The 143,672-nt window shown below is 46.2% G+C and overlaps 2 protein-coding genes across 5 annotated transcripts; one reads left to right on the top strand and one right to left on the bottom strand.

Annotated features, from left to right (window-relative positions):
• Positions 1–38,023: 38,023 nt before the first annotated feature.
• Positions 38,024–103,975, top strand: DHRS7B (dehydrogenase/reductase 7B). Of its 4 annotated transcripts, none has more exons than XM_004449694.5 (7): positions 38,024–38,116; positions 77,788–77,966; positions 90,808–90,917; positions 91,772–91,988; positions 95,716–95,808; positions 100,602–100,754; positions 103,057–103,975. In XM_004449694.5, exons 2-7 carry the CDS (start codon positions 77,813–77,815, stop codon positions 103,260–103,262), a joined length of 933 nt encoding a protein of 310 aa, XP_004449751.1. In that variant the 5' UTR covers positions 38,024–38,116; positions 77,788–77,812; the 3' UTR covers positions 103,263–103,975. The 4 variants fall into 4 exon arrangements, with proteins under 4 accessions (XP_004449751.1, XP_058139311.1, XP_023440740.2 ...); XM_058283328.2 differs by lacking the exon at positions 38,024–38,116 and adding an exon at positions 72,173–72,195; XM_023584972.3 differs by lacking the exon at positions 38,024–38,116 and adding an exon at positions 74,044–74,182 and having other exon boundaries at positions 100,602–100,746.
• A 4,227-nt stretch (positions 103,976–108,202) lies between these two features.
• On the bottom strand, positions 108,203–121,857 carry TMEM11 (transmembrane protein 11). The gene is made up of 2 exons (XM_004449691.4): positions 121,758–121,857; positions 108,203–109,066 (listed from the first exon to the last, which is right to left on the bottom strand). The coding sequence occupies exons 1-2, from the start codon at positions 121,817–121,819 to the stop codon at positions 108,550–108,552; spliced, it is 579 nt and encodes a 192-aa protein (XP_004449748.1). The 5' UTR covers positions 121,820–121,857; the 3' UTR covers positions 108,203–108,549.
• Positions 121,858–143,672: the final 21,815 nt, after the last annotated feature.

The raw sequence follows: 143,672 nt of genomic DNA, 5'->3' as shown, positions 1-143,672 counted from the left end.
AGGAAACTAAAACAGCTTCCATCAGCCCACCCCCTCGACAGTCCTCCCCTCCTCCCACCCCCGCCCCTGGTAACCCATGATCTGTGTTCTGTCTTCATAGTTCTCTCTTTTTCAGAATGTCATGTACATGGAGCCATACAGTATGTCACAGCTAGACAGCATTTGATCTGCACAATTAAAAAAATTTTAAGTAAAGTTTTTAAAAAACATAGACTTAGATTTACAGAGAATTGGCAAAGATAGTACAACGTTCCCATATACTCTGTGTGGCAGTTTGAGATTATTTATGAACCCCAACAAGAGATTGTTTGTAAACTAATCTCTTCCTCTGGGTGTGATCCCCTTTGATTGTATAGATTCAGCTGAGATGTCTTTGATTAAATTATGTTAAGATTAGGGTCACTGGGGGGACTCATAGTTGCGTCCCCACCCCCTTGGTGGGCCATATAGATGGACACTCGAGGAGAACACAGAAAAAGATACACAGAGGAGGAGAGAGAATTCCATGGACGTGGAAGAGGAGAACCTTTGATGCTGTGGTCTCGGGAAGAGAGATGAGCCATCACCTGAGAGTTTGCGGCTGAAGAGAACAGAGCAGCCGAGCCCTAGGCCCGCCGATGGCTAGATCAGAAGAGGCTGGGCCCTAGGGCCTCGAGAGGAAAGAGGAAGGCCGAACCCTGGCAGACGTCGCCCACCGCTTACTTCAACACTTGGCAAATGACTTTGGGTGAGAAATCAACCTTGAGTTGGGTTCTTTAGGACCTTGCAACTGTAAGCTTTTACCCCAAATAAATGCCCTTTATAAAAACCCACAGACTTCTGGTACTTTACATCAGCACCCCTCTGGCCAACTAAGACACTCCGTACCCAGTTTCCCATCTTATTAACTTCTTATTTGCTTAAAAAAAAAAGATTTATTTATTTTATTTTATTTCTCGCCACCACCCCCCGCCCCAGTTGTCTGTTCTCTGTGTCTATTTGCTGTGTGTTCTTCTTTGTCCACTTCTGTTGTTGTCAGTAACACCGGGAATCTGTGTTTCTTTTTGTTGCATCATCTTGCTGTGTCAGCTCTCCGTGTGTGCGGCGCCATTCCTGGGCAGGCTGCACTTTCTTCGTGCTGGGTGGCTCTCCTTACAGGGTGCACTTCTTGTGTATGGGGCTCACCCCTGCGTGGCAGGGCACTCCTTGCGCGCATCAGCACTGCGCGTGGGCCAGCTCCACACGGGTCAAGGAGGCCCGGGGTTTGAACCGTGGACCTCCCATGTGATACACGGATGCCCTATCCATTGGGCCAAGTCCGCTTCCCTCTTACTTTAGTAATAACCCATGAACCAATATTGATATATTGATATATAATGTCCATATTTTCTTCATATTTCCTTAGTTTTTCTCTCATGTCCTTTTTTCTGTCTGAGGATCCCATCCAGAATACCATAGTCTATTTAGTTGTCATGTCTCCTTAGGCTCCTCTTAGCTACGACAATTTCTCAGTTTCCTTGTTTTTGATGACCTAGGCAGGTTTTGTTTTTTTTTAGGAGGCACCGGGAACTGAACCCAGAACCTCTCATGTGGGAGGCAGTTGCCCAACTGCTTGAACCACATCTGCTTCCCGCCTGGGCATTTTTGAGGAGCACTGGGTCATGGGTTTTGTAGAACGCCCCTCAGCTGAGATTTGTCTGGTATTTTTCTCATTATTAGACTGGAGTTACGGGGTTTGGGGAGGAAGACCACAGAGGTGAAGTGCCCTTCTCATCATACCATGTCAAGGGTCCATGCCGTCAAGATCACTCATGCCCGTGGATGTTGACCTTGATCACCTGGCTGAGGCCACATTTGGCAGGTTTCTCTCACTTAAGTTAGTCTTTATTCCTCTTTTCTCTACTGCAATCTTTGGAAAGAAGTCAATATGTGGAATCCACGCTGAAAGAGTGGGGGGCTATGCTCCACCTCCTTAAGGGGAGAAGATCTGCATAAATTGTGTGGCATTCTTCTACACAGTAGATTCGTCTCTTCTCCATTTATTTATTCAATCATTTATTTATATCAGTATGGACTTATGGATATTTATCTTATACTCTGGGTTATAACCCAATACTGTATCATTTATTTTGTTGTTTTTTTCTTTCCTTTATCATGGTAAAATATACATAATATAAGAATCATTTAAACTTTTTTTTTGAGGTATTGAGGATTGAACCCAGGGCCTCAGGCACTCAAGCACTGAGTTCAACCACTGCTCCCCAATGAGTGTTGGTTTTTTATTTATTTTTTGCTTTAATAGATACCAGGGGCCTTGTACATAGGAAGCAGGTGTTCAACCAGTTGAACTACATTCACTCCCCTAAACCATGTTTGAGTGTATAATTATGTGACATTTATCGCATTGATGGTGTTATGTAACTTTCACTGCTATCTATTCCCAGAACATTTTCATCATCCCAAATAGAAACTCATACCCATTAAGCAATAAAACTCTCCAGTCCTCCCTATTCCCAGCCCCCGGTGACCTATATTCTGCTTTTCTTCTCTATGAATTTCTTTATTGTAATTATTTCCTATAAGAGAAATTACACAATATTTATCCCTTTGTGTTTGGCTTATTTCATGCTACATGATGTCTTCAAGGTTCTTCTGTGCCATAGCATGCCTCTCGACTTTTATTTATTTTTGCTGTTTATAAGTTTATTTCTGAGTTGCAAAGATTATTTCCCCTTCCGCCTGTTTTTAGAACTTCCTGTGCGCCCCCATTCAATCTTGGCTGCCACAACCAGACAAAGTGCGAGTGTGGGAAAAAGTTTAGATTGTGTTTGAACTTTGTATGACCTGTTCCTTATTGTAAATGTTACACCTGTTCCATTGTAGATGTTGGAATTGTTAGATGCTGCGGTTGTTCCCTATTATTATAGATGATGTTGCAGTTCTGATAGCAAACAGCTGCTTGGTAGTTTCCAATAAATACAATGTGGAAACTAGGGTTGAGGCTCTCAGTTCCAGAAGCTGTGAGTTCCCTGGCCCCATCTTTATCTCCTCTCTTGTGTCTTTCTCTCTGTCCTTTATTTCATAAAGTTCTGTGCTGCCTTCCCTTGAGCCAACCTATCGCTGAGCTGATCTCAGCATGCGAGGACCTTCTTTTTCTTGCATCTGGAGTGAAAACCTTGGCAACAGACGTTAACTGTTGCAGGTCTGTCAGAGATGCATAACTTCACCACTTTTTACAGCTAATAGTATTTCATTGTTTGGATAGGCCACGTTGTGTTTATCCGTTTATCTGCTGATGGACACTTAGGATGTTTCCATCCTTTGGCTATTGCGAATAATGCTGCTGTAAACATTGACGTGCAAGTATCTGTTTCAGTTCCTCTTTTCATTTCTTTTGGATATACTCTCAGAAGTGAAATTGCCAGGCCATATGGTAATTCTGTATTTAATTTTCTGAGTGTTCTTTATTTTGCTGCTCAAAAAAATTTTTTTTTGTGGTTCCAAATTTGGCCGTTGTGAGTTTTCAGCTGATCTTGTGTCTTATTAATGCATACCCCAGCACTTTGGATCAGTGTATATTTATTCAGCATTTCCTTACTACCTGGTACCACCAGATTCTTCAGGCTTATATTGTATATTTCCTACCCCAGCCCTAGAGTCAGCCTTTTCTGCAAGGCTCCCTGGACCTTTTATTGGAGAATGGTGTTAGAAATCAAGATCTGGGTGCTCCAGGGACAGAGAGAATCTGCAACTGCAAGCAAGATAGTCCCCTTCTCTGCCCCACGGGATCTAAAGCCTCTCTCATTTAGAGGCAGAGTGGGCGTCACGGTCCCAGAATCCTCAGGACTGGGGGCGAGAGTGGACTTCCTGGTATTCTAGTATAGACTTACTGTGATTCTAGCAATGGAAGAGCTTTTATCATTGATGTGGTGGCAGTGGCCACTGGAGGTCCTGAGAGGAGGGAAAGGGAAAAATAGGCATAATATGGGGGCATTTTGAGGACTTGGGGATTGTCCGAATGACAGTGCAATGACAGATACAGGCCATTATATATCCTGTCATAACTTACAAAATTGTGTGGGAAAGAGGGTAAGCTACAATGTAAACTATAATCCACGCTTAGTGGCAATGCTCCAAAATGTATCCATCATTTGTAACAAATGTACCACACTAATGAAGGATGTTGTTAATGTGGGAAAATGTGAGAGGGATAGGGACCCAGGCATGCAGGAATCCCCTATATTTTTTATGTGACATTTATGTAATCTAAGTATCTTTAAAAAATAAAGTGTAAAAAAAGAAAAGATCTGGGTGCTGAGTGTGCTTGTTGCTACTGAGGTATTGTTGCTTCTAAGCCCTCTTGGCTAAGAAAGCAAGAAAATAAATATCTATTAATATTTCTATATGTAAACATCTGTGTCTATATTAAGCTAAACATGAGTTCATTCTGATGAGTTTGCCACTCTAGTCCATTACCACATGCATGGGTGACTTAAAAGAACAGAAATTGATAGTCTCAGTCCTGGAGGCTGGAAGTCTGAATTCAAGGTGTTGACAAAGCTATGGTTCCTCTAAAACCTGTAAGGCAGAACCCTTCCTTACCTCCTCCAGCTCCCCGAGGCCCCAGCAGTCCTCGGCCCTCCTTAGCTTTTAGATGCCTCCTCCCCTTGCCTGTATGTAAACTCCCACTCCACTAGTGAGAAACCTGGCTCCCACCATCTGCCATCCAAGTATTTAATTGTTCAGCTCTACCGTACACGTAGAGCAGTACCAGAGTCGTTAACCTGTACCCCTGTGGGCAAGAACTTTATCACCTAGAACACAGGGCTTGCTGCCTTTAAACAAGAACTTTATCACCTAGAACACAGGGCTTGCTGCCTTTAAACAAGAACTTTATCACCTAGAACACAGGGCTTGCTGCCTTTAAACAAGAACTTTATCACCTAGAACACAGGGCTTGCTGCCTTTAAACAAGAACTTTATCACCTAGAACACAGGGCTCACTGCCTTTAAACAAGAACTTTATCACCTAGAACACAGGGCTTGCTGCCTTTAAACAAGAACTTTATCAACGAGAACACAGGGCTTGCTGCCTTTAAACAAGAACTTTATCACCTAGAACACAGGGCTTGCTGCCTTTAAACAAGAACTTTATCACCTAGAACACAGGGCTCACTTTAAAGTTCCTTTGCCTTTGGTCTTGCAGTTGCACTGATTTCCAAGTAACTGAGGCCAGCACCTTTCTTCCCTCATCCCCTTCAGTGAAGGTTGTTTCACACATTTGTAATACAGTTAGATTGTTGTGTCATGTTCCATATTCCATCCTAAGATTCCTCATCTCCTAAAACATTTTATTTCATTTGCATATGTTAAGGTTTGCTCTTTGTGTTGTAAAGATCTGTGGGTTTGACAAATGCGTAGTTTCATGTATCTGCAATTACAGGTCACGCAGAATAGTTTCAGTGACCTAAAAAACCCTATTGTGCTGCACTTACTCACCGTTTTCTCTCTTCTCTCAAACCCTATAGAGAGCTCCTTGTGAACAGTAAAGTTGTCTGATGAGTCTCTTCTCGCAGACCCCCTGATCCCAGCTCGCTCGTTCTTTCTCTTTGTTTCCTTCTCCCTTTTCTCTTTCTTTCATTCCCAGTACGCTTCAGGTCCAAATCTCCTACATCTGGTGCCCAACGTGGGGCCAGAAAAAGTGAGTCTTCCAAATCAGTATTGGGAACCGCGGAAAAGACCTCGTCGAGGGTCAAGTGTGACGTCCAAAGCAGAGTGACTCGCGTCTTCAAGATTAAGTAACATTTCCACGAAGTCATCAGGGTAATGGGAACTGGATGTGTGGAAAAACATTCGCAAGTGTTAAAAGCCTTGTTGACAGCTAGTGGGGTGCCTGTAAAAAGCTATGAATTACTAGAATTGTTTGCTTTCATTCAAAAGCATTGTTGCTGGCTTCAGCCTCAGGGGCATAATGTTTTAAATTTGAAACAGTGGAGACGTAATGAAAGCTTTAGGAAGAGCATATCAAAAAAGGGAATTCATTCCGTTATGAGTATGGGCCTTGTGCCACCAGGTAGTGGCAGCTTTAGATCCTTTCCAGTCTGAAGAAGGAGAGAAGGAGGAAATCACTGTATTTTCTAAGCCCCTAAGTCAATCTGAAATCAAAGAAAGTAAATTGGATCAAGAACAGGCGCTTGAGGCGAATGGGGAACCATCAGGTTTTTTCCCTCATCCTGAAATTAACCCTTTCATCAACAAAAGCTCAGCGAAGTGTCCTAATGAAATATCTTCTGTGTATCCAGTGCAACCCTCTGCACCTACTGAATTGCCTTGTTACTAAGCCTAAGTTAGAAATGTTTTCAGATGTTGCCAATGCTTTGCCTTAAACAATTATTACCTGCTTTCCCAGTAATATTACATGTGGTACCACCAGATACAAATAGTCCACAAGGGGATGCCGAGTTTCATCCTGAGCCAATACCTTTTAAACTATTGAAAGATTTAAAATGGGCAAAAATACTAAATAAAGTCCTTATTAGTGAAATCAGGCTTGTAAGAAATCTCTCTGTTAAAGTGTTAACTAAGATAAGGAAACTATTCTGGCAGCAACTCTGCAACCCCCCTGCTGTCTACATGACAGTGTAGCTGTGGGCCAGTGGGGGTTAACAGAGTTAAGCCATAGGAAAAGAGAAAAACATGGCAACAGTGGTGTTCTGTTTTGTTTCCATGCTAATTCTGACTGGGCCTATCTAACCAAGATAATAAAATTAGTACAACATTTTTATCAAGGTGTTAAAAGGAATTTTCAGTTTTAAATCAATAGTTTAATCCTGAACTTCAAGTCTCAGTATAGTCTTACAGAGTAGTAATCCAAAAATGTGGGTTAACAGTCTGTCTAAACTGCTAAATAAGAGCTTAACTACATTTATGCTGCTCAAGTTATCTTAACTGATTGCTGATAACTAATAAAAGTGTTTCCAAGCACAAGCTTGCGTGTTACAGGCAACATGGATTCCAGAAGAAATCTTAAATAGTAAAATCTAAGATGTGATATAACGGAGAACTTAAAAGCAGCTAATACCTAGAAAGTAAGAATTATAAGTCAATTGTAAACTGTATGTTTCTGTTAATGTGTTGTAATTGTTTTGTGTTCATCTGTTTGTTCAATGTCAGCATATATTTTGATACTGCTGGATGATAATATAAATTAATAAATAAAAATTTCTATAAGAGCTCTATTCGAATGGCCGACAATTAAATAAGTGCTTATATTAATACCTAAGTTTAAATGTTAATAACATCACTACAATGATAAAAATTATAAGTCTTGATTAACAAAATTACTATAAGTCTTTTCATAAAAAATAGTTTTCACCTAGATTGAAATGAAAAGTTTATTTTTCTTCACTGGATAAAATGAAGGAGGTAAAACTTAAATGAATATTAAAAATGGTTAAAAGTTTGTGGGAATGCTGACTGAAATTTAATAAGTTTTTTCTAAAAGGTGTGTTTTGTCCTAAAATAGGATGGGTAATTTTCATAAACTCTTGGGACTTAAATGCATGTGGCAAGTTGTAGAAGATATTGTGGTAACTTTAAGTAAGGGAATGTGTTCTCTGAAGGTAAAATTTGTCTTAAAATTATAAATAATTATAAGAAATTTAACAATGCATTGTTTAAATTAAGGTATTTAGATTGCTAATTCCAAAAAGTCATTATTAAACAAAACCTGAATTGATAATACTAATAATAAAAAGTAATTTTATAACAGGAAAACTTGTTGGCAGCCAGCCTCCCCCGCCAAGTTGCTTCTAGGGAATGTTTCTGGTATTGCATACTACTAAGTATTTAAAATGAAGAAAATTTCATTATTTTAACAAGCTTGTTTAGTGTGGATGGCAATTATATGTTGTAAGAAGCTTGCCTGGTAACGTAGTATGTGGGATATATGGAATGTGTTTTTATTTTTAAGGAAACTGCATGTCTCTCCTTGTAAGACCACTGTGCCTCAGTTCCAACACAAAAGTTGTATGAGTAAAAGGTTCAAATGAATACTTAAGAGTGTATAAATCTACCAATATTTCAGCATAATATTAAACAGAAGTACAATGTGGTTAATTATGGTTTTAATTATTATAAAAAGGTATGTGTCACAGAAACAACCTCTTATCATAAATTAAAATAACAACACTATAGTATGCAGCAGTCTCAAATATTGCTAGTTTGTTGCAAGAAGTTAATGTCCAGCTGTGTCGCTATCACTTTGTTTTAAAACTTGCTAAGCCTTTCTTTAGTATTTCCTTAGACAGGTCAGGCCAGCCTGCATTCCCCTGTCTGTGGAAAACCCAACAATGGACTTTTGCAGTGCTTCCCCAAGGGTGTGTGCATAGCCCAACCATCTGTCTTGGCATGGTGGTGATAATCTAGCTGTGTAGAAAAAATCTTTTGGTGGCTGAAATTCTACTGATGACATTATGTTAACCAGTAATCCTTTTTTCAGAATGAAAAGAAACATCAGAGACAATAGTATCTTATCTTAAGAGCCCGAGCTAGGCAAACACTTGGGACAGGCTGCAAAGTCCCTGCTGCTCTATCAAATTCCTAAATGTGGTTTGGTTGGGTGGAATAAAACTATGCCCTCTGTTGTAACTGATGGAATGCAATGTTTTCTCATGTTTTTAATATTGTTGAAGTGCTGAAAATCTTTCATCCCTCATTTATTTATTTATTTATTTTTTAAAAGATTTATTTATTTATTTAATTTCCCCCCTCCCCTGGTTGTCTGTTCTCTGTGTCTTTTTGCTGCGTCTTGTTTCTTTGTCCGCTTCTGTTGTCGTCAGCGGCACGGGAAGTGTGGGCGGCGCCATTCCTGGGCAGGCTGCTCTTTCTTTTCACGCTGGGCGGCTCTCCTCACGGGCGCACTCCTTGCGTGTGGGGCTCCCGCACGCGGGGGACACCCTTGTGTGGCACGGCACTCCTTGCGCGCATCAGCACTGCGCATGGCCAGCTCCACACGGGTCAAGGAGGCCCGGGGTTTGAACCGCGGACCTCCCATGTGGTAGACGGACGCCCTAACCACTGGGCCAAAGTCCGTTTCCCTCATCCCTCATTTAGCTCGAATAGTAAAACCATTGTATGTATTAATTGGGAAAGGTCCTTCATGGAAGTAGGAAAACCTCCAGCAAGCTGCTTTAAATAATAATAAAAGGAAGGTAAATTGTGGACATTAACTTAACCTATGAATTGGATGCAGCAAGCACCAATACTGGCTTTGGGTAGAGTTTGTGGCAAAGGCAAAATTCTAAACAAGTACCCCTTGGGTTTTAATCACAATTCTGAAAAGAGGCTAAGAACAAAATATAAAAAAGCAATTGTGTGCAGCATGGGAGGCCCTGCTAACAGTGGAAGACTTAACCCGATAGTGTCTGGTCACTGTAAAGACGGCCATCCCTATCCAGGGGTGGACTGCAAATACTAAAAGCAAAACAGAAATGATGAACTATTGTAAATCACCCTCAAATTATGAAAAAACATCTGGGATGCCTGCTAGTAGTAACAGGTGACTGTCTGCCATGTCCCTGCCCACTGCACTAACATCCCTTTTAGGACTGTTGACACAGATGCCTTTGGGAAGATCCAGGGCCCTACCATCGAAACCTGAGGACAGGCAGCATGGCTCCACCAGAAAGGTGAACATCGTGAGTACCAGACCTCGTGGTGCCTAGCCCAGCAGTTCCAGCTGCCCGTTACTTGCCAACAGCTCATGGACTTCACTCATGAGGGTCCACTTGGCCCACTTAAATGACTGTGACATTGGATCCCTCCTGCTCTTGAGAGGAATGAGCCCTTGGATGCATGATTCAAACCCTCTGGGGAGTAATACAACAAAAAACCACCCGAGCTGTACTCATTACTTCACAAAAACAAAAAGGGGGGGAATGTGGAAATATGGCTGGAGGTTAAAGTACTTCACTGACACCTGTGGCAACTGCTGCCACGCATCACATTAACTTTAGAAATCCTGGAACTGTGAGCTTGCAGCGTGTGTCTGCCTATGGACTTGGGGCCTGTGTGCCCTCTCCTTATGCTATTGTGGCAGGAAATGTTAACATTACAAAGAAAAAGGGATACCAGCCCCTTGGATTGATGACACCCACACTCGTAATTATACAAAAGAATCTGTGGAAAATATTTCTTGGAATTGCCCCTCCGTATGAATGGCTGGGAAATATAAATAAAACAGGACAGTATTTGACCCTTAATCAAACATATCATTTTAAAGCCTGTGTTGGAGATCCATTTGTTTTCATAACTGGTAAGATAACTATTAAGAATGATTCACTGTTTTATGAAAATGGTGCCTTGTATACATATCAGGAAGTGTGTTGCAGGATGGAGAAACAATAGCAAAGGCCAGAAGAAGAAAAGGCATCTGGTTACCTGTGAGATGAGGTGGATTTGGCAGTCGTCTCCTGAAAGTCAGTTATTGCTACATATGGTATAATTCTTGAAACGGACTAAACACTTTATTGGACTGCTTATTATAAATATTTTGGGACTGATTTGGAATCATTACAGCTGCGCTACTGCCATGGTAGCTTCACATGAAAGTACAAACACAACAATATGTACATGATTGGCATAAAAATGCTAGTGATTTGTGGCATAGCCTAGAAAACATTGATGAACAGTTAAATAATAGGGCTAATGATTTAGAATCGGCTGTTTTGCATATTGGAGATTAATTTTATAGTTTAAACTTAAGAGGATTGAAATATGATTGGAATGAAAGCAATTTTTGTATTCCTCCTCTTGCCTATAATTCATCCAATATAGAATGGAAAAAAATTAAGAATCATCTGCTAGGCCATAAATGTAATATCTCTCTGGAAATAATTGAATTACAAAGGAACATATTAGAAATATCTCATAATCAAATTCATGTAGCCAATGATAAGGATATTTTTTCAGACATGATCTCACATATTACAAAGTTTAATCCAGTTAATTGGTGGAAATCACAGCATTTCCTGTCATCTTTAGGAATAGGGCTGTTGCTCATGATTTTCACCTGTGCCAGACAGTGCTTTCGAAGAAAATTGCAAAGCGTAACCACCATGAGCCATGTGAATAATCTGGTGCTAGCAAAAGCATTTCAATAATTTCCCCAAGTCGAAGAGCTTGGCTGGTAGTCAATGACGGGTAAGACTCTCAGAGGAGGACAACCTAAGACAGGCATGGTCACCTCGACTAAAACAAAAAGGGGGAGATGTTGGAAACTGAGGCACAGTGGTCTCACAAGGAGGGGTGTGCTGTTTTCATGGCTAGCTTGAACCCTAAGGAATGCGGTAATTAAGAGTTCCCAGCAAACAGATGAAGCTGATAGAGGCTGAAAGAAAAGATGAGCACATACCTTTTGTAGTAAACAGAACACTTAGGCTTTGTACCTTGAGATAAGATTTTTTTAGTTCCTTAGTAATGCTAATAGTTAACTGCCTATTGCTGCTTGTCATGTAGACTGGGGTATATAGAGAGCCCCTTGTAAACAATAAAGTTATCTGAGGAGTCTCTACTCACAGACCCCGTGATCCCAGCTCTCTCACTCTTTCTCTTTATTTCCTTCTCCCTTTTCTCTTTCTTTCATTCCCAATATGCTTCCGGTCCAAATCTCCAACAAAACCCCTGGCAATCACTAATCTTTTTACCATCACTGTAGTTTTATCTTTTTCAGAGTGTTGTATAATTGTATAATAGTCTTTTCAAATGGGCTTCTTCACTTAAAGATAAGCCCTTAAGATTCATCCATGTTTTTTTCATGCCCTGATAGCTTATTTCTTTTAATCACTGAGTAATATTTCATCATATGGCTATACCGCAGTTTATTTATCCATTCACCTAGTGAAGAACATCTTGGTTGTTTCCAGTTTGGGACAATTATGAATAAAGTTACAAACATTAACATGCAGGTTTTTGTGCAGGCATAGGAGTGCAATTTCTGGATCATATGTTAAAATTAGTCTTAGCTTTGTAAGATACTGCCCACCTGTTTTCCAAAGTTGCATTCCCATTATCAATGAATCACAGGTCCTGTTGTTTCACATTCTTGCCAGCAATCAGTATTGTCAGTTTTTGGGTGTTAGCTGAACTTACAGGTATGTAGTGGCATCTCATTGTTGTTTAAATTTGCAATTCTCTAATGACAAATGATATTGAGCATCTGTTCATTTGCTTATTTGCCATCTGTATATCTTCCTTGACATCTTCATACTTTTTAATCACTTTGCCCATCCTTTGGAATTTTTAAGGTCATTAGCCCATAAGGGAATAGCAGTTTCTTGCTTGTGTCAGTAAAATTCTTACTGACTGGAGTGACAATTTAGTTTTGACTCTCCATCCTGTTTACCATTGTTCTTTGCAATGCAAATGACTCCAGACAGGACTTGCTTTCACAGGATTTGGGCAAATCACGGGGAAGTGAATCCTGTGGAAGAACAGAAATCCTTCAACAACCCTTTTGTACCTTCAAAAACCCATATTATATCACACAACTTTAAAAAATTAACATTTAAATCTCTTCCCTTCAAAATTTCATTTAGAAGTTTCCTGTTTTCCTTCCAGGTGTAAGTCCACACCAGTGGTGTCTGTCTTGCGGTCGTCAATAGCCAAGTGAGTGTACGCAAGTTATTTCACCTCCGAACCTTCCTTTTCTTTGTCTCTGTCTTGGTCCCTAGATGGAGCCTCTCTGCAAACTGTTGCTTTCCCAACACCCATGGCACTCTTCCCCATCGTGTGGTTTGGGTGGTATTAATCCTTCTCCCATCTCCAGGGGTTGGCCCGGTGGGGCCAAGCCAGCTGTGGCAATCTTACTGCCCTTGCCATGGCGATTGGTTCATGGTGGACACCTGACCTAGATGGCCACCCAGGGATAAGCTCAGAACCATCGTTCACTGTCCTGGGGAGAAATGTGTACTTTTTCTTCTCTGGATGTGAATGAGCAATTCGTTAGCTGGGGGCTCGGTAGGTGGCCATCTTGTGACCTTAAGAGGAGCCAGTCAAAATGAAACTTTGTGTAGAAGGCAGAGAGGGGAGAACAACAGATCCTCGGAGACGTTGTTGGGCCGTTGGCTCATCTTTACCTCTTGATTTCCAGTTACGTGAGTCAATAAATACCCTCATGGTTAAACCCAGTTGGAATTGAGTTTTCTTCCATTTGAAACATTAATAATGTCATTCATGGGCAGACTCTTCCTACTTCCTTAAGCTTGGGAACCCCAATCCTGTCGAATGCAATCTTGTCTTCCTTTCATGGAGATCATTCAAGATACATTCCTTCATTTCTCTTGGCTGCACTCAGAATTTCTCAACATTTTTGTTTTCCTTTTTTTTTTTAAGATTTATTTTCTTTCTTTCTTTTTCCCCACCCCCTTGTTGTTTGCATCTGCTGTGTCTGCTTGTCTTCTTTTCAGAAGGCACCAGGAACCAAACCCAGCACCTCCAATGTGGGAGGGAGGCACCCAATTGCCTGAGCCACCTCTGCTCTCTGCATTGTTATGTCTCCCATTATGACTTCCTTGTGTCTCTTGTTGCATCATCTTGTTGCATCAGCTCACCATCTCCGCCTGTCATGTCAGCTCACTGTCCTGCTCCTTCTCCCCAGGAGGCACCAGGAACTGAACCCAGGACATCCCATGTGGTAGGCGGGAACTCAATCTCTTCAGCCACATCCACTTCCCAACATTTTTACTCTCCTTCCTCTTTCTTCTCTCCCATCTTAGAGATAGATATGGTCTCTTTTCCCAAAGCTAAACTCTTCCACCTGTGCCCATGATCATCCCTTTTATTTGTTATATCTCCTTCCCCAGTTCTGGGAACGTGTCCTGTTTCTGCAAGTTCTTCACCACTGTTTCCGGCCTCTTTGCCCAAGTTCAAGTATTGATTCTATAAACACTTCCCTTCAACGTGTTACGATCCTACTTTCTTCTCTTTTCTGCTTTCACCACCAAAACCTCGAAACAATAGTCTGTACTTGCCACCTCCACTATCTCATTCACTTTCCACTCCTGAGCCCTTTGAAGCTGCCCCTGCCTCCCTCCCTCACAGCTCCTCTCAAACAGCCTGGAGTCCTCTCCATGCTGCTGCTGCCTCCCCACACGGCTAACTACCCCCAAAGCCTTTTCTATTCCGTGTCTTTTGCATTTCTGTTCTCATCCTTCTTCTCTGAAGGATCTTGTTCTACATCTTCTCTTCCCTACATGTTCACCAAGGATCTTTGCTTAACCTTGCCAGGACACATCAGGTTATTCCAAGTGAAAAAATGATCCCGATATCTCAGTGGCTTTCAATAACAGAAGTGTTTCTTGCTCAGGCTACATGTTCACTGGGGGCCAGCTGTAGTCTTTCGCCACACGCTCTTCATCCCAGGACCCAAGCCATTGGAGAAGCCCCTAGTTGGGGGCATTGCTGGTCGTAAGGCAGAAAGAAACTAGATATGGCAAACCACACCTGATTCCTACAGTTTCTACCTAGAAAGGACACGTGCCACATCCACCTGCATTTCCTTGCTTGTGGAAGTCTCATGACCACCCTGAATTCTCCAGGGCAGGAATGCATAGTGTACCACTTACGGGGAACAGGATTTCAGTCTACCATGGCCCTCTGCGCCTCTTATCCTGCAGTGTACACCTCGGACCCACACCTTTCCTGAGGGTGATCTTAATTCCTACTGTCCCTTCTTGGGGTCCAGGGGGAACGGTGCCCGTGGGCTGAACACTCAGCTCCCAAGCGCTCCTGCTGTGACTCTCCTGGGCAGGAAACGCTGGGAGCCGGCACGGCTCGTTCTGTCTTAGAGAGCCGGCGGTTTACGTCAACACGGAAATGTCACGGACCCTGCTGTGGTACAAATAGGTTTTTATAGATCTTTAAGGATGTTTGAGGGAAGCGGACGTGGCACAACTGATAGAGCGTCTGTCTACCATATGGAGGGTCCAGGGTTCAAACCCCGGGCCTCCTGACCCGTGTGGAGTTGGCCCACGTGCAGTGCTGATGCGCGCAAGGAGTGCTGTGCCACGCAGGGGTGTCCCCCGCGTAGGGGAACCCCACACACAAGGAGTGTGCGCCGTAAGGAGAGCCGCCCAGCGCGAAAGAAAGCACAGCCTGCCCAGGAGTGCGCTGCACACACAGAGCTGCTGCAGCAAGATGACGCAACAAAAAGAGACACAGATTCCCGGTGCTGCTGACAAGAATGCAAGCGGACACAGAGGAACACACAGTGAATGGACACAGAGAGCAGACAATGGTGGGGGGGAGGGGGGCTGGGGGGGAAGGGGAGAGGAATAAATACAAAATAAATCTTTAAAAAAAAAAGAATGCTTGGGAACCGTAGGTGTTAGCAGAACGCTCTGGGTTCTGGGTTTCTAGGTTCTAGGCTTCATCACAAGAAAGAATTCAGAGACGTGCCAGTTCAATAAGGCCAGTTAACAAGAGCTATTAGGAAGTGGGAAGAGAGCTATTATACACCCAGGACCGGGTGCACCTGTGCTGCAGGGCGAGACGTGCGCGCACGGCCCCCGGCCAGGTCTTTTCAAGGCCTTTCCTCTCCCCCCTCCTCTTAGGAGAGAGGGATCGCGGCTGGGTGCTGTCCTGCCTGGTTGCCTTCCCACTTCACCTGTCAGCTTTCAGGGACACAGGAGGGAAGCTTTTCTGTTTGGAGTTATCTGGGGCTTCTTTTCAGCTCGAGGGCTCGGAATGAGGCCCCAGGACCGGGTCTTGGTGGGCTTTTCTGCTGTAAGGGTTACACTTTGTTCTCAATCTTTTTTTTAAAGATTTATTTTTTAAATTTATTTCCCGCCCCCCGTTGTCTGTTCTCTGTGCCCATTTACTGAGTATTCTTCTTTGTCCAGTTCTATTCTTGCCAGCGGCACTGGGAATCTGTGTCTCTTTTTGTTGCGTCATCTTGTGTCAGCTCTCCGTGTGTGCGGCGCCATTCCTGGGCAGGCTGCACTTTCTTTCGCGCTGGGTGCTCTCCTTACGGGGTGCACTCCTTGCACGTGGGGCTCCCCTACACAGGGACACCCGTGCATGGCAGGGCACTCCTTGCGCGCATCAAAACTGTGCATGGGCCAGCTCCGCACGGGTCAAGGAGGCCTGGGGTTTGAACTGCGGACCTCCCATGTGGTAGGTGGACGCTCTATCCATTGGGCCAAGTCTGCTTCCCCCAAATGTCCTTTATTAACCGTGAAGGAGAATTGGAAATGCTTTATGAAGTTATTTCCTTAAGGAAAAGGAATGAAAGAATAGGTCATTTCACATAAATGGAATCATATAAATTGTAGGTCTTTTGTGGCTGACTCCTCTTACTTATTGTAATGTTTTCTGGGTTCATGCATGTTGTAGCAAATACTTGGAGTATGTACATTTTTTTGTGTGGATGAATAAACTACTGTACATGTATGTGTGAGTGTGATGGTTAGGCTATTGTGGCAACTCGGCCAGGTAATTGTGCCCAGTTGCTTGGTCAAGCAAGCACTGGGCTAACTGTAATACAAGGGCACTTATGGACTTTAGTCACCGTTGACTTTACTGCAGTGGTAAATCATAGATAGCTGGTTACAATTACATCAGTCAGGGAGATTGCCATCAGCAATGAGTGACGCTTTATCCAGTCAGTTGAATCCCTAAAAAGGGGAAGTGATTCCAGCATTGAGTGACTATTTCCCAGCTCGTCTTTGGATAGCCAGCATCTCCCAGAACTCGTCAAGGGCCTTCATTTGAACTTTCATCGGAACCCCTGGCTGCAGCTGCCTGCGGAACCTGGACTTGTGCATCCCCACGGCTGCGTGAGAGACTCTGATAAATCTCTTACTATCGACAGATACCCCTTGTTGATTCTGTCTCCCTAGAGAACCCTAGCTAATACAGTGATATACATACAGATACATATCGACACTTTACATTCACATTAATTTCATGTGATTCAATGTTTAGAATGCTCATTCTCCATCTTTGTCTCAATTTGTCATCCTTGAATTATCTTTCTTTACATTTGCTGTAAAAAATAATAATAATAATGAAAGAAATCTCCTCATTGCCAGAATTACCTATATGTAACTCTAAAAAGAGGAGCTTAAAAGGTGGGACAGCTGGTAAGAAGGGAGCAAAGGGACAGTGAAGTCCACTGCTTCCTCTCAGGAATATTATATACAGTCGCAGAAACAGAGGGCAGAAAATGGAAGCCGGAAGGGCCCGCACTCGAGGTCTCCTCGGGAGACAGCGCTCCCTTCCCACGCGCCACCTGCTGGCCGAGCGTGGGACATACCGTTCAGCAAGGGCTGTCTTCCCTATCTGGAAGGCAGAAGCTGGGGCAGGAGCCCTGGTCCCACTTCATATGCGAAAAGGTCCTCAAGTTTAGACTGAGGTGCCAGGGGAGGCCACCCAGTCACAGGCAGACTCTGACAGGAGAGAGAAAAATGCCATAGCTGCGGGGAGGAGCTGTAAATTATTAGTCTATGTTTTAATGCTGGCATTTTGCTTCTGGAATTGTTTTGTAAACAACACAAATACATTGCATTGTATTTGCATGTTAAAAGAATTGATTTGCCAAATGAAAATACTTACAACAGTCCATAGTTATTGTCATCCCATTTTGGCCTCCCCCCCACCCCCCACACCTCATGAACAACACCAAGAGCCTGAACAAGTGGACGCCTGGAGATTGAATACAGACAAGAAAAGCAAATTAAGACCATTTCTCATTGAGCAACCGTTAAATTGATATAACATGATTAAAAGGAAACCCAACCAGTTCCTGGTGAACGTAAAATTGAATTGCTTTCTCAGGAAGTCTCAGGAAGTTTTGCAAACTATCTGAAGCAGGATGTGTGTTATGTTTGCAAGGGTGGCCTCTGGGCCAGACTCCAGGGTTCAGATCCCAGGGGTCAGAGGGTGGTTTTTTTTTCCCATTTGGCTTCAGCTCAGAGATGGCCTGAAGTGGGGTAGTATATGGGAATCCTGTCGTTCATGCGTGATTGTTCTGTAAATCTACAAGTTCTCTAATAAAGGAAAAATTAATTTCAATTAATGTATCTTTGAACAGCCACATGTAACTATTGGCTCCTATAGTGGAGGACATAATTTTAATCCTAACTGCCACCGGCTTCCTCTGGAAAAGTCTATTTTATTCAAATGTTTACTGTATCTGACGTTTAGCCCATCTGTCTGTTCTTTAATGAGACCCAATGAAAGATTTGAAGAAATGCAATGTCGGTATTATTTGTTAGCATAGGCAATAGAACCCTAAAGGAATTTTTAAAATAAACCCCTTCCTCCAGAGGAAGAAATATGGGCTTCCTTATTTCTGAGAGTCATCATTTTCATGCCACAGACCAGACACTGGCTTATCTTCTAAGTTTCTGTGAATAGCAGTAAAACTTTCCTTCCTGCCAGAAAGATGGGCATTTTCCAGGAACCACAAATAGCAGAACATTTTGTTTTTTCGCTGTCATACTCTCTGTATAAAACTAGTAATGTTCTAAAGATTGCGTCGCTCTTCTTCTCCATGGCATCCCGTTGTTCTTCTGATCATTTAGTAGCTTCAACCTAACAGTTAACCCACCAGTACGTCTCTGGGAGGAAGAAACGCTGTGTGCAGGCACAGGTCCTGCATGCTACTGACTCAGTCCCAAGTGCTCTGGGAAGGCGGCAAGCTGTCCTGGCAGCTCACCGACATCAGTCGTTCCAGTAACAGAAATCTGGTGAAGAAGGCCATTGGAGGGGTCCTTTGTTACATCCCTCAGCCTCAGAGAAGCAGCATACAAAGGACGTACCAGAAGGAAACAGATTTTGTTAAAATATCTCCAGGAAAACCAACAAACAATCATGTTAGAGTTCTTGTTTAAGGAGAACTAATAGAAAAGTTCTCCTTTGAGCTATCCTAAACCTATGTAGTTAAGCCTAAACTGAAATATCGTTTTCTTTTTCTGCTCCTGCCACAAGAAAATATGGTTAGTATTTTTGCAACCACCGCTCTGCCAACAACAGCAGCTTCAGTTTTGAGACTTGGTTTTATGGATGAAAAGCTTAAGGTTTGAGAGTGTTGAGAAATCCAAAGTGTGTGTGTGTTAACTTTTCATCTTGAATTAATTATAGATTAATTTACAAAGGTAATACAGAGAAGGACCACGGAACCTTCACCCAGTTTCCCCCATGGTTACATCTTACATAATTTAGCACAAAATCAGGAATATGACAATGTGCGTGGGTATAGTTCTGTGTCCCACACCTAGAAGTATGTAATCACTGATGATACAGAAATGTTCTTTCACCACAAAAATCTCCCTCGTGCCTCCTCTTTATAGTCACACCCACTGCCTCAGCCCCCATCCCTAAGCCCCGGCAACCACTAGTTCATCATATCAAGAAAGTTATATAAATGGAATCAAAATATGTGACCTTTCGAGATTGGCTTTTTCACTCAGTCTTTGAGATTCATTCCAGTTATTGTATGTATTTGGAATCTCCATACATTTGGATGATTAATCTCTCTAAGCCTTCTCTTGGTGAACATAATAACACCAACCTCATAAAGTTGTTCTGGGGAAAAAATGAGATCCATGTAGTAAGGGTTTAACAAATGCTTACCAGACTTAACACAAAGTCACAGATGATCCTAGAGCACTCCTAACTGGAAGACAAGTTACTTCCATATGAAGAAAGACAAATATATATATATATGCACAATTATATATACCAGTCTACGTGACCTAACTCTCTTGACCTCTGTTTTCCTCACTTTTAGCAGAAGATCTAGCAGCCCTCCATGGGTCCCATCAGCCACAGACATTTACAATCTTATGAGCAACACTTCCACATAGTAAGATAAAAATATGCCTAGAGATTTGCAAAAAAAAAGACCTTTCTTATTTCATTATATTTTATTTGAACAGAAAAAAAGTGAGTAGTATTCCACAGTATGGAAGTATCATTGTTTAACTATTCACTTTTTGAGGGACATTTTGGGTGGTTCCAGTCTTTTGGCTCTTACAAATAAAGCTGCTGTGAACTATTGTGTACAATTTGGGGCTGTTCATAAGTTTTCATTTATTTGGGATAAATGCTGTTGGTGGGGTGACGGTTTGAAGCTGGGTGGACCCCAGAAAATCCCGTTTTCACAGCTAATCCATTCCTGTGCATGTATACCTATTGTAGATGGTAACTTTTGGTTAGATTCTGTGAAGGGAACTTCCTTTTGATTAAATAACTCCAGTTAAGGGCCTTTGATTAGATTGCGTGACCCTGGGTAGGTTTTAATCCTCTTACTAGAGTCCTTCATAAATGGAGAAAGAAATAGCTGCAGAGGCAGAGAAGGCTCCAGGAGTTGACAAACCTGGGAGAGAAAAGCCACAGATGGAGCAGCCTGAGGTTGAGAGCAGTGAGGCCCAGGGGAGAAGGCAGATGGAGACCAGCAGGTGCTGCCACTGTGCCCTGCCATGTGGGAAGAATCCAGGACGCCCGCGGCTGGTCCTCGGGGAGAAAAGCCTCGCCTGGTGAAGCTTTGATTTGGACATTTTCTCAGCCTCAGAACTGTCAGCTTTTAATCTAATAAATTCCCATTGTAAAAACCAAACCATTTCTGGTATATTCCACCGGCAGCCTTTAGCTAACTAAAACAGTGGGTCATGTGTTAAGTGTCTGTTTAGTGGTTTTACTTTTTCACATTTTTCCAGAGTGACCGTACCATTTTACATTCCCACCAGCAATGTATGAGAAATCTACTTTCTCTGCATCCTTGCCAGCATTTGATATTGTCACTATTTTTCATTTTAACTGTTCCTATAGGTGTGTAGGCACATCTCATCATGGTCTTAATTTGGGTTTTCCTAAGGTCTATTAATGTTGAATATCTTTTCATGTTCTTACTTGCTATCTGTATATTTTCTTCAGTGAAATGTCTCTTCATGTCTTTTACCCATTTTTAAACTGAATTGCTCTTTTTTTTAATACTGTTAGCTCTGACAGTTCTTAAATATTCTAGATATAAATCCTTTTTTCAGATACGTGGTTTGCAAAAAGGGTATTTTCTCCCAGTTTGTTCTTTGTCTTTTTCATCCTCTTAACAGGGTCTTTTGCAGAGCAAATGTTTGTAATTTCAGTGAAGTATAGTTTATACCATTTTTTTCTTCTATGGATCATGTTTTTGGTGTCGGGTGTAAGAACTCTTTGCCAACCCTTCTGTCCCAAAGATTTTCTCCTATGCCGTCTCCTAAAAGTTTTATCGTTTTATGCCTTATAGTTAAATCTATGATCCATTTTGAGTTAATTTTATAAAAGTTGTAAGGTTTAGGTGGAGATGTTTTTTTCCCCCTATAGATATCCAGTTGCTCAGTACCATTTGTTGAAAAGACTATCTGTTTGCTATTGGTTGGTCTTGCAGCTGGATGGGGCTATTTCTGGGTCCTCTCTTCTGTGCTACTGATATGTCCATCCCTTGCCAATACCACATAGTACTTATTATTATAGCTCTATAATAAGTCTTGAAATCGGGTAGAATGATTTAGCCCACTTTACTACTATTCTTCAAAATTGTTTAAACTATTCTAGGTCCTTTGCCTGTCCACATAAATTTTAGAATAATCTTGTCTATAATTTACAAAAAAAAAATCTTGCTGATATTTTCATAGTAGTTGTGTTAAAATCGTATAATGGGAGCAGAAGTAGTTCAAGCAGTTGGGCACCTGCCTCTCACATGGGAAGTCCCAGGTTCAGTTTCCTGTGCCTCCTAAAGAATACAAATAGATGCACAAGATGATACCATAATTTGGTGCCACGAGCTGATGTAACATGCAGACACAACAAGCAGGAAGTGAATGTGGCTTAAGCAGTTGGGCACTCCCCTCCCACAAGGGAGATCTTGGGTTCAGTTTCTGGTGCCTCCTAAAAAAGGTAAAGAAGACTAGCAGACACAAGGAGTGGGCACAATAAGCAGACACAAAGAGCAGACAATGAGCAGAAACAATGAATAGATGACAAGGAAGCCATCTTGGGGTGGGGAGGATAAATGAATCAATGAATGAATGAATGAATATCAATTTGAGGAGAATAAACATCTTTACTATGTTGAATCTTCCAATCCATGAACTTGGTATATCTCTCCGTAGATTTAGATCTTCTTTGATTTCATTGTGTTTAGTTTTCAGCATGCAAGATCTGTACATGTTTTGTTAGGTTTATATCTAAATATTTCCATTTTTCAGAGCATCTGTAAATGGTTTTGCATTTTTAATTTTGATTTTTACATCTTCATTACTAGTGTATAGAAATACAATTGATTTTGGATATTGATTTCCTATCCTGGGAACTTACTGAATTCACTTATTAGCTCTATGAAATTTTTCTAGATTCCTTGGGATTTTGTACATACACTCATGTCCTCTGCATATAGAGACAGTTTTGTTTTTTCTTTTCTAATCTGTATTTGCTGTATTTCCTTGCCTTGCCTGATTGCACTGGAGAAAATAACATCAGTGAATGTGGACATCCTTGCCTTGTTCCTGATCTTAGGGGGAATATAAGGCTACCTATGGGCTTTTCAGAGATGTCACTTATTGAGTTAAGGAAGTTCCTTTTGATTCCTAGTTTGTTGAGTACTTTTTATCATGAATGGGTGTCGGATTTTTGTCAAATGCCTTTTCTGTGTTAGTTGATAAGTTCATGTGATTTTATTCTTTTTAGCGTCTTAATAATATGGATTATATTGATTAATTTTCAAATATTGGTCCCAGTTTTCTATCCCTGAAATAAACCCCACTTGGTCATAGTATATCATTCTTTTTATATACTGCTGAATTTTAATTGCTAATATTTGGTTAAGAATTTTTGCCTTTATATTTATGAGGGATGTTGGTCTTTAATTTTTCCTTCCTCCCTCCCTCCATCCCTCCCTCCTTTCCTTGTTTTGCACTCTCCTTTCTGGTTTTGTTATCAGGGTAACACTGACTTTATAGAATTTCCCAGCAAAAATATCAGGGTAAGAGATTTCTTTATTGGGATATTATAATTACAAATTCAATTTCTTTAATAGTTGTAGGTCTGTTTAAATGATCTGTTTCATATTGGATGAGTTGTGGTAGTTTGCACTTTTTGAGAAATTGATCCATTTCATCCAAGTTGTCAAATTTAGGTAGAGAGACTTGTTTGTATTTTAAAAATTATCCTTCTGATGTCTGAAAGTCTATAGTTGTGGTAGTTTGAGGCTTTTATGGACCCCAGAAAATATGTCTTTAGAGCTAATCTCTTCCAGGGATGTAAACCTGTTGCAGGTGGGAACCTTCTTTTGATTAGATTACTTCATAGGGCATGACCCAGGGTGAGTCTTAATCCTCTTATTGGAGTTCTTTGTAAATGGGGTGGATACAGAAAGAGACAGAGAAGGTCAAGGGAACAAGGAACTGAAATTAAGAGAACACAGGAGAGAGGAAGCCAGAAACTGAACAATAAAACTTGGAAGAGCAGGGAGAGACTAGTAGATGCCTCCATGCCCTGATTGTGCTTTTGATTGTATTTCTTTGTTCAGTTTTGTTTAGTGTAAACAAATGCATCTACTGGTATCTGTATTTTACCAGTTCAAGTGAAATGTAGAAACCTCACCTCCCTTTGTGTACCTTGATGCTCCCTATTTAAAATTGCCTTAAATATTCCCTCTATATACATTGAGAACCATATTAGACATTGTGATGGTTAGGCTAATGTGTCAATTCAGCTAGGTAATGGTGCCCAATGGTTTGGTCAAGCAAGCCCTGGGATAATTGTAATACAAGGGCACTGTGTGGACTTTAATCATCAGTGAGTTGATTACATAGATGGCTGGTTACATCTACAATCAACTGAGGAGATTGCCATGAGCAATGAGTGATGTCTCATCCAGCCATTTGAAATCCTTAAAAGGAGAAGTGATTTCAGCATTCAGAGAAAGCGCTCCCCTCTCTACTTTAGATAGCCAGTATCTCCTGGGGAACTCAATGAGGACTTCACTGGAGTCCCTGGCCTGCAGCTCCTGCCCTGCAGAATTTGGACTTGTGCATCCCCACAGTTGCATGACATAATTTTATACATTCTCATACTTAGTTTTGTTTCCCTAGAGAACCCTGACTAATGCAGATGGTATTATAATTTTTTACTTAACCATTCAGAATAATTTAGAAAACTCAAGAGGAGAAGGAAAGTCTGTGGTGTTTACATATTTTTACTCTAACCATGTTTTTATTTCTCCTTGATATTCCATGATTCCTTCTTTTATCATTTCCTTTCCAGTTTAGAGATATTCCTTTACCCATTCTTGTAGAGTAGGTCTTCTGGTAACAAGTTCTCTAAGTTTTCCTTCAGGTGAGATTGCCTTTCTCACCCCTTCATTTCTGAGTAATATTTTCACTGAATATAGAATTCCGGGTTGACATCTCTTTTGGCATTTGATATATATTGTGCCATGATATGCACGTTTGTCTTGTAAGTTCACAACTTTTACTATACACTTATTGTTTATGGATGTTCATATATGAATGGTAAACTTCAATTTTAAAAAAGTAAAAAAGAAAAGAAAAATGTTGTGCCACTTCCCAGTGGTCTTCGTGGTTTCTGATGAGAAATCCCCTGTCATTTGAGTTGTTACTCTCCGATAGGTAAAGTATTGTTTCTCTCAGGCCACTTTCAAGATTTTTTATCTTGTCTTTATTTTCAGAAGTTTGGCCATGATGGCCCTTGGCACAGCCTCCTTTGAGTCTATATTGTTTGGGGCTCACTCAGCTTCTTGAATGTGTAGAATTATGTCTTTTGCTAAACTTGGGGAATTTTCAGCCATTTTTTCTTTGGAAATCTTTTCAGCCCCTCTTCCTTTTTCCTCTCCTTCTGGTATTGTGATGACACAAATGTTAACTCTTTTGTTATAGTCCCACATGTTGCTGAGGCTCTGCCCATTTTATTCAATCGAATTTATTTCATTGTTCAGTCTGGGTAATTTCTATTGTTCTTTCCTTAAGTTCACTGATTCATTCTTCTGTTCTCTTCATTCTGTTAATGAGCCAGCCATTAAGATTTTTATTTCTGTTATTGTTCCAAAATTTCAATTTGGTTCTTCTTTGTATTTTCCATTTCTTTCCTGAGTCTATTTTTTCATGTTTCAAGCATGTTTATGATTTCTTGATAAAGCATTTTTATGATGACTACTTTAAAACTTTGTCAGATCATTCCAACAGTAGTGCTATCTTGGTGTTGGCATCTGTTGGTTGTCTTTTCTCATTCAAGTTTACATTTTCCTGTTTCTTGATGAGTGCTTTCTTATGGAAATCTAGACTTTGGGGGATTATGTTATAAGACCCTGGATCTTATTTAAATCTTGTGTTTTAGTATGCTTCCTCTAATACTACTTTGGCAGGGGAGGAAAAGGAGTGCCCACCATTTCTGCCAGGTAGGGGTAGACGTCTGGATTCTCCACTTGGCCTTTGTTGATACCCAAAGGGGTTCCTTCTTACTTTTGGGGTGGGAGTTCAAGCTCCCAGGAGGCCTCTACTGAAGTCCCCTTCACCTCCTCCAACATTGCTTCCTCACCTCCAAATGAGGGTAGAAGTCTGGGTTCTCCACACGGTTTCCACTGATACCGTGCAGAGGGGGAGCCTCCTTACCATCCGGGGGAGACGGAAATGCCAGTTCCCAGCTCAGCTTTCTCTGACATTACACTAGTGCAGGAAGGGGCAGGCTCCTCTTTACAGCTTAACGTGGGTGGAAGTCTAGGCTCTGTACTCAGCTTTTGCTGGCAGGGGTGAAGATGGGGGCTGTAGTTTTTTTCTGTGGGTTTGAGTGGAGTAGAGCCATTATTGTCTAAAAGTTTTCTGTTTTCCTAGGCTGCCCTTTCCTGATCCTTTGGCTTGAGAGAGGAGGCTTTTCTTGGGGCTTTTGTTTGCATGTGCCTGCTGGCAGTTCTGGGTTACCAGCGTTTCCAGTCCCCAGTATGGGAAAAATAAGGCAAAAAGAAAACCCAGGGACCTCACCACCATCTTGTTCCTCAGGTTCCAAGGTTCCCAACTGGTCTACCTTCCTCTCTCCACCTTTCAGAGTCTTCTTATGTTTGTTTTATATATAATGTCCAGAAACAAGTTGTACTTAGCAAAAGGAATAGGGAAAAGTGTGTCTATTCCATCTTTCTGAAAGTGAAGTCCTTCATTCTGCTGTGTATGTGTTTTTTTTTTCAAGATTTTTTTTAATTAAAAAAAAAATTACACCCCCCCCCCCCAATGGTTCTCTCATCTGTCTGCTTATTGTTTGCTCACCTTCTCCAGGAGGCACTGGGAACCTGGGGCCTCCCACAATGGGAGGTGAGTGCCCAGTGGCCTGAACCACAGCTCCTCCTCGCAGGCTGCAGCATCTGCTGGCTTGCAGCATCTGCTCATTTAGGCAGCTGCTCATTGCCCCTGAGTGCAGCAACTAGGTCATAGTAGTGGGCGTAGGCATCTGCTCATCTTCCTTAGGAGGCACCAGGACCCAAATCTGGGACCTCCTGTGTGGTAAGTGGGTGCCCAATTGGTTGAGTCTCATCTAATTCTCTTCATTCTCTGGTGATTTTTTTAAAAATTGATTTTTTAAAAATGTTACATTAAAAAAAAAAAAATATATATATATATATATGAGGTCCCATTCAGCCCCACCACCCCCACCCCACCACTCCCCTCCCAGCAACACTCACTCCCCTCATCATGACACATCCATTGCACCCGGCAAGTACATCTCTGGGCATCTCTGCACCTCATGGTCAATGGTCCACATCATGGCCCATACTCTCCCACATTCCATCCAGTGGGCCCTGGGAGGATTTACAATGTCTGGTGATTGCCCCTGAAGCACCATCCAGGGCAACTCCCAGTCCCAAAGGCGCCTCCACATCTCATCTCTTCCTGCCACTCCCCATATCCATCAGCTACCATGTCCACTTTTCCCACTCCAATGCCACCTTTTCTCTGTGGGCCTTGGATTGGTTGTGTCCGTTGCACCTCTATGTCAGGAAGAGGCTCAGATTCCACATGGATACTGGATGCAATCCTCCTGCTTTCAGTTGTAGGCACTCTAGGCTCCATGGTGTGGTGGTCGTCCTTCTTCAACTCCATCTTAGCTGAGTGAGGTGAGTCCAATAAATCAGAATGTAGGAGCTGGAGTCTGTTGATGCTCAGGGTCTGGCTATCATATTGTCAGTCCAGAGATTCAAATCCCCTAAATATATCTTAAACCCCAACACCAACTACAATTCCAGTAAAGTAGGATGAAAGTCTTATGAAAAGAGATCCCATCTGAGTCTAGTTCCATCACGCAGAAACACCAGCTCCAAAGAAGGGCCATCTGACATGGCAGTGAACCCCATCTGCCATGGCCATAGAACCCGTGGGTCTCTTTAGCCCTCAAAGGAACCAATACCTGGGGATTGTATCTACTTTATCTGTCTCTTAGACTCTGCTCAGTTGTGCATAAGGGCAATCCTTCTGACAGCCTCCAGACTCTTTTTTAGAGACTCGTAGCCATATAAACTCATTTCTGCTTTCCATTTCCCCCTTACATTAGGTCAAACAGCATTTTAAAGTCATGTTATTATATGTAGACAGGGATATTCTGCTGATCCGCATTGAACCTTTAATTCAAGGTCATTTTCTAGTTCCATCTTCAGCTGGTATTTGGTAGTGATCCCTCAGTGCCAGGGAGGCACATCCCTGGGTGTCATGTCCCACGCTGGGGGGAATGCACTGCATCTACATGCTGAGTTTGGCTTCGAGACTGGCCACATTTGAGTAGCATGAAGGCTGTCAGGAGGAAATTCCCAGGCACAGTGCTGCTCTAGGCCTTGTTCTTATTTCAGGCATATAGGCTCACAAGCATAGTCATTAGTATCATGCTCTCACTGTTGGAACCTCATTCCTTCCTGGTCCTTACCGTTGCACCTGGGGGACTGCCGCTGTTCCCCTAGGGACCACGACAGAGCACCCCCAGCCAGGAACTCAGTACCACCCCAGGTGTAGTTTCTAATTGTTGCCACTATGAGTATATCCAAACATTACCATACACCCTGGGCATATGCCCTGTACAGCTCGCTGTCAGCCATATTTCACCTGTCAATAGTATCCTATACCAGTATTCCTCCGCTGCCATTGTTGAACCACTCTGTGATCCAAAACTTCCTGAAAATTGAAGTCCAGTGTAATGTCAGGGTCCCTTACTAGTAAAATGGCATATAGTGATGGGTTTAAAGGTTAGATATAGAATACATGTTGACTTGGAAAAATTCTACATCCTATCTTTTTTTTTTCTCCCTATTTATTGGACTTCTCTTCACAAGAGCCCTAGACCACAGTAATTCATATATACAATATACAGTACTCCCCCACATCTACCATTAAACCTTTTCCCTTCTACAGCGATATTCTTATAACTTATTCATATCATATTTACTTAAAGTGATGTACAGACTCTGAGACAATAGCTTTCAAACAAGGTGACATCTGTGCTTACATTGTGTTCCATACTTTAGGATATACAGTTTTCTAAATTTTTAGTTATCCTATGTTTTACATTATGGTTTACTTTATTAGTCTTTCGTCCCCTATATGTTTATGGTGTAATATTACATGTTTTATATCCATCCTTGTGTACTCTCGCGAAACTCCTCTCTTACCCCACTTTTACCTTGGTTCCACACATTTAACATCCATTTTCCCATCCCCTTGGTGCCCACAGTGACATCCAGCCTCTGTTTCCCGAGGAGCCCCATCCAGAGACACTTGCAACATTGGTCAGGGCCTAACTTGCTCAGCTGCCCCAATGCCCTGGGAGCCACCCTTTCTCTTGAGAGATACAGCTCCCTCTATCTGATGGCATTAGTCCTCCCCAGGATGTGGGTCCACCCCCACTCTCACTACTTGGGTTTCCACCCCATGGTGACACCCACTCTGGCACAATGACCATTCACACATTCCCCAGGAGCCCATCCCGCATCCGACCATCCCCTCCGAGCATCCTAAACAGGTAACCCTCTTAATTATATTTTGATATGATTTTCTCAGCATTTTACTCTCGACCAACACCTGACCCTCTCCTGTGTTCGTATGCTACCCCTCCCTCCCCCCACTTTTGGGCAATGTTACCCATCCGCCCATCCCCAGCCCCCCTCAAACCCACAGAGCCCCATCCAAAGGCAACCCCTTACCCCCATTTTCTCTTCTTTGTGTTCATACTTACCCCCAGCTCATCATAAATTCCACCCCTGCAGACGTCGGCTCACATCCTTCCTCCACCCCCTGATTTCCTGTAAGCCTATCGTTCAGTCTCTAGCTCTCTGAGGCAGCTTTCTTATTTCATATCATTGAGTTCATGTAGTGTTTGTCCTTCAATGCCTGGGTTGTTTCACTCAACATAAGGTTCTCAAGATTCATCCATGTTATCACATGTGTTTGTAGTGTGTTTGTTCTTACAGCCGAGTAGTATTCCATTGTGTGTATATACCACATTTTATTGATCCACTCATCTGTTGATGGGCATTTGGGTTGATTCCAACTTTTGGCGATAGTGAACAATGCTGCTATGAACATTGGTGTACATATATCGGTTTGTGCCCTTGTTTTCAGTTCTGCTGGGTATATACCCAGCAGTGGTATTGCTGGGTCATATGGCAAATCTATGGTTAGTTTTTTGAGAAACTTCCAAACTTTCCTCCAGAATGGTTGGATCCTTCTGCATTCCCACCAGCAGTGGATGAGTGTTCCCCTTTCTTCACACCCTCTCCAGCATTTGTATTCTTCTGTTTTTTTTCATAGCTGCCAATCTTATGGGAGTAAGATGGTATCTCATTGTAGTTTTGATTTGCATTTCCCTGATAGCTAGAGATTTGGAGCATTTTTTCATGTGCTTTTTAGCCATTTGTATTTCTTCTTTGGAGAAGTGTCTGTTTAAATCTTTTTCCCATTTTTTAAATGGGTTGTTTATCTTTTTATTTTCAAGATATAGGAGTTCTTTATATATGCAAGTTATAAGTTTCTTATCAGATATTTGGTTGCCAAATATTTTCTTCCACTGTGTTGGCTCCCTTTTTACTTTCTTGACAAACTCCTTTGAGGTGCAGAAGACTTTAATTTTGAGGAAGTCCCATTTATTTATTTGTTCTTTTGCTGCTCGTGCTTTTGGTGTGATATTCATGAATCCATTTCCTATTACAAGGTCCTGTAGATGTTTCCCTACACTGCTTTCCAAAGTCTTTATGGTCTTGGCTCTTATATTTAGGTCTTTGATCCATCTTGAGTTGATCTTTGTATAAGGTGTGAGATGGTAATCCTCTTTCATTCTTCTACATGTGGCTATCCAGTTCTCCAGGCACCATTTGTTGAATAGGCCACTCTCTCCCAGTTGAGAGGGTTTGATGGCTTATCGAATATTATATGGCTATATATGTGAGGTTCTATATCTGAGCTTTCAATTCGATTCCATTGGTTCTGTGTGTCTCTCCTTATGCCAATACCATGCTGTTTTCACTACTGTAGCTTTGTAGTATGTTTTGAAGTCAGGTAGTGTGATTCCTCCAATTTCGTTTTTCTTTTTCAGTATGTCTTTGGCTATTCAGGGTCTCTTTCCTTTCCAAATAAATTTCATAGTTAGTTTTTCTAGTTCCTTAAAGAAGGCTGTGTTGATTTTTATTGGGATTGCATTGAATGTGTAGATCAGTTTTGGCAGGATAGACATCTTAATAATATTCAGTCTTCCTATCCATGAACAAGGAATATTCTTTCATTTATTTAGGTCTTCTTTGATTTCCTTGAACAGTCTTGTATAGTTCTCAGTGTATAAGTTTTTTACCTCTTTAGTTAAATTTATTCCTAAGTATTTGATTTTTTTATTTACTATTGTGAATGGTATTTGTTTCTTGATTTCCTCCTGATCTTGCTCATTATTGGTGTACAGAAGTGCTACTGATTTTTGCGCATTGATCTTATAACCTGTGACTTTACTAAACTCATTTATGAGTTCTAGGAGCTTTGTTGTAGATCTCTCAGGGTTTTCGATGTATAGGATCATGTCATCTGCAAATAGTGAAATTTTGGCTTCTTCCTTTCCGATTTGAATGCCTTTTACATCTGGTTCTTGCCTCAGTGCTCGAGCCAGTACTTCCAAGACAATGTTAAATAGGAGCGGAGACAATGGGCATCCTTGTCTTGTTCCTGAGTTTAGAGGGAAGGATTTTAGGATTTCTCCATTGTAAACAATGTTGGCTTTAGGTTTTTCTTTTTTTCTTTTTTTTTAAAAAAGATTTATTTATTTATTTAATTTCCCCCCCTCCCCTGGTTGTCTGTTCTTGGTGTCTATTTGCTGCGTCTTGTTTCTTTGTCCGCTTCTGTTGTCGTCAGCGGCACGGGAAGTGTGGGCGGCACCATTCCTGGGCAGGCTGCACTTTCTTTTCACGCTGGGCGGCTTTCCTCACGGGTGCACTCCTTGCGCGTGGGGCTCCTGCACGCGGGGGACACCCTTGCGTGGCACGGCACTCCTTGCGCGCATCAGCACTGCACATGGCCATCTCCACACGGGTCAAGGAGGCCCGGGGTTTGAACCGCGGACCTCCCATATGGCAGACGGACGCCCTAACCACTGGGCCAAAGTCCGTTTCCCTATATGGTGTATTATGTTGATTGATTTTCTTATGTTGAACCATCCTTGCATACCTGGAATAAATTCCACTTGGTCGTGGTGTATAATTCGTTTAATGTGTTGTTGGATACGATTAGCAAGTATTTTCTTTAGTATTATTGCGTCTAGGTTCATTAGAGAAATTGGTCTGTAATTTTCCTTTCTTGTGGTGTCTTTGTTTGGCTTTGGTACTAGGGTAATGTTGGCATCATAGAAGGAGTTCGGCAATGTTCCTTCTGTTTCAATTTTTTGGAATACTTTCAGCAGGATTGGTGTTAGTTCTTTCCGGAATGTTTTGTAGAATTCACCTGTGAAGCCGTCTGGCCCTGGGCTCTTCTTAGTTGGGAGAGTTTTAATGACTGATTCTATCTCTCTGCTTGTGATTGGTTTGTTAAGATCATCAATTTCTTCTTTCATCAGTATGGGTTGCTTATGTGTTTCTAGGAATTTGTCCTTTTCCTCTAAATTGTCATTTTTGTTGGAATATAGTTTTTCAAAGTATCCTCTTATGATAGTCTTTATTTCTGTGGGGTCAGTGGTGATATCGCCTTTCTCATTTATTTTGTGTATTTGCATCTTCTCTCTTTTTTTCTTTGTTAGTCTTGCTAAAGGTTTGTCAATTTTGTTGATCTTCTCAAAAAACCAGCTCTTGGTCTTTTTTATCTTTTCAAGTGCTTTCTTATTTTCTATTTCATTTAGTTCTGCTCTTATCTTTGTTATTTCCTTCCTTCTTCTTCCTGTTGGGTTACTTTGTTGTTGTTTTTCTAATTCCTTCAAATGTGCAGTTCTTCAATTGTTGCTCTTTCTTCTTTTTTGATATATGAATTTATGGCTATAAATTTCCCTCTCAGTACTGCTTTTGCTGCATCCCATAAATTTTGGTATGTTGTGTTATCATTATCATTTGTTTCAAGGTAGTCATTGATTTCTTTTGAGATTTCCTCTTTGACCCACTGTTTTTCTAAGATTGTGTTGTTTAATTTCCACATCTTGGTGTGAAACCTGGGCCTCTGTGCCTTGCAAATTTCCAGCTTGACTCCACTGTGGTTGGTCAGAGATATTGTTTTGTATGATTTCAATCTTTCTGAATTCATTAAGCTTTTCTTTGTGGCCTAGCATATGGTCTATCTTGGAGAATGATCCATGTGAGCTTGAGAAAAATGTATATCCTGCTGTGTTTGGGTGTAATGATCTATATATGTCTATTAGATCCAGCTCCTCTAATATACTGTTCAAATGTTTTGTTTCTTTAGTGATTCTCTTTTGTGATGTTCTGTCCAAGGTAGATAGTGGTGTACTAAAATCCCCCACTATAATTGTAGATGCATCTATTGTTTCACTTAGTTTTTCCAGCGTTTGCCTCACGTATTTAGAGGCACCCTTGTTAGGAGCATAAATATTTATGATTGTTCGATCTTCTTGACAGATTTTCCCTTTCACTAAAATGTAGTGTCCTTCTTTGTCTCTCACAATTGTTTCACATTTAAAGTCTATTTTGTCTGATATTAATATAGCTACTCCTGCCTTTTTTTGGTTACTGTTTGCTTGTATGATCGTTTTCCAGCCATTCACTTTCAATCTCCATGCGTCTCTGGGTCTAAGATGTGTCTCTTGTAGACAGCATACGGATGGGTCATATTTCCTTATCCAATGACCCAGTCTGAATCTTTTGATAGGTGAGTTTAATCTGTTGACATTCAGTGTTATTACTTTCAAGGAATTATTTGTGTTAGCCATATTTTGATTGGATTTGTGTTTGTCATATTTTGTTTGTATTTTTTTCTTCTATTTTTGTCTTTTTTTGTTGCTCTTATACTCTCTTCCAACTCTGCCTGTCCTGTTTTTTCCTTTCTTCCTGCAGAACTCCCTTTAGAATTTCTTGAAGGGGAGGTTTCTTGTTGGTATACTCTTTCAGTTTCTGTTTATCTGTGAATATTTTGAACTCTCCATCATATTTGAATGCTAGTTTAGCTGGATAGAGTATTCTTGGTTGGAAATTTTTTTCCTTTAGTACTTTGATTATATCATACCACTGCCTTCTTGCCTCCATGGTTTCAGATGAGAAATCAGCACTTAATCTTATGGAGCTTCCCTTGTATGTGATGGTTTTCTTTTCTCTTGCTGCTTTTAGGATTTTCTCTTTGTCTTGAGCATTGGATAATTTGACAAGTATGTGTCTTGGGGTGGGCCTGTTGGGGTTTATGACTAATGGAGTGCGCTGTGCTTCTTGGATATGTACATCTGTCTCTTTCAGTAGATTTGGGAAGTTTTCAGCTGTTTTTTCCTGCAACACTCCTTCTGACCCCTTTCCTTTCTCTTCTCCTTCTGGAATGCCTATAATACGTATGTTTGAGCATTTTGCATTGTTATTCAGGTCCCTGAGTCCTAGCTGGATTTTTTGTATCTTTTTATCGACCCCTTCTACTATCTGTTTGATTTCTGATGTACTGTCTTCCACATCACTAATTCTCTGCTCTGCCTCTTCTAGTCTGCTGATATTTGCTGCAAGTGTATTTTTGATTTCTTGAACTGTGGTGTTCATTCCCATCATATCTATTATCTTTTTGCATATGTCTGCAATTTCCCCTCTGAGTGTTGTCTTCATGTTGTTAACCTCTTTCATTACTTCATCAAATTTGTCAGTGATAAATGTTCTGAAATCTTTCATTGCTTGAGTGAAGTTCTGCTCCCCTTCCTGGTTTTTAGTTTGTTGATGGATTCAACCATGTTTTCCTGATTGCTGGTTTGGTTGGTAGGTTTTTGTTGCTGTCTGGTCATCATTTTATCTTGATGAGTTTAATCAGTTCCTTAACTCTTTGTCTACTCTTGGAGATTAATTAGCTGTTGTTTTTGCGTAAGTGTTATATCTTCTCTTTGTCACTTTGTTCTTCTTATTCTAATTTCTTGTTGCTGGTTAAGTTCACTTTAAAGAAAAGTACTAGTGCCGGGGAAAGGTAATTGTGTAAGCAAGGAAAAAGTGTAAAGTAGTATTGGTGATATATGTTAACAAAGCAAGAATATGAGATCTGGGAGGATGGAGGTTAGATTCATGTAAAATTGTGTGGAGTTATAGCAGTAGGTAGAGTACCTATTATGAAGTAGCTGACTGAATATGGGAGGAATATGGTATGAGCTAAAAAGCCATTGCTTTCATGAGAGAGGGAAAGAGAAAAGAAAGGTAATAGTTTCAAGAGTGGATAAACAGACAGAAAACAAAGTAAGGGTATTAGGAATTAAGAGTTAGATACTTTGTGGATCAAAGAAAGGGAGATGGGAGGTGGAATATAGGAGAGACAGTAGATGATGGCGGATATCAAGATGTAGGGGAAAGGGGATAGTGTAGGTAGCCTAAATCAGTTCATATAGAAATGAGGCAGTGGAGGATGAGAAAATCCAGCAAATGTGAGTTGTTCCCTGGAGCACCTATTGTATAACTGAGTTAAAATAAAATAAGTAGAAAATGAGGGACAAGAGGGAGAGCGAAAACAGAAAATGAAAAAACGAAAAATGAAGAGAAAAAAAAGAAAGAAGAGAAGAAAGGAAAAAAGAAAAAGGGGGGTGGACAAAGGGTGGGGAACAGGTAGGGGAAAGAAAAAAACAGATATACGCGAACCACAATTGCAATACCAACTACAACAACAACAACAACAAAAACAACAAAAAGACCCTAAATAACTGAATAAAAAAAAAGACTTTGGGGAATACGCTAGGAGAAAAGACTAGGGGATAATGCAATATTAGCACTCAGGACATTAAAAAAAGTAAAAAATAAGATAAAATGAAAATAGAAACAAAACAAAATGAAACGGTTAAGAAAAAATGCAAACGTTGAAGGCTAGGGCATTCAAGGACCTCAGATGGACCTAAGGCCTGATGGATTCAGGGGTGGAAAGTCTGAGATATTGAAGGCTCAAGAGGTGTGAGTCTCTGGGGTGTGGGCCACCAGAGTTTAGGGGATTCAGACCTGGCCACCTCAAATCTGGTCAACAGGAAGCCTGGGAGCCCCACAGTGTAGCACAGCCCTCAGGGAGCCCCGCAGCCGGGTGCCAGCCCTATGGGGGAAGTCAGATCTGCAGACTCTATATTATGTCTGAACCCTGTAATTCACTTACTCACTAGAGTTTATTTATGTGGATATTTCGTCAATTCAGCTATCTAATTCCATTGCAGATCGGCAGCCGGGCCTGTGGGGGCGGGGCTCCAGGCAGAAGCACTATTATTTGTGTCCACAATCAAAAATTCCCCCGCTTCACAACAAAACACCGTCTGTCTCCCCAAATCGATCCGCAAAGGCGTCCTGTCCCATCAACCCCCCAACAGCCCGCCCAGGACTCTTGAATTCCCCAGCACCGCAGAGCCACCAAAAAGCGCGGCCGAAGTGCGGGTTCCGCGGCTCTGCCCACCCCCAAGGAGAGAGCAGCCGGTGTGCAGGTCTCACCTCCAGGCAATAGAACCCAAATTATATCTTATAGACCAATCCTCTCCGTTACCTTCCCACCAAATCGATGTCCAGACACTTCCTGCCCTGCAAAAATCCCGAAAAAGCCTGGTCCCGGACAACCTCCAGCGGCGCCCAGCTGCCTCTTCTCAGGAGAGATGGCAAGGCCTCTGGTGATTTTTTAAAATTACTTTTTATTTATTTCTCTCCCCTTTCCCACCCCCCGCCCCCAGTTGTCTGCTCTCTGTCTATTCGCTGTGTGTTCTTCTGTATCCGCTTGTATTCTTGTCAGTGGCACCAGCAATCTGTGTCTCATTTTGTTTTGTCATCTTAGTACGTCAGCTCTCTGTGTGTGTGGTGCCACTCCTGGGCAGGTTGCACTTTTTTCGTGCTGGGCGGCTCTCTTTACGGGGCACACTCCTTGCGCGTGGGGCTCCCCTACGCGGGGGACACCCCTGCGTGGCACAGCACTCCTTGCACGCATCTGCACTGTACATGGGCCAGCTCATCACACAGGTCAGGAGACCTGGGGTTTGAACCTTGGACCTCCCATGTGGTCGGCAGACGCCCTATCCATTGGGCCAAATCCGCTTCCCTCCATTCTATTATTATAGTGGGCCAGGAACTGTGTTAACAGGCAGAGTTTATTTATATAATATTTTGGTTGAGAAGTTAAAGTTCTTACACTTGCAGTTAACAGAAAATTCAACTCAAACTGGCTACAAACATTGCAATTTATTGTATTGCTTAGGCCTAGGAAATCACCATGGGAGATTGACCTGGTCTTGCATTGAGGAGTGAGGATCATCCTGGGATTGTTACCAGGTTACTTGCATTTGGTGAACTGGCAAGCAGAAGTAAGTCTACAGGTTCCTGAAAAGCCCAGAGGGGCCAGGATGGTATAAAACTCCTGCAAAAATGGCAAAGGTAAACATATTGAACATATTATTTGAAAATGTAACTAACCTATAGTTTAAAATAAAATGTCCTGTGTTTTATGGGTATCTATAAGGATTTCCACAAAACATTGACTAAAGTGAATAAAACCAAGGCACAGAGGAGTGTTATAGTATGCTATGCTACTATTTGTGTAATAAAGGGAGAATGCTGAATATATATTAATACATAATTGTTATGCATAGAATAGTGTGAGAGTAAGTACACATTTGAACAAGAAAAAAATATATATTAATTTTCCCTGGTGCAAAAAGGGAAAGAGACACCCCCCTCCCCATTCCTTTTTCTTAGAACAATCTCTTCTACAACTTATGGTCTTTTCCTTAGTTATTTGAAAGTAGTATTTATATATTCTGAATAAAAGTTATTTTCAATCTACTGCTTAAATATTTACTCTTTTACTAGTGTCTTTCGGTGTCTTAAATTTAACGACGCCTAATTTATCAGCCTTTTCTTTTAGGGTTGGTACGTTTTGTGTCCTGCTAAAAAGCATTCTCCTACCCAAAGGACATGACATATATTCTGCTATGTTATCTTCTAGAAGTTGTACCTTTCGCATTTCGTATCTCCAATCCATCTAGAATTGATTGTGTGTGTGTGTGTGTAAGGTAGTGTTTAAGGTTCATTTTTTCCTTAATGGACATTCAATTGACCTAGCCCCATTTATTGAAAAAGAACTCTCATTGCATTACAGTGGCTCTTTTGTGTGTGTGTGGGAAAATGGCCCCACACCTATTTTTGGCCTCTCCTGTTACATTGATCTTTTTCTCTATCTCTGCGCCAATAATACACTATTTCAATTATTATGGCTTTATAATAAGTGCCGGTCAAAGCAGTGTAAATTCTCCAGCTTTGTTCCTCCCCAGCCGTGCGCGGAACCCAAACGACAGCCTGCCGAGTTTCCTTCCGGATGCACTTGAGCAGAAGGATCCTGCCGCTGCCTCCTTGAGGGACGCCGGCCTAACGCGCATGCGCATCGCGGAGGCGGAAGTCCGCCCCTTCCGAGGCGGGAGGATGACGGTGGCTGACTGTGGTCGCTCCGGCAACCAGGTAAGGTGCCGCCGAGGAGAAACCCCTGGTGAAGGGAGTGGGGGCTGGCTCGAGCTGAGGCGCGCGGCGGGTGTCCCGACTCGCGCGAATTCTTGGCTGAGTGAAGGGAGAGAGCCGGGCGCGGAGGCCGAGGGAAGGCGGGGTCCTTCGGCCGGACCCCGGGCGGCCTCAGCTCTCCTCCCGGGACGGCGGCCGAGGGCTCTCTGAGGGGGGACGCAGCTCAGGCGGTCGAATGAGAGCCCTGGTTCGGTCGTTCTGTCGCCAGGGAGCCGGCGCCCGTCGCCGATGTCTCAAGTCCCGGTTTCTGGGGCTGGAGATGGGGCTGGCGATACCGTGGGCGCGGCCCACGCCTCGCAGAGGGCGGTGTGGGAAAGGGCACGGCGTGCCGAGGCCGCCTCGCTGGGTGTTCGTCCCCCAGTCCTGCAGCGCGTGCACAGGGCGTGATCAAGGGATCGAGCGCTGGACGCCGCTGGCGCGCAAGCCTGGTGGTATACACAGCTAGGGTTAGCAAGAAAGATCCCCACTTTCCAGAAGGGCAGGGAGCGGTCCTGATCTTTTTTTTTTTTTTTTTAGCACCCACGGGAATGAGTGTTTTAGATATCTTACTTTCTCTTCAGTTCCTTGTTCTGCCCTTTCCGACTCTTCGTGCCAATGTTTTAAACTCTTAGCCGCTGTCCCTTTGGGCATACACCTTGGTGTGAGTCGCAAGTGAAATTGGACTTGGAAGGTAGTCAGCCAGTGCCTGAAATCAATACCTGATACCCATATACAGTAATTCTCTTTTCAGTTCCCAGACCTTTGGTAGAGGGATTTGAAAATTGAGAAATTACTTTTGGAGAAGCTTCTGAGCTTTCATACTCACATATATTTAGTGAACATAATTGCTTCTCTTAGTGGAAATGCCAGGAAGCGTTTTTCACTTGTCCCAGCCTGCATAGCGGTGGTGAGGCGGTGGACTTTGATGGGAGTCATTTTCTAGAGAAGTGGCAGATGGAAAAAGGGATCTTTAGCTTCGTGATATGGAGTTAGGATTAGCGAAAAAGATGCAAGTTTTCAGGACAGGGACGGGAACTGTTTTTTGAGCACCCTCGGGAATGGATGTTTCAGATATCTCTTTTATCCCTCACTGCAGCAGAGTAAAGTGGGTGGTATCGTATCACTATATCTTTTCAGAAGAGGTTACCAACTTTGGAATTTCAAACAGCAAATAAATTGAGGAGGCAGGCTTTTACACCCAAATATAAACCTATGTTAATTCTAGTACAGGGGCTGCCTTTGAGGAGGTCCTTGTTAAAGAAAATATATTTAAAAGGTCATATGGAGCCTTGCCTTAATATAATTAGTTTATCAACCTGTCAAGGGCCTCCAACTGTTTTCTGAGGTAGTATGATATTTTAAAAAAATTTCTCCTGTGGCTTATGATGGGAGGGAGCAGAGATGGGAGATGGTGTAAGGTCATACCTGGGCTTTAGTGAGAGGTGACCGTAAGACTGACAGTGCTTTTTTGTTGGGGTCCCCCAGGATGGTATTTGCTGGCCCCCAGAAGTAATGTGGTGCGGCTTCCAGAATTAACAATCTGCCGAAGCATATGTAATCCTACTAGGGCTTGCTTTAAAGAAAGATGTTATAAAAATGGATATACAAATGTTGGGTTTTGCTGCCTTGGTCTTTTGTAGGAAACAGAGGACCACTCAACTCGTTAAATAGTAATTTTTTCCCTTTGCATATTTGGAGCTTCTTTGGGCATACATATTTTATTTCAGTGCATTGGCTAATGGGGCGGGGTGGGGATTATTTTATTATAGAAAACACAGACTCTGAAAAACATTTATACCACTGGAAAGGAACTTTGTTATAATTTTGTTTTAGGTTGTTGATCAGGGATCTGACAAATACTAAAACAGTAGTTACTGTGTACTAATGCATGGCATGCACTGTGTCATTTATCCAGGAGGGAAGTACTCTTTTAGTTCATTTTCACAGATGAAGAAATTGCAGCCCAGAGAGGTTAAACTCTGTGTCCAAAGTTTGGAAATCTAAGTGAGGAACAAAACAAAGCTAAAGGGACTGATTTGGGGAATGTAGAATACACCAGGAAGGGGAGCTTGAAATTAGGGCGCTGAAGGATAACCAGAGTGAAGGGTGCCTTTTATCAGTGAGGCGTGGAGGTTCCTACTGGGAGAGAAGGACACTTATAGACATACCACAGGGATATTGCAGGTGTGGTTCCTAACCATCACAATAAAATGAATATTTCAATAAAGCAAGTTGCATGAGTTTTTTGGTTTCCCAGTACATATTACAGTTATGTTTACACTCTAGTCAAAGTGTGCAATAACATTTTGTCTAAAAAATATATACACACTTTAATTTAAAATATTGCTAAAAGTGGTATCCATCATCTGAGCCTTCAACAAGTTATAGTATTTTTGCTGGTAGAGGTTCTTGCCTCAGTGTTGATAGCTGCTGGCTGTTGAGGATTGGGGTGGCTGTGGCAATTTCTTAAAATAAGATAACAGTGAAGTTTGCTGCATCAATTGACTCTTCAATTCATGAAAGATTTCTCTGTAGCACTTGATGCTATTTAATAGCATTTTTCCCACAGTAGTTCTTTCAAAATTGTGATTCAAATCAATCCTCTTAAACCCTGCTACTGCTTTATCAACTAAGTTTGTCATTTGCTAAATCCTTTGTTGTTACTTCAACAATGTTCACAGCATCTTCACCAGGAGTAGATTCCATCTCAAGGAACTGCTTTCCTCACCCTAAGAAGCAACTCCTTATCCATTCAGGTTTCATCATGGGATTGCAGCAATTCAAACACATCTTCATTCTCCATTTCTAATTCTAGTTCTTTGGCTATTTCCACCACATCAGCAGTACTTCCTCCACTAAAGTTGTAAAACCCTCAAGTCATTCATGATGGTTGGATTAACTCCTGTTAATGTTGAATTTTGATCTCTCTCCATGAATCATGAATGTTCTTATGGCACCTAGAATGGTGAATCCTTCCCAGAAGGTTTTCTTTTTTCTTTTTTTTTCTTTTTTTTTAAGGTTTATTTATTTGTTTAATTCCTCCCCCCTCCCCGGTTGTCTGTTCTCTGTGTCTATTTGCTGCGTCTTGTTTCTTTGTCCGCTTCTGTTGTCGTCAGCGGCAGGGAAGTGTGGGCGGCGCCATTCCTGGGCAGGCTGCACTTTCTTTCGCGCTGGGCGGCTCTCCTTACAGGTGCACTCCTTGCGCGGGGGGCTCCCCTACGCGGGGGACACCCCTGCGTGGTGCGGCACTCCTTGCGCGCATCAGCACTGGGCTTGGGCCAGCTCCACACGTGTCAAGGAGGCCCGGGGTTTGAACCGCGGCCCTCCCGTGTGGTAGGCGGACGCCCTAGCCACTGGGCCAAGTCTGTTTCCCCTCCCAGAAGGTTTTCAATTGACTTTGCCCAGATCCATCAAAGCAATCACTGTCTATGTCGGTTACAGCTTTATGAAATGGTTGTGGTTTTTTTTTTAAACTTTATATATATATTTTTCTTTATTAGAGAAGTTGTGGGTTTACAGAACAATCATGCACAAAATACAGGATTTTTATACACCACTCTATTTTAACACCTTGCATTAGTGTGGAGCGTTTGTTACAATTAATGATAGTACATTTTTATAATTATGCTCTTAATTACTCTTAACTTAGGGCTCACTGTATAGTGTAGTTCCATGGATTTCTTGTAAAATTTTTATTGTTACCATATATACAATCTAACATTTTGCCTTTTAGTTACACTCAGATATATATTCTAAGACATTATGTATTGAGAAAAGGTTCAGTCCAGCAAGAAGGCATAATTATTACAAACATACATATCTAATAACAGAGTCCCAAAATATATTAAGCAGGCAGCGGCCTTGGCACCGTGGTTAGGGCATCTGTCTACCACATGGGAGGTCCGCGGTTCAAACCCCGGGCCTCCTCGACCCGTGTGGAGCTGGCCCAGGCGCGGTGCTGGTGCACGCAGGGAGTGCCCTGCCACGCAGGGGTGTCCCCCTTGTAGGGGAACCTCATGTGTGGGGCGTGCGCCCCGTAAGGAGAGCTGCCCAGCGCGAAAGAAAGTGCAGCCTGCCCAGGAATGGTGCCACACACAGGAGAGCTGACACAACAAGATGGTGCAACAAAAAGAGACGCAGATTCCTGTGCCGCTGACAACAACAGAAGTGGACAAAGAAGACGCAGCAAAAATGGACACAAAAAACAGACAACTGGGGTGGGGGAGGAGGGGAAGGGGAGAGAAATAAATAAATAAATCTTTCAAAATATATATATATATTAAGCAAAATTTGACAGAACTGAAGAGAGAAATAGGGAGTGTATAATTGTTGAAGAATTCAGTACACCACTTTCAACAATTAATAGAACATCTAAACACAAGATCAGTAAGGAAATATAGGACTTGAACAACACTATAAACCAATTAGACCTAACAGGCATATGTAGAACACTTCACCCAGCCACAGCAGAATGCATATTCTTCTCAAGCACACATGGATCATTCTCCAGGAGAGACCATATGATAAGCTACAATCACTTCTTAATAAATTTTAAAAATTGAAATAATATCTTCTCTAGCTACAATGTAATGGAACCCAAAATCAATACAGAAGGAAAACTGGAAGTTTTACAAATATGTGGGAATTAAACAATACACTCTTAAACAACCAATAGGTCAAAGAAAAATGATGAGGGGAATTAAAAAAATTAGAAATGAACAAAAATGAAAATACAACTTATCAAAACTTATGGGATGAAGCAAAAGCAGTGCTTAAAGGGAAGTTTGTAGCTGAAAACACCAACATTAAAAAAAAAAGAAAAGGGACTTCCAGGAAGATGGCACACTAGAAAGACATCGAACTCTCTTCTCTTTCAGAAAAATAGCTAGAGTTCTGGCTGAAACGGCCTGGAAAAAGATACAGGGTTTAGGACATCAGGCAAAGGCTGGATGCTATCCAGAAGATAAAGGGACAAAGGAGGGGAATTGCGATAGCAAAACTGTGAGTTGAAATCAGCAGCTGCTGCTGCCAGCACCCTGCCCCTCACTAAAGACACTAGAACTCTCAGGCCTCTGAGCCAGCTGCAGACAGAGGGGACTCCAGGGACCCACCACCCCAGGAAAGCGGGGAGACAGGACACAGCCTAGGACTGGCTCGGTTTTTTTTTTTCTACGATCTCTTTATTTTTTTAAAATGAGAGTTATATTCAAAAAATGTAAGAGGTTCCCATATATCCCCACCCCGCTCACCCCACTCCTCCCACATCAGCAACCTCCTTCATCATCGTGGCACACTCCCTGCCTTTGGTGAATACATTTTGGAACACTGCTGCACCACATGGATAATGGTTTACCTTGTAGTTTACACTCTCCCCCAGTCCACTCAGTGGGTTATGGCAGAATATATAATCCTGACTCAACTTTTGATCCACAAATTTGATCTGCTATGTCCACAAGCCCTTCCAGGCTGGTGGGACCACGCCATTGTCTGTCTTGGGAGCCGGCAAGGGTCTGAAGTGATCCTTCCCTCCCAATCTTCTTTACTAACCAGGACTAATTGTTGAGGATGCAGAGCAGAGTGGAATTATTTCCTACCTGTGAAAAGGCAGGGAGTTGTCAGAGAAGGCTAGAGAACTGTCAGTGAGAAAGTTTGAATTACAAGGCCCTTCGCCTCCAGGCGGGAAGCTCTATCAGTTAGGTCTGGTCTGTGTTGCAAGAAATACCCTCCAACCAGGCATTGAACAGAGAGGTCTGCCAAGGAGCGCCAGCTGCTGGCAGACCAAGGAAGTGCATATGAGAAAACTGAAAATAAATGATAGGTTTTTTCTGGCATTTATAGTCTCCCTCCCCAAGGACTAGGAAGCAGTTCTGCATTCCTGGGTCCAGAGCCAAGTTTCGAGCAAAAAACAGGGATAGTCTTAAGGATCTAGGTCAAACCAAGAATCAGAGAGCAGCAGTAACATGGCCTCCTGCCACTAAGTCCCTATGAAAGAGAAAAAAATTGAGCCTCTGAGTAAACTACCATCCTAATCAGATGCCTAGATATCAGCAAAAAATTATGAACCAACCAAGAAAATGGAAGACATGGCCCAAAAAAAGGAACATATCAAAATCCCAGAGGAGACACATGATTTGAGAAAATTAACAAGATGCACACAAATTTTCAAAATCAAATTAATGAATTGAAAGACGATATAGGGAGCGGATGTGGCTCAAGCAGTTGAGCGCTTGCCTCCCACATGGGAGATCCCGGGTTCAGTTCCTGATTCCTCCTGAAAAAACCACCACAGGGGAAGCCAATGTGGTGTAGTAGTTGAGCACCAGCTTCCCAGGTGTGAGGTCCTGGGTTCAATCCCTGGTCCCTGGCACCTCAAAAAAAAAAATTTAAAGGGAAGTGGATGTGGCTCAAACACAGTCTACCTGCCATATGGGAGGTCCCAGGTTCAGTTCCTGGTTCCTCCTAAAGAAGATGAGCAAGACAGCAAGCTGTTGTGGTGGGCTGGTATGGTGCGCTGACACAACAAGATGGACACAATGAGGAGACACAAGGAAACACAATGAGAGACACAGTAACCAGGGAGCAGAGGTGGCTGAAGTGATTGGGCACCTCCCTCCCACATCAGAGGTCCTGGATCAGTTTCTGGTCCCTCCTGAAAAGAAGACAAGCAGACACAGAGAGCAGACAGCACAAACAATGAGGGGTGGCAGAAAAATAAATAATTGAAATAAATCTTTAAAAAAAAAGAAAGACAATATGGCTAAAGAGATAAGCGACATCAAGAAGACACTGAAAAAGCACAAAGAAGAGCCTGTAAATCCTGAATAGAAGAGTACCAGCTCATGGGAATGAAAGACACAACACGTGAGATCAGAAACACACTAGAAGCATACAACAGCAGACTCGAAATGATAGAAGAATTAGTGATGCCAAAGACAGAACAGCTGAAATTGAAGAGGGAAAAGAACAGAGAAGGGGAAGATGGAAAAAATTGAGCCAGGGGCTCAGGGAGTCGAATGACAAAACAAAACACAAAAACATACATGTCATTGGAGTTCCAGAAGAAGAGAAGGGAAAAGGGACAGAAAGAGTACTTGAGGAAACAATAGCTGAAAATTTCTCAACTCTCACAAAAGAAATGAACTTATGTATCCAAGAAGCACCCCGTACCCAATCAGAACAAATCCAAATAGACCCACTCCAATACACGTACCACTCAAAATGTCAAATGTCAAAGATAAGGAGAAAATTCTGAGCACAGAAAGTATACAAGAGATGCCCAGTAAGATTCGGCACAGACTTCTCATCAGAAACCATGGAGGCAAGAAGACAATGGCATGACATACCTGGGGCACTGAAAGAGAAAAACTGCTGGCCAAGAATTCTCCATCCAGCAAAAATGTCCCTCGAACATGAAGATTAACATAAAACATTCACAAACAAACAGAAACTAAGAGAGTCACTAAAAAAGAATCCTCTTTTGCAGAAAATATCAAAAGAAGCCCCTGAGCCTGAAAGATAGGAGAGAGAGGTCTGAAAGAGAGTACAGAAGAAAGAATAGCAGAAAAAAAACCCAGAGAGAGTAAAAAGACAGATGAAGATATGATATGACATAGAAAAACCAAAGAATAAAATGGTGGGGAAGTGGACTTGGCCCAGTGGTTAGGGTGTCCATCTACCACATGGGAGGTCCGCAGTTCAAACCCCCGGCCTCCTTGACCCGTGTGGAGCTGGCCCACGCACAGTGCTGATGCGTGCAAGGAGTGCCCTGCCACGCAGGGGTGTCCCTGCTTAGGGGAGCCCCACGCGCAAGGAGTGCACCCCGTAAGGAGAGCCACCCAGCGCGAAAGAAAGTGCAACCTGCCCAGGAATGGTGCTGCACTCACGGAGAGCTGACACAGCAAGATGATGCAACAAAAAGAAACACAGATTCCCATGCCACTGACAACAACAGAAGTAGACAAAGAAGAAGACTCAGCTGATGGACACAGAGAACAGACAACTGGGGGCGGGGGGATGGGAGAGAAATAAATAAATAAATCTTAAAAAAAAAAAAAGTAAAATGGTGGAGATAAATAATGCCTTTACAGTAATATCACCAAATGTGAATGGACCAAACTCACCTCTCAAAAGACACAGGCTGACAGAATGGACCAAAAAACCATAAGCTGTCCACATGCTGCCTATGAGATATTCACCCCAGACCCAGGGACACACACCAATCAAAAGTGGAAGGTTGGAAAAAGACACCCCATGCAAACAGTAACCAATAAAGAACAGGGGTAGTGTAGTAGTCAGCCAGAGGGGTGAAGCAAAGCACCAGGAATCTGTTGGCTTTCACAAAGGGCTCATATCCGGGGCAGAAGTCCACAGCCACAAGGCCCCAAAGAGTCCAACTCAAGGTACCATAAGAGGTACTTTCTCACTCAAAGTCTACTGCCACATGATGACACAAGACGGCAGACAAAGCCTGAGAGGGCTCAGCTCCCCCTTTCCCAAGGCCCCATGGGTCCAGCCCCTCCCCCCGCCCCTGATCCCAGCTGCCGGCTGGCACAAGGCCTGCCTCTCTTCCCAGGGCCCATCTCCCCCTGGGCTGTCTCAGCCACTCCGCTCCCCCCAGCTTCAAACCATCAGGCTCATCTTTCTTCCTGGGGCTCCAGCATCAAAACCAAGTTCTCTCCTCTGCCTCTCTCTGTATTCTCCTGTGTATCCTCTCTCTGTATATCTGCCACTGTGTGTTCTTGATTGAGCATCCATATGAAATGTTTTTTTAACTAAAAAGACTTGAAAGTCAAAATGATTCATGATCCATGAGCTGCAGAATGGATATTGTGTTAGCAGGCATGAAAATAACGTTAATCTCATTGCATATTTCCATCAGAGCTCTTAGGAGACCAAGTGCATTGTCAATGAGCAGTCATATTTTGAAAGGAATCTTTTTTTTTCTGAGTAGTAGGTCTCAATAGTGGGCTTAAAATATTCAGGGTACCATCTTGTAAACAGATTTGCTGTCAGTGAGGCTTTGCTGTTCCACTTATAGAGCACTGGCAGAGTAGAGTTAGCATAATTCTTGAGGGCCCTAGGATTTTCAGGATGATAAATGAACATTGGCTTCAACTTTTAAAGTGACCAGCTGCATTAGCCCTCAGCAAGGGAGTCAGCCTGTTCTTTGAAGCTTTGAAGCCACACATTGACTTCTCTCTAGCTGTGAAAGTCCAATAGAAGGCTGTTTTCCATCGATACTGAAAATTTGTTGTTTAGTGCAGCCACCTTCACGTATTAGCTTAGCTAGGTCTTCTGGATAACTTGCTGCAGCTGCTTCACCTGCTGCTTTTATGTTACAGAGAAGACTTCATAAACCTCCCCAACCAAATTCTGCTAGCTTCAAACTTTTCTTGTGCAGCTTCCTCACCTCTCTCAGCCTTCACAGAATTGAAGAGACTTACCCCTTTCTGGATTAGGCTTTGGCTTAAGGGAATGTTGTGGCTGATTTGGTCTTCTACCCAGACCACTAAAACGTCCCTCCATGTCAGCAATAAGGCTATTTGGCTTTCTTATCATTCGTGTGTTCACTGGAGTAGCACTGTTAATTTCCTTCGAGAACATTTCCTTTGCATTCACAACTTGGCTGTTTGGCACAAAAAGCCTGGCTTTTGACCTGTCTTCAGTTTTTCACATGCCTTCCTCACTAAGTGTTATCATTTCTAGCTTTCCATTTAAAGTGAGAGACTTGCAGCTCTTCCTTTCACTTGAACATTTAGAGGCCATCGTTGGATTAGTAATTGGCCTAATTTCAATGATGTATCTCAGGGGATAGGGAGGCTGGAGGAGAGGGAGAGAAATGGGGCAGCAGCTGGTCGGGGCGCAGTCAGAACACACACCTTTTATCAGTTAATTCACTGCCTTATAATGGAGTGGTTCATGGTGCCCCAAAACATTTACAATGGTGGGAAACGGACTTTGGCCCAGTGGTTAGGGCGTCCGTCTACCATATGGGAGGTCCGCGGTTCAAACCCCAAGCCTCCTTGACCCGTGTGGAGCTGGCCATGCGCAGTGCTGATGCGCGCAAGGAGTGCCGTGCCACGCAAGGGTGTCCCCCGCGTGGGGGAGCCCCACGCGCAAGGAGTGCGCCCGTGAGGAAAGCCGCCCAGCGTGAAAAGAAAGTGCAGCCTGCCCAGGAATGGCGCCGCCCACACTTCCCGTGCCGCTGACGACAACAGAAGCGGACAAAGAAACAAAAGCAGACAAAGAAACAAGACGCAACAAATAGACACCAAGAACAGACAACCAGGGGAGGGGGGAAATTAAATAAAAAATAAATAAATCTTTAAAAAAAAAAAAACAAAACATTTACAATGGTAACATCAAAGATCACTGATCACAGAACACCGTAACAGATATAATAATAATGAAAAAGTTTGAAATATTGCAAGAATTACTATCTTAGTTTGCCAAAGGCTGCCAATGCAGTATACCAGAAATATGTTAGCTTTTATAGAGAATTTATTAAGGAAAAAGTTTGTAGTTCTGAAGCTGTGAAAATGTCTAAGTCTGATACGCTTTCTCACTAAAGGTCAGCTGCTGGCAGATCTTGGAATCCTGTCATGTGGAGGCAAGATGGTGGGTCTGCTGATCTCACGCTGCTTTCTTCTCGAGCTCAGCTGTGAGCAATCAGGCATTGCTCCCTGGGCCTCAGCTCCTTGAGCTCTCAGGGCTTCTTTGTCTTTCTGCAACTGTAGGTGACCCTGGAGTCCTGTCTCACTAGGCAGAGTTAAAATGGCAGCGCTCCCTTTCTCTTTGTCTCTTCTTTCTCTCTGTGTGTTCTCAGTTTATATGAAACTCAGCAAGAACGTGGAGATATAACCTGGGTCAAGGCTCACTGACATAGTTCAATCAAAAGCCCTTAAAGTGATCTAATCAAAGGCCTCTTAATATAATGCAGTCAAAGGACCCCACTTGTTCAGCATAGTTTCTGGGATTCACAAAATTCAAATTGTCACAATTACCAAAATGTGACACAGAGACAGGAAGTGAGCACATCCTACTGGGTAAATGGTGCTGACAGATTTGTTTGATGCAGGATTGCCACAAACCTTCAATTTGTAAAAAATGCAGTATTTGCAAAGAGCAGTAAAGTAAAGCGCAATAAAATGAGGTATGTCTGTATCTTAAAGGGAAGAGCCTGTGTCTTGTTTGAATGTCCTGGGCCAATAGCTGGCTGAGATGTGTAGATTTTGAAGCCTGGGTCAGACTGAGATCTTGTAGATTTTGTAGCCTAGATTTGGAACTCCACTGCCCTGAAGTAATGGATTCCTTATGTGCTTTGCTTTGAGAGAACCTGATACTGCACGCATACTGCACGCAAGAGTGCAGACTGGAGATAGTAGTGTATTGATTACATTCAAAAGGATTCTTGGCTTTGTAAACAGATGTGCTTCAGAGTTCTTTTAGCTAATGTTAATCTTTGTTTTATTCAGATTTGCACCAGTGTTTGCATAAAGGGAGCTATGTTTGGGCCCTAGTCAAGGGGTATGGAATGTGCCCTCCCTACCATATATGCTCCTCTTTTTCTCCATTCTTTAATAATAATAATAATCATAGCTAATCTTTATTGAGTGTTTGCTATGTGCCAGGCATTGTGCTAAGCACTTTCCTAGATTTTTCATTCCTTAAAATAACCCTGTTAAGTAGGAACTATTAATTTTCATTTATAGAGGAAGAAATGGGCTGTAGTATGTAATAAAAAAACTTGGCTGGTCTTTGTCCCCAGTTGCAGGGGAAACCTCTGAATGTTTAGAATTTCCTGTGACAAAACTGTCTTTTGTTCTTCATAGGACCATACCTGATAGTGACAGGGCAGAGCTAACCACACCTGTAGTCTTAGGATGGGGGCTGCCCAGACCAGAAGGACCAACCATGTAATTTGGGGGTTGGGGCTTTGAGCTTTGTCCTATCCACCCACCTCCCTGGGAGGAGGGGGGCTGCAGATTGAGTTGAACCAATCAATTCCATTAATCACTCCTATGTACTGGAACACCACGTAAACTAGGGACACACGAAGCTCTGGTGGGCTTTCACGATTGAGAAAATACTTTGCTGATGTGCCAGCTAAGTGATGCCTTCTGACTCCATGTGGGGAGGATACATAAGCTTGTGTGTGAGACCTTCCCAGATCTCACCTCTTCTTTTGGCTGCTTCTTATTTGTAACCTTTTACTATAATGAAACTATAATCACAAGTATAGTGCTTTCATTGAGTTCTGTGAATCGTTCTAGTAATTCATCAAACTGAGGGGGTGGTAGGACCCTCTGGATTTGCAGGCACTTGGTCAGAAGTGTGGGTGGCCTGGGCCCCAGAACCTGAAGGGCATTCTTGTAGAGGGCTGCCCTTACCCCGTGGAGGCTGGCTTAACACCTGATTATTTACAATCAGAATTGAATTGGATTGAGTTACTATAGTAACTCTGGTAAAAATTTTGCCAAAAACTATACATGGGCTCAACAATGACAAGAACTTTGTCCAAAGGAATATAGCTAATAAGGGCAGAGCCAGTTCCATTCACTCCAACACCCCATGCTTATCTGCGTATATCATTCATTCATTCATTAAAACAGATACATAACACCTACTCTATACCAGCAGTGTAATAGGTGCTGGGGAGATGATGAAAACTGAAACATAACAGAGCCCCTGCCCTCAAATTGCTTACAAGTCTTATAAGTGAAATAGACAAATAATGAATTAACTCCAAAAATATTTATTGGAGGACAGGGTAGAGGGTGCTTTGAGAATTTATAATGGGGTCAGTTGGGAACAGGGAGTGGGGAAACTTGGAGAAGGATTTCCTGAGGAAATGAAGTTTAGCTGAGACCTAAAGGACTGAGCTGAAGTTAAACTGGGCAAAGAGAAGGGAGAAGAGAGGAGAATGGCATGTGTAAACCTTGAGACTGGGAGCAGCTTGTGTCTTGTAGTTACTGAAAGAAGGCCTTCTCAGAGCATACAGTTAATTCCACAAACCTTATCTAGTTTGCAGGTCTCTCTTGGAGCCAGTCTCCTATCTTTAAACATGTGGTTAGACCTCTGAAGGCCCACAGTATAGGACTGGGGATGAGAAAAGGGATAGATACCTAAATGTGAGAGACTTAATCAGTGTTCGTTAATTTGTACTGCAAAGCTAAATAGACATTGTCTTAGTTTCCAGGCTGCTATGACAAATACTACACAATAGATTGGCTTAAACAACAGGAATTTACTGTCTTGCTTCCTCCCAGAGTTGGTAGTGTTATGGCTGGCAATCCTTGGGGTTCCTTGACTCTCCTGTCACACAGCAATGTCCTCTCCTTTCTCTTCTGGGTTCCATTGACTTCAGCTTTTGGCTTTAAGGCCTTCGATTCTAAGATTAAGACCCATCCTGATTCAGATGGCCATATTTTAGATGTTAACCAAAAATAACATCTTCAAAAGGTCGGTCCTGTTTACAGTGGCTTCACCCTACAGGAATGGATCAAGATTAAGAATATGTTTTTTTGTTTTGTTTATCTGCGGTATATAACAAGTCTGCCAAAGACATGGAGTGCCAACACTGTATGTCACTGTAATTGTCTCTGGTTTATAAACTGGTTCAACAAACATTTTTAGCCCTACTCTGGTCTAAGCCCTATGCTAGGCACCTAGAATGCAAACATACATACATACTCTTCCTCTGCCATTCATTATTGGAAGGCATTATTTGCCTTCTACTTGAGATGCTACAGTTGTTTTATCAGCATTATTCTTCAACATATCTTTAGGTAGCATCTATTATGTGCTAGGTACTGTGCTAGAGATATAGGGGTGAGTAAATAGACATGGCCTCTGTCCTCATGGAGCTTACGTGTGTACAGTTAGAAGTTGTGATAAGACTGAAAGGAAAGCACAAGGAGTTGTTTCATGTAATGAGATCACTCTAATCTGGGAAGACTGTCCCAAGGATGTAGTATTTAATCTGAAATCTGAACAGTGAGTACAAGTTAATAAGGTGAAGACTTAGTGTTCCAGATACTAGGAAAAGCATGTGCATAAATCCTGAAGCCAGAGGGAGACCGGCCATGGGAATTGAAAGGAAGCCAGTTGCGGCCGTAGGACAGAGGGAGGGAGAGAGCTAGTAGATGTGGTTGGAGGGGTAGGCAGGGGTCAGACATGTAGGTCTTGTGGCCCTCCGTGAGGATTCAGGGCTTTATCCTAAGAACTGTGGGAAGCCATTGAAGAGTTTCAGACGGGAGTAACGCGATTGGTTGGTCTAAGTTTATGAAAGGTCGCTCTGGCTCTTCAGTGGAAGGAAAAGGCCGTGGGTTTGAGGACTTTTTAGGGGAAGAGCTCAGCAAGGGTAGGTAATAGGTTAGGTATGGAATAAGAAGGGAGAGGGAGGTATCAAGGCCAATTTTCAGTTTTCTGACTTGTGTCTATGATAGGAAACCCTGGAGGAAGACCATGAACTCAGTTTTCAATAAGATGTGTTTGAAATAAACAAACAAAAGGAGACATCACAAAGGCAATTACACATGAGGATCTAGCAGTCAGATGACAGGCATGGGCTGTTAAGTCTTAAAAAGCTCTTGTCAAAGAGGTATATCATTATTTATTCCTGGATTGAAGGGGCCATCAAGGTGGGGCAAGTGGGAGTAAGGTAAACAAGCACAGGGTATGGAATGTTCTCCAAATTTATGTTGGAAAGTTTTAAAAATAAAATACCCTGACAACCTAGAAATCCTTTTCATACATCTAGATAAGAAAGAAAGTAGTTCTGTTCTTGAATACGCATTAAACCATATTATAATGCATCACAGGGAATCTGTGAGCAGTTATAGTCCTTTATGCATGTATTCTCAAGATGAAGGGATTTAAAAAGCACAAACAAATTAAAAAAAAAACAAAAAAAAAGATGAATGGTAATTTGTCCTAATTTAAGAAGACGTGGCAGTACCATTGGCTGTACATATTTTCATACTTTGTCCTAAATTCACTGGATAATTGGGGTAATCATCTGTGCTAATTAATTAGCTCTATTTAAAGGAAAATTAAAACTTCTGATATCTCCATGACAAGCAGGTCATGGCTAAACTCTCCTGGTGACTGGGAGATGGGGCGCTGTCTTCCTTGATGATTACATTTAAAAGAGATAGCTCCTAGGCCCTTAATTAAGCAAAACACTCCTGGGCTGTAATGCTAGCAAGAAGTTTATTTGGCTTTTAAAAAGATTTACATACTTATCAAAAGGACTGAGGAAGGATTTACAAATACTAGTGGTTTTTGTTTTTTTTTTTTTTTTTTAATATTCAGAGGGAAGGAAGTAGGTGGGGGTGGGATCTTTTTCTCTTGGCAATGGGGAAAATTCAGCATTGAACTGGAGCATTTGCAGTATGGGGATTATTCTGGAGACTTTTTTCTTTTTAAATTTTTGTTGTGGCAGCATATAAACAATACAATTTCCCATTTTAACCACGGTCTGATGTGTACAATTCAGTGATATCAATCACATTCACTATTTTGTCTTACCATTACCACTATCCATTTCTAAAACCTTTTCATTAGCCCAAACAAAAACTAGACCCATTTAGCAGTAACCCTCACCCCCACATCTCATACCCTGTAATCTACTTTCTCTTTGATTTTGCTAATATTTTAGGCATTTCATATAAGTGAAATCATGCAGTGTTTGTCTTTTGTGTCTGGGCTTATTTCAGTCAACACGATGTATTCAGGGTTCATCCATGTTGTAACAAGTATCAGACCTCAGATCCTTTTTATGGCTATATATAGTGTTGCATTGTATGGATATGCACGTTTTGTTTATCCGTTCAACTGTTAATGTTCTCTGAGATTGTTTCTGCCTTTTGGCTATTGAAAATAATGTTGCTATGAACATTTGTATACAACTGTCCATTGAGTCCCTGATTTCTTCGGGGTATATGCTAGAAGTGGGAATACCAAGTCATATGGTAAGTCTGTGTCCAACTTTCTGAGGAACTGCCAAACCGCTTTCCACAGCAGCTACACCATTTTACATTCCTACCTGCAATGTACACAGACTCCTATTTCTTGGTATCTTGCCAGCACGCATTTTCCACTTCAAAAATAATAGTCTTCCTAGACCTTTCACTAGTGGCAGAGAAGGTTTTAAGGTAAGTTATATACAGTTGTACGTGGTTAGGGTGCCCTCAAGTGGTCACATGTAGCCCATAAATTCTTGCACATTGATTGACGTAAGATTCTGCTGGTTTTCACCTCACCTGTCCAGGGCTTGTCTTGGCCTCCTTAATGTCATTCCCCCTCCCACCCAGGTACACAGGTACCTTTCCTTGGTAGCCAGTATTATGATTTTAATATAGAGGAGAACTCTGGATTAATTAATTCTGGATGCTCATAAAAATAGAGACAAAACTTGAAATTGAATGTCATGTAAATTTAGCTCATCAAAGTAAGGAAATTCAACAAATTCCTCTGGATTCTACCTTACTTCTCCCACCATCTTCTAAAAAGTTATCAGTAAACTAAGACTTCTCCCTGTACACTAAACTGCTGTGTACAGGGAGAAAGCTGCTAATGGCCCTGAGTCAATTGAACACTGCTTACTAGTAATTTGAAACTTGCTTGCTGTAGTTAGCTCTTTTTTTTTTTTTTTTTTTTTTAATTAAGTTAGGTCATGTTTATACTGGGACCTGTAAGTTTTTTCCAGGTTTATGTGAGTAGCACTTAGTGGTTGTTAAATCAGAAACTATCTTAGGAAACTACTGTTGCATCAGAATTCTCTATGAATATGGCTCTGTAATCCAGAATGACTTAAAATGTTAGATAAATTGAATCGTGGAAATGGTGCTGAGTTTCTGTTTAAGCAATTATGTTCATTTACTGCATAGAAGCAATTTGGGTGATTGGAACTGAGTTTAGTGATCTATTCATCTCCTAGACAGTTTTAGAAACCTACCTGTTTAAGGCTCCAATTTAAAGGATTTAAAAAAATGTCTTTACATCGCCCCCTGTGCATAGGCTTTCGTGTCTCAAAACCTGGATTCAGATCTCTCTTCTATTATTTACTAGCTATGTGACCGCAGGCGCGTTTCTCATCTAGCAAATGGAAATAACTGTCAGACCTACCTCAAAGGTTTGTTATGAGGATGAGATGAGATCATGGGATAAAATGTGTAGCCCCATGTCTGGCACATTACACACACTGGAAGAATGTTTGTAATTGTTGTTACTCATATTTTTCTTTCAACAATAGCCATATATGGTAACAGGCTAAAAATTACTTTTTTTTAGTATGATTTTGACATCTGTATAATGTTAATGTTTCACTCAGTTAAAATTGTCATTTATGTTAGAAACAAGCAAGGAATCGGCAAAAAGATTAATTATGTTGGGACTAAAAATATCCTGGTTTGAGGAGCTGGTGTTTCAAAGGAATGAAGGATTGTGACATTAGACCTTGGAGCATTTTGTAATGTCTCAGAAGCATCTGAAAGGAACACAGTGCCTCTTTTTCCTTTCAGCTGCCAGTCTTTACAAAGGGTGAGCTTTCTTCTCATGTCTTAACCCAGAAATTTACCGATTATGACAGCCAGTGTGGTTCTCACACACCTCTGTGTGCACCCCCCAAAGGCCCAATCCAGAAGCTCACATGAAAGAGGGGAGTTCTTGCTGGCCATGGACTCTTGGGGATAGCAGCTGGGGCTCTGAGATCCCAATTCTTGAAAACTTAGAGATAGGAGACAGTGAGAGAGCCTAAGTTGAAGGAGTTCGGTTTGCTCATCTCAGGTGTGTTTTTCATTTGTTCATTCAGCAAACATTCATTAAACATCCACCTTATAGGAAACATGAAGATGAATTGAGTGGCTTATCTTCACTCACCAGACGGAGACTGTGTATGGACAGATAAAGTGCAACCAAGTGTGCTGGAAGGGCTATCAGGAGACACCAGACAGCTCTGAGCTTTCTCTGATCTCGTTTTACACTTTAAGGTTGAAAAACACTCACACGAAATAGGGATGCAGTAGCAGAGGGTGTTTCTAGTAGCCTTTGGATAAGTAATTCTAACAGATCCCACTTACTATGTACAACACTTCACAGTATCTGAGACTGCCACCTCTTTATCTCATATCTCCTAAATGTCTTAAGCCTGTAGAACAAGGATTATTTCCCCATTTAGTAGGTGAGAAAACTGGGGCCCAGTGTTGAATAGGAAGTAAATGGTGGCAACATTCTAATCAGTTGCTCCACCATGTCATGATGCACATTTCGTGCGTAGTGCTAGACTGCCTCATCTGAAGGAACCTGGATTTACTGGTTCTGATACAAGAGGTGAGCATTTGCATTGTAGAAAGATTCTCCAGTTTACTCAGTAGGTGCCTCTAGCACAGGTAGGTGTTCCCAACTTGGGGTGTACAGATGGGCTTCGGGGGTTTGTGGATCTCTGGAAGTTTGTTTCCACAATTTTGTATATACTTGCATTTTATCAGAGACATAACAGTAATCAAGTTTTCAAAGGAATCTATATTGAGAAGAGGTAGAGAATCTCATCTCTTTAGTGGATTAAAAAAATTTTTTAAAGCATTTTATAAATTTTTGAATTATGGTACTTAAAGCAATATTTCTTAGATAGAACTTTCCAAAATATTTGTTTACAAAATCCCCACAAAACATTCAAGTGCAACTTTACAGGAAAATGCCTCTTACATTTTCTTAGTATGTTGTATGTGGTATAATCTCTTCTTTTGTACTGTGTGTAATTAATGGAAAGGAATGAAAAAGAGAAGTGGCCACCCATTAGTGCTGGGCACCGCAAGGAAGATCCACCTTCTCTGTTTCTTCTCTTCACTCTTTTTCACACTACTTACCATTCCTCTAGATAGATAATCCAGCATATGGTGCTAATCACTAAATTTATCTAGGCCCTTGCAAAGCCTCCTTTAATCCTTTCTGTAACCCTGTGAGGCAGAAATTAGACATATATATATATATTTTTTAGAAGACATATTTTAGAGATGAGGAAACGAATAAATATTTGAAATTATCATTCAGACCTTTTATTTACATCTCAATAAGAAAAAGATAGCTGACAACTTGATCTTAGGCAAAAAATAAGACAGACTTAAATTTAAAGAGAAATTATTTAATGGAAAAATTCTATAAGAAACAGCATTTAGTTCTGTACTGTCAGAACGAAGGTGTGGTTGGACAAATTTAGCAACTGACACCAGACTAAGAATACTGGATAAAGTGAGGAGATGTGAATTCTTACAAGAAGAAGAAAGTTTTGCTTTTCTTGTTTTCATGATTTTGAAATTAAGGATATAGCCTGCCTCTGCCCCCCCACATTGTTGACTTAACTTGGCGTAGATAGCATTCTAAAGGCATCTCTTCTTGAAAGTCCCTAACTGACGTGTAGTAATTGTTGATGAGACATTCAGGTAGTATTATTTGTGAGCTGTAACATGTTGTTAGGATTGTGTCTGTTATCATCAGTATTTTAATTTCTAGCAGCAAAAATTTTTTGATTAAAAAGTGCTTGGGAGGAGGCCAGACTTCTGGTATGGCAGGGCAAGAAGGTAGGCAAATTTTTTCTCGAACACCAAGTATAAAACAGAACAAAATTGTCAAAAAACAACCATTTCAGGGGTCTGGGAATTGACCAAAGACATACAACAAATCAAGAAGACTTACCTTACAAGAAATGCTAAAGGAAATCCTGCAGGCGGAAAGGAAATGACTCTAGGCAGAATCTTGAATCCACAGGAAGAAATAAAAAGCACTAGGAATGGCAAGTATGTGGGTAACTATAAAAGACTATACTATGCTTTTCTTTTTTCTTCCCTGGACTTCTTTAAAAGGCATATGATTATATTAAAGTTATAATTATACCGTAGAAAAAGGTGTTCCTAAACTTAATCCACTCCCGTGGGTGTGATGAACCCAGTGTAAGTAGGCCCTTTTGATTAAGTTACTTCAGTTAAGGTGTGGTCCACTCAAACAGGATGCATCTTAATCCTATTACTGGAGTCCTTTATAAGTGAAATGAAATTCAGACAGACCCAGAAAGAAAAGGCCACAGAGCAAGCAGCCAGAAGCTGAACATCAGTTGCACCTGGAAGAGAAGGGAGAGGCCAGGAGACGCCACCATGTGCCTTGCTGTGTGACAGAAAAGCCAAGGACCGAGGATCCCCAGCAGCCAGCCCTCGAGTGCCAGGGTCTTTGAGAAGAAAGCATTGCGTTGATGACATCTTGATTTGAACTTTTCCCCAGTTTCAAATTGTGAGCAAATAAATTCCCATTGTTTAATGTGATTCATTTCATGGTATTTTCTTGAGCAGCCCAGGAAACTAAAACAATAGCACTGTTGAATTTATAACAAATTTAGATGTAATGTATATCACAATGAACTTACAAAGAAGGGAGGGGAAGTAGATGGAGTTGTACTGGAACCATATTTTATATTTGAATGGAATACAGTTAGTATTAATCTGAATAGATTGGGATAAATCAGTCTATCTACAATGGATATTGTAATCACTAGAGAAACCATGAAGAAAAGAACTCAAAAATAAAGGAAAACAAAAGAGGAAAAGATATACTAAAATTAATGATTTAACATAAAACAATAAAGGAGAAACATAGGAACAAAAAAGATGTGAGACAAATAGAAAACAAATATCTAAATGACAGACATAAATTCTGCCTTATTAATGATGACATTAAGTGTAATGGCCTAAACACTCCAACCAAAAAGCAGAGATTGTCAGACCGGACAGAACTTCATAATACAACTCTATGCTTTCTACAAGAGGCACATTTTATATTCATAGACACAAATCAATTAAAGTCAGAGGATGATAAAGATATTCCATGCAAAAGAATCAGAGGATAGCTGTTGTTTCTATTAATATCAGACAAAATAGAATTTAAGGAAAGAAATATTACTGGAAATAAAGTGGAATATTTAGAAATAATCAAAGGGATGGGAAGCAGACTTGGCCCAATGGATAGGGCGTCTGCCTACCACACAGGAGGTCCGTGGTTCAAACCCCGGGCCTCCTTGACCCATGTGGAGCTGGCCCATGCGCAGTGCTGATGCGCGCAAGGTGTGCCGTGCCACGCAGGAGTGTCCTCCACGTAAGGGAGCCCCACGTGCAAGGAGTGCACCCCATAAGGAGAGCAGCCCAGTGCGAAAGAAAGTGCAGTCTGCCCAGGAATGGTGCCACACACATGGAGAGCTGACACAATAAGATGACACAACAAAAAGAGACACAGATTCCCATGCCACTGACAACAACAGAAGCAGACAAAGAAGATGCAGCAAATAGACACAGAGAACAGACAACCGGGGTAGGGGGAAGAGGAGATAGATAGATAGATAGATAGATAGATAGATAGATAGATAGATAGATAGATAGATAGATAGATAGAGATTTTTTTAAAAAATCAATAACAGAAATTTAAGAAATACCAAATATTTGAAAATTAACATAACAGCTAAATAACCATGCACCAAAAAAATTACTATGGAAATTTGAAAATATTTTTAACCAAATGAAGAAGGAAACACAACATATGAAAAACAGTGGGATGCAGCTAAAACTGCGCTTTAAGGGAAATTTATGACTTCAAGCACCTTTATTTAAAGAAAAGAAAGGTCTCAAATCAATAATATAAGTTTGTACATTAAGAAACTAGAGGGAAGCAGATTTGGCTCAACTGATAGAGCATCCGCCTACCACATGGGAGGTCCAGGGTTCAAACCCGGGACTCCTGACCCATGTGTTGAGTTGACCCATGCGCAGAGCTGAAGTGTGTAGGGTGAAGGAGTGCCGTGTCATGCAGGGGTGTCCCCCCGCATAGGGAGCACCACGTGCAAGGAGTGCATCCCATAAGGAGAACCACCCTGTGCGAAAAAAAGTGCAGCCTGCCCAGGAGTGACACGGCACACATGGGGAGCTGATGCAGCAAGGTAATGCAACAAAAAGAGACATATTCCCAGTGCTGCTGACAAGAATACAAGCGGACACAGAAGAACACACAGTGAATAGAAACAGAGAGCAGACATGGGGCAGGGGAAGGGGAGAGAAAGAAAATAAAAATAATAAATAAATAAAAGAAACTAGATAAAGAAGAGAAAATTAAACCTAAAGCTAGCAGAAGGAAGGTAATAATAAAGATCAATGAAACATTGCATCCAGTATCCATGTGGAATCTAAGCCTCCTCTTGACATAGATGTGCAATGGACACAACGAATCCAAGGTCCACAGAGAAAATGTGGCATTGGTGTGGGAAAAGTGGCCATGGTGGCTGATGGGTGCGGGGAATGGGAGGAAGAGATGAGATGTAGAGGCGTTTTTGGGACTTGGAGTTGTCCTGGGTGGTGCTTCAGGGACAATTATTGGACATTGTAGATCCTCCCAGGGCCCACTGGATGGAACGTGGGAGAGTATGGGCTATGATGTGGACCATTGACCATGAGGTGCAGCGATGCCCAGAGATATACTTACCAAATGCAATGGATATGTCATGATGATGGGAGAGAGTGTTGCTGGGGGGGGGGGGGAGTGGTGGGGTGGGGGTGGTGGGGTTGAATGGGACCTCATATTTTTTGAATGTAATATTTTTACAAAATGAATTTTAAAAAGTAAAAGATAAAAAAAAAAAAAGATCAATGAAACAGAGAACAAAAATAGAGAAAATCATTGAACCCAAAAGTTTGGCCTTTGAAAAGATCAGCAAAACTGACAAACCTCTAACAAGATTAGCCAAGTGAAAAGAAGAAGACACAAATTACCAAAATCAGTATGAAAGAGGATACTGCCAACCCTATAGAAATTAGATATAAAGGAATACTGTGAAATTTATGCCAGCAGATTAGATAAATGAGATAAAATGGAGAAATTCTGAGAAAAACACAAAATACTGAAGCTGAGTCAAAAAGAAATAGAATGTATGAAAATATATAACAGATAGATTGAATTAGTAATTAATCTATCCACAAAGAAAAGATCAGCCTCTGATGTCTTCACTAGTGAAGTTTATTAAATGCATGAAAAAGAAATAATATAGATCCTTCACAAACTCTTTCAGAAAATAGACAACTATAAATTTCTGGAAGAAAACATAAGAGAAAATCCTCATGAACTTGGGTTAGGCAAAGAAATCTTAGATATGACCTTAAAAACGTGACCCATAAAAGAAAAAAAATCGATCAATTGAATGTCGTCAAAATTTAAAATGTTTGTCCTTTAAAAGATACCTGTTACAAAAATGAAAAAATAAGCCACAGAATGTGAAAAACTACTTGCAAATCATATATCTGCTGAGGGACTTATAGCTGAATAAATAAAGAACCCTTACAGCTCAACAGTAAAAAGCTAAATAAACCCAATTTTAAAATGGGCAAAGTATTTGAACAGGTATTTCTCCAGAGAAGATACGCAAATGGCCAATAAGCACACGAAAAGATGGTCGACATCATTAGCCATAGGGAAATGTAAACCGAAACCCAGTGAGATAGCACTTCAGACCCGCTAGGATGGCTGTCATGCAGTAGCCACACAGGTAAACTGTTGGTGTGATGTAGAGAAATGGGGACCTTTGTGCATTACTGGTAGGAATGTAAAATGCTGTAGCTGCTGTGGAGGACAGTTAGGTGGTTAAACAGAATTACCATATTACCGAGCAGTTTCACTCCTACACACATACCCCCAAAATTGAAAACAGGGACTCAGTTACTTGTACACCAGTGTTTATAGTAGCACTATTCACAGTGACTAAAAGGAGGGAAACAGCTCAAATGTCCATCAATAGAAGAATGCATAAACAAATGTGGTATATCCATACAGTGGAATATTATTTGACCCTGGAAAGGAATGAAGTTCTGATACGTTACTACATGGATGAACCTTGAAGACATCACATTGACTGAAATAAGCCCAGACTTATAAGGACAAATGTTGTATGAAATATCTGTAATAGGTAGACCTGAAGACACAGAAAACAGAAGTTATCAGGGGCTGTAGGTGAGGGAGAATGTGGAGTTATTGCTTAATGGGTCCAGAGTTTCTGTTTGGGGTGATGAAAAAGTTTTGAAAATGGATGGTGGAGATAGTTGTACAACATTGTGAATATAAATAATGTCAACGAATTGCACACATAAAAAATGGTTAAAATGGAGAATTGTATTTAATATATAATTTACACACATACCCCCCAAATAAGTTAAACATACAGTTTCCCTATGACACAGGAATTCCTCTCTGTGGTTGATTGGATTGTGTACCCCAGTTTGGACACATTCTTGGTCTTGGCCCTCATTCTGGACTCTAGATCCATTGTAAATAATATTTCTTCAAGATATTACTTTTGTTAGGGTGTGGCCAAACTGAGTCATGGTGGGGCTTTAATGCGGGTCCAGTGAACGTCAACTGGAGTGAGAAACCATGGGAAGCAGCAAGGAGCTGATGTCAGTGGACCCCAGGAGGGAAAGGAAAGATCCACCAGGTGACTTAGCATGTGACTTAAAAGCCAAGGAACCCCAAAGATGGCCAGCCAGTCAACAGTACTGATCCTGGGAGGAATCTGTGTTGCCTCTGAAACCAGGAGCTAGTAAGTTCCTATTGTTGAGCCAACCCATTGTATAGTATTTATTAATGATCGGGAACCTAAAGCACGTGCCTAGGGATGTACCAAGAGAAAGGAAAACGTAAATCCATGCAAAATTTGTGCCCAGATGTTAATAGTAGCATGATTCAAAATAACCAAAAAGTGGAAACAGCCCCAATGTCCATTCGTGTGTTACACATTGATCTGTTATTTGCCGTTTATTATTGTGGGTTTTTTTTTAAGAGTTTAAAAATATATATATTTAAAGATGATACTTAGTCTTCTCTGAAAGTCATTCAGTTAAGGTTACTGATTGGGAAAAAATCACCTGGACACGATGAACAATTAGGACAGAGACAACAGAAGCTGCTGGAACCCCATCCACCCCCCAGGCCAGCGCACCCTCGCAGCTTCTTCATGATCCCAAATACACACCCAGGGGTGTTAGAGAATCACTGGGACAGGTCAGCCGTGGGCACGAAGGGCCCTGAGGTCAGGAACTAGAAATATCCAGCTCGTCCTCCTTGGTTTTGTTGGTCTGGTAGGTGGACCAGGTCAGAGGCTGGTTTTCCTGCGGGAGGCTCTGGAAGACTCGCAGGTGTATGTACTCTTCCCCACCGATGTGCACCTTCATGAAGTGGTTTGTCCCAGCCACCACCTGGGACCTGAACTCCACAGCCTTAAAAACAGGAAACTTCCTGTTTTCTTTCTCTTCAGCTGGTGCTTGACCTGGTCAGCGACCTGCTGCGTCTCAGCGGTGGCCGGCCGCGCGGGCGAGGGCCCCCTGCACATCATCGTGGCGGCTCGGAGGTTGGGCGGCGGCGGTAGGGTTCAGGGCGCGGGGACTCAGCGCCACTCGGGGCTATTATTGTGTTTTTAGAGTATTTGTTTTTTACATGTTTTGGATACTAGACCTCTATCAGATTTGTAATTTATAAATATTTTCTCCCATTCCGAGTTTCTTTTCACTCTCTTCATAGGATCCTTTGAAACACAAATGTTTTTAATTTTCATCAAGTTCAGTTTTCCTCTTTTGTCTTTGATTACTTGTGCTTTAAACATCATGCTTAAGAAACCGTCACCTGGGAAGCAGACGTAGCTCAACTGATAGAGCATCCAGGGTCGGTCCCCAGGGCTTCCTGACCCGAGTGGTAAGCTGGCCATGCAGTGCTGCCGCGTGCAAAGAGTGCTGTGCCGTACAGGGGAGCCCCATGCGCAAGGAGTTCACCCACAAGGAGAGCCACCCTGTGTGAAAAAAGTGCAGGCTGCCCAGGAGTGCTGCACACACGGAGAGCTGACACAGCAAGATGACGCAACAAAAAGAGATGCAGTGTCGCAGTTTTGCCTGATAATGCAAGCGGACGCAGAAGAACACAATGAATGGATACAGAGAGCAGACAATGGGGGAAGGGGAGAGAAATAAATAAAATAAATCTTTAAAAAAAAAAAAAAGGAAACCATCACCTGATCCAAGATTATGAAGATTTATACCTATGTTTTTCTTATAAGAGTTTTATAGTTTTAACTCTTACTTTTAGGTCCATTTTGAGTTCATTTTTATATATGGTGTGTGGTAGAGGTCCAGCTTCATTCTTTTGCATGTGGATATCCAGTCTTCCCAGAACCATTTATTGAAAATACACCCATCAAATTGTCTTGAAACAGTTGTTGAAATCAATGTCCTTAACTGCATGGGCTCATTTCTGGACTTTCAGTTCTCTTCCATTGATCTTATGCCAACACCCCACTGTCTTGATTATTGTAGCTTCGTAGTAAGCTTTGAAATCAGCAAGTCTGAATGCTTCAACATCGTGACTTAAGGCAAATCACTTAACTTCTTGTTGCTCATTGCCTGTTTGCTCTTAGATCATTTCTCCACTCTTCCTCTGGTCTTCTCTGCATTGCAAGGGGCTGTCTCCTCCATCCCCACGTTTACTTGCCAACTGGCTTCGAGCTCAGTTCAGACTATAGGAGGCCCTGGTGGGATCTCAGAAGGCACAGGAAGGGAGAAGCCAGGGTTTCTCCCCTCTGCTCTCCTGCTGGAGAGCAGCATTTTCAGTACTGCCTGGGACTCCTCTGTGGTGTCCTCTCCTGTTGGATGGCCCTGGCTTCAGGGCTCTGGTAATACCACCATTTATGTCCCTCCAGCCCTAGGGGTGGCAGCAGTTTCCTGCTCTTGCTAACCTTCAGGTTGCCTCACTACTGTTCACTGTTGAGCTTCTCAGCTCACCAGTCCCCTGCAGTAAACTTCCTGTTTGAAATACCTCAAATGGTTTCTGTTTTTCTCAGAATCTGATGCACCTTATCTGAAAAACAGTAGAGCACAACAGTGCAACCTTACTCAGCTATTGTAAGGATTAAATAAATTAATTTAGATAGAGTACTATGTGTATAGCACATACATGTGTGCCTGGAACCTTGTAAATGCTGTATAAGGTCTATATAAGGTGTGCTATTATGGTTAGGGTCAGTGGTTGTGGGTTACAGTGAATTTGAGAAAGAAATTCACTCTCAGTAAGAGTGAGCTGGAAAGATAGGAGGCAATGGCTAGAACAAGATGCTTGAAATGTTGTTGATAAAGGACTGCTCTGGAAATTATAAGGCTGAAGGTGTGCTGTGTTGGGCGGGTGGGGGAGGGACTGAACTGGGTGGAAGAGAAGACAGCAGAGGCCAGGAGGCCAGGTACATGGCAGTGTGGGAGAGGAACTGGCCACCACCACAGAGGGCTCCAGAGGAGCTGGACATTGTCAGAGCAGGCAGGGGGTGCTCGGAGTAAGGGTGAAGGCACAGGGGACTTTGCTGACCACAGGCCAGGGGGACCAGAGTTTCAGAATGGAGAGTGCACAGAGTGGTTTGGGGATTGGAAGCCAGGGGATGTCCAGGAGCCCTGGACTTCCTGTGGTGACAGACGTAAACAGGGATAAAGGGTATGAAGGGATTGGTCCTCGTGATTTCCAGGCAGATGGGGTGGTGCGGTTGAATGTTGGGGTAGCGGGTTGGCGGGGGCTGCCTGGGTGCACCCGACTCCAGCTGACAGGTTAGAGGAGGGGTGGTGGCGTCTGGTGGATAGGGGTTCTCCTTGTCACGCCCAAGGGTGGCTCATTCTTCTCTGGAGACAACTATGTAGATCTTCAGAGGCTTTCCAACTTTAGAGCCCATTAAAACCACCAGAGGAGGAGGGCAGAAAGAGTTCAGTTTCACAGGTCACACCTGCTCTGGACATAGTGAGTACAAAAGTCTGGGCTGGGACCCTAGGTCTGCATTTTAGGAGGTGCTTCTAATGCACAGAATGATTGAGCAGTGCAGCTCTGTGCAGACTTCTTCATAAAATACATCAGGAAGTGGGACATGGGAAACCAGGGGTCTTACTCTGCAGTCACGTAGTCTCACAGTCCCATGGCACAGCCCAGGTCAAGACTCCATTCCTCCATGCTGCCCGGCGCAGCTGCCTTTAACTTGACACTGTGCTGTTTGTTCCCCTTAGTGTTTTATTTAGTGAAATAAAATAATTTATCTGGGTCCCAGTTTTCTCATCTATAAAATTATGACATTGTATTAGATTATTTCCATGATTCCATTTTACAGGGCTCTTTAGCTAATGTTATAGCAGGGTGGTACTTCCAGTGGAGCTAAATATATCCACTTCCAACCTCAATTGAGTAAAGTTTTTAAGGGAAAAATACAGAAAAGTTTGAAGATCCACAGAAGTAGAATAGTACAGTGAATGCATCTTAAGTCACCCATCTTCAACAACTGTTAGCATTTTGCCATACTGGAAGAAAAGAAACTTAAATCTTGCCTTTCCTGGGAAGCAGATGTGGCTCAAGTGCTAAGGCCTCCGCCTACAGTCTGGGAGGACCCAGGTTTGATCCCTGGGACCTCCTGGTGAAAAAGAAGAAGAGAAAGCATGCCTGCATGGTGAGCCAGTGCCCACGTGAGTGCCTGTGCAGTGAGCCAGTGCCTGCACAAGTAAGTAATGCAGCAAGATGATGACACACCAAAAAAAAAAAAAAAAAGAGGCAAAAGGGAGAGTCAAAGTGAAGCACAGCAGAGACCAGGAATGGAGGTGGTGCAACTGATAAGGAACCTCTCTTCACATCACAGGTCCCCAGGATCAAATCCCTCTGAATCCTAGAGGGAAAAGATGAGAAGACCAAAAAAAAAAGAAATAGATACAGAAGATCACACAGCGAATGGACACAGCAAAAACAGCGGGGTGGGGGTGGGGTGGGAGCAGGGAAAAATAAAAAATTTTAAAAAAAATTAAAATCTTGCATTTCCTAACTTATAAATTTGCTTTCTAAAAGTGTTTGCTTTCACCTCATTCTGTGGCTAAGCTTATTAATCCTTATATGACCAAAAATGGCCTTGTTATATAATAACATAGGTTGGCTTGTCCATTTACATGCAGTTTAAAAAGATAGCTCTTGGAAGCAGATATAGCTCAAGCAATTGGGCTCCTGTCTACCATATAGGAGGTCCCGGGTTTGATTCCCAGGGCCTCCTGGTGAAGGTGAGCTGGCCTGCATGGCAAGCTGCCCTGTGTGGAGAGCTGACACAAGATGATGTAATAAAAAAAAATACAGAGGAAAGACAGTGAGAGACACAGCAAGTACCAGGGAGCTGAGGTGGCTCAAGAGATTGAGCGCCTCTTTCACACATTGGAAGGTCCCAGGATCGCTTCCTGGTGCCTCCTAAAGAGAAGACAAGAAAAGAAGACAAGCAGACATAGAAGAATGAACAGTGAATGGACACAGAGAGCGGACAGTAAGTGTAAGTAGCAAGGGGAGGTATAAATAAATAAATCTTTTAAAAAATAAAAAGCTCTTCTGCTAGTAACACTCTGACAATAAATATGGTGACTATATTAAGGACTTTTTCAGTTTCAGGTGCTTTTTTCTTTTAAAACAGACTCCTGAGTTTGCCAAACAGTTTTTGTTTTTGTTTTTTTTTCAGCCTAAAAAGGCCCAGAGAGAAAAATAAAGGAAGAAGATTTATTTGTGAAAAAAATGTGGGAATCTTAATGGGTGAAAGAAATAGGTTGATGGAGTACTGCCTGTGGCCTGTCCTGAAAAGACAAAACCATGCCCTTGGGGAGTTGTCTCCTAGGACACCTGGTAAAATGCAGTGATAGGGCACCTACTGGGTTATTTTTAAGTGAAAGCAAAGAAGCTGGCAATGGAAAAGCCTCTCGGATTATTATGCCTTTGTTCCCAACAAGTCCTTCCAGTATGAGGCATTCCGTGCTTCTTGTTTTCTGGCATTAAAGTCAGTGCACTAAATGTTTTTTAAGTAGAAATGTTATAAACTTTCTCTGAAAAACAGCTTCAGAATAAAGGGCATTTCCTAGTTAGGTTTCACAGTTACTTTTTCAGTCCTAAAAATAACTCGGATTTCAGGGTGAGCCATCATCCCAGGTGAATTATAGTAAGGGAGATTGTCTAAACTGGGGTCGAAGGGCAAAGGCAGATGATTTATCTGAATTCATGAGGAAACCAAGATAGCAATTTATTAGAGTTTAAAATAATCTGAATTCAGCCATGAGACTACTTGAAATGAGTCAGGCTTTGATGTTTAATTCTTTGTGAATGACATACTTTTACTCTGGCATGAAACTTGTTTGCTCTTGTTCGTTTTAATGATTCTTTGCCAACGAGAAGCTGCAGGGATTTCTGGTATTCTTGTGACAGGTGGCAAGTAGTTAACATGGATTGGGAGCACATTTGTCCCTCAAGCGTCAGGTCTGCGGCTGCTGCTGATTGCTGTGTGAACCTAGGCATGTAAAAAGAAAACTTACCTGGGCCCCAATTTTGCCATCTGGAAATGAGGGGATTGGACTAGATTCCCCCATGATTCAGTTTTACTCAACAAGCATTTCTTAATTCCTTACCTACATATAATGTGTGAGAGGCGAAAAACTAAAGACCAAATCTTAAGTCTCTGAGAACTGCCATCCAGTAAGGGAGACAGCTGTATAAATAAATGATCAGGGCATGTTGTGATAAGAGTAACCAGGCAGCATGGACAAGGTCCAGAGGCAGCGCTGCTCAGGAGGTGATGAGCCCTGTGCAGGTGGAGCGGTCGGGGCTGCTGGTTTCTGAGCGGCTTCAGGAAGGAGACGGTGCCGAGCGGGACTTGGAGGGTTGCACAGGAGTTACCGAGGAATGCTTTCCATTCTCTGCCATCCTTGTTATCCTGTGCAGCACAGGTGTAGTAAGTCAGATCAATTTGAATGAGATGGCTTTTGTACTGTGTCAGGACACTGGGGAGAAATTTACTCTTGAGTTTTTGTCAATTCTGTGTCTTTGACAGCTTGAATCTTTGTCTCGGCCACTCTATACATTTTTGGTATTACCAAATTTACTTTTTTTTTTTTAGGAGGTACTGGGGGTTGAACATGGGACCATGTGCATGGGAAGCAGGCACTCAACCACTTGAGCTACATCCGCTCCCCCCAAACTTACTTTGACAAGCACTTCAGAGACTAAAATTGGCTTTTGTTGTGCTTCTCTTCCTGCACATTTCCCTGAGTCAGCTTACTGTGCAGTGATGGTTATAAGGTCCATTCCTTTTCCTCTGAAGACCCCCCATGAAGAAAATGACATGACACATTACAGGGAAAAGCAACACATGACTCAATTCCTTATGTGCTTGAAGTCACATCTGGCCCATCTCCTTTGTAGCCCTTGCCACAGTGGTAGTGAAATAAGTGTTTGCTTACTATTAGTTCTCTGAACTTCCATAGGCCATAAGCACCAGGGTGCTGGGGTCTGCTCATTTGCTGATACGGCCCTGGCCCCAAATCCTTATGGGTACTCAGTAAATACTTGTTGGCTGACTGAGAGAGGGAATGAAGCTTGAAGGGCCTAATGAAATGGGTGGAAGATAACTGAAGAAGTGCTCCAGAATTATATCCAGTTTCTGTCAACTACGTGCTTCATTGCCTTCAGACTTTTACGCAGATGTCCTTATCACCCAGTTGCTTCTTCTCCCTCCCCCTTTACTTTTATCCTTAGCAGTTACCAAAAAACATCTTGCATGCTTTAACACAGGTTATGTGTTTATCTTGTTTCCTGGTTGTCACCCCACTGATATGCCATCGACATGGGGACAGCAATCATTACGCCTGCTGCCCACTGCCTGGGACAGTCTTGGCACGTAGTAGGTGCTCAGGAAATCCCTATTGAATGAACACACACTATAGCAGATCTCTTGGGTAACCTTGAGTTAACCTTGGGTAACCAAATACCTTGAATTGGTGTGTTTTATTCTTAAGTTTTTGAAGTTGAAGCTGCATCCACAATTCCTGTTAGATTCTGTAATTTGAGCTCCCACAGCTCCTTTAAGCAAACTGGATTCCTGACCTTACAGCTACATTATCACCTCTTCTGTCCTACTGATATTGTTACACACAATATTTAAAGGTAATAATCTCAAATTCAGGATTCACAAACTGGCAGCTGTCCTTGGGTCAGATTATACGTTGTTTGGCCAACGCAGTGCTTTGATTTTTTGCAAATCTGAATAAAATGCTTTGAGGCAAGGCTTGAAGTGCTTTTAGACAGGCCACCCCTCTTGATAGTTTCCCCAAGGTTCTTTCTTTCGTTATCGCCCTTATAATGGTTTCATTGATTTGTGTTTAGACTTTCCTTTGGGCTGTGAGTTCCTTGAGGTCAGAAATAATGGCAGCCTGCTCAGCGCCTGGTCCAGACAGCGTGCAGACATCCACGTGGGATGGGTGAGGGGGTGACAGCCAGGACCCCGACGGTCCATGTCGTGTGAGGTGTGGAGGCGAAGGAATGGGTTTGGACTTTTTAACAGCTATGTTTGAACTTGACATGCCCTTAAAACTGTCAGCTCGGCTGCCTTTGCTCAGAACATTTCTGAAATCCTCTCTGGGAGTTGCCTTTTAAGGTGAGTTTAAGAGTCAGCAAGCACAGTTGTTCAGGCTTTACAGTTTACCAAGCGCTTTCCCATGTGTTTTCTCACTGATATGACCGTCTGTCCGCGTTTTGAAGTGAGGACGCCTAGTCAGTGTGCCTGTGTCACACAGCAAGTTCACAGCAGGAGTGGACTCAAACCCAGGACCTGAGGGGACTTCAGTGCTTTTTTCTGTCCCACCACCATCAGGAGTACACTCTATAGTTTCTGTTTGGGCAGCCAGGGCCTTTTTTGCATTTTCTAGGAAAGAGAATGAATAGACTCATTGGGTCTTTGTGGGATCACTCCAACATCTTCCAGTGACACTGAAATTCACTTTTAAAAGCATATTAAAAACCAAAATTAGTTTTTGTGTGAAAGTGTCCAGGTAACCATAGCAAGTGCTGTGTTTAAAAACATGATGGGGGAAGCGGATTTGGCTCAATGAATAGAGCATCCACCTACCATATGGGAGGTCCAGGGTTCAAACTCAGGGCCTCCTGGCCTGTGTAGTGAGCTGGCCTATGAGCAGTGCTGATGTGCCCAAGGAGTGCCAGGCCACGCAGGGGTGTCCCCCGCGTGGGATAGCCCCACGTGCAAGGAGTCAACCCCATAAGGAGAGCCACCCCGTGCAAAAAAGGTGCAGCCTGCCCAGGAGTGGCGCCGCACACATGGAGAGCTGACGCAGCAAGATGACGCAACAAAAGGAGACACAGGTTCCCGGTGCTGCTGACAAGAATGCAGGCAGATACAGAGGAACATACAGTGAATGGACACAGAGAGCAGACAATGGGTAGGGGGGAGGAGGGGAGAGAAATAAATAAAAAATAAATCTTTCAAAAAAACCGATGATGGGGGAGCAGATGGTTGAACGCCTGCTTCCCATGTACAGGGTCCTGGGATCAATCCCTAGTATCTCCCAAAAACAAAACAAACAACAAACAAGCAAACAAAAAAACCCAACTCGGGGGAGCTGGTGTAGCTCAGTGGTTGAGCACCAGCTTCCCATGTATGAGGTCCTGGCTTCAGTCCCGGCCCCAGTACCTAAAAAAACTCCCAAAAAACCTTGTGATGAAGAAGCAGGACCATAATGCACAGCAGACTCCAGTGCCGTGCTTTGGCACCTCTCTTCCCACCCTTACTGGCTGGGCTGCCGTGAAGCAAGCTCAGCGTCTTACTGGGGAGCCGAGCTCACTTCAGAGTCACTGCTCTTCCCAGGACTGGGCACTCACGAGCCCGATCAGAAGCATTCTCTGGCCTTTCCTTTGGGTTTGGTTTTTTGGTTTTGCCAGTGCCAGCCTGCACTCCATAAACTGGGGGCCATAGGGCCGGCGTCCCCAGATGTACTGCAGGCACCCATCCGTGGCTTGTTCCGGCTTTCCCAGGAGGGCCTGCTGACTTGCAGGCATTCCTCTGGCCTTTAGCAGAAGTCACTCTGCCCCAGGTCAAAGGACCAGAGAGGACGCTGGCACCAGGACCCGCCGCTGGCAAGCAGCTGCCGTCCGAGGTAGGATATTGTTCTTTCTTTCCAGTCGAAGACAACCTTAGCTGCCGCTTCTCAGACACTTGAGACCAAAAAAGAGCAGCTTTATGCTGCTTTTACTTTCTGAAAATAGATTTCCCACCACTGATGTGTCACCTTACACAGACCGGCTGATTAGAACTGGCCCTCTGTTAGGAAAAAGGGGGTAGGTTGGTGGGAATGGGATCCCCACTGCTTTTGGTGATACACTAAGCCACTCCTTGCCGCATGGTTTCCGCATCCTACTTTCCAGTTGGAACCCCTCTCTGCCCTTTAACCTGTTTTTCTTGTGTGCAACATGGCAAATTATTTCATGGCTAATCCTTCTTACAAACTGGAAATCATTATTGTTTTTCTAACTTGGTTAACTTCGGAGGGATTTCAGATCCTTAGATGTGGCTGTTTAAGGGTTTCTGTTTTTTATTGGAGGTTTAGTTTATTTTATTTTTCATTACTTGAAAGAAGGAAGGTATCTTAAGAATAGGGTCCATCTGTGAAAGTGTAATGTAGAATTTTGGCTGGAGGAGGAGGAATGGAAGAGCTGGCAGAAAGGGTGACATGTATGCTCAAATTGATCTCCTGCTCATCATCTCATTTCTAATTTGAGGTTCCGAAAGGCCTTTAAAAGAACCTCTCGGTGGAAAATAAGAGAGCAGCCAAATGCCAAAGTTCACGACAGTCCATGAATTCTCTGGCTGTCTTGGCCCTTGAAGGGACGTGTCTTCCTTCACAGTCTTCTAACTCAGATACAGAACTCAGTAGCCTGCAGAGTGTGAGGAAGCAAGCAGAAGGCCTTACCGTGGGAGCCGCGAGCACTTGAGCTTCCTCCCGACCCGTAGCCTTCTCTTTAGTGTAAGGTGGTGCTTTCCCTCCCTTTTCTGCCCACCGAGGGTGTAGAGGTAGCTGCGCACACACGTTTCGTAGCTCACAGATGGCGTGCGGTTCTCTCGGGGGCTCTTGGTCTTTCTCTCCGTGCCTGTCTTGCTTTCCACCCTGGCTCCCAGAGATGCTGGGGCAGACGCTGGTGCTTCTTTCCTACAGCCTCATCTCCAAATGCTGGAAATCATGAGCAAGATATTTTTTCCCTGTTCCCCCCTTTTTTTCTTTTTCCCCGTTTTCTTTTTATACCATCAATCTTGCCTTCCCAGTCCATGATCTGGCTATAGCTGAAACGAGTGGTTAATAAGCTTTTAGGTGCAAATTATGTGATTAATAAACATAGTAAACTCCTTTCTACTCACCATTTCAAAGAAAACAGGCCTCCTTTGACTTTGCTTTATATGGGAGGTTTATTTCCTTATCTGGAGATTTGGTCAGCCAGGGCACAATTTTCTTCTACTTTGGTGACATCCCTTTGGGAGAAGGCACCCAGACCCCAAAACAAGGCAGGGGTGTGAGTGTGAATTATTTTAGTTTTGAATTTGCTTGGCCACCCTGACCGTGGAGGCTCAAACAGGGAGTTGGGACTCCTGTTTCTGAGCGTGTGGGGGGTCCCAGTGACCCCAGGTCCCATCAGTACCTCGTGCACGTGCAGAGTGGAGTAAAAGCTGGGAGGGCTCTTTTAAGGGTTTGGAAAACTCCCAGAAAGGCAGAAAGGCTCGGGATTGCCTATAGGAAAGCAAGCCCCTGTGTCCACGGGTCAGGAGTTGCCCTGGAATAGAATCCAGTTCTCTCCACCACACAGCTCGGGGCAGCCGGCAAACGCGTCCATCCCCAGCAGCAGTCTCTCCCGCCTTCGCTGGGGAGTGGTAACCGATCCTCCTTTCACCTTGCTTTCCGATTCTGGAACGACTTGCTGACTGAAAGTAGGCTGTGCCCTCTCCCTGCAGAAAGCCAGCCTGAGGGCGAGGATGGAGCCCCCCTGCCTGGTGCCGTGTTTGCCGCGGGCCAAACGGTCTCCAGGGCCAGGACACCCAGGCTGGCAGGAGCTGTTGTGTCAGGTGCCCAAGGAATCCCAGACGTGTACGCGACGGTGTGTAGTAGTTTCTTTCTTTTCTCCATATCCTAGCTTGGTGCTTGGGTTTAACCAGGTTGCATGAAAATGCAGTTTGTTGGGAGCTTTAAATCCTCTTAGCGGGGAGCCAGGCTGGTGGTTTATTTTTATCCTGCTCCTCCCTGGGTGTGAAAAAAGGGTGGGCCAGGCGTCTCAGCCCTTGTCTGTCCTCTCTGCTTGCCTCGCTGGCCTCAGCTGCCACAACGGCAGCCACGTTTTCTCATACAAAATGTGGAACACAGGATCCTGACTTCTTCCAACGTCATTTCCTTTTTCTCTGTTTGTTAACGTAATTAAACTAAGGGGAGTGGGTTATGAGGACATAGAAATTAAATTACATTGAGCTGTATATTTAATGAGTTTCCTTTATTTGGAAAGAACAAATTTATATAAATCAGGGACGCTTTGCGACAACTGTGGAAGTCTGGTTGCTGGGAACCCAACAGGCGTGGAGCTGTGAGTTGGTGACGGTTGTGGGACATGATGATGACAGGTGTTCATTGCCCTCCTCACAAGCACACGAGGCAGGCGCTGTCATCCCCCGCTTCAGAGACTCCTGCTCTGCAGCCGCCTTGCCGTGCCGTGAGCCATCTTCAGGTGCTCTCTGAAGCCTCCGGATTTGGGGGTGTCTGGCTGCTTACCTGGTACTGGGTCCCCATGGCCTTTCATGTGGTCTGGCCCAGCTCCAGCCAGCAGTTGTGCAAAGGGGCCAACTCAGCAGGGCTCCGGCCTCCATCCTGCAGACCCTCTGGGGACCAAGTTTTCGGCCCGGATAGAGCAGTAGGTTTCAGACCCTGAGACCAGGAGAGCACTGTCCTGAAGCCCCCTACCTGGAACCCCACCCCAGGACCTACCTCGTACAATAAGGACCTGCAAGCCTGTGATTAAAGTGAGAAATAAAGCTCTTTTTTTTTTTACACAAGTTTAAGACATGAAAGTTCTAAGGCCTATTTGCCCTGTCATTTGCTGTAATTTCTTGGTAAAACTACATGGACAAACTGGCAATCATTCTTCATGCCTGCCCCAACAGGAAACACTGCCACGTCTGCAGCCCCTGCAGAGCTGAGTGGCAGATGTGTGGACCTTTCCTGAGCATTTCCCAGGTGTCAGACGGATGTGCTTGCGCCTCCCTTGGGAACGTGGGCGGCTGTGGACGAGAGCACCTGGCCTGAGGTTCCCCAGGAGGCAGAGCTTGGGCAGCAGTATCTGGGTGAAGAGCTCAGCGCTTCAGAAACCATTTTGCTTCCCAGTTCCTCCAAGTCTAGGCTTGGCGTGCATAGGGGAGAAGAAAACATACCCACGGAGCAGACAGCAGCCAAGGGTTTTTCAGAAGTAGGTTAAGTGGTGGTTGAAGGAACACAATCAGTTTTGTAGATGTTTGCTCAAGAATGTTGTTACTCTTTTGTGGTGATCAAGAATCTAGGAGTATTCAGATGGGCCGATGAAAAATTAGAGACTAAATTCTCTAAGCGCTCCTATTAGGAGCAGAACCCTTTTGCAGTGGGCAGTTTAACTTAGCATCCTGGATGTCAACTCCAGGATCAAAGCCGCTCAGCAGGTGGGTCCATGTTGGTGATTCTCAGGATCCCCAGCTTTACGACATTCGCAGAGTTCAGATGAGGAACTTGGGAAAGGAAGCAGAAGTTTTTTGTTTTTTAAAAAATTTTCTTGAAGTATATCATTCATACATGAACACACAGTACAGTAAAAGTTGTGGACTTAAAAAATAAACATGCATAACATACAGGGGTCCCATACATCACCCCCCTACCAACACCTTACATTATTGTGAAACATTTATTGTAAACTATGCAATAGCATCGTCAAAATATTACTACTAACTATAGTCCATATCTTATATTTGGTGTATTTTTCCCCCAATCAACCCTTTTTTTTTTCTTCAAGATTTATTATTTATCCCCTGCCTCCCCACCTCATTATTTGCACTTGTTGTCTGCTCTCTGGTCTGTTCGTTGTCTGCTTGTCTTCTTTTTAGGAGGCACTGGGACCTCCCATGTGGGTGGGAGGCGCCCAATCGCTTGAGCCACATCCACTCCCACTTGTTGTGTCTTCCATTATGTTTCCTTGTTGCGTCTCTTCATTGTGTCATATTGTTGCATCATCTTGCTGCACCAGCCTGTCGTGTCAGGTCTCTGTCTTGTTCATCTTCTTTAGGAGGCACTGGAAACTGAACCCAGGACCTCCCACATGGTAGGTGGGTGCCCAAATGAGCCACATCCACTTCCCAACCCTATTTTTTTTTAAGTGTATTTTTATCACAGAAGTTGTGAACAATGACGCACATGTGTAGAATTCCCATACAGCACCCTTGCAAACACCTCACCATGATGGAATATTTGTTATAGATTACGAGGTAATATCAGACTATTACCTCAACCACGGTCCATTGGGCACACTTTTCCATACCCCCCATTATCAGCACACTATGTCTTTGGCATAGATGTATGAATACGACAGTATTGCTGTTAACCACAGCCCATAGGTCACCCCAGTTGTATCACACCATCTGTGTCACACCAGTTTTTCTCTTGGGAAGCACAAGTATCTTTTTTATGTATGTAGGGTTGAGGAGATGGGACATTCAGCGGGATGGGCGCGGGTTTTACATACTTAATCCAGGCTGGTTTGTAGCACTCGGCTCTTGATTCCCAGCCTCTTCCTTCCTGAAAAAAATTACTGTGCGCACAGCACACAGTGCCGGAGGTAGCTGCGGGCGGCCCTAGCCGGCTCTGGCAGGCCCGCTCATCAGGTGGTTCCTGGGGCCTTTCTCCAGCTACGGGATGTGGCGCGGGTCCTCACCCGCCTGACCTTGACTGCATCTCTCACCTTCACCCGTTGCTTTGGGCATAGGGGCACAAGTGGGTGACGAGGCATGGGAGAAGCACGAGGAAATAAGGAAGTTAAGTGTAGTTGTGGAAAAAGTGGATGCATTTCCTAAGAAGTGACTGCACTCCTGCACAAACACTCGTGTAGCCTCTGACTCCGCCTGGCTCGGGCGATGCCAGTCAAGACCGTGCCGCAGTGCTGGCGGGAGCCACACCAGCAGCCTGAGCCGCCGTCGCTCCCCTTGGGGCATCCCGGAGGCCCCTTCAGGAGTAGGCGCAGGCGATGCCCACGCAACACAGCCGGCCCGCCCAGTGCCTGCTGGGGGCAGCACAGGAGCTGGAGGAGTTGCTGTGGTTCGGTGCTTCTTCCTTTTTCTAGTTTCACAAGTGTTCGGGGATGGCAGATGACAGTAGGCGATACTACTAAAGTGACCCCAAACAGGCTTCTGAAGGGGAGTCAGGTGAGTGCTGGTACCACTCACCTGGTAACTGCGTGCTGAGTGAATGTTCTGGAACCATGGCCCATCTGGGAGGTGGATTGTGAAATCTGGCTCTGCTGCCTGATAATGTCAGGACAGAGAGTGGGAAACAGCTGCGTGCGCCGGCGCTGGGCCTCGAGCGCGGGGTGCGGCTGCGGGCCGCAGAAGAGAGCCGCGGGGCCTTCCTGGGCTGGGAGCAGGACCGAGGTCCCCTGCTCCTCCCGTTTGGTCACTGGCTTCTGTGCTGCTCGTCTTCCAGGCGGAGCCCTCTGCAGGTGAGAGCCATGGACCTGGTCACCTCCACGGCCATCCTGCCCCTGCTCTTCGGCTGCGTGGGGATCTTCAGCCTCTTCAAGCTGCTGCAGTGGCTGCGCGTGAAGGCCTACCTGCGGGACGCCGTGGTGGTGATCACTGGCGCCACCTCAGGCCTGGGGAAAGGTGGGTCCCGTGGCGGCTGCCCTGAGAGCTGGGCAGCGGTGGGGAGGCGGGGTGGGGTGCGGGGCGGCTCGGCTGCCCGTGGACCACCAGCCCAGATGCCGGCGTGGTGGCAGGGGACGCACGTGAGGCAGGCTGGGTGCGTGGGAAGAGGAGCTGCGTCCCTGGGCCCGGCGCGGCTGGGAGAGAGCAGCAGCTTACCTGCAGCACGCCGGGCCCGAGTGCGGCGGCAGCCTCGTGCAGCCCCAGGCAACGGGTGAAATAGGGAGGCTTATGGGAAATCCCCCAACTTACAAAAATGGGCAAAAATGAAAAAAAAGTTAACTCTGTGAGAACCAAACATGCCAAGCAGCAGCCTGGTCTGTGGCCTTGGTGCGCCCCTCGCTCCACGCCTCCCGCTCCCGAGACCACGCCTGCCACTGAGCCTGGGCCTGGCCTTGGCAGGCCGGGGAGAGAATAAGCAAGGCCTCGGCCATTCCTGGACCGGGTTTTCCACGTTAGCTCCATTCGGTTCAGCCAACGAACGTGTTGTATGTCTGAGCCCCAGGTATTGCCTGCTGGGACGCGGCGGCCTCCGTATGAACAGGTTGGTGGAGCCTCTGCATCCTCCCTCCATACCCGTACGGTGGCTCTGGCAGAGTGCACGAAGGGCGCAGGCAGACAGGCCACATGGAACCGCCTGCCCTCTCCTCACCGCCCACCTGGCTCACATGCCCTGCAGCAGCACGTCACCGCACTCGGCTTAGCGCCACAGAAGGCTGCGAGGGCTGTGGGTGTGGCAGGCCCTCAGTGCTGTGTCTCTGGGTGATGATAGCACAGCAGCGCCTACAGAGCATCCCCATGTGCTAGACTGGGCCAGGCACCAGGAGAACGTGAATGACAGGCTCCTTCCCTTAGGGAGTTCCTGGTCTCGTGGAGAGAGGCAGGAACTTCTCAGTGTGTCACCATGCCAGTGACAGAGACTCCCAGCTAGGCCTGGGGGGAGCACATCCACATGTGCAGGAGCTTGTTTTACGTGCAGTGTCTCATTGAGTTCCACAGCTGAGAGGCAAAGAAGGTGGGTACGTGCCTTGGACTGTCAGCCACAAGGAGCAAAGCCAAGATCAAACTCCAGTGTACACAGTCTCCCGGTGTGCTTGGGCCAGGAGGGAGGGCAGCGCAGTCGTGCAGGAGCCCCAAGGTGCAGTCCAGGCCTGGCCTGTGGGCTGGGCGGCTTGCAGTCGTGGCAGAGCTGGGAGGTGGCTGGTGGCATGGGCTGTCTGCCATGTCGCAAATGCACGCCCAGGTCGCCGGGGGTGACCCACGTCTGTCTCTGGATACACAGGCCAGCTTCGGGACAGCTGCCTCCAGCCCTGTGCCATCACTAGCCTCTGACCTTAGCCAGCTGCTATATATAGGGTCGGCAGCAGCTGCTTCTCTTGATCCCAGAGAGAAGCATTTCTTAAAAGTCCTTGAAGAGTGTTTGAGGGTTAGCTGAGGGAGGAGGGCAAGTTGCGGGTGATTCCATACTGCCTCTTCCAGACACCAAAACTGAAGAGTCCAGAAAAAGCCATTGAAACAAACAAACCCACTGTGTGTCTAGTCTGCTGGGCCAGGCACTTCCTCTCTTCCAAACCACTCTGCTGCGTTCTGCCCCACTAAGCGTTTTAGGGGCAGGACTCCATACCTTTCTTTTCCATTCACCCACATAAACTGGGAGCAAGTGCAAACACTGCACCGTTGGCAACTGTCTTGGGCATGCCAGGGTTCATTGGCTTTTCCGAGGAGGGGTTCCATACTGCCCCCCAAGCCACGCTTACCGTGTCATCTGCCCTGGAGATTTGGGGCGAGGCAACGAGTTTTCAGACAGCTCTTTGCAGGTGGGTTTAGGCTTGTAAAACAGTAGGACCATGGCGAAAGGAACAGAATGTTCTTGGTACCCACTTCAGCCTGCCTGAAGCCCGTGGCTGTGAGCAGCTGTCATGATTTACAGCCCAGGAGACTGGCAGCGCTGGAGATTGCTTGGCAGCCTAGATTAATGGTACCTTGGGCCACTTCTCCTTTTCCTTTGACCTGCCTGCCTCCCTATATCAGCCTTTTCAACAAATGAAGATGGAATTCCTTCCAATCTCGTTTTCATTTCCGTTACTCCCTACACAAACTTTTAATTTCCTGTCTTTGTGCCATTGCTAGGAAGCAGAGCTTAAGCAGAATTTAGGCAATCTTTGTTCCCCAGAAGCTCTCTGTACACCTGCACACCTCCCTGTCTGTGAGTCCGTGTGTCTCCACCACTTGTTGGGGGCACCTCACAAATGTCCACTGTGTTGGTCAGGACAGGATGAGATGGGGTGAGAAAACCCAGAGGGCCCGAGGTTGCTGATGTCCCCCGCAACCGCTCCGGCCTCAGGAAGCTGGCGCCTGGCCGTGGGCACACGCCGTCCCTCCCCGTCCCTGTGAGGCCTCCTGTGACCTGAGCAGACGCAGGGCACCCAGGGACAGGCCGCAGCAGTGGCCAGCATTTACTCTCGGGTTGTGACCACTGTCCAGACGTGCCAGCGAACAGACCAGGCAGCTGCCCTTCAGAGAAGACGGCACAGCACACCTGAGGGGTCCTGGTGGTGTAAAGCCAGGCTGCGGGCCTGGGAGGTGCCGATGTGGGGACAGCAAGCGGAAGCTAGAGGAGCAGCCGAAGGGCTTGCTGCGCAGTGAGACGAGAGGGCTTCACGCCCAGAGGCCGTCCAGACCGCACACAACTGTCGCTCTGAGGAAAGCAAGAGCCTCAGTCCTGAAGATCCTGGAATTTCTCCTCCCTGCTGTTTTGGACCCTTCCAGTTTTAAGAAATTCAGGTGCCATGTGCAGAAGGGCTGTTCAGATCTTGTTTCCTCCCTGCTGAGAAAGTGAGAGCCCTGAACCCCCCATCTCTCACTGCCGGTTTCCCCCCGAGAAGGAACGGCCTGTGCAGGGCAGGCCCACTGCTCCCGAGAGCCAGGGCAGCTGAGACGCCACCTGGCCACCTCGGCCTCGAACGGTCTGGGCCAGGCTACCTGTGGGGCTCGCTGACGGCTGGACCGCACAGCCCCCCGACACCTGGCTTCCCCTCAGTGCTGCTCCTTAGCGCGGGAGGTACGGGAGCCTGGAGGACAGGCACAGCCTCCTCAAGCCCAGCCGCTTCCACGCCCACCAGCCAGTCTTCAGGACATTTTAAAAGGCACCTGGGATTATGAAAGTCACCATGCTTGTGTAGTGCTTGACAGCCTGTAACTCGGTCTCCCAGTTACCCCGAGTGGCAGAACTACTGTTATCTGCATGTACAGAAGAGGAACGTGAGGCACAAACAGGCCAAATCACCAGTAAGGGCCAGAAGTGGGAGCTGCTCTCAGGCAGTCTGGCTCAAGGCTGCATTTCCTAAGCTGTACTGGTGTACCAGGGCACGAGAATTTACTTGGGACATGTCTGGGGAGAGGGCAAGTAAGAAGCAAGAGGATGTTATCCTCTCCTTTTTCTCTTGTTAGCCGTGTGCAGCTAGGCTCCGCCTCCCTGCCTCGTGTAGGGTTGTCTGCCCTTCCCACCTCCTCACAGACCCCTTCCCCTCAGCTAAAGGGCGGGCAGGGGTCCACTGCGGCGATCACAGGCCTTCTCGAGGATTTTGACCCCAGAGCGAGGAGGAGATAAGAAAAAAGCCCCTCTTCTGCCTGGCAAAGGAATTGTCTGAATGTGAACCCAGCACTGTTGGCAGCCACGTTCCCATCTCATGGAGAAGCCAGATTAGGAGAATGGAGCAGAGGAAAGGGCCACCCGCCTTTTGAGAGACAGCCACTGCCTGCTACCAAGGCCCTCAGGCTTCTGACACTCCTGTCCTCCAAGCCTTGGCCATTCAGCTCCTTGTTTGTATAGATATGTATATGTTAGTTTATCAAGTGAAATTCACATCATGTAAAAATAACTATTTTAAAGTGAACAGTTCAGCGACATACTATATTCACAAGATTGTACAACAACCCTGTCTATCTAGTTCTAAAACAGTTCCATCACTCCAAAATAAACCCCATACTCATTGAGCAGTTTCTCCCCATTCCTCTCTTCCCCAGCTCCCAATCACCCCCAATTTGCATTCTGTTTTTATGGATTTACCTGTTCTGGACTTTCATGGGAGTGGACGCATACAAATTTGCGCCTTTTTGTGTCAGGTCTCTTTCACTTAATGTGTTCAAGGTTCACCCATGTAGTTTCAGTACCTCAGCCTTTCTATTGCTGAGTAATACTCTGTTATCTAGAGGCCACACTTCGTTTATCCACTCATCCACTGAAGGACACTTGGGCTCTTTCCACCTTCTGGCTTTTGTGACTAGTGCTGGTTTGGACGTGATGGTACATGTCTTTGAGTCCCTGTTTTCATTTCTTTTGTGTATGTATAAGTGAAACTGCTGGATTACGTGGTACTTTTATGTTTAGCTTTTTTTTTTTTTTTTTTTTTTAAGATTTATTTATTTATTTAATTCCCCCCCTCCCCTGGTTGTCTGTTCTTGGTGTCTTTTTGCTGCGTCTTGTTTCTTTGTCCGCTTCTGTTGTCGTCAGCGGCACGGGAAGTGTGGGCGGCGCCATTCCTGGGCAGGCTGCACTTTCTTTTCACGCTGGGCGGCTTTCCTCACGGGCGCACTCCTTGCGCGTGGGGCTCCCCCACGTGGGGGACACCCCTGCATGGCAGGGCACTCCTTGCGCGCATCAGCACTGCGCATGGCCAGCTCCACACGGGTCAAGGAGGCCCGGGGCTTGAACCGCGGACCTCCCATGTGGTAGACGGACGCCCTAACCACTTTTTTTTTTAAGAGAAGTTGTGGGCTTATAGAAAAATTATGCAGACAATACCAAGTTTCCATATACTCCTTCGCATAACAATGCACTTTTCCCTATTAACACTTTGCCTTAGTGTGGTACCTTTGTTACAGCTGATCAAAGAATATTGTTATAATTGTACTGTTAACCTATAGTCCATACTATACATTAGGGTTCAGTGTGTTGTAGTTCTATGTTGTTTTAAAATTTTTATTCTAGTGACATATATACAGCCTAGAATATCCCTTTTTAGTCATATTCAAGCATATATATTTCAATGGTGTTAAATATATTAACAGTGTTGTGCTACCCTCACCACCATCCATTACCAAAAATTTGCCATCAACCCAAACAGATGGCAGTTAAGCATTAATTCTCTACTCCCTACCCCCATTTGGGCCCCTAGGAACCTGTATTCTAGTTTCTGACTTTATGAATTTGCTTATTCCAGGTATTTCATATTGTGAGATCATAAAATAGTTGTCCTGTTGTGTCTGGTTTATTTCATTCAACATGATGTCTTTATGGTAAGTCCATGTTGTTGCATATATCAGAACCTCATTCCTTTTTTACAGCTGAATAATACTGCATTGTGTGTATACTTTATTCATTCATCTATGATAGACTCTTGGGTTGCTTCTGTCTTTTGGCAGTTGTGAATAATGCTGCTTTGAACTTCGGTGTGCAAATATCTGTTCAAGTCCCTGCTTTCAACTCTTAGGGGTGTATGCCCAGAAGTATGATTGCTGGGTGCTTCAGTGAGCTAGGCTACCAAAATGCAATACCAGAAATGGTTTGGGGGATTTATTAACTTACAAGCTCACATTTCTGAGGCCATGAAAATGTCCAAATCAAGGCACCATCGGATGATGCTTTCTCCAGTAAGACCAGCTGCTGGCTATCGGGACTCCTCTCACATGGCAGGGCACGTGGCAGGGTCTGCTGGCCCTCTTCCAGGCTTCATTGCTCGCACCGTTTGGCTCAGTGGCTTTCTCCTTCTCTCTCCATATAGTCATTCTGTTTATGAAGGGCTCCAGTAAGAGGATTGAGAACTTCTCCAGGTCATGCCTAAGAGGAAGTAACCTATTTAAAAGTTCACACCCACAGGAGTGGACCAGCTTTAAGTACGTGATTTCCAGGGGTACATACAGTCTCAAACCACCACACTGGGTCATACAGTATTTCCATACTCAACATTTTGAGGAACTGCCATCCTTTTCCACCACAGCTGAATGATTTTATGTCCCCGTGAGCAGTGCACAAAGGTTCCAATTTCTCTATATCCTTGTCAGCACTTAGTGGGTGTGCAGTGGAACCTCTTGTGCTTTTCAGTTGCATTTTCCTAATCACTAATGATATCCAGCTCCTTTCATGTGCTTTTTTTTTAATATCTTGTGCATTTTTATATCTTCTTTGGAGAAAGTCTATTCAAGTCCTTTCCCAATTTTTTATAGTGACTTGTTTGTCTCTCTGTTGTTGAGTTTAAGAGTTCTTTACATATTCTGGATACTGTACCCTTATGAGGCATATGATTTGCAACTATTTTCTCCCATTCTGTAGGCTGTCTTCACTTTCTTGATAATGTCCTTTGAAGCTGTTGGTTTTTTGTTTTTTGTTTTTTTTTAAAGATTTATTTTTTATTTATTTCTCTCCCTTCCCCCCACCCCCCCACCAGTTGTCTGCTCTCTGTCAATTCGCTATGTGTTTTTCTGTGACTCCTTCTGTCCTTATCAGGAGCATCAGGAATCTGTTTCTTTTTTGTTGTGTCAGCTCTCCGTGTATGCAGCGCCATTCTTGGGCAGGCTGCACTTTCTTTTGCACTGGGCAGCTCTCCTTATGGGGCACACTTCTTGCATGTGGGGCTCCCCTACGTGGGGGACACCCCTGCGTGGCAGGGCACTCCCTGCCTGCATCAGCACTGCGCATGGGCCAGCTGCACACGGGTCAGGGTGGCCCGGGGTTTGAACCGTGGACCTCCCATGTGGTAGGCAGATGCCCTATCAATTGGGCCAAGCCAGCTTTCCAGCTGTTGGTTTTTAATAAATGCCCTTTATCATGTTGAGAAATCCCTTGCTAACCTTCGTTTTCTGAGTGTTTTTATCCTGAAAGGGTATTGGATTTTTGTGAAATGATTTTTCTGTGTCTATTGAGATGAGCATGTGGGTTTTTTCCCCTTTGTTCTATTAATGTGTTTACTACATTGATTTTTCTTAAGTTGTACTACCCTTGTATTCTTAGGATAAGTCCCACTTGGTGATGGTATATAATTCTTCTACTATATTATTGGATTTGGTTAGCTAGTATTGTTGAGGATTTTGCATTTATATTTATAAGAGATATTGGCCTGTAGTTCTCTTTTTTTATAGTATCTTTTCTGGCTGTGGTATCAGGCTAATGCCAGCATCATAGAATAAATCTGATCCTGGGCTTTTCTTTGTTGGAAGGTTTTTTATTGCTGATTCAGTCTCCTTACTTGTTATATGTCTTTTGGGATTTTCTATTTCTTCTTGAGCCAGTTTAGTTAAATTTTTATTTTATTTTGTTTTATTTATTTTTTTAGGAGGTACCAAGGATTGAACCCAGGACCTCATACATGGGAAGCAGGCACTCAAACCACTGAGCTACATCTGCTCCCCAATGAGAGTTGATTTTTCCATTTGCTTGTTTGTTTTGTTTTGTTTTGAGGATGTATGGGGGATTGAACCTAGGACCTCATATATGGTAAGAAGGCACTCCATCACTTGAACTACATCTGCTCCCCTAGGTAATTTTTGTGTTTCTAGGAATTTATCCATTTTATCTACCTTATCTAATTTGTTCGCATACAGTTGTTCACAGTATTCTCTTAGGATCTTTTTTTACTTCTGTAAAATCAATAGTAATGGCACCACTTTCACTTCTGATTTTAGTTATATACATTTCTTTTTTCTTTTTCTGTCTAGCTAAAGTTTATCAATTGTACTGATTTTTTCAAAGAATCAACTTTTGGTTTTGTTGATTTTTTTCTGTTGTTTTTCTTTCTATATTTTACTTATATTCATTCTAATCTTTATTATTTCCTTCCGTATGCTAGCTTTGGGTTTATTTTGTTCTTTTTCTAGTTCCTTGAGGTATGAAATTAGGCTATTGATTTAAGATTTTTCTTCTTTTTAAATGTGGGCATTTACTGCTATAAATTGCCCTCTAAGCACTACCATCCTTGCATCCCATAAGTTTTGGTATGTTGAATTTTCATAGTTTCATTTATGTCTAATTATTTTCTAATTTTCCTTGTGGTTTCTTCTTTGATCTCATAGTTCTTTAAGAGTATGTTACTGAATTTGTACATATTGGTTGATTTTCTAGTTTTCCTTCGGTTATTAATTTCTAGCTACATTACATTGTGGTTGGTGAAGTGACTTTGCATGATCTCAGTCTTTTAAGAGTGAGGTTTATTTTGTGGCCTAATGGGTTATCCTGGAGAGTGTTCCGTGTGCACTTGAAGAAATGTGTGTTCTGCTGTTGTTGGGAGGCGTGTTCCACATAGGTCTTAAGTAGTTCTTCATTTTGAAGGATACTTATTCTGGATATAGAATTCTTGGTTGGTTGTTTTCTTTCAGCCCTTTAAATATGGCATCCCAGTGCTTTCTGGTCTGCAAGGTTTATGATGAGACACTGGCTGTTAATATATTGAGGATTCCTTGTATATGCTAAGTCACTTCTCTTGCTGCTTTCTAGATTTTTCTCTTCATGTTTCAACAGCTTCATTATAATGTTTCTCAGCATGTTTCTCTTTCACTTAATCCTACGTGGAGGTCATTGAGCTTCTTGGATGGGTATATCCAAGATTTGGCAAATTTGGGAGGTTTTGGCCAGTATTTCTTTATGTATTCTCTCTCTCTCTTCTCCTTCTGGGACTTCCATAATGTGTGTATTGGTCTGCTCAGTGGTGTCCCACAGCTCCTTTAAGCTCTGTGCATTTCTTTTCATTCTTTTTTTCTTTCTGTTCCCCAGATTACATAACTTCAATTGTCCTATCTTCAAGTTTGCTGATTCTTTCTCCTGCCTTCTCAAAGCTAGTGAACTTCTCAGTTACTGTAATTTCAGTTCCGTAATTTCTGCTTGCTTCCTTTTTATAATATCTGTCTCTTTGTTGATATTTTCATTTTGTTTATACATAGTTTTCCTGACTTTCTTTACTCCTTAATTTCTTTGTCCATGGTTTTCATCAGCTCTTTGAGCATATTTAAGGCAGCCCTTGTCTAGAAAGTCAAATGTCGGGATTCCTCTCGGGCGTTTTTGTCATGTTTTCCCCTCTGGATGGGTAACACATTCCTACTTCTTCGTATGCCTTGTACTTTCTGGTTGAAAACTGGAATTTTATAATGTGGTCACTCTGGAAATCAGATCCTCCCTCTTCGGAGTTGCCCTGTTCTTCATTGTTGAGAGCTGTAGTCATCAGTTTGTTTAGTGTGCTTTCCAAACTATGCCTGCAAAGATTGGCATTCCTTGTCATATGTGGCCATTGGTGTCTCTGTTCCCTTACCTTGTGTTTAGGTAGTATTCAGGCAGAGATTTCCTTGAACATCAGGAGCCAAAAAAGAGAGAGAGAGATAGGGAGAGAGAAGAAAAGAGAAGAAGAGAAAAAAACAAAAAGCAGATCCCTTCTCCCCGTCTTTGTAGGTTGGCTCTGTGTTTGCACACTCCTCTGGCAGGCAACCAGACCGTCTGTAGCTCTGCTGTGTCCTTCATTTCTTGCTCACACTGGCCCAGTGACCAGCCAGTGCTGAGGGTCTCCTCACATCTTTTCTGATCACGTGTTCTTTCCTGGGCACATACCTGGCTTCCTGCATTCCCCAGTATTCACCCGGGATTTTTGAATGCCCCTATTTCCCAAAGAAACACTCTACCCAGCTTTTCCTCCCAGGCTTTGGGTGCTGTATTTTATGGCTTACCTGTAATCTTTTGCTTTGGTTAGCTGCAGGTTTTTATTCCCCTTACAATGCTTTTGAGCAATGCCCACCACTTTTCCACCCTGAGTAAGTTCCCTGGTGGATGAAACAAAGCCAGTTATATTGAGTCTGTGTTCAGATAGCCCCCAGACAGATTAGAACAGGTGGATAATTCTTTGCAAGTCTGCACTTCTCCCTCCTTGATCAGGAACCAGGATCTCCACACTGAGAAAGCAGATTGCTGGGGGCAGGTTGGGCAGGGGCAAGTAAAAATGCCACAAAGCTTTCCTACCATTTTTTTTTCTTCCCTTCCCCTCCCCCTCCCCCCCCACCCTGCTGTTTTTGGTGTCTGTGTCCATTCACTGTGTGATCTTCTGTATCTGTTTCTCTTTTTGTTTTCTCTTCTCGTCTTTCTCCTCTAGGGTTCTGAGGGATTCGATCCTGGGAACCTCTGATGTGGAGAGAGGTTCCCTGTCAGTTGCAGCAGTTCAGTTCCTGGTCTGTGCTGCACTTCACCTTGACTCTCCCCTCCGTGTCTCTTTTGTTGCGTCATCATCTTGCCATGTGACTCACTTGTGTGGGCACTGGCTCACGGCCGGGCAACGGCTCACCACGCGATAACTCGCACAGGCACTTGGCTCACCAGGCAGGTACTGACGTGGGCACTTGACTCCCCATCGGGCACTCAGCTCACCACATGGGCACTCGGCTTGCCATGAGGGCACCCTCATGGACGCTCTGCTTGCCATGCAGGTACTTGGCTCACGACACAGGCACTGGCTCACCGCACAGGGACACTTTCTCTTCTTTTTTACCAGGATGCCCCAGGGATCGAACCCAGGTCCTCCCATATGGTAGGCAGAGGTCTTATCACTTGAGCCACATCCGTTTCCTATCCTACCATTTTTAATTGCCTTTTTCTTTTTTTACTTTTTAATTTTTTAAATTGTCTTTTTTTTTAATATAAGAGGTTCCTATATACCCCACATCCCACCCCATCCTTCCTCCCACATCAACACTGTCTTTCATCATTGTGGCACATTCACATTCATTGCATTTGGTGAATACATTTTGGAGCACTGCTGCACCCCATGGATAACAGTTTACATTGTAGTTTACACTCTCCCCCAGTATATTCAGTGGGTTAGGCAGGAGATATAATGTCCAGCATCTGTCCCTGCAATATCATTTAGGACAACTCCAAGTCCTGAAAGTGCCCCCACATCACACCTCCTTCTTCCCTCTCCCTGCCCTCAGCAACTACCGTGGTCAGCGTCTCCACATCAATGATACAATTTCTTCCTTTGCTAGAGTCACAATAGTTCTATTAGTCCACTCTAATCCATATTTTATTCCTCCATCCTGTGGACCCTGGGAATGGTGATGTCCACTTCACCTCTAAATCGAGAGGGGGCTTAGATCCCACATGGATGATGGATGCAATTCTCTGCTTGCAGTTGTAGACTCTCTCAGTTCCCTGGTGTGGTGGTTGATCATCTTCACCTCCCTGTTAGCTGACCTGGGTAAGTCTAATGAACTGGAGAGTAGGATTTGCAACTCTGCTGAGGTTCAGGGCCCAGCTGGCACAGGGCCAGTCCAGAGATTCAAGTCTCCTGAGCATACACCAACTCCAGCATCAACCACAGGTTCAGATAAGTGACAGAAGAGGCATGTGTAGAGAGGTCACATCTGAGTCCAGCTCCATCACACTCAGGAGCACAAATTCCAATAATTGCCTTTTTCTTGGTTTATTAGTTTATTTGCTGTGTTTGTTTTCCAGAGTTCTGACAAAGATAGTCTTGACAATTTGTGCTTGCTTTTCAATATTTCCATGGCGAAAAGGGTACTTGGAGCTGTATACATCATTATTTTCATTGATGCCACTTTCTTTTAATTCTTTTTTTGTTTTGTTTTGTTTTTTAAGATTTATTTATTTCTTTAACCCCCCCCCCCCCCCCCCCGGTTGTCTGTTCTCTGTGTCTATTTGCTGCGTCTTGTTTCTTTGTCCGCTTCTGTTGTCGTGAGCGGCACGGGAAGTGTGGGCAGCACCATTCCTGGGCAGGCTGCACTTTGTTTCACGCTGGGCGGCTCTCCTTACGGGCGCACTCCTTGTGCGTGGGGCTCCCCTATGCGGGGGACACTCCTGCATGGTGCGGCACTCCTTTGCGCGCATCAGCACTGCACATGGGCCAGCTCCACATGGGTCAAGGAGGCCCGGGGTTTGAACCACGGACCTCCCATGTGGTAGACGGATGCCCTAACCACTGGGCCAAGTCCATTTCCCTTTTCTTAATTCTTGAGCCAACACAGACTCCTGATAAATTCTCTTTTTGCTTCATGTGAATTTCATTTCTGTTTCTTGCCACCAAGGAATATTCATTAACACAGGTGACCTGAGAGGTCTGGAATCACCCCCTGCCATGATCCCTGTTTAAATCCTCTTCACTTCTTTCTGGAATGCTGTAGTAACCCAGTGGGACTTATTCTCATCCATCCCCCCCTTCCACCCACCACGAGTGAGCCTCTTACAGTGCAGGCACCTGGACCCATCCTGTGCAATTCCAACCATGTCATTTACCTGCCTGATCCCTTCCTCAAGCCCACTAAGGCATATTAGACCACCCCTTTCTGCCCCAGCTTCATCTGCCCGGCCCCCCAGGTGCTCTGCGACTCCCTTCCCATCAGCCCTCCCGTTGGGAATAGCCACCCCTGCGTCAGGACCTTGGCAGGCCGCGCGACAGTGGAGCTGTAGCTCCACTACAGCTGGGCCCCTCGCCTGACCTCGCTGAGCGTCCTCGTTTGGGAAAACAGGATGGTGCTCAGAGGCTTGCTGAGTCTTAAATAAGATTATTATGCAAAGTTCTGAGCACAGCACCTGGCAAACCTGTCCATCCTGCCCTGCCTTTTTGCCTCTTGATGTCTTTTGCACCACTGGATGGGAATGCTACAAGGCCAAGATCACTTATTGACCGCTGGGGCCCTAAGTCCTAGCTCTGTGCCTGTTCTACATATTTATTGGGTACCTGAAGAAATCAACATGCACTGGGAAAGAAAAGTTTTGGGTTTCCTCAGCTGTTGATGTTCTTTTCTCTTCCTTCAGAATGTGCCAAAGTCTTTCATGCTGCAGGCGCTAAGCTGGTTCTGTGTGGCCGGAACAGGGAGGTCCTAGAAGAACTCACCAGAGACCTTACTGCTTCTCGCGCTACCAAGGTGAGTTTTCAGGGAGGAAGGGTTGCAGTTGATCTGCTGCTGCAGGCATCTGAGGAGAGAGCGGCCCCCTGCCAGGCTGCTGACCTGCAGGGCATCCACGAGGCACACGGTGCCAATGAGAGCAGCAGTGCCCAGAGCCGCAGGCCCCCCAGGCACGCTGCCCTCCACAGCCTCGGGAGCCTGCAGGCCTTATCGGTCACTCAAAGAACGGTCATCACAGCTTCAAGTGCTGACTCCACCGCTCACTAGCACTGGGATCTTGCAGGTTCCTCTGCAAAGGATGCCCTTGTCTCCCTCTTCGCACTGGCTACTTCCTGCTCATCTTCTCTTCCCCTCCTCGTCAGTTTGCTCTCATGTTTAACCCCACTCCACTGGATGCTCTCTAGACTGCTCAGCCATCCGTTTCTCTAGCACTGTCCCTCTTCTTAACATTCTGCATAGTTACAGAACTCTTCTGCCTTCTTTCTTGGACATAAGCTTCAGGAGGACGGGACCCACCTCTCTTGCATCCTGCTGTGTCCTCAACGCCTGGCACCCAGGGAGTGTCTAAGCCTGTCCCATGAATGAACGGAGACACACACCTTGCCTGTGGTGGGTTGTGGTAGCCCTGCCCTGCACAGAGCAGGAAGGCAGCAGGGGAGCCGGGGTGCCCTGCCCAGGGCAGCTCCCAGCCTGGTGGAGGAGGGGCCCTGGGTGCCCACTCTACCCGTTTTCACTTCAGGAGAGAAGTTGCCTAGAGGCAGACTCCCGCAGGCTGCATCCCTCTAGGAGAGGATTGCTGCAGCCGGCCTTGCAGGCCTAGAGGCCCCTCCTGGGACTCCGACAGTGAATTTGTTTCTGTTGAATTTGACCAGGTGCAGACACACAAGCCGTGCATGGTGACCTTTGACCTCGCAGACCCTGACACCATAGTTGCGGCCACAGCTGAGATCCTGAGGTGCTTTGGCTACGTGGACATACTCATCAACAACGCCGGGGTCAGCTATCGTGGTGCCATCATGGACACCACAACGGAGGTGGACAAGAGAGTGATGGAGACAAACTACTTTGGTCCAGTGGCCCTAACAAAAGGTAGCAGTCTTGGATGTAAAAGAAAAAAAAAGGCAAAAAGCACACCGATGTGTGTTGGCCTTCTTTTTACTGTACTTGGCTCCTTTTCAGCTAAACAGCCCCATCCTATTTCACCCTGGAGTGGATGTTGCCATTCCACCTTGGGTGTTTGCTTTTTCCAAGCATTTATTTTCTCTATCTGCTTTCTAGCCTCAAACCAAAATTTGTTCTCCTTTTTGTGACAGCTTCATTTGCACAGCATTGCCTCCATTTTTTTTTCATGGTGTTTGACAACCTTACAAAATGGGGGTGTTTGTATGTCCCGGGACGAAGTCCTCTATAGGAAAAGGGAGCTGAGCTGACCACTAAAGGCCAGCCGGCTGTCAGTCCTGCCTGACAAAGTCCAAGACTAGGTGATGTCCAACAGCACATTTATCCACTCACAGTTCTGGAGGCTGGAAGTCCCAGACCGCAGCGTGGCTGAGCCATGCTCTCTGAAGTCTCTGGGGAAGGCGATGCCCTGTGCCCCTCTCCTGCCTTTTGGCAGTCCTCCTGCTCCTTGGCTCATGGCAGCGTAATTCCAGTCTGTGCCTGTCTTCATCTGGCCATCTTCTCCACCCCTGTGTCTGTCTCTCTCTGTGTCGTCTCCTCTTCTCACAAGGACACCTACTTCAGCAAAACCTCCTCTTAAATTCCATCTGAGGAAGCAGATTTGGCCCAATGGTTAGGGCATCCGTCTACTACATGGGAGGTCCACGGTTCAAACCCCGGGCCTCCTTGACCTGTGTGGAGCTGGCCCATGCGCAGTGCTGATGCGCGCAAGGAGTGCCCTGCCACGCAGGGGTGTCCCCCGTGTAGGGGAGCCCATGTGCGAGGAGTGCGCCCTGTAAGGAGAGCTGCCCAGCGTGAAAGAAAGTACAGCCTGCCCAGGAGTGGCACCGCACACACGGAGAGCTGACACAGCAAGATGATGCAACAAAAAGAAACATAGATGCCCATGCCGCTGACAGCAACAGAAGCAGACAGAGAAACAAGACGCAGCAAATAGACACAGAGAACAGACAACTGGGGTGGGGGGGGAGGCGGGAAGGGGAGAGAAAAAAATAAATCTTAAAAAAAGAAAAAATTACATCTGCTGCAACCCTATTTCCAAATAAGGTACTCAGTTATGTTGGGGGGACACCATTCAACCCATAATACTCTGGCCCCCCTAAATTAATGTTTTTCCCATATATTCACCCTATCCGAACATACTGAAATCGCAATCTTTCCGGCTTCAACTCCAAGTCCAAAATCTCATCTAAATCAGTTATTTAGGTGAGACTTGGGGTACAGTCCACCGTGGAGCAAAATTCATCTCTCCCTGTGGACCTATGAAATCAGAAAACAAGTTATCTACTTTCCAAGTAACAAGGACGGGACAGGCACAGGACAGACCTTGCCATTCCAAAAGGGAGAGATTAGAGCGCAAGAGAGGCCACGGGTCCCCAGCAAGCCCAGCTAGCAGGACAGAGTCCCTCAGAGTCCAGCCCACAGATGGTGCTCTGGCTTGATGCTCTGTCCTCTGGGTGTGCGGGGCAGCCCCTGCCCTCTCTGACCACCAGGGTAGAAGCCCTCCCAGCTCAAGAAGGTCCTCCTGGCCCAGACCCCTTCATCAGTGGCTCTGCCCCCAGAGTTAGGCTTTCTGCATTTTGTCCTATCCCTGTCCCCTTTCAGGCCAAGCTGGCAGTGTTTTGCTGATACAAAACTCTCAAAAACCTGTCTCCCAAGCAGTTCCTGGGAGGTCCAAGTCCCCAGATCACAGGGTCCTGCATAGATTTTTCCTGGATAACTCCCTCTCTGTTCCTGGCTGAGACATCTATGAATCACATGTCTTGTTGTTAGCAAATGGGCGCCTTGCTTCCACTGCATGCTCTGGAAAGGTGGGGCATTTCCTAAATTCCCAAGCGCTGGTTCCTTTTTGCTTAGTAATTCCTTCTTCAGTTGTTTTAACCTCCTGGTTGCTAAAACAAATACCATGCAGTGGATTGGCTTAAACAATGAAAACACACTGGCTCACGGTTTTGCGGCCAGAAGTCCAAAAGCAAGGCGCCATCAGGGCGATGCTTCTTTGCAGGGCTGGCTTGCTGGGGCGGCTGCCGGCCGGCCTCGGTGCTTGGCTCCTCTGTCGCATGGCAGCCTCGGCTTTCTCCTCTGGGCTCTGCTGGCTTCCAGCTGCTTCTGTGGCTTTCTGTGTTTGAATTTCATCTGCGTATAACGGGCTCCAGTAATAGGAGCCTGTTTGAGGAGGGCCACACCTTAACTAAAATCGCCTCATCAAGTGGTCCTGTTCTAGTAGCTTCACACCACGGGAATGGAGTAAGTTTCTTTTTTTTTTTTAGGTATTGGGGGCTGGGGATTGAACCTGGGACTCAGCCACTGAACTACATCAGCTCCAAGTTGTTTTTTTCATTTGTTTTACTGTTTGTTTTGATTTTAGGAGGTACCAGGGATTGAACCTGGGATTCTGTATGTGGGAAGCAGGCGCTCAACAGCTTGCGCAACATCTGCTCCCTGGATTAAGTTCTAAGAACATGTTTTTCTGGGGTACATAGCCCCAAGCTACCATCTTTTCCTACCCACATTTTACTACAAGCAGCAAGGAGAAACCAAGCTGCACTTAGTTTGCTTGGAAATCTCAGCTAAATGTCTAAGTTCATCCCTTACAAGTTCTACTGTCTACCTAACAACACAATCCAGCCCAATTCTGCCATTTTATGACAAGCATCACCTTTCTTCCATTGTCCTATAGCATGTTCCTTCTTTTCATCTGATGCCTCACTAGAATTAATGTTCCTATTTGTAGCAACTTTCTGTTCCCAATGTATGGATTCTCTGATATGACAAAATTTCTTTTCAGCTCTCCTCACTGCTTTCTGAATCTCCACCAGAAATGCTGTTATCATCCGTATTTCTACCAACAGTCTCTTCAAGGCAATGTACCCTTCTGCTGTCAAGTGCCTCAGAATTCTTCCAGCTTCTACCCATTACCCACTCCCAAAGCGGGGTTCACATTGGTATGTACATGTTACTGCAGCACCCTGCTCACCAGCACCAAAGTCTGTTTCCGAGGGCTGGCATAACACAGTGCCCAGACGAAGTGGCTTCAGACAACAGGCACTTATCGACTCACAGTCCTGGAGGCCACAAGTCCCAAAGCAGGGCGTCGGCCGGGCCCCATCCCCTCCAGCGCCTCTGGGGAGGAATCGGCTCCACGCCTGGCTCCTGGCTCCCGCCTCCCGCCTCCTGGCAGTGGCCCGTGCTCCTTGCTGCTCCTTGGCTCGCGGTAGCGTAACTCCATCCCAGGCTTTGCCCGTCCTCACGTGGCCATCTCGTCCCCGTCTCTCTCTGGCCCTTCCCCTCTTACAAGGACACCACCACATTGGCTAGGGGCCCACCCTGCTCCAGTCTGACCTCTCCTTAATTTAACTGATTCTGCCTGGCACCCTGATTCCACACCAGGCCGCATTCCAAGGGGCTGGGGCTCAGGGCTTCAGCAGCTCCTCCTCGGATCCCGCACTCAGCGTTACCCTCCGTCTCCCTCCCTGCTCCCTGTGCCCGTCCTCCCTCCTGGCGGCCTCCTGCTGGGCACCCGAGGCCTCAGCGTTCCAGGAAACCTTCTCCAGCCTCCAGGGCTTCTAGCCAGCCTCGGCTCCGTCTTCTCCCGGAAGAGACGCCCACCTCTGAAGCCCCTCCCCTCTTTCCTCAGCTCTGCTGCCCTCCATGATCAAAAGGAGACAAGGCCACATCGTTGTGATCAGCAGCATTCAGGGCAAAATCAGCATTCCTTTCCGGTCGGCATGTGAGTACTTCCTCCTCCTGTGCCCAAAATGTTTTTGTTTCTTCCTGATAATAAAAATACATGCTCAGTGTCTTGAATTCAGACGTTTCAGAAATGCTCAGTAGAGAAACAGGAAGTGAACCCCTGGGCCGAATGCCTGGGCGTACACCCCCGCTCCGCTCCAGACCCCACGCCCTGGGTGACCCTGGGCAGGTGTCCCCCACACTGTGGTCCTCACCTGAAGGACGGAGACAGCCCGGTCAGGGCCGGCAGTGGCACCAGGCGCTGCGCGTGGCACAGACGCCAGCCACGCAGGATCGCTGGCTTCCATCGCCCACAGACAGGCCGTGGGGCTTTCAGGAGGACAGGGCGCTGTTAGCAGACCGTATCGTGGCTTGCTTATTCCCCTGGACGATGTATCTCTCTACCACAGCACAGATTTACCGCATCCTTTTACATGGCTGAATAGTAACCTGTCAAGTGGACAGGACATAATTTATTCAGTCATCTTCCTACCAGTGGACAGCAGAAGATTTTTCCCCTTCAGTATTTGACCATTAGCAACATCGTGCTGCCAAGAACATCTCTGAATATTCCTATCTTGGGCACTTACAGGAGGGTTTCAGAAAGGTAAGTCCTAAGAAGTGGACATATTGGATAGGACCAAACAGTGAAGACTGCCAAGGTGACCCGCAGTTCACGCTGTCCCCCCACGTAGGGACCGACCTTGCCAGGGTCTTAGCTGTCTGTCATCTTAGCTGCATGCATGCATCTGTCTGTCATCGTATTGCACCAGCAGACAGACAGAATCCGGGGGGTTTCTTTCTTTTAAGACTTAAACTCCCCATCTCCCCTGTAACTCGTTTCTTTGTTTCACCCTCTGCTAGGGAATACTGACTTGTAGTAGCCTCGCCCACCCTCACCCACCTCCCAGAGATAAGCTCCTCAGGGAAGGAAGGGTGGGCAGAGCGGTGGCGCCCTCTCAGGAGTCGCAGACATCCAGTTCCATGCAGGAGGCTGCTGGTTATCTGAACCGGAGCTGTAACAAAAACTTCGTCTTCTCAAGAAAGGAATCCCAGCTCTGCCATTTGGTCCTAGTTATATGACCTTGGACAAGTTGCTTCCCATCCCTGACCCATTTGCTTGAACTCTGAGACTTCCCATCCTCATGTGTGCTTCACAGGGCTGTTTCCAGGATGTGATGAGACAACTCGACATGAAAGTCCTCTGTAAATTGAGCTCTGCAGCTTGGTGCCATGTTTGTTTCTGTGGCTGTTATCTCCCCACTCACGAGTGTTCTGTTTCCACTCTGATAGGATGAGACAACTGTGGCAATCTAAGCCCGCTCACACGGTTCAGGACAAAAATATGTTTATTATACATAGACTGACAAATGGAAAAGCAGATGAGGTTAAGTATTAATTGGTAGTCTGGGTAAAAGATATCTAGTGTTCTTTTTACTGTTCCTCTTGCAGCTTTCCTGTGTGCTTTATTTTGACTTAGTGCCTTGGCTTGCTGCCCGCAGTAGGTCACTCGGGCCTGGCAGTGGCTCCTGGGCAGTCACTTAACCCAGATGGGTCTCAGTCTTCGTGCCTGTAAAATGGGGGTGCAGCAGCATCTCCTCCTGCTGGGGAGAGGTGCAGTGAGGCAGCCCACATGGCGTGCTTCACTCCCGGCCGTGGGCTACCTCCTGTGAGGATTTAGGCAGCACAGCCTGGCTGAGGGCCACTGCCTCAGTGCTCTGGGAGACTCAGTTGTTGGGTGCAGACTTCTGTTTTTGGGGACCCCCAAGATGAACCAAATGTGGCAGCCTTCAGGCTTGGACTGCACCCTGGAATCACAGCTGAGAGGAGCAGTTCCCTCTCCTCCCCCACAGACTGCTCGTGCAGCCCCAGCAGCTCTGAGCCGGAGCACAGGCACGGCCTCGGGCAGCAGGCGCAGAAGGGCTGAGGTGTGACTTGCACACTCCCTTGGCTTTTCCCTCCCAGTTCTCTGGGCTGACGGATCCCCTTCTTTCCTGAGGCCAAAACCTGTAGAGGTCAGAGCGGAAGGAAACTCTTGACTTTGAGTTGAGATGCCAGTCTGTTCCCGAAGTGTGTTCTTGGAGAGTCAGCATGTTCACCTGAGAGCTCCTTCAGGGTGGCCGAGTCCTCAGAAGGCAGAAGGACTGTTTCTAACAGACAGCGAGCGCCACAGCTCTCCCAGGTGAACGCCTGCCAGTTAGGTGCATGGGGACAGGGACCTCTACAGGAAGCGTGCAGGATGCTCACAGGTAGCGCTTTGTGTCATGACAAAAACCAGCAGCCTGCAGACGCCTTGACCAGGGCTGCCCAGCCAGGCAGGGCTGGGGGGCCACCACAGAAAGGTGCATCATCAGGCTCCAAAAATGCCACGGCAGGAACCTAAGAACTGTATGATCTCATTTCAGGAAAAACAATAAAAACCACTATTGTAAAATCATGTCTATATACATAGTATTTTTTTATATACTTAAAAGAATTTTTAAAAAGATACTTAAATTATATAAATGATACATTTAAAATGTAGGGGATTCCCATATGCCCCGCTTCCTACCCCGCCCACATTTTCCCACATTCACAACATTGTTCATTAGTGTGGTATGTTTGTTGCAACTGCTGAACACGTTTTGGAGCACTGCCACTAAGCTGAATTGTTTACATTGTAGTTTACATTCTCCCCCGCATGTTTTTATAAGTTATGACAACAGGTATAATGGCCTCTATCTGTCATTGCAGTGTTATTCAGGACAATTCCCAAGTCCCAAAAATGCCCCCAAATTACCCATATTTTAACCTTTCTCTCCTCTCAGAACTTCCAGTGGCCACTGCCTCCACATCAGTGAAAAAAGTCCTTACATTGCTAGAATCACGATAAGTCTATAGTAGAATGACAGTAAGTCTTCTCTAGTCCATCGTTCATTCCCCAATCCTAAGGATTCTGGGATGGTGATGCCCACTCTGCCTCTAATTGAGGAGGGGGCTTAGATCCCATGGGCCACATGGATGGGACCATCTTGCTTGCAGTTGACTCTTCTCAGTTCCTTGAGATGGTTGTTGCCCATCATCAACTCCTTGTTAGTTTTCCTGGGTGAGTCCAATGAACTAGAGAATAGATGTTGCCACTCTGTTGAGATTCAGGGCCCAAGAGATTTAAGTCTCTTGGACATACACCTACGAGCTCTAGTACTAACATGTAGGTTCATATAGAAGGGGCAGAAGAGCCATGTGTAGAGAAATCACAACTGAGTCCAGCTCTGCCACACTGGGGCGCATAAATTCCAAAGTAGGGCCCACTGGCAGGACACCAAACTCCTGAGCTGACTGCCCTGCCTACAGTGTCTGGATGTCTCCAGAGCCCTCAGGAGCCCCGCTATTTTGAAGAAATATTTACTGTGGAGCCAATGAGATCCTGCTGAGAGAGGCCTAAGTGTAGCCTGGAATGAGCTCCTGACTCACTTTAAAGCCTCTTAACCACATGAACTCCTTTGTCTTCACCTTCTCCCCTTTTGGCCACGGTCTTTTTCCAGGCACACCGCTAGCTGGCGCTTGGTAATAACCCCTTGATGCAGGGAGGCTCATCCCCAGGAGACATGTCCACATGCCCTGTGCCGGGGGGAAGTAGTGCACTTTATGCTGAGGTTGGCTTAGAGAGAGGCCACACTGAGCAACACGGAGGCGCTCAGGAGGTGACCCTTAGGCACCCTGCATAGTAAATTAAAGAACAAATCATGAGCAGCTGTTAGCCTTGGTACCTCTGGAGAATGGAACTGGAGAGCAGGCGGAGGACTTTTTTTTTTGCTTTTACCCTTCCATACTATTTGAATATTTTATCCAGGAGGCAATGTTTTGAACTTTTAACTTGAATAATTTCAGGCTTAGAGATAAGTTGCAGGAATTGCAAAGAATTCCCAAAAACCCTTCACGCAGATCCAATTACTGTATTTGCTTTATCATATTTTCTCTGTGTGTCCCTATGTATATGTAGTATATGTATAAATGTGTATGTATATGCACACAGATACATAATTTTTTCCCCTGAACCATTTGAAAGAGTTGGAGACCTGATCCTCCTTTACTCCTAACTCCTTCAGTTTTTCCTAAGAACAAGGACCCTGCACAATGATCAAAATCAAGAAATAAAGGCTTTTTTTTTTTTTAATGTCTCTCCCCTTCCCCCACTGCCCCGGTTGTCTGTTCTCTGTGTCTATTTGCTGCGTCTTCTTTGTCTGCTTCTGTTGTCAGCAGCTCGGAAATCTGTGTCTCTTTCTGTTGCGTCATCTTGCTGCGTCAGCTCTCCGTGTGTGCGGCGCCATCCCTGGGCAGGCTGCACGTTCTTTCGCGCTGGGCGGCTCTCCTTACGGGTGCACTCCTTGTGCGTGGGGCTCCCCTACGTGGGGGACACCCCTGCGTGGCAGGGCACTCCTTGCGCGCATCAGCACTGCACATGGGCCAGCTCCACACGGGTCAAGGAGGCCCGGGGTTTGAACCGCGGACCTCCCATGTGGTAGACGGACGCCCTAACCACTGGGCCAAGTCCACCGCCAATAAAGGCTTATTATCTATACTCTATTCATATTTTCCCAGTTGTCCCTATAATGTTCTCTATAAGAAAAAAAATGCTCTTTCCCAGGATCCAATCCAAGATCTTTTTTTTAAATGATAAAATCAACTTATAAAGGTAGAGTTGGAGAAAGCACGAGTGAGTGAATGAGTGGACGGACAGCTCTGCGGGCCTCCGGCCTGTGGCCCACTCTGGCGCACTCACCTGCTCCTCTCTGGGCCGACACTTTGCAGATGCAGCCTCCAAGCACGCAACCCAGGCCTTCTTCGACTGCCTGCGCGCCGAGATGGAGCAGTATGAGATCGACGTGACTGTCATCAGCCCAGGCTACATCCAGACCAATCTCTCTGTAAATGCCATCACTGCTGATGGGTCCAGGTATGGAGGTGAGGCCCAGCTTTCTCTTTTCTTCTGTAAAAAGCTGTTCATTCAGCCACAGTGGCACATGCTGCTCTTCCCTGGCTGTCGTCATTTGGAATATAGTTTTTTGAACTTATGTAAAAGATCGTGCATGGGTATTGCTTGCAGATACGAACTGTCAGTCTTCATTCACCCCCACCATGAACCACCCTTAGTCGGAGCATGAACCACTGCAGCTTCTGAAACAGGGCCTCTGTAGCTGGGACTCTGAGGGAAAGAGAGCAAGTGCCCAAGCTGAAATGCAGCCAAAATTCCAAATAACTCATTTCCAGATTCCAAGGCCAAGAAGTATTGTCAGGGTTAGGAGTCAAGTGATTTAGCCTCACGAAAGCTCCCCTACCCATTAGGCCTGAGAAATGGCCAGTGTCAGGGCGCCTGAAGCAAACAGCTCCGTCTTAGGGGAGAGCAGTGGCTTCAACGTGCCCTTGCCTCAGGCAGAGGCAGAGCTGAGCTGGCCTGCAGCCACCACTCGTAGAGACCAGTGGCTTTTGCCTCTGAGGTCAGAGCTGACCTGGGGCTGTGGACCTGCTGGGGCTGCCGTGCCTTCCTGGGCTCCAGACGGGCCTGCCCACCCTCAAGTACTGTCCCCCCTGTTCCAGGTCCCTGGACGTGTTCTCTTGGTCCACCCAGCCAGGCTTGCCCCAGCCTGTGCCCTCAGCAGGTCATTTCTCCCTACAACAGAAAGCACACAGAGGTGTGGGGTCAGAGAGCTAATACTTAAAAAAGTCCTCTCTGGTGGCATTTAAAAATGAACAGCAGCTGGAAACCTGCTCTTCTTTTGCGTTCATGGAAACCCAGTGAGAACAGGTCCTGGGGAGGGAACAGCCTAAGGCTGGCTCTGATGGTCTGTGCAAGTGGCCTCCCCTCTGTGCCTCCCAACTCGTCTTGTTCTGCTGGCAAAATTGTCAGCTGCTACTGACCTTCCACCTCCCAGCTCCCCTTGGCTGACTCCGTTAACCCTCAGTTGAACCACAGACTTCTTCCTTATCCAGTTAACGCACTGCCCCAGGGGATGTGATGTGTGTCTGTATTGCAGACACAGTCCTTTGCTTCCACTGTTGGTGAGGTCACAGTACATATGGAGGTCATGTTCCCCACCTCCTGGGGGACCTGCGGCCAGGCCACCCAGGACAGACTAGATTACACAGCACCCACGCTTAGAAATGGGTGTTCTAATAGGCAAGACCGTCCCAGTCAGGAAGCTCCTGGGGTGTGCTGAGGAGCCTGCGCTGGTGGGAAGGGGCTTTGAGCCCCCGTCTGGGCTGATGTGCCTCCACCTGGGAGCGGCAAGCAGGAGGGCTCTCTTCTGCGCACAGCACTGACGAAGGGGCCCTTCCCCGCCCAGGCTGCCCGCTGCCCTTCTCCCCGCTGCTGGGAAGGCCCCGGCCAGGCATGCCCAGATCCCAGGGCTCTCTCTTCCGTGTTTAGTAGATGGGGAACAGGGCTGACCTTCCCTGTCTCAGAGCCTGCCATTTATTTGGAAGCCACGATTAAATTGCATCGGCCTTTTAAGCTGAATTATTCAGCCTTTTAAAGCTGAATAACCTTTGTTCCTTTAGTCCTTCTCCTCAGGTCTCTCTTCTCAGCCCTTCAATCATCACCTTCTTGGGTGTACACTCTAGTGCTCTCCATCTGCTTGTGGCTGTTGGGTTGACCAGAAGGCCCTAGTGTGCTCCCATCTGGGCCTGAGAGCAGCTGCCGTCCCGGCATCAGCCAGGCTGTGACGTACGTGCCTTTAAAACTACCCTGCGGCATGACCAGCCCTGCCTGCTGGCTTCTCACCGTGACCCCTAGGTCTTTTTCCCTTGTCCTTGAGTCTGGTCAGTCCCCTTCTATTTTGTATTTGGGCAAAACGATTTTCTTCCTCAGAATCCTGATGATGGAGGTCACTTGGTTTTCTCTCTGTCGTCAAGGGTAACGGCTGCCCCAGCCTCTTTGTCTCGGGCCTGGGGGCGGTGATGATGCTCAAGCACGGGAACTGCCTGCCGACCCCCGAGAGCCATTTGTGAAGGCACCTGCGGCTAGCGACAGGCCTGGAGCCGAGGGGAGCCAGGCAGAGCGGAGGGTGCTCTAAGCTCAAGCCTGAGCGGGGCGGGGCTCCCCCGACCCACCTTCCCACGCGTTCCCGCGAGTGGAAGCATGGGGGTTGGCCTGGCCCGCTGCCTGAGGCATGGCGAGCCGACAGCTCCCCATCGCCAGTCCTTGAGAGGACTTCTGCTTCCAAGGACCTCATCCTCATATTCCTTCTGTTGTTTTTGTTGATTTTAGTTATGGATGAGACCACGGCGCACGGCCAGAGCCCTGAGAAGGTGGCCCAAGAGGTTATTGCCGCTGTGGGGAAGAGGAAGAAGGACGTGGTCCTGGCCGACCTGCTGCCCCTCTTGGCCATCTATCTGCGGACTCTGGCTCCTGGGCTCTTCTTCAGGCTCATGGCTTCCAGGGCCAGAAAGGAGCGGAAGTCCAAGAACTCCTAGAGCCACGTCGGAGCCGGGGCGGAAGACGGGCACCGCTCCAGGCTGGGCTGCTCTCGTCCAGGGACGGCGGTGGTGGGCACGTTGGTGGGGGTTTGTCTTACCAGGGGGAGAGACGGCAGCAGCACTGCTCCTGCCCACCCGCTGGCCCAGCTGGCAGAGAACAGGAGCCAGACCGGGCAGCGAGCGGCTTTTCCCGGGTGAGGGGGAGAACTTGAGGAATAAACACAGCACTCGGTCTTAACGTGAAATAAATGAATGGAACAGACAAGCCTTGTAGTCCTCGAGGGCTGGGAGGACCTCGCCTCCTTTGGGCCCCAGCCTCTGCCAGCTCCTAGAAATCATTCCCATTTTGGAATCAGACGTCACGAGAGCGCCTGCCTTGTGGTTCTCACCTCTGACGTACCCAAGACCACCTGCCTCGTTCTGGCAGAGCCTGCCCCCGGTACTCAAGGCAGGAAGCTGCAGTCCTGAGAACTCCCTCTGTGGCCATTTTCAGGGCTCAACAGCTCAGGCAGCATTAAAAAAAAGTCTCTGATCTCCCCCGCGCGGCAGCATTTGCTCTCAGAGGACGTCATAATGCCCTATTGACTCACCAGAAGCCCCAGGACACTGGCCATCACCCTGAGCCAAGGACGGTCAGCAGCCCAAAGGGAGGAAAGGGCCTCTGCCTGGGCCCCGTGTGTCCTCTAGAAAATAAAAAGTTCCAAAAACTGGCCTGGTAGGGAGTGATTCCAAAAGCAGCACCTACCCTCCTGGTGGAAATGGTCCCTTTTGCTACTTGTAAGTGCTGGTGTTGGAGCCAGAAAGCAAGCCTGCGTTCACCTTCCAGGTTTGTTAAAGATACATGGTTGGGGTTCACTGGGGAGGTCAAATGCAGCTCTGAGGTTTAGGAAGAATTTCCTAGCATTGAAACTCTCTTTGGTGGGTCCATTTTAGACCTCCCAGAATGGGACTTAAAAAACCTGCTAGTATGTCATCCCAGGCCCTTCCACCAGAACTCCTGCCTGGATGGAGCTTGGCTCTCAAACAGCTACGCCCTGAGAGGTACCAGGCAGCCTCAGCCCACCCAGCGTCGGGCTGCGCAGCGGCGCGGTGTGTCCTAGGACCAGGAGGAGGAGCAGGTGCTCGGATCTGGTGACGCCGGGGGCGACACAGCCTGGACGCTGCAGGAGGCCTCGGCTGAAACGGCTTCAGGTGTGACAGGCGGGTCTCCATGTTCCACCTGAACCTTCTACCTCCTAACAGAAGGAGAGGAGCTTGGTCTTCCCGTCAGAGGCGCCGTTAGAGCCAGGGAAGGCCTGGCGCCCAGACGGCCGCAGGAAACGGCCCCGAGCCTGGTAAGGGCAGTCTCCTCAAGAGGCCCGGGCCCAGTTGCTATCTTTTCTCTCCACTAAATTAAAGGGTCAGCAGTTGGAGACGGATGAGGTACATGGCCTCCGAGGCACCCAGTGCAGTGGCAGCCCGCTCCATCAAAGGCAGGCATGTCACCCCGGGGGCTGGTGTGGAGCCGCCGTGGCCGGTGGTGAGGAAAGCTCCTAGTTCACAGGTGGGCGTTGGTGCCCAGAGCCCAGAGCTAGGGCTTCTCTCGGGCTGGACATCACCCTGGCACTGCAGCTGTATCCAGTACCGCTGGTGCGGTTATTTACGCAACATTTGAAAAAAACTACACTCTCTAAAGCTTAACTTTAGAAACTTTATATTCTGCCATATATGGAAACCCATCACAGGCCATAAATACAAAACAATACAACACAAACCGGAGCAGCTGCTCTCATCTAGCTAGACACGGCATGTGCCAGAGGCTGTCGGGGGCCAGCTGATCCTGCGGCCGGCAGCTGTCGGAGTCATAGAGGGGACTCAGCGTTGGCCATGCTCGTGCTGGCCTCAGAGAGACCGAAACGAGACCCAGAATCCTTTAGCGCTGTGTACACAAGTCTTACACGTCCCTCCCTGTAGACAGCACTGGTGGGGGTGGGCGTGGGGCTGCCCACTGAGCCTGCCAGCTCTGTCACACCTTTGATGGCACCCCCAGCCAACTGCCAGCAAAGCCGCACTGCAGAAAGGGACCAGTGCCTCTGAGCAGCCTTTCGTTTCGTAGCTCTTTGTCATGTAGGATATGTGGATTGACATCAAAGGGCACTTGCTAAGACCAGGCCTTCCTACACAGTAGCGGGCTTCCTTAGGTGACGCCTTCCTATGCCAGGGTGCCAAGTGGAGGAATTCTTTTCCAAGTTATTTCCACTGTCTTTTTTTTTTTAAGATTTATTTTCTCCCATTCCCTTTCCCCTCCCTCACCCTGCTGTTTTTGCTGTGTTCATTTGCTGTGTGATTTTCTTGTGTTTTCTCTTCTTGTCATTCTCCTGTAGGATTCACTGGGATTCGATCCCGGGGGTCTCTGATGTGGAGAGAGGTTCCCTGTCAACTGCGCCACCTCAGTTCCTGGTCTCTGCTGCGCTTCACCTTGACTCTCCCTTTCGTCTCTGTTTTGTTGCGTCATCGTCTTGCTGTGTGGCTCACTTGCGAGGGCTCTGGCTCACTGCGTGGGCACTCATGCAGGCACTTGGCTCAACGCACGGGCACTCGTGTGGGCACTCGCCTTGCCGCACGGGCACTCCCAATGGGCACCAGCTCACTGTGTGGGCACTGGCTCACCACGTGGGCACTGGCTCACCATGTGGGCGCTCATGCGGCACTGGCTCTCCACGCAGGCACGCTTTCTCCTTTCTCACCAGGAGGCCCCAGGGATGGAACCCGGGTCCTCCCACATGGTAGGCGGGGGCCCTATCACTTGAGCCACATCCACTTTAGCATTCCGAGCCCCATATGTTCTTTAGACAGACGTGCTCATAACTGATGTATTGCTCAACCCAGCACGTTTGAACATGAACATCTGCTTTGCTGTTCTAGTTTCTCCTTGCTCTCCAAGTTTCCTTTGCCCTGTCTCTCTCACCCTTGGACTGCGGGGAGGTTTGGAAAGCCCGCTTTCGTTAGTTCTGCCTTCAGATGTCTGATAAGGTTCAAAGGCACTTTCCACTTTGCTCCTCAAGCCTCTCAGTGTTGCCTTGGTGCTGGCGCAGAAGCCAGCTAGCTGGTGCTTTCTGCCAAAACCAGAGGCGGAAATGAAAACCAGGAGACTGCGGACAGCACCTGTGCCCTGGATGGAGCCAGGGCTACAAGCCTTGGACCCTGCCTGCTCAGCAGGCACCAAGGAGGTCGAGCCGGGCGGCCAGACGCGGGAGGAGCCGGCAGCCGGCGGGTGGCGAAGGCTGCATTTTGCCTGGTCTGCTCCTCTGCCCTTCCCAACGAGTTGGCCTTTTCCATAAAGGTTCCTCGCCCTCCTCTGGAACTGGGAGGGGAGTTCCATTATGTTTCATGACGCACCGTGAAATGGTGCACGCAGGACTTCTCTGAACTCTGCAGAGGAGGGCCCGAGTACTCTGGCCTTTTGCTTTCTGTTTCACGCTTTCCCCGTGGGCACTAGCGCACATCATGAATGGGCATCACCTGCCTGCCAGACGTGTTCTGTATCTCGTCGTCCGAGTGAGAGGTGGCAGAAAGAAAAGCCAGCCCTGAAGAAAGGAAGGCTGTCGAGACACCGCTGTGGCTCCCCAGCTTCCTTCCGGCCAACCAGGCGGGCAGCAGACCCAGGCCCCATCTCCTCAGCCAGGGGTGTGTCACTGAGGTGGTGGCTGCAAATCAGGGTTGGCCCAGCAGGAGCAGCCTGTCTGGAGCAGCCTGGCAGGGCAGGGCAGGAGCCAGCACCGCCCGTGCCCGCACCTGTGGGCGAGGACTCTGCTCAGCTGGCCTGCCTCCAGCCACCTCCCCCACGGCCTCTGGCTTGCAGGAAAGCGTGTCCGGGCCAGTCAAGGGGCTCCCTTTGCAAACCTCGGCCTGTTATAAACACACCTGCAACACTCACCTGGCAGGACGACCCCGCTCACGGCGGTGGTTTTGCAGGGCGAGGCTTATCCACTGCCCTTTGCATGTGCCGCCCTGTGATTTCCCCAAATGTGGGAAACTCCCGCGTAATCGTGGTCGTGGGGGACTTTTCTTGCACTCTCCCCTTCGGAGAGACACCTGCCACTCCAGCAGGCTTGGAAGCCGGCACTGCGACACCCGAGGGCACCAGGATGCGAGCCCACGCTGCCCGGACGAGGCGGCTGCCTGGGGTACCTTGAGAGTGCCAGGTAGACCGGTGTGTGCCTAGCCCTGCCAGCAGCGCACAGGGAGTGACTAGTATGTCTAGGGCCTGTGGGCTTAAATGGAAGGTTCTTAAGCTCTGTGGATTACTGGGCCCGTTTAAATCTTTTAAATGCCTGGATCTCCCCTACAAAACCTGCTGCCCCCCCAGCCTTCCCACGCACCCAGGTGAGAACACAGTGCTCCTCCAGGGCTCTTCCCCAGCGGGGTCAGGAACCAGCCTGGCTGTGCCTGAAGGACTGGCCTCCAGTGGCTGAGCTGCGGTTCAGGCGCCGGGCCCCTGACCGCTTGTGCAACAGACTTCACCTTTTCTCCAAAGCCTTATGGGGTCTTGGGAGAGATGCTCGGGGTGCCCTCTGGGAGGAAGACACGTGTGTGTCACCCCGCGGAGCAGGGCGGCTCCCAGCTGGCAGCGTCTCGGAGACACGGCTGAGCTCTCCCCTCGGCCCAGGCGGGAGCTCGGCTCAGGCTCCACCTCACTGAACACAGCGCTCGTCTGCGTCCTTCTAAGCCAGACTCTGGAGAAGGCCCGCGTTCCCCCGTGCACCCAGACGGCAGCCCTGGCACCCGGAGGCCTCACCGCCTCCCCCTGCCGCAGGCTGACAACAGCGAGCGCGCCCGCCCTGGGGGACGAGCCGCAGGGCCTGACCCTGACTCGGGTGCGCGCTCCCGCCTGTGCCGCTGCCCTTAGCTGATGGGCCAACCGCTCCGAGACAGCCGCGGAAAGAGACACCTGAGCGTGAAATTCTCGTCATTTTAATGGTCGATAGCTTCTGGCTGCTCTGGATGGCACAGTAACACAATATCCTTAAAGACCCCTCCCCCCAAAAGCGCGCTCACACCCGTCAGCAGCGTCTGCTCCAGCCTCCCGCTGCCCGCTGCCTGCCACAGCCTCAGACCTCTGCGGGTTATGGAGACCGCATCTTAGTGTCGGGGGCTGGAAAAAACCCTTGGTACACCGTGCTCTGTTATTTTTTTAAAAATAACAAATATGAAACCAAACACCTTCCCGGGCTCTGCTGCTTCACAGAGCAAAGAATGTTCCTGCGGCGCTCCGCGTCCTCGGGCTGGCTGGCCGCGGCCGGCATCATACGGCGCAGAGCTCGTAGACCTTCTTGACGCAGTAGGCCAGGGCGGCGAGGGCCACCGTGTTGTGCAGTCTCTTCCTGTGCAGGTCGTCCTTGCGCACCAGCACCACCGGGGTGGACGAGGTGAGCGTGTGCAGGGGCAGGCGCGACAGTTTGTAGGCGTCGTACTCCACCTGGTACTTGCAGCACGGGTCGAACTGCCAGGAGATGCCGTAGAGGGTGCAGCAGGCCAGGCTCAGCACGCCCGCGGGCAGGGAGATGTAGTGGGAGTAATCCAAGGGCAGGGCCAGCGGCGTGAAGAGGCAGGCGGTGCCGGCCAGCACGGCGGTCTTGTGCAGGCAGTTCCCCACGGTGATCCAGCGCGCCGTCTCGTCCCCGATGCGCGTGGGCTCGATCACGATGTACTTGTACTGTGCCTCCAGCGCCTGCTCCAGCTCGTACTCAAACTGGTCCTGGGCGTTCTCCCCGTTGTAGATCTCGTGCACGATGTAACAGTCCGTGGCCGACAGGCTCACCCTTGGGACGGAGGGGCAGGGAGAGAGGCAGTTAGGCGGGGGGCACTCAGCTGTGGTCAGGCCAGCGGCGCCCCCAGGGAAGTCGGGCCCGAGGAGGCTTCGCTCCACGGAAAACCTACACTTGAGGTACCTCGCCACCTTGCTTATGTTTCTCTCTTGCAGAAGCCAAAATGCAAGATAATTAGCAAATTTCTTTTCTGGAATTAAGTAGGGAAATATAAAAATGAAAGAAAAAAGGAGCCCCCCCGCAAGAGGCTGACCCACTGCAGTATCTGTCAGGTCTGCTGTTAGCTGCTGCAGCGGATGAGCAGATGTGTCTGCCCGCAAAAGAGCCCAGGGTTTTGAACAAGGAAGGATTTCAGCCCAGACTCACAGGTGACACACAATAGTGACAGGCTGCCCACAGGATGAATTTGCCACTGATCAGTTAGGACCAGTAGAGGAGAGTCCTCAGGGGGCGTCCAGGCCCGAGGCCACGGCTCCACTGCGCCCGCAAGCTCGAGGGCTATCCTCGGCCTTCCGACCACAAGGTGGGGAGGGCTGAGCCGTGCGTGGAGGAGAGGCGCCTCTGGCCCCTGCAGAGCCCCAGCTGCTCCTCGCCCCGGGGAAAAGGCATGGGGTGGGGACACCAGGGGCGGCCCAGCTGAGACTGCAGCTCTCACTTCTCAGGAGAGCCGCCTCCTCCAGGAGGGCCGTCCATGAGCCCGGAGCCCCTCGAGGAAGGACGAGAACTTGTCCTCACCGTCCTCAGAGGGCAGCCCAGGTGTGCCCGCGCTCATGGAATTTGCATTATTCCATTTAGGTGCTAAATGGCACATGGCAGAGAAAGAAAAAGCAGGCAGAAGTGCTTCTGCGGGGCAGCCTGAGGCCACCAGGGAGCTCTGCGGAGGCTCTGCGCCCCCTGGTCAGGAAGGCTCAGTTGGCGCAGGGCTGCGCGAGGGGCCGGCCTGGGCCCCAACGCCCGGGAGCTAGGCGATGTGGTCCTAACCGGTGGAAGAGGGCCCCAGGGCTTCTGGAAAGCGGGGGGCAGCACGAGGCTGCACCAGAGACCACACAATCCGAGGCGCTCCAGGCTGTTTCAGAACTCACCAGCCCAAGGCACGCCTTCTCCCGCCCGGCCCCCTGAGCAGGGGTCTCCACCCCGCCTTGGGCCCCGTTCTGCCCGTCGGCCCTGCCCAGCTCCTCCCACGCTCCTGACACTGTCAGCAAGCACGCGCTTTCTCTTAGCTCTCTGCTACGTCCATCTGCTAAGAAGCCTTCTTTGTCCAGGCCACAGGAAGGGACGCTGCTGGCCCAGCTCGACGCCGCTGCCCAGGCCGCGCCCAGCGCCCTCTTCTGTCAAACGCCTCGGGGACAGCCCGGAAGCCCCAGGCTGACCCACAGGGCCGCCCCCAAGGCCCCGCCCGCCCGCCAGGCCAAACGTGGCCCGCCCTGAAGCTGGCACGCGCGCAGTGGGACCTGGACTCCGGTGGCCGGCAGGAAGCCTCCGTGCCCACAAAGCCGTCGGCCTGCGCAGTGCAGCCTTTACAGGGAAGCCACGGCGACGCTTCAGGGAACTGAGGGTGCACGCTCCTTTCAGTCACCGAGGACTCTTCCAGCTCGGGTCGCCTCTACGAGGGCCAGGAGTTCGTCACTGGGCTGACCTCAGGCCTCCCTCCAAGATGAGGCCGTGTGAAGGACCAGGGACGCCGAGAGGGGACGCTGTGCGTGACGTTGCTGAATGGCCCTTTCTGCTCCTCTCGGCAGAATTCCGTCCCGGAGAGCCACCTTCCCACACACACGCAAACCGAGGAAGGCGCCACTCAGCGGGGGTAGCCAGCAGTCAGTGCTCCCGGCGGCCCCGCCAGGCCGGAAACGCCCCCGGCAATGGACGGTGACCACGGCGCCAAGTGCGCGGGGGACGGCCCGCCTACCCGGGTGCCACCTCCGTGAAGGGCCAGCTCAGGCTCACCTGGCCTGCACCTCAGCTGGGCCGGGGAACCTCCCACCTAAACTGCCGGCCGCCGGGGGCCCCGTTCCCCGAGGTCGCGGGACAAGCAGCCCTGAGGGTGGGATGTGGAAACCGCCTGCTGCGAGTGCCAGCCCTCACGTGCTTCCTTTCTGGGGACAAATTAAAGAGCCGTTTCCGTGAGAACCTGCCGCAAGTTTACAAAACCACAGAAGTCCACGCCTCCCGCCCCGAAATCCTTAGAGGAGCTTCTTCAAGCGGTTTTAGTTGGTAGGGGGGTCGTGAGAGGGAGTTTATTTCAGCTCTTACTCCCAGACAGAGTTCAGGACGTGAGCGCCACCTTCTGCAAAAGCACGCTTAAGAGGAGAGCTTCGCTCCAGCCCGACATGCGCGATGAACGCGCAAGCGGTCACCCAGCCGGGAAGCGCCCTCGGCAGTGGACGGGCCGCGCGCGCATGTGCAGGACGGTGTCCTCCAGGGCACGCAGCCCCACGCGGGCGCACGCCGGGCCGAGAGGCAGAGGGGCAGGCGAAGGGCGGGGAAGGGAAACCAAATCATCCGAAGCTGAGAAGAAGCCCAAGTCAGCTGTGCCCCGTGGCAGGACAAGACGGGACAACCCAGAGCAGCAACTCCCGCTGGGGCCAAAAGCAAACGCGGGTCAAGGCTGGGGCTGTGGGATGTGCTCAGCCCGAACCCCACCGGGGCAGCCCTCCCCGCCCAGTGGCGGCAGCCACCCCACCACCCCACACCGCAGCAGACACCTGGAGCAGGGCGCCCGCTCTGGAAGCTGCGCTGGGCCGCCCGCCCACCCTCCCAGCCGGGCCCCGCAGCCTCCCTGCCTCGCCGCCTCTCCCAGCCCCTCTGACAGGACTCCCTCTGGGCACAGGGGCAGGCAGGTGGACAAGGCCACCGCAGATGAGCAGGTGGGGGAGAGAAGCCCTCCCTCCAGGCCCCCCACCCCTGTGGCAGCAAAGGCGCATGCGGCACCAGTCCTGGAGCGCACGCCCACCTCGGGCACCGGGCGCGCCCCGCTAGGGCTGCCCCTGGCCCGGAGGCCAGCACCCGCTGCTGCCTCGGCCAGCGCTGGCCTGACTGACCGCGAGGGTGCTTCACAGGCGGGTTCACGTGCTTAGCCAGCTGTCCGCACCCACAATCACCAGGGGAGCCTGCCCTCGGCAGGGAGGCCTCCGAGGGTTTCCCACAGGGAGAAAGGCTGGGGGCTCTACTTCGGTTTCCGTGGAATTCAACCTTGCCTTGGTCAGTTTCCAACTTGCATCCTGCTGCATGGAATTCAGACCTGCCGATCTCCATGGCCACAGGAGCCAATTCCTAAACTAAATTCCTTGAAGCGTACATGCATCTCGCCTGTCGGTGGTTTCTCTGGAGGGTCCTACCACATCAGATGTGAACCAGGAGCACACTGCGTGAAAAGTGAAAGCGCACCAGCGGCACGAGCGCGTCTCCAGCGGCCTGCAGGCCCGGGCGGACCCTGCCAAGGGTTGGGGCATGCTCGCCTGCCCGAGGCTGACCACGTCTGCTTCAAAGCAAACCCAGGTGCACGCAGGTAAGCACAGGGATTCCGGGTTTCCGCGGGAAAGGACAGAAGCTGAGGTCCAGCGAAGGAGGGTCTCGGGATTCCACGATGCTGTGCGAGGAAGGAGGCAGCAAGGTGGAAACCCAGGACACGGGTACGCACCGAGGAGGAGCTTCCCGACGCCCAGCAGCGGCCGGCCCTCCTACCTACGCTGCGGGGGGCCCGGCTCCGCCTGCCAGGCCCACCCGGGGAGGAGGGCTGTGGGACCACCTGACGGAGCCCCGGGCTGCGCCGCAGGGCTGGGGGCCGCCGACTCAGGTCTGCATCGTGACACCACCCGCTCAACCCCTCACCGGGGACCCTGGGGGCTGCACGCTCCCGGAGAGCCGTCCTGGCTCCACCAAGCCAGCCCAGTGCCCGCCCGGGGGGCCTGCCTGTGCTTCAGGGTCAAACGTGGCCTCAGGGAGGAAAGCGTCGGGCAGGTTACCTTGGCCATTGCAGAGCACGACCAGCTGACCCCCAGCCGGAGGCCGCAGGCCCTCGGGCCTGGCTGGCCAAAGCCACGGAACACAGAGGCAGATTAAACACACGCCAGCTCACTGAGTCTTCCGGGCTCTAGATCCCTGAAGGACTCTGCTCTTGCTCTTCAGTGGAAGTGTGAAATGACCACAAGGGCGTAATAAGAAGGGCTCACGTTAAAGAACGAGAGGGAAAGGGCTCCAAGGAATAAAGGTTAAGTGAAGAAGGTGAGGTACAGAACAGCGTAGAGTAAGCCATCTTCAGCGTAATTTTTTAAGTCCATGTTTGCTTTTACAAGCAGACCCTCTCTGGAAATACACCCAAAGACTCACACGACCCCGAGACTGCTGCGGAGGGGAAAGCAGGGGCTCAAGGAAGAGAAAGGAAGGGGCTTGCTCACGCCCGAGCCTCGCATGTGGCCCCAGAACGTGCTGTCACCTGCCATCTGCTTCTCATTTACCCAACTTAATAACAGGTTTTCAATTCCCTTGAGTTTTTGGGAATAACTGCTTTAACTCCCCTGGCAACATCAGCGTTTTTTATTGCTTCTCTATTCTTTTTTTTAAAGGTTATTTATTTTTTATTTCTCCCGTTCCCCCCGTTACCTGCTCTGTGTCCACTCGCTGTGTGCGTCTCTATTCTTTCGATGGCTGAGACCAGCGTCCTAGGCATACCATATTCCCTAGCAAGACCAGCAGTGCCAATACCACTCTCACATTTACCTCTTAATTCTTTTATCTGCTCATTGGTGGATGCGAAGTAATTTTCTTCTCTACTCTGTGCTATCATATTCATTTTCTTAGGACTCATGGTGAGAAAAAAAACGCAAAAATACACAAAACGGCCACAGAGGCTAAGATAAGAAGGAAATGGGATGTACAGAGGGCAAGAACTACCGCATGACCACCACGGAACCCTGTTTCGGCTGGAAGGGCAGCCAGTCACGAGGACACAGACACAGACGAGTTCCAACTTGCGCCTCAAGGACCAAACAAACGACAAGAACTGGGACAAAATTTTTACGTCAAACTGCACCGAGTACCAAATTCGCCAAGTTTCAAAGGAGCCGAGCACCAAGGTAGGGCTGTACTTCTCAAGCTGAGCGGGGAGCATGACGCCGTTCACTCACTAAAGAGCGTTTTGCTGCGGTGTGCACACGCCTCTCGCTCACCCAGCTGGCGCACAACGTGGGGTCGCGGCGCAGCCACCGCACGCTCGCCCGGGCGTCCCCGCCTGACCCGCCCCGCCGTCCAGGCGCCGGTGCCCGCCACCCTCGAGGTGCCTCTTCTGGACTTCTCCTATAAACAGAACCAAACGAGACGCGTCCTCGTGGCAGGCCTCTCTGCTCGGCACAACGCTGCCAACGCTCGTTTGTGCTACAGCACGTTTATCACCTTTTACACCTCACACGTTATAAACACTGCTGTGTTTAATGTTGGGTTTTATAAAATCTAAGATAAAATATATGAGGGGAAGTGTCAAAGGTGCTACATACCAAAAAAAGTCAACAGTGATTTCTTCAGATGACCTAACAGCCGACTTTAGAATTTTATTTTTCCTCATTCTTTTCTGTTTTCAAGTGTTCCTTTTATAGTGGGGAAAAAATAATTATAGTCTTCTTAAAAAGAAAAACTCCGCTCAACTGCCCTGTATTCACTTCAGTGAAGGGACCACAGGCTCGCTGGCCCCTGCAGCCTAGGAGAAAAGGAAGCCTGCTTCCTGCTCCAGAAGCTTCCACGGCGCCCAGGGAAGCCCGATGCCTGGGAGGGGCACGTCAGCAAGTTCCCCCAAGCGGCCCCGAGCACCTGCCCCACGAGCGGTGCGCCCTACAGCAGCACGAGGCGCGCCTGCGCCCTACAGCGGCGAGCGCGTGCGTGGTGCGCCTGCCCCTGCACAGCGGCGAGCGCATACGTGATGCCCTGCCCCTGCACAGCGGCGAGCGCGTGCGTGGCGCGCCTGCCCCTCCGCAGCGGCGAGTGCGTAGCGGCGAGCGCGTGCGTGGCGCGCCTGCGCCCTCCACAGCGGCCAGCGCGTGCGTGGCGCGCCTGCCCCTCCACAGCGGCCAGCGTGTGCGTGGCGCGCCTGCCCCTCCACAGCGGCCAGCGCGTGCGTGGTGCGCCTGCGCTCTCCACAGCGGCGAGCGTGTGCGTGGCACGCCTGCCCCTCCACAGCAGCGTGGGCGTGCCTCCCTTCGTCACCTCTGCGAGCATGCCTCCTCTCACGGCAGCAGTGCGGGGCGCCTCCTCCCACTCGGGCATGGACGCGCGCCTTCTCCCTCGGCAGCGGCACGTGGCGTGCCTTCTTCCACCACGTGTGAACATGCCTCCTTGTACCAGAGCGGTGCGAGTGAACCTTCTAATCCCACAGCAGTGGGTATGTTCTTTATTTTATTTACAAGCACTCCATAGCCACCCAACATACACAGTTCTTTCCCCTCTCCCACCATCTCCTGATAACCTCTAATCTACTTTTTGTCTCTGCAGACTTACCAGTTCCAGACATCTCCTGTGCCATCCTACAGTGTCGTATGTGTCTTGTTTATTTTGCCGAGCAGTTTCCAAGGTTCTTCTGTGTTGCAGCATGTCTCAGAACTTCATTTTTTTTTTTATGGTTAAATAATATTTCTTTGTACATACATACCACATTTGTTTATCCATTCATCTGTGGCAGGACACCTCCATTACTTCCACCTTTTGGCTACTGTGAATAACGATACTTTGTACATTTGTGTACAAGTTTCTGTTTAAGACCCTGGTTTCACTTTCTTTCTTTTTTTCTTCTTTTTTTATTTCTCTCCCCTTCTCCCCGGCCCCACTGTCTGCTCTCTGTGTCCATTCGCTGTGTGTTCTTCTGTGACCGCTTCTATCCTTATCAGTGGCACGGGAATCTGTGTTTCTTTTTGTTGCGTCATCTTGCTGTGTCAGCTCTCCGTGTGGGTGGTGCCATTCCTGGGCAGGCTGCACTTTCTTTCACGCTGGGCGGCTCTCCTTACGGAGCGCACTCCTTGCGCATGGGGCTCCCCTTCATGGGGGACACTCCTGCATGGCAGGACACTTCTTGCGCACATCAGCACTGCGCATGGGCCAGCTCCACACGGGTCAAGGAGGCCCGGGGTTTGAACCCTGGACCTCCCATGTGGTAGACGGACGCCCTAACCACTGGGCCAAGTCCACTTGCCTGGTTTCACTTTCTTCAGGTCCATACCTAGTAAAATTGCCAGGGCACATGATTTAACTTTTGAGCAACTGTCATATTGCTTTCCACAGTGGCTGTACCATTTTACATTCATACCAACAGTGTGCAAGCATCCAAATTTCTCCACATTCTTTCCAACACTTGTTACTTTCTGTCCTTCAACAATAACCATTCTTGCGGATATGAAGCATTATCTCACTATGGTTTTGATCTGCATTTCCCTAATGACACTGACCATCTTTTTGCGTGCTTATCGACCATCTGTATCTTTTCTTTGAAAAATATTTAATCAAGTCCTTTGCCCATTTTTAGTGGTTGTTTAGGTTTCTGTTGTTGCCTTGTAAAAGTTCTTTATCTCTTCTGCCTTATTAAGCCTTTATCAGATACACAGTTTGCACCTCTTTTTGTTCTGAAAGCTCTTTTTACTTTCTTGATAATGTCATTTGATGAACAAACGTTTTTTATTTTGATGAAGCTGAATGTATTTCTTTTTGTTGCTTGCACTTTGGTGTCCCATCTAAGGATCCGTCACCGAGTCCAGGCCGTGAAGACCTGCCCCATGACTCCGTCCACCGGCGTCCTTCCTCCGCCACAGCAGCGCAGGGCCTACCTTCTCCTGGCTGCAGGGTCACGCCTAGCACTGGCCAAGCGTACCTATGAGCCACCAACACATTCTGGTCTTGCAGCTGGAGTGCCAGGGCTTGCTGCGGACCCGCTTCCTAGACAGGCGCACAGCTCAGGGTTCTGGGAGGCCGCTGGGCCCACAGGTAGGAACTCTGAGAACACGGAGACGGGGTCCACCGCACCATCGAGTCTCACTTGTGTTCCCCCGGAACTAGCCAGAGCACTTCCAGAAAAGAAGTCATGACAGAAGAAAACGTATCAGAAATGAAAGTACTGCTAAAATACCAATGTGAACCAATGGGATGGTAAGGTGAGATTTACAAAAACTACTTACAGGTATATTTTAAGAAATACAATGCTAAGAAAAAGAGAGAGAAAAAATAAAAAAATATAATGCGAGGCATGTCATAGATAGGAGCCCCAGATCCCAGCAGCCACATCTAAAATACAAAGTAGAATCCAAGTTCCCTGAGGGCAGTAGGTAATGTCAAGACATCCCCACAGAGCAGATTCCCAGGAGACCCCTGTGCAGGTGTATCTGCCGTGAGTGATACAAGGAGAATAGAAGGGTAGCAGTTAAGAGAACTGGGGGCCTGAGGAACTAAGCAGCATCCCTACGTCCACTTTCTTCACTTAATAAACATGTGACGGCCTGCGATGGACCCTACACCCCAGATTTGGAAAACCCACTCGGGGCTAACCAAGAATGGCTTTCTAGGGAGCCCAAAAAGGAAGCAGGAAGATTAAGAAGTGAAGTTCTAGACTGCAGATTTAAAGGCCATTAAGAGAGAATGGCACGGGCAAGCTGCCTCTAATACCGAGCACGGGCTTCCAGCAGCCCCAGAACGTTCAGAGCCCCTGCCATCCTCACCTGCTCCAAAGACAGCCAGATGCCGACAGCACTTTCCCCCATCCCCTGGTGACTGACCAGCAGTTCTGCCCTGGAAACGAGAGCCCAGAGCCCCAGCACAGGCGCCAGGAGGCCTGGACTCCTGCTGCCTCTCGTCACTAACTGGTTTTGTGTCCAAGGGCCAACACCCTGTTGCTCTGAACCAGTTCCCCTCCAGTCCAGTGGGGCCGAGAGCCCCTGGCGCTTGCAGAGTGCGTCAGTGGGGGTGGAATGCAGGGCAGGGAGAGTGGGACAAAGTGACGCCTACGGAGCACCACCCAGGGGGAGGCGCGCGCGCTCAACGTGAAATCCCGGAAGAGAAACAACAGAACACGCGCTTCCTGGGCCGCACTGCCGGGTGTCAAGCGCGCGGCGGCCACCGGAGCCAGGGGGCTGCCCTCACGGACGCCGTGGGGAGAGACCATTTCCCCTCCTGGGAATGTGCTCTACGACGGCCCAGATCTGAAGAGCCGTCCTGACCACCAAGTATGGACTAGCCTTCCCCAAGGACTGTGGCTGCACGGCCGGTCCCCAGACAGAAGGCTCGGGAGGTTCCCTGAGCCCTTCAGGCACCGCAGACTCCCATCTGCCCACAGACCCGGGCGGGAGAGGCCCTCGGACTCGGCCCCCTCCACGCTGGCTGGGCCTGAGCGCCCCTCCACTCTTCAGAAAGGCAGACGGGGGAACGGACGTAGCTCAATGGCTGAGCAGCTCCTTCCCATGTACGAGGTCCTGGGTTCAACCCCTGGTACCGTGTAAACACACACACCAGAAGGGCAGGTGGCACCACTGAGGGACAGTTTACTTCAGCTGGACGAGGCCATGAAATTGACTGAACCCTAGCCCTGGCACACCGAGTCCCGCCCCTGGGCACTCGGAACACCACAGGCCTTTCACAGCCGGAACAGGAGGTCAAGTCCCTCTTTACGGGACTCCGAGGAAAGGATCTCCATGCACTGGCTGCACTCACATTCCACCAGTCACCACTGCGAAAAACTCAGGGAAACGCGGGGGCCCCAAGAATGGAGACAAGCTGCCCCAGGAGGGCAGGCCGGGCCGGATGGGGGTGGTCCGAGCCGGCCCGTGGAGGTGGAACCCACATATACCTGCACTGTGCTTTCCTAGGTGGGCAAGGGTGTCTCAAAGACGCCGACGGGACAAGTGGCATCCTGTCGTATGGGCTCGCTGCCAGCGGGCTGAATTCCGGACAAGAATTCAGGCTACAGCGCAGAGTCTGACGTTCTTCATTAGAGACACAGCTGACTCCCTAGGTTTAATGGAGTGGAGACAAAAATCAACACACATGCAGCTATCGTTTTCCTATTTCCACCCCTCCTAGCTCCATCTAGAGCAGCGCCATCCTAGCGATAGAACTTTCTGGAGCAATGGAGATGAGCCACACCTACACTGCCCAGTATGGGAGTCACAGGTCACAACGTGGCCGCTGAGCCCTTAAATTTAAAGTGAATCGCTACACGTGGCCACTGTCCACCAACTCAGCACTTCTAGACGTAACAGCAAAGTAAAGCAAGAATCCGCACGCGGCCGCGCTCTAAGCGGCCCGTAACTAACACGCAGCTGACCCGGGTGCTTCTGAGGGAGCCTGGCACCCGGCAGGCCTTTACAGACAAGCCGGCCTTCAGAGTCTGCGGCCACTGGCAGGTGGGGAAATTTGCCAAAAACTGTTGCTCTGCTCCAGCATCTGCCCCAAATTAAATATTTCCTTCAGTTTCAGGATAAAGTACAGTGCAACCAGCAACTCAGTGAGTGATCTTACAGTGTCGAGCTGAGATCTGGGTCGGCGCAACCCGGACATGAACAAAGTCAGTTAAGAGAGCCATCAGCAGCCTGCTCAGTCACAAGACCCAGCAACACTCCCGCCTCGGGATAATGGCGCTGGGCAATCCAATCCCGCCTGCCCCACCCCAGCCATCCTCCCCACAACCAAGCAGGAATGGAGGTGTGCCCCCGAAGCCAGCGAGGCGGGACAGAGGACGGAGCCGGGTTCCCACCCCCCTCAGCGAGGAAGATCATAGAGAAGCTGGGTTCAGTCCTCCAACAGGACCTGGCTAGGGCCCGCCAGCACCGGCAAACAATGGGGGCCACTGGCCAAAAAAAAGGGGAAAGCCACACGGTGCTATCGGGAAAGAGGACGGATGGTGCCAGCTAAACCACAAACCAAATGCCCCTTCAGTTCCAGGCCTAAGGATGCAACCTGGACACCACACAAAGGCCAGGGAGGGACCTGCCATGAGCCTAGCTGTCAGGTGGTAAGCGCTTTTCAGGGGACGTTTCATATGAAATCTTGCAATTTAGAACTGGCTACTAATTTAAATTCTTTTTAAAAGTGAGGGCCAACAGTCAAGGACTGAATTCAGGCTGGCTTGCAACTCCGTTTTGAATCAACACTTGTCTTGAGCCAAAGAAAACCTCAAGATCAGTATGTTCTACTTTCTTGGATCAATAAAGACCTCAACTTCTGCTGGCACTGCCCTTGAGTGATGCCCAGAGAATCCCCCCATTTGGCCCTTTCAGTTTATCCAAAGAGGAAGAAGGCTTTTATCCAAAGAGTAGGAAAGCCTTTGCCTGATACTTGGATTTTCTAAACTAAACTTCTGAACTTGAATTTTATGTTACTAAAGGCTTAATGTTTGCATTAAAGATCTTGAAAGTGTTTCCTAGTTCTTAAGGCCATACTGAAGGCATCAAGGTAGCTTCTTTCTCTGGTCTGATCTGTTAAGAGTTTGAAAAACATAAAATATCTGCCTGCCACTGCTTTTCCAAGGAAGAGGAAAGGCAGAATGGAGGATGCTGGATAATGCTGAGCACAAGAATAAAAAGCAAGCTAACGGGTTCTATCACAACTGCCAAACAGGAAAACTCTTCTGGCTGGAAAAGCCATCTGCAAGCGATAATACTAATGAATATGTGATGGAATCAAAGAAAAGCAATAATGGAGTAGCTGAGACAGAGAAAGAGAAAACTTTTCTGTTTAACATTCTCCCTCACCAAAAGTCAAGGAAAAAGCAAAAACAAAACAAACTTTCCTCACTTGCCGATTTCTTTCATACCAATCAGGCTGTTAAGAGAATGGACAGAGCAGTTTAATCCCAGTGGCCCCACCGGCATACAACTTTCTAATGGCTGAGCAGAGTCTAGTGGCTTCTAGTAGGTGAAAAACTGCTTCCAGAGCAAAAAAAAACGGTACATTCAACAGGAAACACGAGTACTATGCCAATCTCATCTTCTAGGGTTCAGCCACCTTGAAAGAAACGCTCCCAGCTCCCCACCCAGACCTCAATCATGAGCAAAGCTCACGTTAAAGGACTTCCACGGCAGGGTCGCTCGCAGAGAGATCTCGAAAAGCCCAAGAATCGCCCCTCGAGGCCCGGCCCGGAAGAGCCCCCTCTGGGAGGGTTCGGCTGCCCTGGGTCAACGCGCACTCTCGCACAGCCCTTCCCTCGCGGCAGCCTGCTCCAGCCACGGCTCCCCTTCCTCCGCCCCCTCCCACCTGGCCGCTGACGGGAAACTCGCCCCCGGGCGGCCGCCCGCTCCCCTCCTCGCCACGCCGGGGCCCGCGCCACGCGCGTGGCCAGGCGGGCGGGAGCTGCGGCCGCGGCCCGGCTGGGGCAGCCACGCGGGTCCCTCGGGCCCGCGCGGGGTGCCGAGTCTCCTGCGCCGCCCGGCCTCGGCTCCCGCCCCGCAGGGCCACGGCCCCCTCGCCCGGCCCCCGACGCCCTCCCCCTCGGCTTCCCGCGCTCCCGCGCCCCGCGACGTCTCCTCGGCCCGCAGCGAACGGGCGCGGGTTCCCACCCGGGTCCCGCACAGGATTCCCCGTGCCCGGCGAGGGGACGGAGGGGGCAGGCGGGAAAAGGCAGCCCGAGGAGCCGAGGCAGGGAGAGCCCTGCAGCCCCAGGAGGCTCCGCCGGGCTCCCCGGCGCCGGGGCCGCCTGCCCTTCGGAGCGGCGAGCCCTGGATCTCACCTCTCTCGGGCGCTGCCGCCGCTGCTGCCCGGGCCAAGACGCCTCCTTCCCCAAGCGGCCATCTTGGAGACACTCGGCTCGCAAATGCCTCGCGCCAAGGCGGCCGCGGGATCGCGGGCGGGCTGATGGGAAATGTAGTCCGACCCCGGGCCCCGGGGCTGTTCGGGAGGCGGAAACCTGGCCTGCCGCCGAACTACAACGACCGCCATGCATCGCGCGAGCCGGAAGACCCGCCTTCTGCAGGCCACCTGGGAAATGTAGTCCTCTAGCAGGGGAGGGCTGGAAGCCTGGGGGAAAGTCTTATTTCAGGGCTCTTTTTTAGACATTAAAACCCCCAAATTCACATCCTGGGAGTCACTGACGCCCATCCTTTTATATATCTCGGGTTTATATTTCCAGTAGGTGCAGGGGACAAGAAGGACACTGCCTACAACTCCCAGAGCGCCGCGCGGGAGGCGGCCTCGCGGTCCCCAGCCGGCCTTCGCGAGCCGCGCGAGCCCCCCGCCAGCCTTGCGACCTCAGCTCTTAGCCGGCTCGACCTGCCCTTCCTGGCCGCCTCGGCCCCCTGAGGTCATCGAGGAGCAAGAGGCGCCGCCCGGGCCCTGCTCGGAGGCAGTCGCTGCTCCCGCTCCACTGGCTCAAGTTTTCTGGACACCGGGGATAATTTGGGGGTCCTGAATGGTCCCTGCTGTCTCAGAGCTGTAGGCTGTTGGAGGAGAGAGGCTGAAAGGAAAGAAGAAAAAGAAGTGTATATGAGCATTGTTGTGACGGAAATAAGGTTCTGCAATAGGAAAAACAAGAAGGGGCCAGGAGCGCGGGTCTCCTCTCCCACAGCACGCCCCCCTGGCTGCCCTGACGTGAAGGAGATCTCGCACTCTGATATGTTCGAAGGCATGTGCTGGGGAAATGATCCCACCCAGCAGGAACTTCGCCCCAGGACCTGGCATTTCCCTGCCGGACACTGCCGCGACGTCAGGGTGAGGGTGGACTAGCTGAGCCCAGTGACGCCTCGATGCCCCCAGACCTGGGGGCTGTTTTCGGGATTCCTTGCAAGTTTCTAACTTCTAGTTCCTCTCCTGCTTCCAAAAGACAGTGTTAGCAGACATATTTGTTGGTTCCAGAAGTGTTTACTGAGCAACTAATACACGTGGAAATCTGCCTCAGATTCAGAGACATGACCTGTTGTGCACAGCCCAGTCTGGTGGAATCTCTCAAGCTAAAGCAGCAGGCTCTAAAGCGACTCACCATTAAAGATTCCTTTGGATTTCCTTCCAACTCGCATTCTACAATATTTTTATCTGCATAAAATCCCAATTCCTTATTGTCTGGAGGATCAAGTCTAAGCTCCTTAGCACAATCTAGAAGCACCTTCTAAATTTGGTGGCTGCCTACCTCTCCAGCTTTCCTTCCTGGAACCTTACCATTCTAGTAAATTCAGAGGGTTTGTGAGTTCCCACATATTCCATGCTCTGCCTAAAATGCCGTTCCCTCCTGGCAAATTCATGCTTCAAGATTTTGGGCCTCTCTGATGTCTAGGAAGTACTAGTCTTCCAGTTGGATCACCAACCACCCACCTCCCCATGTACTGTGGCATAGTCTATAGACCTCTGAATATGTACCATTTTACCTTGTTACTATCTGTGGGCATATCTGTCCTGTTCTCTGGACCTGGATCTCAGAAAGGACAATACAGGATGGTGATTAAGAGGTTTAGCAGGGATTCTAGAACACTTGGTTGTGAAGGTAGTTCAGAAAAGTGCTATCAATGTTAGATAAGATGGGAAGCGGGTGTGGCTCAATTCAACTGATAGAGCATCTGCCAACCATATAGGAGGTCCAGGGTTCGATACCCAGGGCCTCTGACCTGTGTGGTGAGCTGGCCTACGCACAGCTGCTGCACACAAGGAGTGCCCTGCCACGCAGGGGTGTCCCCTGTGTACGGGAGCCCCATGTGCATGGAGTGCACCCCTCAAGGAGAGCCGCCCCACATGAAAAGCGCAGCCTGCCCAGGAGGGGTGCAGCACACACAGAGAGCTGACGCAGCAAGATGACACAACAAAAAGAGACACAGATTCCCGGTGCTGCTGACAAGAATACAGACACATAAGAACACACAGCGAATGGACACAAGAGAGCAGACAACGGGGGCGAAGGGAGAGAAGTAAATAAAATAAATCTTAAAAAAAAAATTAGATAAGATGGTACATGTGTAGAATTTAAACAGTGCTTTGGCACAAGGTAACTTACCACTGACAGTTATGTAATGCCAAGCAATGTTCTAAATATTTTAAATGATTTAACTCTTGATCTCATAACAACCCTATGAAAGCAAAACTGTTATTATCAATATTCCCATTTTGCAAACAAGGAAACTGACTTACAGACCATTGAGTTAGCCAGGTCATACTGCTAGTAAGGAATGGCACCAAGATTTGAACCCAGGCTGTCTGGTTGCAGAGATTTCACTCTGGTCTACTGCCTCTCAGGAAGAGCTCTGCAAATGCCATCACTGTTAATGAGAACAGGCTTCAGGGCATTGCCAGATGCACAAAGTAAATGAAAAAGTTCAAACAACTGTTGGCTTAGGATGAACTTCCAACCAGTCTGGCTTGTCCATTAGCCCTTTAATTTCTAAGTAGCCACCTGTTTCCAAACTGATGACTTGTGCTAAGGTCTCTAGAATGTTTTTTTATCTGTTGGTGCACATACAACACCTGGACGTTTCACAGCAGATCTATTCATTCAGGATGTATTACTAAACACAAACTAATGGCACAACCGGAGTTGTGGATTTTGGCATTCCTGTGGGCTTCTGTGCGGTGGAGACTCCTGAAGAAACCTTCAGCTGTTGGCACAGAGAGAGCCGATGGAAAAGGCAGAACCTAGCTGGTACTCAAAAAATATATATGCTGGATAGGATTATGGGAAGATGGCGGAGTAGAAAGCTCCAGGAACAATCCCTCTACCAAAAGCGTTATTAGACCGGCAGGAACTGTCTGATGCAATTATTTTAAATTTGTGGTGTCAGGTGGAACACCTGCAGCATCCAGGGAAGAGCTGAACAAAGAGACTGGTAAGTTGCAGTAAATAGTGGATTCCACCCTCTGTGCAGCAGCTACGTCCCCCATTGTCCAGTCACATGGCAGGCAGCAACGGGGACTGCAGCCGAGGTCCTGGTGCTGCTTGCCAGTGCCACATTAATAGGAGACTTTAATACTCCTCTTTCAATAATAGAATGTCTAGAGAGAAGATCAATAATGGATCACAAGACTTGAATGATACTCTAAACCACTTTACCTAACAGACATACATATGTATAATACTTCATCCAATTACAGAATACACATTCTTCTTGAGAGCACATCAATTATTCTCCAGGATAGACCATATTTTAGGTCACAAAACAAGTCTTAATAAATAAAATATATTGAAATTGAACAATGTATCTTCCCAACCATAGTGGAATGAAGCTAGATATCAGTAACAGAAGGAGAAATGTAAAATTCACATTATGTGGAAAGTTAAACAACTTACTCTTTTTTTTAAGATTTATTTTTTATTTTTTTCTCTCTCCTTATCCACCCCCCCAGTTGTCTGCTCTATGTGTCCATTTGTTTGCTGTGTGTTCTTCTGTGACCGCTTCTATCCTTAGCGGTGGCATGTGCAGAGCCATTCTTGGGCAGGCTGCACTTTCTTTCACACTGGGTGGTTCTCCTTATGGGGCGCACTCCTTGCCCATGGGGCTCCCCCTCATGGCAGGGCACTCCTTGTGCACAACAGCACTGCACATGGGCCAGCTCCACATGGCTCAAGGAGGCCCGGGGTTTGAACCATGGACCTCCCGTGTGGTAGGTGGACACCCTATCCATTGGGCTAAGTTCACTTCCCTACAACTTACTCTTTTTTTTTTTTTTTAAGATTTATTTTTATTTATTTAATTCCCCTCCCCTCCCCCGGTTGTCTGTTTTCTGTGTCTTTTTGCTGCGTCTTGTTTCTTTGTCCGCTTCTGTTGTCGTCAGCGGCACAGGAAGTATGGGCTGCGCCATTCCTCGGCAGGCTGCTCCCTCCTTCGCGCTGGGCGGCTCTCCTTATGGGTGCACTCCTTGCGCGCATCAGCACTGCACATGGGCCAGCTCCACACGGGTCAAGGAGGCCCGGGGTTTGAACCGTGGACCTCCCATGTGGTAGACGGACGCCCTAACCACTGGGCCAAAGTCCGTTTCCCACAACTTACTCTTAAACAACCTGTTTCCAAGAGGAAATCACAAGGAAACAAAGGAAAAAAGCACATGATCTTCTCAATTTACTGCAGAAAATTTTTTTGACAAAATCCAGCACCATTTTTTTAATAAAAACACTTAGAAAAGTAGCAAAAAAAGGAAATGTCCGTAACATGATAAAGGGCTAAAATCATACTTAATGATGAAAGATTGAACACTTTCCCTCTAAAATTAGGATCAAGATAAAAATGCCCATTGTCTCCACTATTATTCAGTGCTGTACTGGAAGTTCTAGTTAGAACAGTTAGGCAAGAAAAAGAAATAAAAGATATCCAAATTGGAAAGAAAGTAGTAAAACTTTATCTATTTGCAGATGACATGATCTTATATACATAAAACCCTGAAAAGTCCACAACAAAGCTCCTAAAGCAAATAAACGAATTTAGCAAAGTGGTGAGCTAAAAGATAAACACCCAAAACTCAGCAGTATTTCTATACACTGGCAATGAACATCAGAAGAAGAAATCAAGAACAAAATTCCATTTATAATAGCAACTAAAAGAATCAAATACCTAGGAATAAATCTAACCAAGGGACTAAAAGACTTGTACACAGAAAACTACAAAACATTGCTAAAATAAATTTTACAAGACCTAAATAATGGAAGGACATTCCATGTTCATGGATAGGAAGAATAAATATTGTTAAGATGTCAATTATACCCAAAGCAATATACAGATTCAATGCATCTCAATTAGAATTCCAATAACTTTCTCTGGAGAAATGGAAAAGTCAACCACCAAATTTAGATGGAAGGGTAAGAGACCTCAATAAGCCAAAACAAAAACAAAAAAAGGGAAGTGGATGTGGCTCAAACAACTGGGCTCCCACCTACCATATGGAAGGTCCAGGGTTTGATACCCAGGGCCTCCTGGTGAGGGCAAGCTGGGCCATGTGCTGAGCTGCCCCACGCAGAGTGCTGGTCCACACAGAGTGCTGCCTCACACAGGAGAGCTGCCCCATGCAGAGAGCTCATGTAGCAAGATGACACAACTTAAAGAGACACAGAGGAGAGACAATAAGAGATGCAGCAGACCAGGGAACTGAGGTGGTGCAAGAGATTAAGCACCTCTCTCCCACTCCAGAAGGTTCAGGATCAACTCTTGGTGCCACCTAAAGAGAAGACAAGCAGACACAGAGGAATGCACAGCAAATGGACCCAGAAAGCAGACAGCAAACACAAAACAATGGGGGAGGGAGATAAGTAAATAAATACACTTTTTTAAAAAAGGAAGTTAAGTATATGAGTGGGGACTCAAATGAATATTTGTACACCTATGTACATGGTAGCATTATTTGCAATTGCCAAAAGATGGAAGCAACTCAAATATCCCTCAACCAATGAATGTTTTCTGTTGTTGTTTTTTGTTTTTTTTTTAATGACTACTTTTTAAAAATATATTTTTTTAATTTTTTGAGTGGTTTTTAAAATGGGTTATATACACATAAAGGAATATTATTCAGCTATAAAAAGGAATGTGACAACATGGATGAACCTTAAAGACATTATGTTGAGTGAAATAAGCATGACACAAAATAGTGTATGATCTTACTGATAGGAAATAATCAGAATAAACAGAGTAAAAAATCCAGAATATAGGTTACCAGTGGGTGGGGAAAGGGGAGGGAACAGTGGGGAAGCAGATTTGGCTCAACTAATAGAGCATCCGTCTACCATATGGGAGGTCCAGGGTTCAAACCCAGGGCCTTCTGACCTGTGGCAAGCTGACCCACACACAGTGCTGATGCACACAAGGAGTGCCATGCCATGCAGGGGTGTCCCCCTTGTAGGGGAGCACCGTGTGAAGGAGTGCACTCTGCAAGGAGAGCCCACCATGCAAAAAAAAGTGCAGCTTGCCCAGTAGTGGTGCCACACACATGGAGAGCTGATGCATCAAAGAAGAAGGGAATCTAATCGTACACTACTAGAAAGCAACTATTACTGATATAGGCACTCATGGAGTAATTGAGGAACAAAAAATATACAAGAGGGGAGTGGATGTGGCTCAAGCAGTTGGGCGCCTGCCTCCCACTTGGGGGGCCCCAGTTTCAGTTCCCAGTGCCTCTTAAAGAAGATGAGCAGACACAATGATCAGATACAGCAAGCAGACAATGAGCAGACAAACGAGGGAGCCATCTCGGTGTGTGGGGGGGTGATAAATAATATGAAATATAAAATAAAATAAGCAAGACATAAAAAACCAATGAACTAAACACCACTATATATACTTCTTTCTCCGTTTTTACCTTAAATATCAATGGATTAAAGCCCCCTATGAAAAGGCAGAGACTGGCAAATTGGATGAAATGGCATGATCTATTTATATGCTGTTTACAAAAGACTCACTTCAGGTACAAAGACACGGAGAGATTGAAAGAAAAAGTGTGAAAAAAGTTACTCCATGTAATCAGTAATCAAAAGAGAGCTGGAGTGGCTATGTTATTGTCAGACAAAATACAATTTAAGTAAGAAAAAATTATAAAGATAAAATAGGATTTATGTATGAGAAGAAGGCCTAATCTGTCACACAGATATAATAGTTATAAACATATATGCACCTCACAACAGAGCCCCAAAATATATGAAGCAAAAATGGACAGTATTGAAGGGAGAAATAGGTAAGTTTTAGAATTGAAAGCAGGGACTCACACAGATATTTGTACACCACTGTTTGTCACAGCATATTCACAATAGCCAAAAGGTAGGTGCTACCCAAGTGTCCATCAACAGATGAAGGGACAAAACAAATGTGGTATATCCATAAATGGAATATTATTCAGCCATTAAAAGAAGTGAAGTGCTGTGTTTTAGCATGTTGGTATGTGCTATAACATGGGCCAACCTTGAAGGCATCATGTTGAATGAAATAAGCCAGACACAAAGGACCAATATTGTATGATTTCTCTTACATGAAATATTTAGAATGAGTAAATTCATGGAGCACAGAATTCATGGTTACCTGGGGAGGGGAGGAGTGGGAATGGGAGTTATTACTAAATGAGTATGAGTTTGGAGTCTGTGATGATGAAAATAGTCTGGAAATAGAGAGTGAAAGTTAAACACGGTAATGTCAAAGAATTGTCCCCTTAAAATGGTTAAAATGATGTTTGTGTTTATATTTTTACCATAATTAAAAATAAATAATTAGAAAATAACCTGCCACTTTTCTTACTACACTTTCCATTCATTTGTTCTTACAAAAAATCATCAATGAGTGCATAGTCTGTGCCAGGCACTAGAGATGCAGCATTTAGTAAGACAAACACTGTTCTTGGTCTTGTGGGCTTTACATTCCAGTGGGATAAACAAGTAGGGAAATAAATACTTTCTTTGCATGTTAAGTGCTAAGGATAAGTACTAAGGATGATGTAATAGAGTGACTTTGAGACACAGGGTGGTTAGAGAATGTTTCTTTCAAGAGATGACTTTCGAATGAGACCTGAAAGAAGAGAAGTGTCTGATATGTTGATCTGGGGACACCATGATTAATAAATGCAAACACTCTAGAGTGAGGATAATTTTGATGTATTCCAACCCCATGATCAAGGTAGCTGGAGTAGATAGAGAGAAGTGGTACTCGGTTTGCCTTTGATTAGATCACTTATTTCATGCAGTTTCATGAATTTCAGTTTTCTCAACTGTAAAATGGGCATAATTTTAATGGGGGAAAACCACCCTCGATATTTCAAACAGAAAGAATTTCATTCAGGGTACTGATTACAAAGGTGTTGGAAGGGCTGGAGAAGCAAAAAGAGGGGAGATGAGAACACCCAAAGATTAGGGACTGAAGGTAGCTGCCAGAATCCCTAAGGCTAGAGGGGCAAAAGGAAAAATAGTGTATCCCGGTGCTTTCCAGAACCCATGATCCCTCAGCTGTGGAGTGAGCTGCCCGAGTGGGAACCCAGGAGCCTCACGGTGGGGGGGTGCCACCGGCACGTGGCTGACACACCACTTATGGTCTGAAAATGCAGCGGCTTTCCCTGCCTCCCGTTCCACTCCACCCGTGCTGTCCAGTGGCGGCGTCAGCTGACGGGGCACCTGGGCAGGCAGTTTGCCGGCTTCCAGCCCGGGTCATGGAAAGGAGGACACACAAAGTGTGGGGACGAAGGCAGCAGGCAGGAGCCGCACATTGCCTTTGTTGTAGGGCCATTTCGAGGAGCAGAAATGAATATGTGCTCAATAAATTGTGCCTCTTCTTATGCTTCATAACACATATCAGTCATTGAAGGAAAGGCAAATCTCCCTGAAACATATATCTGATATAATATATCTGCATGAAGGGTTCAAACACAAGATTAAAAGCTTTAAAATAGAGTTTTGTTGTATCTGAATGGATAATATATTCAAAAGGTGTTAAGTCCAAACTGAAAAAACATTGTACAGTGAGAATTACTCTCTCTCACCCCTCTCTTCCCATTTCCTGGTTCCCTCTACCTTAACACCCTCCAGAGGCTTCCACTATTTCTTTTCTTGTGTACCCTCTTCAGATATTCCTTACAGAGACAGATATACAAATACTAAAAACAATTTTTTCATTTACCCAAAGGAAGCACAGTATACAACCTATTCTGCATCTTGTTTTTTTTTTTTTTTTCAATTCAACTATATTCTGGAAATCATTCTCTATATCTGTACACACCTGACTTGTTTTAACAGTGTGGTATTCCAGTGTTTGCATATGCCACACATTTATTAGTCAACAGTCTGACTGTTTCAAAGAGTGCTGCAATAAAATATGCTCGCACAACTTCCTTGTGCCTATGTACAGATCTAACTGTGGGATAATTTACTGAAGAGAACTTACTGGTCACAGAGTGTGGGCATTTGTAGTTTTGATGAATATTGCCAAATTGCCCCCTTTCTTACCAGCTGTGGAAGATAGTCCCCATTTTCTACAGCTTCACCACACGGTAAATTGTCAAATTTTTAATCTCTGCCAATCTGATAAATAAAAAATGGTATCACGATAAATGCAATACGGTAGCCTGGACTGGACCCTGGAAAAGATAAATGGCGTTAGTGGAGAAAAGGCGGAGTCTGTTTGGTTAATAGTAATGGGCCAATGTTAGTTTCTTAGTTTTGACAAATGTATCATTCTTGTGTGAAATGTTAACACTGGGTAAAACTGGGTGAGGGGCACTTGGAAACTATTGTTTTTGCAATTTTCCTGTACATCTAAAATTATTCCAAAATTAAAAGATTCTTTTATTTTTTTTAAGCAATACTGTTTTTTTTTTTTTAAGATTTATTTTATTTATACCTCTCCCCTTCCCCCTTGTCTGCTCTCTGTGTTCATTTGCTGTGTGTTTTTCTGTATCCGCTTGCATTGTCAGGTGGCACTGGGAAACTATGTCTCTTTTTTGTTACATCATCTTGCTGTGCCAGCTCTCCATGTATGCCAGGCCACTCCTGGATGGGCTGTGCTTTTTTTCCACATGGGGCAGCTTTCCTTGGGGGGCACACTCCTTGCACATGGGGCACCCCTACGCAGGGGCGCCCCGCCTGGCATGGCACTCCTTGTGTGTGGCAGCACAGCGCGTGGACAACTCACCACACGGGTCAGGAGGCCCTGGGGATCGAACCCTGGACCCTCCATATGGTAGGCGGATGCTCTATCAGTTGAGCCACATCCACTTCCCAGGATTCTTTTAAAAATTGTATCTTCTACTTAAAATTTGTCTTTCTTATGAGTGAAATAGAGCATTTTGAAAATGTGGCACTTTTTAAAAGGTGGCTTTGACAATGATTATTTATGCAGGCAAAAAAGTCAGGTTTTTTTCAATTCTTTTTCTTTTACTGTAATTTTCTACTCCTTATCATCTGATACTGTGTTTCTGATTCCCATACATTAGTGGCAACATCAATATATTTTTCACTCTTATCATGAATTTTTCTGCTACTGTATTTTTTCAATTGCACAATACACACATATCAAATGAAATAATATAAGAATGTATAAAAAAGTTAATAGTCTTATCTCCCATCCCCACATTGACCCTGATTGTATCAATATTAAAAATTGGGTGTGTGTCCTTTTCTACCTTGTTTAATAGTAAAACCCTCAGGCAAAGAGTATTTTTACTTTTTAATAAAAATGGGGTCACTCTACATTTTTCTTCAACCTCCTGTGTATCACTTAACATCATAGCATGCAAATTCATCCCACACCAATGCATATAACTCTAAGTGTTATATAGAATAACTCCATATTCAGGATTTGGGGAAATTATAACACAGCCAAGCTTTAATATGGACAGCAACCATTGCGAGTAATGCTATAGAAAGCTTCTTCTCCACACATCATTATGAGCTGCTGCTTTTCTTTCTGTAGAAAAGAATCCCACAGCAGGACAGCCAAGTGTCAGAGTATGCATCTTTTTCAAATTTTAAGAGATACTGCCAACATAATCTTGAATTTAAAATATCCTCAAGCATTCTGCTAAAAAAAAAAAAAAGATTAGAGATTTCTAGTCAACCAAAAAGGTGGTATAAGTCACTCCAGGGAGTTGTTCCCCCCAGAATCTTTGAACATTGTGCAAAAACTGGCAAAGCCATCTTCCTCAGAGCCCCATAAAACAGTTAGAAGGGTTAAAGTAACCTGGTGAGGGCCGAAGTAAGGAAACACAACTTTGAAAAAGGGCGGAAGCTCACAGCCCCCTGGATGGCCCCCCAGCCCTCCCCGGTGCAGTGGGGAGCCAGACTGCACTCCCACGGCGGGCCCCTGCCCTGCTCTGGGGGAGCGGAGCAATCCCTGCACGGGGATGCCCATGTGCCGGTGCCAGGCCACAGGTGGCAGCCTAAAGGCCTGAACCAGGAAGCCCACCTCTCGCTTTCCCTGCCGGACTGTGCCCCGCAGACCAGACGGAAGCAGCTTGTGAACAGCTAAAGCAGCGCAGGGAAGGCTTAGGCAAAGCAGCTGGACGGCTTTACGCCACACTACAGTGCTCTCGGGAGGGGGAAACGTCCGCTTCTTTGGGAGTAGAGGCGTTATTTGGATTCCTGTAAAAAAGGAAATTCCAAAGGCCACAAGCAAGCACAAGCTCAGAAGACAGGCTCAGAAAAGACACAGAAAATCCTGCTATTAACATTTGCTCAGTCTTACCGTCTTTGTTTTTTTTCATTTTAAAAACAATTTATTGAACTATATCATTCATACATGAATATACATAAACAATAAGTGTATAGTAAAAGTTGTGAATTTACAAAACAAACGTGCATAACATACTACAGGGGTCCCATACATCACCCTACCATAAATAGTTTGCATTGTTGTGAAACATTTGTAACAAGTTATGGAAGAGCATCATCAAAGTATTACTACCAGTTACAGACTGCATCTTACATTTGATGCATTTCCCCCCAATTCACCTTTTTTGTTGTTGTTGTTCATAAACTTTACAGTTTACCTAAAGTGTATAATCAATGGTGACTGGTATTATCACCAAGTTCTGCAGTTGTGCACTCATCACTTCAGTAGTATTAGAGCTTTTTTTTTTTTAAAGATTTATTTATTTAATTTCCCCCCTCCCCCGGTTGTCTGTTCTTGGTGTCTATTTGCTGCGTCTTGTTTCTTTGTCCGCTTCTGTTGTCGTCAGCGGCACGGGAAGTGTGGGCGGCGCCATTCCTCGGCAGGCTGCTCCCTCCTTCGCGCTGAGCGGCTCTCCTTATGGGTGCACTCCGTGCGCGTGGGGCTCCCCTACGGGGGGACACCCCTGCGTGGCACGGCACTCCTTGCGCGCATCAGCACTGCACATGGGCCAGCTCCACGCGGGTCAGGAGGCGCAGGGTTTGAACCTTGGACCTCCCATGTGGTAGACGGATGACCAACCACTGGGCCAAGTCCATTTCCCATACAGCATTTTTATTACTCCAAAAAAAGCAACAAAAAACAAACCACTATCACACCCATATGTTAGCACTATTAACTACAAATCCTATGATATACTTTCACCATTTCTATTCATTTCCAAACAACTTTTTACCAATTCTGGACATATTAAGCCTCAACTCTCCATTCTCTAACATATTTTCTCTGGTGACATATTTTAGCTATTAACTCCATGAGTTTGTTTATTACATTTAGTTCATAATAGTGAAATCTTACAATATCTGCCCTTTTGTGACTGGCTCGCTTCACTCAACATAATGTCCTCCAGGTTCATCCACGTTGTCATGTTCTTCACGACTTCATTCCTTCTTATAATTGAATAATATTTTGTGTGTATATACCACAGTTTGTTTATCCATTGTCCACTGATGGACGCCTGGGCTGTTCCCGTCTTTCGGCAATTGTGAGTAATGTTGCTATGAACACTGGTGTGCAGATGTCTGTTCGTGTCTCGGCTCTCAGTTCTTCTTGGTATATACCTAGAGGTGGTGTTGCCAGGTCACGTGGTAGATCTCTATCTAACTTCCTTAAGAATCGCCAAACAAATGTCCACAGTGGTTGTACCACTCTACATTCCCACCAGCAGTGAACAGGCATTCCTATCTCTCCATCCTCTCCAACACTTCTAGTTTTCTGTTTTGTTAATAGTGGCCATTCTTAGTAGGTGTGAAATGACATCTCATTGTAGCTTTGATTTGTATTTTCCTAGTAGTCAGTCAAGCTGAACATTTTTTCATGTGTTCTTTCACCATTTGTATTTCTTCTTTAGAAAAATGTCTATTCAGGTCTTTTGTCCATTTTTAAAATTGGGTCATTTGTCTTTTTATTGTTGAATTGTAGGATCTCTTTATCATAAATATTAGATCTTTGTGAGATGTGTGATTTTCAAATATTTTCTTCCATTGAGCAGGCTGCCTTTTTACCCTCTTCACAAAGTCCTTTGAGGGGCAGAAGTGTTTAATTTTGAGGAGGTCCCATCTATCTATTTTTTCTTTTGTTGCTCATGCTTTGGGTGAAAGGCTGGAGAGACCCCACCTACTACAAAGACCTGTAGATGTTTCCCTACATTATCTTCTAGGAGTTTTATGGTCCTGGCTTTTCTGTTTAGGTCTTTGATTAATTTCGAGTTGATTCTTGTATAGGGAGTGAGACGAGGTCCTCTCTCATTCTTTTGTGTATGAATATCCAGTTCTCCCAACACCATTTATTGAGGAGACTGTAATGTCCCAGAAAGTGGCCTTGGTAGGCTCATCAAAACTCAGGAGACTACAGAGGTGAGGGTCTAGTCTGAACTCTCAGTTTGATCCCATTGATCAGTGGGTCTATCATTATGCCAATACCATGCTGTTTTGACCACTGTAGTTTTGTAATATTGTTATTGGATTTTGTCTAGGTTCTTGGCTATGCTGCAGAAATGAATTGCAAGAGCACACTGGGTGAGTTAGGCCAGTAATTTATTCAGGTAGGGAGGGAAGAGAAAGGGAAGAAAATAACAGATCATGGGAAACGGACTTGGCCCAGTGGTTAGGGCATCCGTCTACCACATGGGAGGTCCGCAGTTCAAACCCCAGGCCTCCTTGACCCATGTGGAGCTGGCCCATGCGCAGTGCTGATGCACGCAAGGAGTGCCCTGCCACACAGGGGTGTCCCCCGCGTAGGGGAGCCCCATGCGCAAGGAGTGCGCCCCATAAGGAGAGCCGCCAAGCACAAAAGAAAGTGCAGCCTGCCCAGGAATGGCACCGCACACACTTCCCGTGCCGTTGACGACAACAGAAGTGGACAAAGAAACAAGAGGCAGCAAATAGACACAGAGAACAGACAACCGGTGGAGGGGGTAATTAAATAAAAATAATTAAAAAAAGAAAAAGAAAAAAGGAAAAGAAAACAACAGATCAGGAGTCCCAGGTGGAGAGGAAGGGGGTGAAAAGGGATAAAGAGGGCTGATTTACAGGCTACAATTCCCCATTATAGATTATAAATGCCCAGGTTTACTTGTGTGGCCACATGGCAGAGGAAAAATGGTGAGAGCCGCTCACAGAGGGCAGGAACGGGTCCAGAGGCAAGAGAGCAGGGCCAGAGCGCTCAGGACTTGCGGTTTGCTTTATAAACTATTAATTATTCCACCCCTTTGCTAATGGCAGGGGACGGGTTCAGCTGTTTGCTGTTTTGATTGGTTACTCTTCCCATCAATCCCCCAGTGAGGACCCAATGATAAAGTCCCTAGGGAACATCGAGGGCTTTTCCTTGCATCCAGAAGAACTCTTTGTTCTGGAGAGCAGAATCTTGTGGGCGGGGGTCTTCCAGCAGCCGTCTTGGGGGTTACTGATGTCCACGTGGACTCTCTGCCAGGTTCCAGATCCATCTACTAATTCCCTATCTAACTAGCCTGCTTCAGTATGTTTCAAGGTCAAGGAATGAAATTCCTCCCACATCGCTCTTCTTCTTTTTTTTTTTTTTAGAATGCTTTTGGCTATTCAGGTGCACTTTCCCTTCCAAATGAATTTGGTAATTGCCTTTTATATTTCTGTAAAGAAGGCTGTTGGAATTTTGATTGATATTGCATTGAATCTATAAATCAATTTGGGTAGAACTGATAGCTTCATGATGCTTAGTCTTCCAGTCCATGAACACTGAATATCTTTCCATCTGTTCAGGTCTTCTGTGATTTCTTTTAACAGTGTTTTATAGTTTTCTGACTATAGGTCCTTTATATTCCTAGTTAAATTAATTCCTAGATATTTGAGTCTTTTTGATGCTACCATAAAAGGGATTTTTTTCTTGATTTCCCCCTCAGCTTGCTCATTTCTAGAGTATAGAAATACTACTGATTTTTGTGTGTTGATCTTGTATCCTGCCACTTTGCCGAACTGATTTATTAGTTCAAGTAGCTTTGTTGTAGATAATTTGGGATTTTCTAAATAAATATAGGATCATGTCATCTGCAAATAGTGAAAGTTTTACTTCCTCTTTTCCTATTTGGAGGCTTTTTATTTATTTTTCTTGCCTAATTGATCTAGCTAGAACTTGTAACACAATGTTGACTAACAGTGGTGGCAGTGGCGTCCTTGTCTTGTTCCTCATCTTAGAGGGACAGCTTTCAACCTCTCCCCACTGAGTACAATGTTGGCTGTGGGATCTTCATATATGCCTTTTTTTTTTTAAGATTTATTTTTACTTATTTCTTTCCCCTTCTCCTCTCCTCCCCCCAGCTGTCTGTTCTCTGTGTCCATTTGCTGCGTGTTTTTTTTTTTTTGTCTGCTTCTGTTGCTGTCAGCGGCATGGGAATCTGTGTCTCTTTGTTGCATCATCTTGCTGTGTCAGCTCTCCGTGTGTGCGGCACCATTCCTGGGCAGGCTGCACTTTCTTTCGCGCTGGGCGACTCTCTTTATGGGTGCACTCCTTGCACGTGAGGCTCCCCTATGCCGGGGACACCCCTGCGTGGCAGGGCACTCCTTGCGCGCATCAGCACTGCGTGTGGGCCAGCTCCACACGGGTCAAGGAGGCCCAGGGTTTGAACCATGGACCTCCCATGTGGTAGACGGACGCCCTAGCCACTGGGCCAAGTCCGCCCCCCATATATGCCTTTTATTGCGCTGAGGACCTTTCCTCCTATATCTATCTTTCGAAGCATTTTTATCAAGAAAGGATGCTGGACTTTGTCAAATGCCTTTTATGCTTCAATCGAGATGATCATGTGGATTTCTCCCCCTTGATTTGTTAACATGGTACATTTATGTTAATTGATTTTCTTATGTTGAACCACTCTTTTTTTTTTTTAAAGATTTATTTTTATTTATTTAATTCCCCTCCCCTCCCCCGGTTGTCTGTTTTCTGTGTCTTTTTGCTGCGTCTTGTTTCTTTGTCCGCTTCTGTTGTCGTCAGAGGCACAGGAAGTGTGGGCGGCGCCATTCCTGGGCAGGCTGCACTTTCTTTCGCGCTGGGTGGCTCTCCTTATGGGGCGCACTCCTTGCACGTGGGGCTCCCCTATGCGGGGGACACCTCTGCGTGGTGCGGCACTCCTTGAGCGCATCAGCGCTGCACATGGGCAGCTCCACACGGGTCAAGGAGGCCCAGGGCTTGAACCGCGGACCTCCCATGTGGTAGACGGACGCCCTAACCACTGGGCCAAAGTCCGTTTCCCTGAACCACTCTTGTATACCAAGAATAAACCCATTTGATTGTGGTGTATAATTGTTTTTCATGCTGTTGAATTTGATATGCAAGTATTTTGTTGAGAATTTTTGCATATGTGTTCATTAGAGAGATTGTTCTGTAATTTTCTTTTCTTGCAGTATCTTTGGTATTAGGGTGATATTGGCTTCATTAGAGTGTTGGGTAATTTTCCCTCCTTTTCAATTTTTTGGAAGATAAACAGAATTGGTAATAATTATTCTTGGCATGTGTGATAGGATTCACCTGAGAAGTGATTTGGTCCTGGACTTTTCTTTGTTGGAAGATTTTTGATGACTGATTCAATCTCTTTACTTGTGATTGGTTTGTTGTTGAGTTCCTGTATTTCTTGTAGAGTCAATGTAGGTTGTTTGTGCTTTTCTAGGAATTTGTTCCTTTCATCAAGGTTGTCCAATTTTTTGGCAAACAGTTTCTCATAATATCCTCTTATGATTGTTTTATTTCTGTGGGGTCAGTCATAAAGTTTCTCCTTTCATTCCCGATTTTGTTTATTTGTATCCTCTCTCTTTTTTCTTTGTTAGTTTTGCTAAGGGTTTGTTGATTTTATTGGTTTACTCAAAGAACCAGACTTTGGTTGTCTTGATTTTCTCTCTCTCTTTTTTTCGCTCCTCAATTTCATTTATTTCTGCTCTAATCTTCATATTTCTTTCTTTCTGCTCGCTTTGGGATTGATTTGCTATTCATTTTTCTAGTTTCTGCAGTTTTTCAGTTAGTTCTTTGATTTTAGCTCTTTCTTCTTTTTAAATATAGGCATTTAGGGCTATAAATTTCCCTCTCAACTATGCCTTCACTGTATCCCTTAAGTTGTGATATGTTGTGTTCTTGTTTTTCATTTGTCTTGAGATATCTAATAATTTATCTTGCAATTTCTTCTTTGACCCACTGATTAAGAGTGTGTTGTTTAGCCTCCATATATTTGCAAAATATTCCCTTTTCTGCCTATTATTGATTTCCAGCTTCATTTTATTATGTTCAGAGAAGGTGCTTTGAATAATTTCAGTCTCCTTGAATTTACTGAGAGTTGTATTGTGGCCCAACATGTGGTCTATCCTGGAGAAAGATCCTTTAGCACTTGAGAAGAATGTGTAACCTGCTGAGTTGGGGTGCAATGTTCTGTATATGTCTGTCCTGTCCAGTTTGTTTATCATATTAAGTTCTCTGCTTTCTCGTAGATCTTCTGTCTACTTGTTCTATCTATTGATGTGAGTGGTATGTTGAAATCTACAGCTATTATTGTAGAGACTTGTATTTCTCCTTTCAGTTTTGCCGGAGTTTGTGTCACATACTTTGGGGCACCCTGGTTAGATGCTCCCTGGTTTATGATTGTTATAACTTGCTGGTGGATTGTCCTTTTACGAATATACAGTGGCCTTCTGCATCTTAGTACTTTTTTGCATTTAAAGTCTGTTTTGCCAGAACCAGCATATTACTCCTGTTCTCTTTTGGTTACTATTTTCATAAAATATCTTTTTCCAACCGTTCTCTTTGTCTGCTTGCATCCTTGGATCTAAGGTGAGCCTCCTGCAAGCAGCATACAGATGGTTCATGTTTTCTTAGTCATTCTGTCAGCCTATTTCTTTTCATTGGTGGTTTATTCCATTTACATTCAACGTTATTGCTGTAAAGGCATTACTTCAACCATTTCATCTTTTGGCTTTCATATCTTTTTTCCCATCTTTCACCTTTTTAGCTACCCTTTCTGATAGTCTTCACTCTACACTCTCCTCCGAGCATCTCTTTCTTGTCTTGTCTTTTCTGGCTGCAGAACTCCCTGTAGTGTTCCTGAAGAGCTGGATTCTGCTTACGAACACTCTTAGTTTCTCTTTATCTGTGACTATTTTAAGCTTATTTGAGGGACACTTTGCCGGATAAAGAATTCTTGGTTGGCAGCTTTTCTCTTTCAGTACTGTAATTATATCATACCACTGTCTTCTTGCCTCCATGGTTTCTGAAGAGAAATCCACACTTAGTCTTATTTGACATCCCTTTTATGTGATGTTTCACTTTTCCCTTGCTGCTTTCAGAATTTTCTCTTTATTTTTGAAATTTAGTATTCTGCATATCTCTGTGTAGGTCTATTTGGATTTATTCTAATTGGAGTGTATTGTGCTTCCTGGACACAAATATTCACGTCTTTCATGAGAGTTTGGAAATTTTCAGCCATTATTTCCTCCAATACCCTTTCTGCCCCTCCTTCCAAAATCTGAATTTGCTTTAGGCTGTGTCCCTCCCTCTCCCCTTTCTGGAGGAAAAGGACCCTGCAACCCCCTCAGTGCACGGTGACTGCAGCCCACAGCGGCTGTGTCCATAGACTGCTGTTTGCTCTGTAGGTGGGGGGAGGGCGCCTGCTGCTGCTTTTGCAGCTCTACTCACAGGATTATTCAGCCAGTGAGACCCCTTCACTTTACCCTCTCTCTTCTGCATGGTGCTTCACTCTCTCCTGGTGTCCTGAGTCCCAGAGCAGCCATCCAGTCAGTCTCCACCTGAGCACTAGCTGTTTTTTCTGGGAGAGAAGTGATCCCTCTGCCTCTCAAATTCTCCATCTTCCTGGAAGTCATGTCTTTATCGTCTTGATAGCAGGGCTAAAAACCAAAGGAGAGCACCAGCCAACACAGCCAATTTGCAGAGACTGTGAAAAGTGTTTTTTGATCCGGTTTGTTTGTTTTTGTTAACTTCTAGCACTCAAGGAAGTCTCTGTCATAACACAAGCTGGATACAAATTTAAGAAAGAGACAACTTAGGGATTAAATCCCAGGGTTAATGCATTAAAGCATTTTAAAAAGTGCAGTGTACAGCAAAAGATTACAAGACCAATGAAGAAATGGGAAATGATGGCTCCTTGAAAGGAAGCAGATGAAAATCCAGAAACACCATTGAAGAAGGCAAGATTTTATACAAACCAGATAAAAACTTTAAAAAAATCTTTACTATGCTCAAGGAAATAAAGGACAGCACAGAGGTAGAATGAAAAGATATTAGGAAAAATTTGCATAAGCAATATGCGACTCTCAATGAAGAGAGAAGAATGTTAAAAAGTAACCCAACACAAATACTGGAGTTGAAAATCAAAATAATGAAATGAAAAATTCCTTAGACAGTTTCAACAGTAGATTGGACTTGGCAGAAGAAAGCATCGGTGAATTTGAGGACAGGACAATTGAAATCATTCAGGCTGAAGAGAAGAAAGAAAAAAGAATGTTTTTCTTTACTTTTTATGCATTTATGGTTTAGCACCTGTAGGCAGGAAGAAGTAGCTTACATACCAAATGATATACTGCAATAATACTGGCATTTATAACAACCCAAATGGTTGGCTTTATTGCAAGTCTTTATTCCTTTTTTTTTTTTAAGATTTATTTATTTAATTCCCCCCCCCCTCCCTGGTTGTCTGTTCTCTGTGTCTTTTTGCTGCGTCTTGTTTCTTTGTCTGCTTCTGTTGTCGTCAGTGGCACGAGAAGTGTGGGTGGTGCCACTCCTGGGCAGGCTGCACTTTCCTTCGCGCTGGGTGGCTCTCCTTACGGGCGCACTCCTTGCGCATGGGGCTCCCCCTACGCGGGGGACACCCCTGCGTGGCAGGGCACTCCTTGCGTGCATCAGCACTGCGCATGGCCAGCTCCACACGGGTCAAGGAGGCCCGGGGTTTGAACCGCGGACCTCCCATGTGGTAGACGGATGCCCTAACCACTGGGCCAAGTCCATTTCCCTCTTTATTTCTTTATGGCACTTTGAACCACTGTCCAATGTTCTTTCCTTTCCATCTGAAGAATTCCCTTTGGCACTGCTTATCGGGCAGTTCTAGTGGTGATAAGCTCCCTTAGCTTTTATTTGCCTGGGAATGTCATACTCTCTCCCCCACTTTTGAAAGAACGTCTTGCTGAATATGGGGTACTTGGCTGGCAGTTCTTTTCTTTCAACAGTTTAAGATTCAACCCACTGCCTTCCTCCATGGTTAATGGTGAGAAATTCACACTCAATTTAATTGGAACTTCCCTATACATAACATGTTGCTTTTCTCTTGTGGCTTTCAGAGCTCTCTCCTTGTCCTTTGCATTACATCGTGTGATCAATATATGACAGAGCGTATTTTTCTTGATGTTTACCCTGTTTGGTGTTCTCTGGGCTTCTTGGACGTCTTTTGCTAAGTTCAAGAGGTTGTCTGTCATTATTTCTTTAAATATTCCTTCTGCCCTCTTCTTTCTTCTCCTTCTGGGAGAATTGGTGTGCTTGATGGCATTCCAGAGATGTCTTGGGCTATTTTCATTTTTCAAGGTTATTTTTTCTTTCTTCTCCTCAGTCTGACTCATTTCAAGTGTGTTTTCTTGAAGTTCACTGATTCTTTCTTCTGCCAGCTCCAATTTACCTGTGAAACTCTCTTAGGAATTTTTTTTTAAAGATTTATTTTTTTAATTTATTTCTCTCGGCAGCGGACTTGACCCAGTGATTAGGGCGTCCGTCTACCACATGGGAGGTCCGCGGTTCAAACCCCGGGCCTCCTTGACCCGTGTGGGGCTGGCCCAAGCGCAGTGCTGATGTGCACAAGGAGTGCCGTGTCACGCAGGGGTGTCCCCCGCATAGGGGAGACCCACGTGCAAGGAGTGTACCCCATAAGGAGAGCCGCCCAGCGTGAAAGAAAGTGCAGCCTGCCCAGGAATGGTGCTGCACTCACGGAGAGCTGACACAGCAACATGACGCAACAAAAAGAAACACAGATTCCCGTGCCGCTGACAACAGAAGCGTACAAAGAAGAACACGCAGCACATAGACACAGAGAACAGACAACTGGGGTGGGGAGGGGAAATAAATAAATAAATAAATCCTTAAAAAAAAAAATAGAACCACACTGGAGAGTGTACAATGATAAAACAAAAACAAAAACAAAAAATTTATTTCTCTCCCCTTCCCTCCTGCCCAGTTGTCTGCTCTGTGTCCATTTGCTGTGTGTTCTTCTGTGACCGCATCTATCCTTATCAGCGGCATTGGGAATCTGTGTTTCTTTTTGTTGCATCATCTTGTTGTGTCAGCTCTCCGTGTGGGTGGCACCATTCCTGGGCAGGCTGCACTTTCTTTCGTGCTGGGCGGCTCTCCTTACGGGGCGCACTCATTGCGCGTGGGGCTCCCCTACGTGGGGGCCACCCCTGCGTGGCAGGGCACTCCTTGCGCGCATCAGCACTGCTCATGGGCCAGCTCCACACGGGTCAAGGAGGCCCGGGGTTTGAACCGCGGACCTCCCATGTGGTAGGCGGACGCCCTAACCACTGGGCCAAGTCCACCGCCCTGTTGATTCTTTATCTTCAAGAGCTGTCCTACTGCTTCTCATTTCCTAAGCCAGTTGTCTACTTCATCCTTTTTTAGACATATAAGAAATGTATTTCACATTGCAACTCCCACACACAAAACTGAAATTATCATCAAACACTACTTAGTTTTACTAAAATATGATGGGCACTAATTTTTTTGTTCTATTCTATAAAAAACACAGCCCTAACTGCTTATTTCATGCCAAATTAGGGAATTATCTGCCTTTAACCTCTTAATAGTTCATTACATTCATTGTG

The sequence above is a fragment of the Dasypus novemcinctus genome, chromosome 21 (assembly GCF_030445035.2).
Source record: "Dasypus novemcinctus isolate mDasNov1 chromosome 21, mDasNov1.1.hap2, whole genome shotgun sequence".
NCBI classification, from domain to species: domain Eukaryota; kingdom Metazoa; phylum Chordata; class Mammalia; order Cingulata; family Dasypodidae; genus Dasypus; species Dasypus novemcinctus.
The sequence above is the reverse complement of the archived record's forward strand: the minus strand, read 5'-3'. Positions and strand labels throughout refer to the sequence as shown.

Coding starts and splice junctions, on each gene's coding strand:
- DHRS7B (XM_004449693.5), top strand. CDS start 74,061: ATGGAGCCCCCCTGCCTGGTGCCGTGTTTGCCGCGGGCCAAACGGTCT. Junction 90,918..91,771: donor CTGCTTCTCGCGCTACCAAG/GTGAGTTTTCAG, acceptor GAATTTGACCAG/GTGCAGACACACAAGCCGTG. Junction 95,809..100,601: donor CATTCCTTTCCGGTCGGCAT/GTGAGTACTTCC, acceptor GACACTTTGCAG/ATGCAGCCTCCAAGCACGCA.
- TMEM11 (XM_004449691.4), bottom strand. CDS start 121,819: ATGGCCGCTTGGGGAAGGAGGCGTCTTGGCCCGGGCAGCAGCGGCGGC. Junction 109,067..121,757: donor GGCGGCAGCGCCCGAGAGAG/GTGAGATCCAGG, acceptor CTCCGTCCCAAG/GGTGAGCCTGTCGGCCACGG.